The 144,179-nt window shown below is 41.8% G+C and overlaps 1 protein-coding gene and 1 long non-coding RNA gene across 2 annotated transcripts; one reads left to right on the forward strand and one right to left on the reverse strand.

The window, feature by feature from the left end:
- Window positions 1-8,940: 8,940 nt before the first annotated feature.
- Window positions 8,941-99,366, forward strand: IGF1 (insulin like growth factor 1). The gene is made up of 4 exons (XM_006277269.4): window positions 8,941-9,236; window positions 13,237-13,393; window positions 73,801-73,982; window positions 91,242-99,366. The coding sequence occupies exons 1-4, from the start codon at window positions 9,174-9,176 to the stop codon at window positions 91,299-91,301; spliced, it is 462 nt and encodes a 153-aa protein (XP_006277331.1). The 5' UTR covers window positions 8,941-9,173; the 3' UTR covers window positions 91,302-99,366.
- Window positions 99,367-102,170: 2,804 nt separating this feature from the next.
- On the reverse strand, window positions 102,171-104,346 carry LOC109283596 (uncharacterized). The gene is made up of 2 exons (XR_002090827.2): window positions 104,138-104,346; window positions 102,171-103,363 (listed from the first exon to the last, which is right to left on the reverse strand). It is a non-coding gene; the product is annotated as an uncharacterized LOC109283596 (long non-coding RNA).
- Between the last annotated feature and the right edge of the window lie 39,833 nt (window positions 104,347-144,179).

A 144,179-nucleotide genomic window follows, 5' to 3' on the forward strand; every position in this document is an offset into this window, starting at 1 on the left:
AAAACAAATGGTTTGGGCACCTGGGTGGTGATGGTGATCTCACTGGAACCCTGGTGAAGGGACTCTTACCCATCAGAGCCCACTGGCCTGAGCCCCAGGTCTCCCACCTCCCCCAGGTGGTCAGAGGGGTAGGTCTCCACCATTAGACCTGCCCAAGGGACTGGACTGGAACCTCAGTGCCTGCGGTGGTGGGGGACAGGTTACAGCCAGCAGAATTGGGGGTCCCCATCCATGGGCTCCTCTACCATAGGATGGCTGGGACATCCTGGGTAGTGACAACTATATTTTTATTTTTCCCAGGGATGGGATTCCTGGTGCACATCAGGAGGTGGTTGTCATGTTGTCGATGTCAGCCTCCCTAGTAGGTGGTGGGAGGGACTCCTCCATACCAGAAGGCCTGAGCTGTACCAGGACCTTGGGCTTCATTTTGCTCTGGGCAGCAGATTGCCACCCATACAGGACCACCCTAACCTTGGCAGAGACCTATGTTGCTCCCTATTGCTGATTAAGGTAGCAATTTTGGTGAAGATGCCCCAGTGCCCGGCACCAGAAACCCTTACCTCCCTGCTGTGTAGAAGATCCTGTTGGGGGCCCCCTAGAAGGGGACTCTTCCACCTCTGGCCCTGCTGCCAGCTGGATGGTGATCTGGTGGCAAAAACGTTGGATGTGGCAGAGACTGGGGTCCCAGCACCCCAGTGGGAGGGTGGTGATTGGGGAGAGGACCCTCCCCAGACCTTGCAGAAAGGGCATGAGGGCTTAGTTACAGAGGTAAGGGGTGATGGGGCTGAGGAGGGTCCCCAGCTCTCCCAGGAGCTCAAGGGGAACACACTTGCCCCTACTGCGAGCTCCTTCTTCACCGCCTCCTGCATGGTGGCCTCCATGGCAAGGTGCAAGACACCCTTGCCATAATATCTAGAGGCCACCATGGTCTTTAGGGGTTCCCAGTGCCTGCACAAGCATCCACACATAGGTTTCAAAGGGCAGCAGATCTATCTCAGGCAAGTCACAATGCATTCCATGGCACCTGCTGATGGTGGGGAGGGGGCCCCAAGTGCCTAAAATGGTTTGGGTGAAGGTCCCAGGCTCTGAGGCTACAGGTTTCCCTGCAACCACCAGCTGCATAGCTCCAGCTGCTGGGCTGAGCAGCCAGGTTTGCACTGCCAGGGGAAGGCTGGATGGGAAGGGTCCTTGCTAACAAGGTTCTTCTGGTCCCTGTAGCTGTTGCTAATTTTACTTTGTTTGCAGGCCCTTTACCTTTCCCACCCTTTTGCTGCTGGCAGTCACAGCAGCAGGTGGTGGCTAGTGGCAGGCGAGGCCTCTACTTTCTCTGAGAAGGGAGGGGGGGCTGTAGGTTCAGACAAAGGTGGTGGTGATGGTGGTGGTGGGCAGAGCAGAAGCCTGTAACAGCGCAGCAGGGCTCCTGCTCTTCCATGGCCCAGCAGCTCCAGCAGCAGCCACTGGTGGCACCTCCTGGTGGTCACAGGATACAGGACAAGAAGGACTAATGGTCTGACTCAGGAAATGCCAATTCTTATGTTCTTATGTACAATGAAGCCATATGCCTAATGCCTGGCTAGACTGGGGTCAGAATGGTTACCTCCTTACAGGATTGTACCTCAAGTTGTGATGTGCACACAGTTGGTTTTGCAACTTATAAGATAACTCTTTTATTGCAAGTAAGTTATAGGAGCAATCAAAAGTAACAAAAAAGAAAGGCCTTGTGTTAACCTATGGGGGGGAGATGTGGCTTAATTGTAAGTACAGGAAAACAGACTTTTTGCCTTGCCTTTCTCTGTTTCATTTCATCCTCCCCCATCCTTTCTCCCCATTTACTTCTGTTTCTAGGAAATATATAAACCTTCAGACACTAGTAAATAAATTCCTTATCAAAGTTCACACAAAATCTCTTCATTCCATGATAAGATAAAAATAGGTATTTTGGCCATGTGCTCATATTGTCTGTCTGGTGTGTGGAAATTTATAACTCAGCTTTCATAAAATGCACAGTCTACGACCCATTTTATTTTATGTTCTTTTCTCAGTGAGGAACAGTTTAAAATATATTTACATTAAAATAAGCTGTGAATTAATGGTAAAATGAAGTATAAGCCCTAAATAATATGTAGTCAACTTTGCAAGTCTTAGTGTACTACAACTACAAGGTTCATGGAGGGCAACAAACTGTGGAGGACACATGAAGATACAGAAAACCTAGTGAAATTTGTCTCCAGAGTGTGTGTCAAACATGCTTGTAGAGAAGGAGGGTTAGGAAATGAAGTGAAACACTAAGCACTCAGATCCCACAGCCTCTGCTCTACTCTCTAGCTCCCAACTATACTAGCACTCTGGCTTGTTTGCCATTTGTACTTCTTTTCCTTTCATATCAGTAATGTCAGTAAAGAACAACTGGCATTATGGCTCCACCTGTCAGAAAGTACAAGGTAAAGCAACTATGAGTGGGGATGCACCAATATAAACCCCATACTATCAAAATTCCTTCTTGTTATGCCAGCTTTCACTGCCTGAAAACATGAAATCTTCATTAACAACTAGCTCTCCCTCTCTCACCTCTTCTACTGATTCCTTCTCCTCTCTTTCATCTAGAAATAGAAGAAAAATTAGCTCTTTGGGACAAGAATGATTGCTGTACTGCCTGGCAGAGGTGTACTTTGACTAGAGCTGACCAAAAATTACAATTTCCATTTTACAGAAAATACTGTCATTTTGGAAATTGGTTCGTTCCAAATCAGAACTGCTAAATTTCCTTCCAGATACAAATTCAACATAGTACAATTCAAACATTTGGTTTTGAAAAAAACCTCAAAATATCACTTTGATGCGCATTTTAGCTTCAATACTGATGTTGTATTTTTATTGAATTCCTATTTTAAAACATTTTTCATTTTCATGGCATGCCACTAGTAACTGGCCAGATTTCATTAAGTAAGCAAGCACTATAGACATGCCTCTAATCGAACTATATCTTTCCCTATCCACCTAGAGAAAAGACACTGGGGTCCTATTCCACAGATACATAAGTGACTTCTGACCCATTTTCAACATTTGTTGCCTCTATAAATGACCTCTGTAACAGAATTTCTGGGCAGAGGTTCCCATTGGTGTAATTTCAGCTGGATCCAACAACCGGATTTTCTCTGTTGGGTGGCTATGAAAGATGTATGTTTATACATTCCTTTCCAATCAACCAACTGGCATTTACCCTGGTTTGGAAAGACCTTTTCCATATTGTATCCTGCTTCCTAAATTATCTTCAGTCCCATCAATATAATGGTAGTTCTGGCTGCCAGAGGTTTGGCCAGTTCTCTCTGTACCTAGGGTAGAGATGGGGGGACAAGCTTGGGCAGCTGCCACTGGAGACAGGCAGCAGTTCAGGCTTCCAGGGCAGTTCCTGGTGCCCCATTTGCTCCCTTCCTTCCCCCCAAGTACAAGGGTGTGCCTCCAATGGTAAAGCCTCCAGGAGAAGCATTAATCCATTCCCCTCCCTCTCAGATACATTACTGGGCAGGGCATGGGACTGTGCCTGCCCAGCACCTATGGTCAGCCACTGCAGGTCTGGTCCTGCTGTGATAAAAACTCCTGGGGGGGAGGAGAAAGGAGAGGGCATCCCCTTTAAGTCAGCAGCAGGCAGGGCTGGTGTCCCTCTTGCCCCTGCTAGTTACGCTACTGTTGGTTGCATCTTGTTATCCATAATGGAGCTTATTCTTTGTTTTTCAAGTGCTGATGAAATCACTGGGGTCTTTGTAGGAAACAATGCTTTTAAGGAACATTTTCAGTTGCTGGGGCAAATTGCTAGGCAAATTGGTTAAAATACTTCTCTCATTATTCTTCCTTTTGCCTTCCTCTTGATGAAGGTGGTCTATCACCATCCACTGGACTTCATCTCTAACTTGAGTAGTTTCATGGCTATGAAACTACAATCATTTTATCCATTCAGTCTCCAATTACGGTTTTCTCCAAAAATAGAAAATTACATTTGTCTAACATTAAGCATATGAAATTTTGCATCTAATTCACTAGAGTTTATAAAAGCCAAACAATTATTTGTATGTTTCATGAGATAACACTAACATTTTTAAGAAATGTGCTCTGTGATTTATGAAGCAAAAAGAAAAAAAAAAAAAGAGAGAGAAAAAGAGAGACATTCACTACCCTAAAGAGCTTAGTCTGGGTTTTTCAAATGAGTCTAAGCAATTACACACCCAGCTTGCACTGACAATTCAATGAGAGTTTGTGCTTCTCATTTCAAAGACACTGAAAATCTGAGCATTAACAGCATGTGTTGCCAATAAGCTTCCCTTCCCCCAAAGTTGTCCCAAAAACTAGAATAGCAAAATAGGCCAAAAAATTTCATACACCAAGCTGGTCAGGTAAGTGTCAAGCATCACTCCTTCAAAAATAACTACACTTCTCAGGGAGTGAGGGCTAGAGAAACCTTGCCTGAAATATTCAAGGTGACTTGATCAGTTCCTCACGTGACTCAGGTAATATCTTAAGGACCTCAGTGGATCTTATCATGTTTCTTTTAGTACCAAAGTTCTTCAAACAAAATGATAAAAGGACTACCATCTCTCTGTAATAGGTTGGAAGTAAAAAGATGTAAAATGAGGAAAACTACTCAGCAATAATCTGTATATTGTCTATTCCTATCACAGATCCCACCATTATCTCTGATCAAGAATAGTAAGTTTTGTTGTATATCTTTGTTCCATACAGCACATGATCTCTCCCTCTCTCTTTCTCTCTCTCTCTCTCTCTCTCTCTGAGACAACAGGTGCAAACAACAAATGTGTGAAACATCCAGATAACAATGACACAGTTTGGAGTGGCATCATATGTAACAATCACAGCATACCACTTGTTTAACCATTGTCAAGGGCCTTGTAGGCATCGTGGTGCCAATGAGTTTTAAGGGTAAATTTAAAGGAGAACAACATAACTGCCTTGCAGATTTTTTTTTTTCTGGGGAGCTCCTCCTGGCATAAAAAATGGTGATGGGAGAAGGCTGGAAAGTAGGGCTGTGCGAAGCTTCAGGTGCCGATTCAATTTGGAGGAGATTTGGCCCAATTCAGTGGCTGAATCTCTGAATCCAAATCAAATCAAGAAATGAATTAAAAGGTCCAAATTGATTTGAAGCTCTCCGAATTGATTTAGAAAAGATTCGGAGACTTTCAGAGATTCAGGCAGTTCCTGCTCAATGTAGCAGGGAGCTGGACCCAGACTCCATGCTGGTAAGTAGGGATCAGGGGAGAGGGAGCTGGAGGAGTGGGGAAAGGACCATGGGGGGACCCCTGCCAGGCCCCATCCCCTGCCTGATCCCTCTGCCCCCCTGAGTTGGGGCATTTTTTTTTGTTTTTTTAAGGGCCAGGAGCTGGGGTGGGCAGGGCAGCCATGGGGGGGGGGCTCACAACAGAGCCTCCCACATGGCATGAGGCAGTGGGGGGCAGTGGGGATCACCCCCCCACCTGGCAGCAGCTGGCGAGCGTGGGCTTTTTTTTAAAGAGAAGGAGCTAGGAGAGTAGGCGGGGCTGCCATTAAAAGTGGGCAGGGTATGGGGCCAATTCAGAGATTTGGCTGATTCAGCTGCGGCCAAATCTCCGAATCAGATTCAGCCAAATCAATTTAGGACAGTGATTTCAATCACCGAATCGAATCACTGTCCCCCAAATCGGCCGAATCCGACGTGAATACTAGCCACTTCGCACAGGCTTACTGGAAAGTACTTGCTTGAATATTTAACAAATGAACATTACAGAATGCTATATACCATTATAACAAATGCAAAAATGTCAAGCTACAAGCGTGTAAACGTCTTGACGATTATCTCATATTTTTCCATACTTCTATTACCTCATTTCAAATCTAACTACGATGCCAGGCAGTCATGTATATGCATTGATATTTGATAATTATTTGTGACCCAAACATTTCTTGGTGATTTGTTTTGACTGCTATATAATCCATGGGTTAGAGGTGCAATTTATTTTATGGGGCTCAAGTAACAGCATAAGTATTCAGTCATGAAAGAGTGATTGTATGTACATTTTTCCCTGTGCTTACGTAGCAAATGTTATTAGAATTAGCAACTACAGTGCTCCACTGCACTGTGAGTTAAAAGAATGCCCTTGATAGAACATGACCACTAGAATGAGAAACTGTGAGCATAATATACGTAACATTTTAGAAAATTCGCTTACATGAGGTATAACTAGGGGTGAGCAAGCAAGAGACCAGCCCTCGCTGCTGGCTTAGAGGGAATACATGCCTCTCTTGACCAGTCTTGAAGTAGCTACCATGTTTGGAGCACTAAGTGGGGAATGGAGCGCTATGGCAAGGAGGAGGGATATGATGCAGATGTTGGGAAAATATTAGGATTCTAGCAGTAAGTCCAGTTAAGCCATTACCAGAAATGTATCTTAACTTGTGTCTATCCCTCTCCCTAATCTTTCTTGGTTGCCTGCTCATGATGTCATTTCAAGACAAGAACTAATAGAAGGAACTGAAGTGCATCAGAAGCTTCAGCTGGATGGGGCAGATGGAGTAGTGAATATATCCATGTAAAGTGTCAGGATCAGCAATATTATGGAGTGAATAGAGGGCTTGATGAGGTGGATAGAGTCCTTAAGTCTTTCTAACCATCTGAGGAGTCAGAAAGGACGTCTTCATGTACAATTAATGTGAAGCGATACACTCCAGAGTTTATTGCTTCTGGGAGCGCTGTTTGCATGTGTGCCCTGGACCACAGCACATTGAGCCAAGTTGGAGCAGCCCCAGCTAGCAGGAGGCCACAGGTGTCAGCCTGCCAGCCTGGGACTATTCCCCCTGGCTCAACATGCTGTGAAGAGCCTGGCTGGGACATGAAGGGGTTTCAGCATGGGGATAGTCAGCAGAAAGCCCCCTCACTGAAGCACCTTCGTACCCCAGCCAGCTAGGGCAGCACCTACATGTGCATTGCTGTGGAGTAAAAAACTCTATAGCAGGATAGTACTTGTATTTAACAAGTACTACCCTGCTGAGGAGTTAGTTTACACCAGCCTAATAGGGGGGCACGTGTAGATGTGCAATGTTTACTGCAGAGCTAATTAGTCTACTTTGCAGTACATGTCTTGTGTAGATATGCCCAGAGAGTCATTTTCCAGTACTTGCTAGGATTATGACTAGCTGAGGGCTACTAAATTGTAGGAAAGCACAGGAGGAGTGAGGGAGAAAATAAGGGAAGGCATGTGCTAAGGGAGAGCCCAGGGAAGTGCTGTCTTCTTAGTGAGGAGAGTGGGAGAAGGAGCTAGAGATAAGGATCATGTAAATCCATCTGCATTTTATATAGATCAGTGCTATAAGACATCAAAGTTTTGATCATCTCCTTTCCAAGCAGCTATATCATATTTGAGAAAGTAAGTCGCATGCATTCTGATTTATGGTAGGATGTGCTGGGCTATGCACCTGATCATGCTATTATTCAGGGAATTCTTAATCATACTGGATAGGATGAAATACCAAGTAGTCACCTCAGAGAGCAAAATAATAATATGAAGTTCTTAGGTATTAGAATAGCTTGCTTAGGTGCTGGGTGCTATCTGAAGCAACAAAGCTTAGACTTGTTCAATCATAAAGATCCTGCCATAAGTCTCTACAGCAAAGACAGAGAAATTTCTTCCAAGCAGTATTTGGTTTGGCCATTTGTGCAGTATATAGAATGTTACATGGAAATATATGGACAGGAATATTAACCATTCAGAGGGTGTCTAAAAAAAACAAATATACCTTTTCTTCTTGACTGATGCAATGTAGTTCAAGATGGACCTACAAACTGGGAATACACTTTGTCTATTACAGATGTAACTATGTGAACTACACTGTAATTTCCCTCGAGAAAGCAGAAAGGAATAAGGACAAAATGAAATGCACATTAAAGTTTTTTATAGAAATTATGCACCATCTTTGGCCTGTATTTGTTCTCTAGCATTGAAATATTGCTTAATACTCTACTTTGATATGCCACCTCTCCTAACAAAAAGATAGCAAGTACAAATTGTATTGGTAAAATAGCATCACAACTTTTCTCAATGGCTAGAAACTGAAATTGAAGTATACATTATAAATAGAAAAACAGCTGGCTTGGAGCACATTACAAGCCACTAACACAGTTAAGGGATTTGAATGACATCATAACCCGGGAGAGCATGTTGCTGGCCAGCTGGTGTTATTTATAATATACACATAATTGAGGAAAAATAAAAAGGCAAAAGTTATGTATTATAAAATTAACAAAGTTAAATTATCTCCTTCCTAGCACCATTTAAATTGTTGCCAAAATAATTAAAAATAATGCTAGTAAAGGGAAAATGTTTATTTTATTTTTACAACACAACATTTAAATGGATAAATGGTGACCTAAACTAGGCCAGTTGTGCTGTTATATTCACACTATAGTAGGTTCTAGGAAATAATATCATTTCGCTTGTGTGGTTCTTAAAGAATCACAGAGCTATATTGCCCTGTTCAGCACACACAAGTAAGTACTCAAACACTATCATATCTATACCAAATTGCAAACAGTTATTTCAGGGTTAACATCACTGAGCTGGAAATTATTATTATTACTCAACAGATAGATGCACCAGGTTTTCAGCACTAACAATGCAAAGGTGTATAAACTGATTACAGATGCACACAGCTGCATAACCATATAACCACATTACATTACCTTGTTTTCCATGGCAGCATAAGCTTTTTTTGCCTGCTAGCCCCTCTGTCATTAATACACATTCTTTTAAAGGGAGAAAAATATGCTTCAGTGCTCTAGTTTTAAAATGCAAAGGTATGATGTTATTTGTCACCATGCCCAAAAAAGTCCTTACTCGGTAACTTTGCCAGAAGAGGGAGAGAGAGAGAAGGCAAATGCTCCCCCAGCTGTTTCCTGTCTACAGTGTCTGTGTAATGTAGATAAATGTGAGGATTTTCTCTAAATCCCTCTTCTGTTTGCTAAATCTCACTGTCACTGCTAAAATCAGAGCAGATAGAGCCTGCGCAATGGAATAAAGTCCTCAATATTGAAATGTGACATTGCTCTCAACATCTCCCATCTCTCTGGATTTCTTTTTTCTCATTATTACTGCTAACAAATTCATTTCCAGACTTTGCACTTTTAAGAAGCAATGGAAAAATTCAACAGTCTTTCAACACAATTATTTAAGTGCTGCTTTTGTGATTTCTTGAAGGTAAATCTTTATTACTATTTGAAATCATTTTAGAGTTTTATTTTATTGTGTATTGTCTGCTTCCGGCTAGTAGAGTGATAGGCACTTTTCAATTACATTATTTCTGAACTGAGAATTATTTATAAAATTGCTGAACATGCAATTTTATATGATCTGAAAAATGGCTGTATGTGATAGTTGCAATTACATAGATAACAACTGTAAGGGTAACACTATTTAAAATAAGCAGATATTTATTTTAAATTCCACTTCTGTTAGAACTTTACAATGTTTCAGGAAATGTTATTATTAAAGCTCCCAGTTACATTATTACCTATTGTTAATTAATGCTGTTAAACATAGAATAAGAACTTTCAGATATCTTCTGCAGGTGCAGGGTTTTACACAAGTATATGGTAAATGTGACAGCTCTATACAGTTATATATACACACACACAATATATAAAATGTTAATACTTTCTAATGTTGAAAATGAAAGATGATGCTATTGCAACAGTATGCATAGTGCATTTACTTGTTCTTTGCTTTTATAGATTAAAAGTAAAAGTAAAGTTCAGTTTGCCTTCTACATTAGAAACCACTTACAACTCTTGCTGACCTAGCATATTTATATAGCTGAAGCAACTGTACATAAGGAAACTGCAAATACTTCCACATCATCCAACTTTTCTTTTGTAGGGAGGGTTTTTGCAAGAAGTTTTCATGTGAAGTGTTATGTTATAATACTGTCACTTCTATTCATAAGAAGATATCCTCCTTAGGTAAATGTGGCTGCAATAGATGCACTGACCTCTGTTTCTGTCAACTAGCCTTAGATCAAGTTTCCATTCTCAGCAAAATTATCTTTGAAGAACTATGATTTGGGGTTTTGTTTTTTTTTCCAATTTGCAAGCATACTTTTAACTAAGTGGCACAACCTCCATTGCTATAATTGTCTTAGGGCCCAATTCATTAAACAAACATGCCTGACACTTAAGCACAACTCATCCACTTTCCTTATGTCAGGATAGCTTGTCTGTAATTGCAAATGAAGAAACCATTCTTTTGGTGTACAAATGGGCTCCTCATTCTAAGATCTTTGAAACATGAATGCAAGTACAACGAAAAGCTGAGCAAGCCTGGAAGTTCATAGACATTAAAAATGGGCCGTTGATATAAATTAGCAAAATTTAATTGAAGTCATAATTACAATGATTTTCACGAGACAAGAACATGACCCAACTTCTCTAACCAGTGTTCACTATACTTCAAAGTTTGATTTGGCCCAAAGTATTTATACTGTACTTGCATGATGATTACCAGTCAACACTACCTTATTACATAGTAATTACAGGTTTCTTCAGCTACTGTGGCTTGTTAATTGGTGCACCAGTGTCATAGGCAACTTGTGGTTTTGGGAAAACAATTAACCAACTATTACATTTTATTTTGTAATACATACTACCATATGGCATTTATAATTACTGTAATTAAAATGTTGATAGCCACCATGTATGCAAGGATTTGTTAGTAGGCAGACAAGGTTCCTTGGGTGAATTTGATATCTTTTATTAGACCAACCCAAATGGTTGGAGAATAGTTATTTGTTAGTTGCACTTTACGCCGCTATTCGAGACTATTAGAACACAAATTGTTACCAAAATAAGATCCACAGGAATTCCACCTGTGAAACTCTGATCAGTCCTTCTAGACAACTAAAGTAAGTGTTTACCTAAGCCCATCCTGTACCTGTATTCAGTGTCCAAATGTAATTAGCTCCTTCAATAAACCCCACCCACTTGTCAGTGCATTTTTTTAAATACCCCTGTTTGCTGTTCACATAAACACCCAGACCTGTTGTAAAAGACCTGCAGCCATATTGTGTTACATCTTTGTAAGTATTTTCTTTAAAATATTGCCCTTTAATATGAATGGAAACTTTGGTCTTAACACAAACACTCTGAATTAATTAATGGTACATTTAATTTACATGAGACAGAAAATGAAGGTAGTCTCTTAAATCATGTGCTTAAAGTATTGTTTCCACAGAATTTATCTGAATAACTTAATTGAATAATCCCAAGGAACATGCAAGTCCATCTCTTTTTTCAAAGATTTTACTTGTCTACAAGTCCTTGATTGTTTTAAATTTGGGGGAAAAGTGTAGAAATTCTCTGTGGTTGTACTGTGCAGCTTTTTTGGCCTGCACTAAAGGAAAAACACTGGAGAATTTGTCTTGTCCAAGATCAGTACTGATATTTATCTTACAATGTAACCCAGCTGAAAACTCTTGAAAAACATAAAATTGTTAAATGCCTAAGATTTATGTTTATTGCTGGTCCAATGGTTTTTCAAGAACAAACTGTTAAATACATAATGTTCTTACATTCACAAAGTCTTTCGGCCTTCTGAGGCTATGTGTTTAACAGCTTTCAGCTTTTTCTCCTCTGAATTAAGATCTGGGAGACATCATAAATTGCAGGTGCATCATTTTCTTATTAGACCTTCAAGATATGGGCAGGGAAAGAAGACGTTTATATATTGTTAGAATATAAAATAATGACAAAAAATGCCCTACATTATCATCAGTCGTTTATAATATGGTTTTCTTCCATCTGCCATTGAATCCATGTCCATGCAATAATATTTGTTGATTTTTCCATGGTAAAGTTGGCTAAGAACTCTCATGAATGGGAAAATAATTATTCTCATTCTTTTTATGATGTATCAGGGGATTTGGATTTGTTAGTTATTTTCATAGTGCAAATGCCATCCATAAAAAAAAGAAAGCATGGGGGAGGGGAAATGTTTCTACTTATTTACATATTTTTTTCTGAGTTTTGATTGTTTAAATTGATATATGGGACTTTTCCTGAATGGTGCTGAGGTTTTTCTGTATCAGATAAGCATATGCAACTACTGCAGACTTCAACTAGAGATGAAGGGGGGGTTCAGTGTCTTTCTGGATCAGGTCCTATGTTAGCAGTTAATAAATAATTTTGTCTGGGTTCACAAAAGTAGGTATGCAAAAATGATGAGGAAATTGTTGCTGACATGGAGAAAAGGACTTTCAGCCAGATTAACCAATATGCTCCCCAATAGCTTTGTACTGTTCTGATAGCACCAAGTAGAAACCAAACTTTGCTGGGCATAGAAGAAGGGTTTAGATCTGCTGGCCTGGCCAGAGCATACTGGTCAAGATGTGCTTTAATTTTAAACTGGACTAGATTATGTGGTAATTCACACTTTAGGATGCTGACGTTAATGGTAGGGGATGCTAATCAGGGTAGAATTTTTGCTAACTATCCCTACTATTAAACATAAATGGATTTTCATACTCTTTTAGCAGTGGTATTCTCCAAAACTGCTGCCCTTTGCTCCAGTGAACTTCAAATGGTGTAAGCTGGTATAGAGATGAAGCCAAATGTGCTATTTTCTATCAACCAAGGATTCCGCCTTTTTGTTTTCTCTCTTTCTTTTTTCTTTTTTTTTGAAGAAACAGAGTTTGTATTAAAAATAAAGAGAAAATAATCATAATCTTTTGCATCCATAGCCAAGTTCAGAGTTAAGTGCATATAGTTAACCAATGAGGTTACACCAGATCTGAATTTGTCCCATACACCCCGATTCATTTTCCTGTTAATTTCTTGAATGTTTCCTGCTTCCTGCTTCATCTCCCCCACCCTAGTTATTCTGGCCTCCTTGAGTTCCCTTGTGTCCTTATTTCACCCTGATACCTCTTTCCAGTGCAGTAGTAGCAACAAGTTATAATCAACTCTTAGAAGGGTCCTTAACTCATAGGATATGTGAACCATGAATATTCACCAGGGGAAGCAATCAGATGATGAAATGCATGCAATGGAAAATGTAAACTTATAAGATTATTATGAAGTCTTTCTTACTATGTGGTTATACCTATTCAACACTGCACACTCATTCTCAACTCACAAGGGTGCAGTATTTCATTTTCTTTAGGACTCTATTGGGAAACTCTGACGCAGTACTTTTGCTTCTTTGGCAGGTGAAGATGCACACTGTGTCCTACATTCATTTCTTCTATTTTGGCCTGTGTTTGCTTACCTTAACCAATTCTGCTGCTGCTGGCCCAGAGACATTGTGTGGGGCAGAGCTGGTTGATGCTCTTCAGTTCGTATGTGGAGACAGAGGCTTTTATTTCAGTAAGTCAATCCCTTCTCTCATTCAACTTCTAACCTTTTCCATGTAATCCTTTGGGTTTTGCAACCACTATAAGCATGCCCAAGAATAATCAAACCAGACTGCAGAGTATGACTACTATCTTTGGTCTCTGAGCTCTCCAAGTTTGAAGTGAACATAAAGTTTCAGCAAGAAGAGCTCAGCCTGAGTTCAGCCTCTCTGAGGTTTTAATGGGTTTTCCTTTTCAAACACGTTATTCTTTTTAACCACTTCCCAGGCACTCCTCTTCCACCTGCTGTGCTGTGGTTGGCCTGGCATTGCAAGTAATGGAATTACAAAACATATTAGGCTCAACAAGTTTGTGTACTACCGTATCTACCTAGCATGTCAGACAGAAGTTAAGTTAAATACACAACATACCATATTAAAAAACACACTCATCTGCATCACCTGGTTTGAGAGAGAAAAATCAGGAAAGCAGCAGGCAGAGAAGGGCAACATCCAGTATGCATATACTACACCAATTCGGTACAAGTGACAATAAAATTCATTTGTATTCGGCTAAACAATGACAAGTGGCCTCCTGTTTGATAAGAACAGAGCTTTCCAATAGATGTTATATTTCTCATAAAAGATTATCTGTCCTAAGATTCCAGTGTACATATATCAAAAGTATTCTTGCTATCCCATCAGTACATTAAAAAAATTACATTACTAAAATATTCATGTCCAGCACATATCACCTAATACCCACACAGATGCATCATTCTGAGACCACTGAAAGACATTTCACCTTTAGTGAAAACGTCTGTAATTTGCTAAAGTCATGCAGTTCACCTTCTGGTAAGTTCACTTTTGTGTGTAAGACTCTCACACTGTGCACTCTATGAACCTTCATTTTTGGGCATACCTCAAAGGACTCAGATACATCCCAGAAATTTTGGACATCTACCTTACTTTCTTTTTCCAAAAGCAAATTTCCTTCTTCCTAAACTCTAACATTCATGATGTAATGCCAAATACATTACACATTTACTTAAGAACACCTATTGACTCCAAATTTCATATTCTAATACTGCACAGTTCAGAGTGGTTATTGTTATTGTAATTTTATTATTAATTTTTATTCATAACTTTTTCTTAAAGAATGTTGGAATTTTTCAATGTATAACTGTAACATTTATGATATTCACTGTCCCAGTATTTGTTATATACTCAAACTTTTAATTTAATGGAATTTTTGTCTGATAATTTTTCTTTACATTACGAACAGAGTACATATTAAGAACATATGAAATTTGGGATTCTGGTAGATTTCCACAGTCCGCACATGGACACCTGAAAATGTTGATTCTAGGCACTTAAGAAACAGTATGTGTTGATAGGCCCCTGTTTTCCTTTTGTTTCAATTTAACACTCTTACAGCTGATCAGTTCCTCTCCCCCCCCCCCAACTTTTTAATGGAAACAGTACAAACAAAAAAACTAAAACATTCCAATATTCATGTTTTTGATTCTTCAACAAAAACGTGATTTCCCCCAAAGAAAACACATGATTTCCACAACTTTTGTTTAATTGCAAATCCAAACAGTTTGGACAGAGATTTTTCAACCAGCTCTACACGTCTTTTTCCCAACTGAAATGTGTCAGGTGTCTTTTAGTCATGCTGCCCCTCAATAATATCCTGTTTTACCACTCAGTGGGATTAGCCATAAAGAAGTCCCACTACTGCAAATCACAGAGAACTTTGCTCTGATCCAAAAGCCAACTGATAAAACAAACTTTCCTCCGAAATGCTTCCATTGACATTAACTGCCTTTGGATGAGGTCACAAAGAAGAACCTCCATACATGTAAAGAATGGGTAAATTAGGGCAAGACCTTGGGGGTCATTTCTCCCCTTTCCCAAAGTCTAAACATGTTGAAGACCCCAGGGACCTGGGATGGCTCATCATAATATCCATGCGCTTGATAAAAATTACCTGCTTTTTTCCCTGCAAACAACACTGAATATTATGTCACATGTCCAGTATGTACTATAAAGAGAGCAAGGCATTTACTAAACTTGCCAGAGTAACATTACCCTTAAGCATCACAACTGGAAAATTCATAACCTCTGAAAATAATCAATTACGTTTTAGTATTACACACTAAACCAACTAAAGACTCCCAATGACTTTAATTCATGTTGAAGAAGTCCCGGTATCTCAGCTAGGAAATAAACTAATTTTTATTTCTTTTCTTTCTGGCTTCTTTTTTAATGTATTTGAACTCTTGTGAACAGTTTTAGTTTCATCATGTCACGATGAAGTAACACATTATTCAATTTATTTCAAATTTGGTAGGTAGAAAATTATAACTCAGTTTCAGATCTAAACTACCAAATTTGAGGCAAGTATACTTTTCTTTTTGTATCAATCTTAGGAGTAGGTGATCAAGTTAAAAATCAGACTTATGTCATGGAATCTCAGTTGCAAATGCAAGGGTCAATGAGTGAAGTAGACTAGAGAAAGCAAGTTGAGGGTGGGAGACTGGGACTGGCCATACAAGCAGCCTAAGATTAGGAACTGGGAAAGGCAAGACACAGAGACTGGCTATTTTAAGGGAGATGCCATCTTTCGCCTGAGAAAAAAGCAACCTATACAGTGGCATAACTACGGTGGGGTGACCAGGGCACCCAAGTTGGCCATGGGGGGCAAAATAAAAATATGGCTGCTGTCACAGCTGTGCAATCACACCAACTGCAGTGCCGGCACCACTGATCCTGTGTGTGGCAGTTGCCGCAGGTATCCAGACATGTTATGTCTCTGATCCTGAGTCATGTTTTAATAGAGGAAAAGAAGCAAAGAAAAGATGAACTTGGAAGGACAACCAAGAGTGAGGAAGAGACTGGATCAGTACAAGGACAATTCAAATAGGATCGGAGGAGATTTAGCTTGGCAGTAGAAGAATCCGTGCCTATTAGGGCATAGAATTTCTGTGTGACTCTACAGTCATTTAAACTTTCTATGGCTGATCAATAATTGTGTTCCTTTCTAGATGCTCACTTGCGGTACCTGATTGTGGTTCAGTTAGAAGTGCTGAACACTCACAACTACAATTATAGTCAATGTGAGCTGTGCTTTGCAAATACAACGTACTAAGTACTCAGGAAACATCTGATCATAAATATCTCAGCTGAAGCACCCAAAATGAGTTGATATTTCTATCACAATCTCTCCCTGCCTCAGTGTCTTAATTGTAAAATAGAGGTAATATCACTTCATGTCAGAGAAGTGTGAAAATAAATAAATCAAGGTTTGTAGGATGTTTAGTCTAAGTACTGTTGAATGCCACAGGGAAAAAAAACATGAGAAAATGAATGTGTCTTCAGAGCAAAGTTTGAATAGTGTACAATTAATAAGGCAAGGAGTCATGTACTAAAAACAATGAGAAGAAAACAAAATATGGAACAGCATCTATTAAGTGCTCATCTATCCTGTCCATGTAATGATATAAGGGTTGTGTTGAAAACAGGGCATGAGATCATATAAATACAGATGCTATCATAATGTATATGCACAAGGGTATGAATTGATGTTGTGCAGGAAACCTTAATTCTGGCATTTCCTAACTTTTGTGTTCTTGGCTTTGCAAGCTTACTACTGTTCTTTCAACATAGCATATACATGTGGGTGCGGTAGTTACATACAATTTCTTGCAATTTTAAATTTCCACTTAATTGTATAACTGGGTATCTAGCTAAGGTATATATATTGCAGCTATCTTCATCACCGCTGAAGAGAAGCAAAATCTTAAGCAACATTCATATATTAATTATCACAGACTCAAGAGAATCCAGACTGATGACCCAGGAGACTGATGTATTCAGTTTATCCGCAAAACAATTAAGTTCTACACAGTGGTAATGCAAGTGGCCTCACACTGTCCTGTTAGCCTATCTCAGTCCTGACTCAGACAAATTCTAAGATGACAGGGTAGCTCCTTGGAGTTTTTTGCTGACAATGCCGGTAAGAGTATGAAATAGTTCTTACTGGGCACATCTACATTTACTCCAGTGCATTAGATTCAATCACTAGGGCTGTGTGAAGCTTCGGTCCCTGATTCAATTTGGCGGAGATTTGACCCAATTCAGTGGCCAAATCTCTGAATCCAAATAGAGAGAGAGGACCCTTTAATCTCTCAGAATTGATTTGGAGAGATTCGGACAGATTTGGCGATATGCATGTAGATACAACTTTAAAGGATTTTTCTACATATCTCTAGGTAGCAGAGGCTCCAAACACTGTGGCAGATGCAGTGTCCCATAGGAAAGCATGGGCTCCCCAGCACGCTTGGCAGCAGACCCAGAAGTGGACCAGAAGCAATTCTGATCCACTTCCTGGTCCACCAGGGAGCACGCAGCCCCCCCGCACCTCGGCTACTGGTGCCTTTTAGGTCTGGGGGGACACCCAGGGTCCCCTTGCGGCTGATCACTAAGACAGGGTGGCATGGGGAGGCCCCCCAGCATGTTCCCCAGCAGACCCAGAAGTGGACCAGAATTACTTCCAGTCCACTTTTGGGTTCACTGCTGAGCACGCTGGAGACCCCCACCCATGCTCCTATGGGACACTCCATGTGCCCCAGCACCACAGCGATCACAAGCCGCACTGCTACCTCAAGGAATGCAGGAAAAAACTTCTAAAGCTGTGCCTGTGTTCAAATCGCTGATTCCCTGAATCAGCATCCAATCTTCAGATTTGGATTCGGCCAAATCAAATCGGGGACAGCGATCCAAATCAATGGATTGAATCACTGTCCCTGATTCAGGCCAAATCCGAATCAAATAGGGCCCGTTTTGCACAGCCCTACCAATCACACTTTATTGCTGGTAGAAGGGAAGCCCAACCTTGGGTTCCCCCTGCATAAGTAAAAAGCAAGCTCCCATGCTAGGAGCCCCATCAGCTGAAGGGATCCCAGCTACATGAGGCATCCAATGCACTCCCATGGCTGAGAGATCAAAGTAGCTGCGTCTCCCAGTCCTGGAGGTTTCATGCACCCCCAAGGCTTGAAGCTTTGAAGCAGCCATGATCTCCCAGCCAAAAGGAATGCTACAGGAACCCAGGGTCCACAGCTATGGGACTCTGGTCCCCACAGCTGCTGGGGCAGAGAGTCCCCTCAGTTGTGGCAGGCAAAGTTCTTTTGAGTAGATGTGATATCATTTATTGGACCAGCTGAGTAGTTGGAGAAAAGTTCTTTGCAAGCTTTCAAGCTCTATCACCCTTCTTCAGGCATAGCAGGGACTCCCATGACTAGCTGGGCATGTTGCACCTCTGCAACTGGGACACCTATCAGCTGATGGGGCTTCCAGGCACAGGGGAGACTCTACTATACATGCAAATTAAAGTGTGATAGCAACTAGCTATAAAGTTAATACACGTGTGTGAGGTCTAATTGTATAGCTGTTTGGAGCTTTTTATGCTTAATAGCTGTTTAGCACATATAGCTGGTCTCAATGTAATTGCACAATTAACCAGTTAATTGCATGATACCTGTAACATGTAGAGGGGGCCTAAGAAACCTTCTGCTTTCAGACCTAAAATAGTTCATGGCCATTTCATACCCACTTGTTCTGTGACACTACAGATACCTACCAGAGGTAGGGACAATCTCGGGGATAGCTCTGTCAGGCCTTCAGTCAGTGCAGATGTAGTTAGCGATCTTCTGGAAGAGCTAAACATTTTTAAATCTGCAGATCCAGATGCCCTCCACTCAAGGGTTTTGAGGGAGCTGGCAGAGGTCATTGCGGAGCCCTTGGCCCGGCTGTATGAACATTCGTGGTCATCTGGCTAGGTGCTGGGGGACTGGAAACTGGCTAACGTGGTCCCAATTTTCAAGAAAGGGAGGAAGGAGGACCCGAGTAACTATAGGCCCGTAAGCCTCACCTCGGTGCTTGGGAAGATCTTGGAGAGAATCATCAAGGAGTACATCTGTGGGGCGCCTGCAGGGGACAATCAGCATGGGTTCATCAAAGGCAGGTCATCAAAGGCAGGTCCTGCCAGACCAACCTGATTGCCTTTTATGACCAAGTAACTAAATCCTTGGATGATGGTGTCACCATGGACGTAGTCTTTCTAGACTTTAAGAAGGCCTTTGACACTGTCTCTCACCCCATCCTCATCAATAAATTAAGTGACTGCAGCATTGATGCCTGCACAGTTGGATGGGTAAAAAATTGGCTGATGGGGCACACCCAGAGAGTAGTGGTGGACGGGTTGTACTCAACCTGGCGAGATGTGAGCAGTGGGGTACCCCAGGGCTCGGTCCTCGGGCCCACACTGTTTAACATCTTCATCAGCAACTTGGACGAGGGGGTGGAAAGCATGCTGTCCAAGTTTGCTGATGACACTAAGATGTGGGGCGAGGTGGACACATTTGAAGGGACAGAGAAGTTGCAACTAGATTTAGATAGACTACAGAAGTGGGCAGATGAGAATAGGATGGGGTTCAACGTAGACAAATGCAGGGTGCTGCACCTTGGGAGATGGAATCTATAGCATACATACAGGCTGGGGAGTTCCTTTCTTGAAAGCACAGAGACAGAAAGGGATCTTGGAGTCATTATCAACTCCAAGTTGAACATGAGCCGCCAATGCCAGACCGCAGCCAGCAAGGCCAGCCATACCTTGTCATGCATCCAAAGATGTATCTAAAGCCGGTCCAAAGAGGTGATACTCCCCCTCTATGCGACGTTGGTCAGGCCGCAGTTGGAGTACTGCGTCCAGTACTGGGTGCCACACTTCAAAAGGGATGTGGCCATTCTGGAAAGGGTCCAGAGGAGGGCCACCTGCTTGGTGAGAGGGCAGCAGGACAGGCCCTACGAGGAGAGACTGAAGGACCTGAACCTGTTCAGCCTCAGCAAGAGGAGGCTGCGGGGGGACCTGGTGGCTGCCTACAAGCTCATCAGGGGAGATCAGCAGCAAATAGGCAGAACACTTTTCTCCCCAGCACCACCTGGGGTGACAAGGAACAATGGTAATAAGCTAATGGAAAATAGGTTTAGGTTAGAGATCAGAAGGCAATATTTTACAGTTAGGGTGGCCAAAATCTGAAACCAACTTCCCAGAGAAGTGGTCCTTGCTCCTACCTTGGGCAAATTCAAGAGGTGGTTGGACAATCACCTGTCTGGGGTCTTGTGAACCCAGCATTCATTCCTGCCTGTGGCAGGGGGTCAGGCTAGATGATCAGTTCAGGTCCCTCCTGACCCTAGCTACTATGAAACAATGTCTTTTAGTTTAAATAGTTCATTTTCTTCCCTGTGTTTCCTCTTGTGATGCATTTACAGACTGTAATCATACCTTCTCCCACCCTTTGTTTTGCTACCCTATATAAGCCAAGCTATTCTAATAACATCTTATATGACAAATTGTTTTCCAAGTAGCTATTCTATGTACTTGTTTCAGTTTTAATTAATCTTTCTTGAATATGGGACACCAGAAAGGTACAGACTACCCTAAATGAAGCCTCACCAGTGCCTGATATATTGTTAAAACTTTTCTACCTCTAAAAAAAATACCTTGCCTAATAAATCCTAGGATTGATCATATTTTCCTTTTTCATGGCCTTATCAGATTGCTGACACACAGTCATCCTGTAATTGACTAGTATGCATAGTCCTTCACCTCATTAGTTATTTCCAGTTGATGAGTTCCCAGTTTACAACAGAAATTCTTGTTATTAGTCCCCAGTTGCATGTCCCTGAACTTTGTACTACTGAATTCCATTCCATTTCTATTACTCACGTTCTCAGTCATCTAGTTTTACCTGTATGGTATTCCCGACTTTATCTGCAGAGGATACCTTGTAACCTTGTGTCATCAGCAAATTCCATGAACATATTTTGTGCCAAGGTTAGTAATGAAAATATTTCTAATAATGATCCTAAGACCACTCCAGGAGGAAGTCCACTAGTAACCTCCATCTAACCTTCCTTTTCCAGCACTACATATTGTCATCACCCCTTAAGTCATTTCCTTACTGCCCCTGTTTTTCCTACATACTCCCCTCTTTTCCAGTTTGACTATTAATTTTCTGAATAACCACATATTATGCTGTACTGACATCCAGATAAGTGAGATCTATTGTATTTCTTTTACCTAGAAAATCAGTTATTTTATCAAAGCAAAACATCAAGTGAGTTTGGTATGATTATCCTTTAGTAAACCTGAAATATATTTAAATCTCATATTACATTCACCTCAATATTTTCAATTAGTCTTTCCTTCAAAAATTGTTCTTAATCCTTGCACACTGTTGAAATCAATCTAAGAGGCATGCAGTGACCCAGACCACTTTTTTGCTGTCTTGGATATTGGTACTATGTCTTTCTCCAATCACAGCATCACTTCTGACTTAATAGGTTTTTTTTTAAATGCTCATTATTGGACCTGCAATTTCATGTGCAAGTTCATTAAGAATTTTGCAGTGAATCGTACATGGTCCCAACCAATCTGTATGCATTAAATTCTTTGCAGTTTCCCTTCTGCATCTGTTTTGGCAACTTTCATTTTAATATCTTTATTCACATAAGCCATCCTGTTTTTGCTTCCATGTTCATCATCATTAAAATGCAACCTTGGGTTCCCAGAAGTAGATTGTCCCAGACTCATGTGATTTCTATATTTTATTCAATCTCATTTGAGGCAAAATACTCATTTCATTTTGGGTCCATACCTACATTTTCTTTAATCCCCTACTTCACTCTCACTGAACAGCTGTGACACTTTTTCTTGTTCTCTTTTGCTAGGCATAATTGTTTGTCATTGAGCAAACTTCATATGATCCCAGCAATTTTTACCTGGTTGCTTTGTCCATTTTTTCTATTCCTGGTACACTTTCTGCTTCTTCCTACTATCTGTTTTAAATTGGTTCTTCATCTGGCTAGGTGTGGAGCCCTTTCCTAAAATTTTCCCTCTTGCTTGGAATAAAAGGTCCCAAATAGTTTTTTTCATACATCTTTAATTAAAGATAGTTGATGTCTCCTGTTCACCAGTTTTACCAAAGCTTCCCCTTTTGAAATCTTATTTTTTTTTTATCCTAGTAACCGATAATGTTTACCTGTACGTCACCTCTACTTATCTTTTGCTTTTTACCATCATTTCTAGAACACCTATCAAAATGGTATCCAGGGGCTGAATATAGGCTGGTGGAAACAATGGAATCTATCTTAAACAGTCAATCCTCCACTTAAATTTACATTTGTTGGTTTAAACCAGGGGCAGGCAAAGTGCAGCCCACCAATCAGATCAGGCCTACAGTGGACTCCATTTCCCACCAGCCCCTGCCCATGTCACTGTGGCCGGTTTCCATGGAGACCCCAGGAGCAGCAGAGCCGTGACAGCGCAGGGTCAGGGTTTCCATGGAGACCGGCCCCAGCAGTGCTGGCAGGGTGTGCTGCAGGGTGTGGAACTGCTCCAGGGCTGGGATCTTGTGGCAGTGACAGTGTGGTCTGGGGTGGGACAGAGCTGCAATCTGCTGCCCCCATGCCCTGGGCAGGGGCATGCAGGCAGTGGATCACAGCTCTGCCCCAGCTCCAGACCACATTGTCACCACCACAAGATCCCAGTCCCAGCCCCAGCGCAGCTCTCCATCCAGCCACACGCCCTCCCAGCGCTGCTGGGACTGGTTTCCATGGAAGCCGTGGCCCCGCACTGTCATGGCCCTGCCACTTCTGTGGTCTCCATGGAAACTGGCTGCAGTAACATAGACAGGGGCTGCTGGAAAATGGAGTCCAGCCACTGGCCAGATTTGCCATTTTGCCCATCCCTGGTTTAAACAATATGAACACTATGAAATGCAGTGTTCAGCAGCTGCTACTTTCCACTGAAGTGGCAGGTCGAAGTAGGGCATTTCATTAATCCTTTCACACACACGGAGGTAAGGCATAGAGTTTTTCACCTCCCCTTTCTGTTTCTGCACAAGAAGGCAGTCAGAATCCCATACTCTACTCCTTGGGTAGAAGTATATAGAAAGGCATAAGATCACAAGTTATATTAGTCACATACATGGAAGCATTATAGAATTATAGCATTTGGCTGGGATGATCTATTTGGGGCTGGTCCTGCTTTGAGCAGGGGGTTGGACTAGATGACCTCCTGAGGTCCCTTCCAACCCTAACTTTCTATGATTATGGCCACATCCTATTCCTTCTCTATGCCGGCTGGCAATCCAGGGTCAATACCTTTGGAATGATTTTTGCAACGGTATGGCCATTTTTCCCCCTTCTGCATACTCCCCCGATGCCAAACTGCATTCTTCCAGACTTATCTTCACAGGCAGAATTTCTGCTGCTTATGCACATGTTCATCATAGCATTGGCTACTATTATTTTGCAATATGACCTAACACATATATAGCTGTTTGGATCACTTTGGGGTAAATACATGTAAAATATTAGTCAACAACAATAAATCACTTTCAGCCCCAATGACCTTAAGGTAAAAGATTTTGTTTCAAATTACTATATTCTCTGAACCATGCTACCCTTAATTTAAGATATTAGCATATGTATGAACTTCAAAGCAGCATTATTTATACAATTCTTGGTTGCAACTTGGGAACTTTCCTTAACGTGCCTTCTAATGGATTTACATTAACACTTTTCATGCTGAATTTTGATTTAGCCTGAACACAACCAATTTGACATCATCAAGGTCCAATCTACTTTGGTTTCAGATGGTTTCAACCCAGAATCAGAGTTCTTTCCAAAAATGTAAAAGGACTTTCTACACTACTCTGTAGTGGGTCTTGGCACTAGGAAGGCCTGAGTACACCCTGTTGACTAGGGCTGTGAGAAATGGCTATGTTTTGATTCGGTTTCGGATTCAGCTGTTTCAGAGGACAGTGATTCGTTTCAGTGTTTAGGATCACTGTCCTGTTTTGTTTCGGCCAAATCTGCTTCAGAGATTCAGCTCCACGGAGCCGAATCTCCTCTGAATCTGTTTCCAACGGGCTGCAAGGGAAGCTTCACACAGCCCTTCCCAGTCAGGCAGGACTTGGGGCAGGGGGCTACAGGGCCCCAGCAGGGAGCAGGACAGGGCTATATATATAGCACCCTGAGACCCTCAGATGAAAGATACTACTCAGTTGCAATATTATTGTAAGTTAAAAGCATTATTTTATTTCATGTACTTTTAATGAAAAATCAAGCTGGTAATAGTAGCAAAAAACAAGAGCCCCAGCAATACAGCTAAACAGACATAAATCGGGTCTTAACTCTGTCCCCAAAAGAACTGTTTTGACTGAAAAATGAAAGATAAAACATCAACTGTGTAAGTGGAATAAGTGTTCCTGAATGCAATGGAATTCTCAATTTACATATATACAAATTTATAATAGATGAAATTAAGAATTCTCGAGACAACATACATAATAACATTACAGATATATATGTATATGTATAATACTCTGCAGTGGGTATTATGTATGTCATGTTGAGAATTCCTAATTATATATGTGATTCTCAGCACAATATATTGTACATCCATTACAATTACATTTACATTTTATATTTACATTTATAAATTAAGTTGTATACAAGTAAATTGAGAATTCCATTGAATTCAGGAATATTAATTACACTTAGTTGATGGGTTTTTTCTTTCATTTCTCTCTCTCACACACACGCACACACACACTTTTCCCAGTACAGAGTACTGGGGGGTAGGGGAAACAAAAAAAATAAATAAAATGGTCTCTGAAAGAATTAAAATTCTGAGGGCAAAAACCTCAGAGAATAGATGCAGTTACATAGTCTACTGTGGAGCTATATACATATGTTCATACCAGTTAAGAAGCTAGCTCTTTCTGCTCAATCAGATCTGGCACGCTGTAGCAGTGCAGTTTTGTTACTGAACTTATCTTCTCTATTGATCTCTCATTTAGTCTGAGGTTTAATTCTGCAGTTCTCAAAGTTGTCTAGTAAACTTATTCAAATGAGTGACATATCATGCCTACCTATCTTTGCTCCCACACAAAAACCCTAAATTTCAAGTCTTGGCCTTTTTTGTAAAATGACAGAACCTAGAATTTCTAGGACATTGTTCCACTAATAAATACAAATAATAATGGATAATAGTTTGCATTATTATGACATCTTCTATTCAATTCAAAGCATTTACTTAATTTAGTTTGACATTCCACCATTCATATCCAAATATAAACCAATATGATTGGATGTACAACAGTTTCATAAAAGCTCCAGTATGGAGCAGAGTGAAGAATTTGAAATATTCTACTCTTGTCAAAGTTTATTTTGTAGAGTTTTATGAGATGAGATGATACTTTGTCACTTTACACAATTCAAATTAAATTCAGTGGATACTACAGACCACAATTATGGCTAACTTGATATTCTGAATGAGCAGCACTACTCTGGGGCAGAAGAACAAGTGCCATTTGCTATATGAAACAAGTAACATGTTCTCTTCAGTTCATTTCCTACTCCTTAAAAAAATTGGATTTTCCTTTTCCCGTGAATGGAGGTTCCTTTATCTAAACATGCACACAACTGTTAAAAAAAATAAATGGTCCCTCACTTCTTTAAAAAATGTATTTATTCATTCCAATTTTTCAGGCTTCACTTAGACGTAACAGGTATCTGAGGCCATGGCACAAGGTGTCAGTTTCATGAAATGAAAAGCATTTTTTAGTTACAAAAACATCTTGTGTTTAAAGTTAATCTTCTGAAGCATTACTTGTATGAAAATGGAAACTGAAGTTAGAGACCTGGCACAGTGAAGTTCCTCCAACATTTTCAGAGAATGAAGGATGATCTAACACATGCTTCCTTACACAGGAGTAAGTATAACAGGAATGGGCAAACATAGACTTTCCTAGTATCCACTCCCCATGTCAAGCACAGTGTGGACAATCGAGACATATTTTTGCTACCTATTTTCTTCCACTAAGACAAGGAAAATGATGCAGTGTCTCTGGGGAGTTTCTCAGGCATTTCCCTCGATTGCACACACCATGAGAATACTGAAATGTACCCTCAAACTCTCAGCCCAATAGCAAATTAGGAAGAGCACGTGAACAGGAACTCTGGTAATCGGGCCTGCCCTTACACTTTGATGCTGCTTAGAAAGGAGTTTTAAACGGAGTCACTGCCTTACAGTGGCTTAACAACAGGGAGTTTTGTGAATCCTCCATATTAATCAATGGCTGGTCAACTGCCTCAGCACAAAGTCTCCTTTTAAAGTGACTTTAGGCTTTCTGGGCCTGGCAGCAGGATTCATTAATATAATACCAGATGACAGAATTACATCCTGTACCTCTGCCATACCCGCAGTGGCTGTGGCAGGCGTATCATTGTAAGCTCTTCTGCTTGTTCGCAGCCAAAACTAAGAATATATTATGACACCTGAAATGCCAAAAAGCTGCAACTGGTATATTATATTAGAGAAATGTTTCAACAAGGTCATCAGACATTTGAACCTGTGGCATAACCATATGACATTATGCATCATGACTGGATAAATGGTGGAATCAAATAGGATCTAATATTTGTGGTCCCTTGTGTATATTTTACTGCCATTCATGAGAAACCTGGAGGAATGCATTAAAAAGAAGCAGGTCAGGTCTTTGGGAAAATTCAGCAAAGGTTGCCACATTGGGAAGGTGTGGATTCTGTCCCTTTGTTCTATCAGACAGTCTTCCAACCATGATAAAAATCAGTTTGCTTTCCATACAGTTGAACCACTATAGTGGTGACCACTGATGCTGGAGCCAGGGGCAAACTTTCAGGGAGATAGATCTTTGTGAAATCTCTGTGCTACTACGTCCAAATAAGAGTGCAGCAGTTTCCATAAAAGTTCAATTCATGTGTGTCCTTATTAGCTGTTAGACAAATGAGATGACAAAGCTTTTTATGATGTTTGTCTTTATCTATGTGCCAAAGCAAGTTTAAAATTTAGCAAAAAGCTGTTATTTGACATCTGATTCTCTAACTGCAGTTAGCTGTACGTGTATTTAATGCATTGTTTAGTCTCATGTTGGCTAAAGTCACTTAAAGAAGCACTTGGCAAGCTCCTTATTAATTCTTGGCATAGCTGCCCCTCTTACTTTTTCACTGAACCTTAAATACCAAGAAAAACCCTTGACTTACTTTACTTTTGGCATATTACCTTACATAATTCGCCAAAACCTTTGCACATGGTCCTCCACATATTGTCCTGATATTATGAATGGCTTTGCAATATTTGATCAGCAGCAGCTAGAGTCACAAAGACAAATCATACAATTGACCAAGACCACACAGTCTCTTAATGAAAACCTTTTGTATTAAATACTTGATCATCTAAGGCAATCTGTATAGAATGTGTTACAGGGAAAGGAATTCATTCTGCAACCTCTCCAGGGCCTTGATTCAGCAGTTCATTTCTTAAGCATGTGTTCTAGTCCAACCAACTTCAGTGGAACTGAAGCATTTATTTAAAAGTTAAGCAAGCACTTTGGTGTTTTGCTGGATATAAGTACAGATTTCAACATGCATTTGATAATACTTTGAAAAAAGTTTCTTATGTAATCACATATTTCATAAACATTCCACATTGACATGAGCCCAATTGTTCAAAAGTATGAACACAAAGGAAAGTGATAATTAAAAGTTATATTTCAATATAACATTAAAAAAAATATAAAAAAATTAAAAAGTAGCACCAAAAAATCAAATTATTTGATAGTTATCATATTAAAGACAATGGACCATATTCATCAGAGAATTAACTCCATGGCCTCTTGTACCAAATGGAAAAAAATGAAATTCATATCTATTTTATGTTACAGTTTAATGCAAGTGTGAAAATAACAGCTATGCAAGGCATTTAAGAGGGAACCTCCCTAATTAGGAACAGACATGTTGACAGTTAATTAACTAAGAATCAGGTTCTCAAAATGAGAGCTTTAACAGGTACATACTTTTGGGGTGTAGGCACGGATGGGGACACATAATACACCCTGACCAGTAAATCCAGTGTCACTGTAAGCACAAGCTCTGATAACTGAAAACAAGTAAAATGTTTCTCAAAAACCTCCTTGAATCAAAATGGCTCACCTTAGTCGCTCATGAACCAACAAATCTTAGGACAAGGGTGACAAACTGCCTTGTTACTACCAAGATTAGTAAAATAAAATGCTAAACCTTCCCCAAAATTGACTATTGTTAAAAAGAATTCTGAAGATGGGCTATTTTTGGTCTGTTTTATATCAGTAACTTGTAAGTTAGAATTCTGACTTCTGTTGTGCATTATGTGTCTCTAAATCTTAAATTAGTCTCTGCAATGTCCTCACTAGTTACTCTGGAATTTCTTAGTAAAAAGTTAAATGTCTACAAAATCTGAAGCAGATAGATGAGTTGGGTTACCATATTCCAGATCCAAAAAAGAGGACACCTGTTGAGGGAACACCCCACTCCCCACCTACAGCCCCCTGGCTTTGGCAGTCCCTCTCACTCCCAACCTGCAGCCCCCCATCCCTGCTGCTGCCCCTCACTCCTGACCCACAGACCCCTGAACCTGCTGGTGCCCCTCACTCCTGACCCACAGTCTCTCACCTGTCCTGGGCCATGGTGGTGCCCCTCCCTCCCTCCTTCCCCATAGCCTCCTAGCCCTGCCAGTGCCTCTCACTCCTGACCCACAAGCCCCTATCCTGCTGGACAGGGCTCCCAGCTGCCTCATCCTGACCAGGCTGGAGCACAGTGGCTCAGATTCATTAGGGTGGTGGTGAAGCAAGTCTGGCTCTGGTGCAGGTGGGAGGCAAAAGGGGAGGCAAGTGGCACCCCCCACCCTTGGCTGGGGCTCCAGCACCATGCCAGGCAGCCTTGTCATGTCCCCCTAGGCAGCATCTCCTGGCCAGCCCAGCCCTACAAGCAAAGGCATCTGCCCCAGTGCCAGAGCTTCCTGCCACCCTCAAAGGGCCTCCCCAACCCATTTCCCCGCTGCAGGGGCAGATGCCTCCCCCCACCCCCTCTGCCCTGTTGCAGCCCTGGCACCTGGACAGACAGACAGACAGACACTCCATCCCCAAGCCCTGGCCCTCCAAACCCCACTCCCCATAGGTTTACCTGCATGCAGCTGCCAGGGCTGCTCCCACAACCCTGCCTGGCTGCATGCTGGCCGTGTGTGTGTGTGTGTGTGTGTGTGTAGACATACATGTGCCCACTGTCTCCAATGCCCCCCCCCCGCTCCCACCTGCAAAGCACAGCACAATCCTAGACATTGGTTCATATTTCAAACAACTACGCAGATGGAGATTGGAGGGTCCAAAAAGAGGACATGTCTGGGAAAAACCTGGATGTATGGTAACCCTACAGATGAGAGAGATTTTTATTAAGAATTTAGTATCTCTCCTATCTAATAAGGGCTGTGCGAAGCTTCGGTCTCCGATTCAATTCGGCAGAGATTCAGGCTGATTTGGTGGCCAAATCTCCAAATCTAAATCAAATAAGGGGACCCTTTAATCTCTCTGAATTGAATTGGAACCCTCCAAATAGATTTGGAGAGATTCAGAAAGATTTGGAGATTTGGACATAGAGACAACTTTAAATGTTTTTTCTACATACCTCTAGGTAGTGGGGGCTCATGAGTGCTGCAATGCTGGGGCACATGGAGTGTCCCACAGATATGTGGGGGGCTCCCCAGTGCACTCAGCAGCAGATCCAGAAGTGGACCAGAAGCACTTCCAGTCACTTCTGGGTCTGCTGAGGAGTGTGCTGGGGAACCCCCCCCCATGCACCCCTGACTCAGTGACTGGTGGCTCCTGGGTCTGAGGAGTCACCCAGGGTCCCCCTGTGGCCAATCGCTGAGCTGGGGGGGGGGGGGCCAGCATGCTCCCCAGCAGACCCGAAAGTGGACTGAAATTACTTCCAGTCCACTTCCAAGCCCGTGGAGCCCCTGCCCGCACTTCTGTGGGATGCTCTGATTCTCTAAATCAGCATTGAATCTTCAGATTTGTATTCAGCCGAATCAAATCAGGGACAGTGATCCAAATCAATGAATCAAATCACTGTCCCCAATTCAGGCTGAATCCGAATCCAATAAGGCCCACTTCGCACACCCCTACTATCTAAGTTAGCATGTCTTGGATGAGCCTATCTTAAGTCAGGGTTACATTTTATTTCTCTAATCTATCCAAGCAGATGTTATTTTCAGGGAAAATCCCTAGTTACTGTAAATTGGCATAGCTCTTTGACAGCAGTGGAGCCATACCAACATATACCAGCTAGAAATGTTCCCTTCATCTTTTCTGACCCAGTATATTTCCATGTTCCCCATGCTGTTTCTAAAATTCAACTGAGATCTCAACTTTCTTTTCCATAAAATTAAATAGAATATCCAATTCTCCCAATACACTTACGTTTGCCTTGTGTACCTACATGTACATATAAAATAGAAAAGTGTCCCATTTATTTACAAGGTTTTTTAAAAAATGGTCCCCCATACTAATTCAATATTATAAGATTTTTAAGGCAGAAGTGTTTGTTTTTTAATTCTTTATGCCTTTGTAAGATGCGCAATTGTTTATCTAAATTGGTGTATAGAAAACAAAAAGAGCGTCTTTTAAATCTCTATGATATCATCTTTCTAACTTAAGTAAATCCAATAGTTTTATTACTGAAGATAAACAGTTACAAAAATACTGCTGATCAGTTCCACTTCAAATGAGTTAAGCACCTAAATAACAAGACCAGAAATATTGCAAACAAAATAATAAACACTACTGCAAATAATTTCCATTTTCTCTGTTAACAGATAACCAAAACACATAATAAAGCATCAAATAAAATCTATGCCCTACCTACTATTTCGTTTAAGAAAACACAATTTCTACACCCTAATTTTTTATTTTTTTTTTTAATGTATCCAACTACTTCATATGGTTGCGTTTTATGCAGGAGCAGGAAGAAGCATGTATCTTGAGGGTGTTCGATGTGGGTGAAGATAATGTGGCAAAGAAAAATCAGGGTGGTAGGCCACAGAAAGAATGAAATTCTAATTTGGGATTCCCTGCTACTGTAATGGTTTGTGCTGGTGGTATATGTACTTTGGCAGCTTTTACTGGTTTAAGATAAGATAGGCTTCCTGTCTGGGATACATACACAGCATATTAAAGGGGGTTTTCCTATTAACTCAACCATGTATATTATTATTTATTAGAGACTCCATTCCTACAGCTTTTTGGTAATGTCTTCTTGTAACTTTTCAATAGCCAGTACAACTAATTTAAAAGCTAATTTGGACATCTATTTCTATTTAGCAGCTCCAAACTGAACAGTACCATGAGGCAGCTGTAGACCAGTGGGTTGTAATATCTTCCTTTTGCATCCCCATAATTCCTGAATTATTAGTCACCAGGTCTTCCATACAGAAACTTAATTTTTTCCTATGTATTTCAAGTTTTATGTTTCTTTCCATTAAAGTTTCCAGTCTTTCACAGACATATTTGGCTTGGCAGAGAAACTCCAGTGACGTATGGAATGAGGAAATTTGAGAGCAAGCTACTGGAAATGTATCTAATTCCTTCTTGTGTAATTTGGGAGCAAGCTACTGATAACCTGTCTAATTTTCTTCATTTAATCAACTGCATTATTGGCAAATATATATCATGTATAAAAGCTTTACTATTCCTGAAATATATTTGTATGCGTTCGTCCCTATATACCTTGTACTTTTGTTTTTAAGTTATTCCTGGCTCCTTTTCTAATTGTTTCTGGTGTTGTCTCTTAAATTAATGGGCACTGAGTGAAAACAAGAATCCTACCAAAACCATTTCCAGTAGGACTGTACCTATGTTTTAGAATTCAGCAAGTAAGACAAAATAAATGTTCCTTATTGAAGTCATTATTCTTTCTGCTTACTCTAGAGGCATGTTCTGATCAGCTGGATGGCTGTTAATGCTCCATCCTACCTATGTGAAGATGTGTGTTGTTAGAATAGCTCATGTGCCATATTAAACATTCTATTGATTCTTTCATTAAATTTGAAATACAAATTCTAATAAGAACTTTCTCTCTCCATTCAGTTCATTCTCAGACTGATGATCTGTAACAATCTTGAATCATTTTCATTGTCTTCATATGGAGAGAAACTTTCGGAAGATAAAAAAGATCTAGATAGGCCTTGATCCCCCTGTCTAATACATAAAAGGAGACTTTGTGCATATGTGGAATCTCATTAACTTCCATGGATTCCACCATCCGTGTAAAGATCTGCTTGTATGGATCAGTTTCATATTTGAATGTGCAAAGTTTTGTTTGTATTCGTAGGACCACACTTGTGGGACACAGTGTCACAGTGGCACTCTACATGAACCCAAGGATCTGCTTATGCAGCTAGTGCATAGTAAGTACTTCTTCTTCAGTCCAGTTCAAGGAGAACACCTGATGATGTTGACTTCAATCTGACTTATTGGGATTCCTCCATGGATAAGCATTCCCTTCAGTTTTGGGAAGTTGGAAGAGATGGGAGATGTTATATATAGACACTGAGCCAGGAAGAGGGGGAAGAGAACAGGTTTTGTCTTGATTTGTAACACACTTTATGTATTGTTGCATATCATGGGACATTTAGGGTGTATTTAGTCGCATGAAAATATGAGACAGGTTCAGATACTAATGGAGTAGTGTCCTGCTCCATTTGTATTCATGGAAGGAACTGACCTACAGTAGTTTTCTAAGAAATGGAAGTGGCAGTTATATTAGAAGCCAAATCTGAGCAGAGAGTCAGGAAAGCATTCTTTCTTGTTTTTATAAGAGTCATCATTGAACCGAGTTTGGCACATCATTGGGCAGCTCAAATTGACATTTAAAGAAACACCGTATGTGTTGTAATGATGAGCCCTGAAGTAAATAGGGGAAGAGATGTATTTCAAAAAGAAAAAGAAAAAAACAACAACACTAAACTGCATTATTAGGAGTGGCCACAGATATATCAGGCATTTTATGGGTTCAAGGAAGTAACAGATACTGCTGACCTACTTAGCTCTGCTATAAACATGCATATGGAAGTCCACTGACTGAACTAAATGAGACAGAACCCAGCTTGAGGTTATTAGCAGTTCATGTGCAAGTCAACGATGCAAAGCCCCTCTGACTCTCCAGTTTTTCTTTTCCCCCCAAGGTAACACAGAACTGGTCCAAGGATAACCCCAGTGCCTGCCCTTCTGTGAACTGGAAACTGGAAATGCTAATTGCTGTAGCTGCAATTTCCAAACCAGTTGTTGAGGCCAGGAACTGTACTTCAGTTGTTCAGATCTTGCCAATTTTTTTCAATAGTTGCATTCTTCAAGAAGAGACAGAGAATAGCACTAAAGAAACAAGGAGGAGGATTTATATTTGCTATGAGTAGATACATGCTCTGTTTACTTATATGACATTCTTTGTCATTCTCAGCTCAGTCTTAATATTATATGCCGCACCATTTTCATTTAATTTGAAGAAACAAATTAGCCCTTCCCTCAGTATGAGGGAACAATAGATTTAAAGTGCCATAAAAATATGTTGACTATAAAATGTAATGTAAAAGCTTTAAAAGTGTGCTCCAGATGAGCTAGATGTTCATAAAAACATCCTTAGAAATACTGCTGAATGCAATCTCTTGGTTTAGTAAACAGAATGACAATTTCCCATAATATGCACATTTAAAAATGTAAATGATAAAAACAATATGCTTTCTTCAAAAGAAATTATAATATATTATCATTTCATATAATTATAAGTAACCATGTTAATACTTTCAAAGGCAAGGGACCTAATTTTTTCCTTCTTTGCAAACCTTGTAATACCATCCTGCTACTACAGCTCTGACTGTTCTAAGTTGAAAATGTTGTTACAGACACCTTATTTGGGTTTCTAAAACATAAAGGGATTAAAGCCATAATCCTAACTGAATTGTTTCCTATCATCACCAAGAATAAGACTCGTAAGTGGTGGTGGTTTTATTCTAATTTTGCTGACATTTTTCCAATGTAAATTATGTTCTGGATGACCCTGATTTAAAACAGATACAGAGGCCTAACAACAAGAGTCTGTTTCCTGTGCAGCAGCAGTGGCAAGGGCAGCAGCAGGGGCTAGGCCAGCTGTAGCAGCTGAGCCAGCAGTGACAGCAGCTGGCATTCTTATGACCCTTTTAAGTTGGTATCTTGGGCTAGTGCCCCAGTCACCCATCAAGCACTACACTACTTAAGAGATGAGCCTGAAATCTATTGAAATAGATAGAAACTTTTAAATAAATCAGACTTGATACCACCACCAACAAGAACCAAAACAACCAAGTAACAGGTAGCACATTCTGACTTTAAAAGGTTATTTTTTAATTTTGAAACAGTAAATTTAATCAATAACTTAAGGGATAATGGTAGATTTCAGTAGTGGTAAAGCCAGCACAGATTATACTAATGAGAAGACAAATCATATTGGATGGAAGGGAGAACCTGCTGGGTACTTTTTCTAAATTTCTAGCTTTGACAAAGCCAAGGTTAAAAAACAGAGCATTTTAAACACATGCCTAAGCAGCCAAATGACTGAACGGTTTCAAGTGATACATAGTTTCACTCCAGATGGCCATGACCCATCAGTTTCTTTCTCCTATTGACTTCCATTTGCTTTTGATCATTTCATTGATATCCATAATGCTGGAGACTGGGATCTGGGGCACTGGCACTTCCACTTGTGGGATGTGCTTGCTGGTGGAGATTTTGGAGAGCTGGGTGAGGGAGCTCCAGGAGGAGGTGAACAGGCTGCGTGTTATCAGGGAACACAAGGCAAAGATTGACATGTACTGCCAGGGCCTGCACCCAGAGAAGCATACTATGGGAGCCAGGCAGAACAACAGGCTTGAGCAAGATGACCCAACCGACAACAGATGGAAGTTGTTCACTTCAGGCCCAAAGCCACAAGGTGCACCAGTTGTTCCACCAATAGCCCTGCACAATAGCTATGCAGCCCTCACAACATTGATAGATGGTGCATCTGTGTCCTCTGCACTGCAAACAAGATGAGAACAGCTGCCCCCACCAAGGAAGCAATGAACAATGACTGTCGTGGGAAAATCCCTCCTGTGGGGCACAGAAGGAGCTATTTGTCATCCAGACCTTCTTGCTCAAGATTTCTGCTGCCTTCCAGGAACCAGGATCTGAGATGTTATGGAAAGGATCCCTAAGCTGGTCCACCCTATGGACTATCCCATGCTCCTTGTCTACGTGGGCAACAACAATATGGCAAGAAACAGCCCTGGGAAAATCATGGATGACTACAAGACCATGTGGACAAAGCTCAAGGAACTAGGAGTACAAGCGGTCTTCTCCTCAGTCCTCCCAGTCAGGGGCTGAGGCTGACAAAGGGAGGTCAACCAAAGACTTCGCAGATGGTGTCACCGTGTAGGCTTCAGATTCCTTGACCTTGATATGCAGTTCAATGGCAGTGGTCTACACACAAGAAATGGTATTCATCTCACAGGCAGAGGGAGAAAGCTCTTTCCTAGGAGAATCACCAACTTGCTGAGGAGGACTTTAAACTAGGCATGTCTGAGAGAGAGGGCAGAGGTTCCATCGTTATACATGAATCCTCTCCTGAACATGACTCCTCTTTCCATAATGACTTGAGAGAGGGCATTGACATAGTGGAGACCCAGGTGAGCACCAACTCCCTAAGATACTCACATAGCAACAAAAAAAACTGAGGCGACCAGAGGGGAACTCAGATGCTTTTGTTGCCCATGCTTCTGGTGTTTCCATGAACAGGAGGTACTGGCTTTCCTTGTGACAGACAAGGAATTTGACCTCATTGGGCTGATGGAGATCTGTGGGATGAGACATACAATTGGTCAGTGGATATTGAGGGCTATAGGCTCTATAGGAAAGATCGAGTTGGGAAGAAGGGAGGGGGGGGGCTCTACATGAAACAGCAGCACCCCTCCCTGCAAGTCAGGTTTGATAGTGGGGAGAGATCTCTCGAGATCCTCTGGGTCAAGATAGAAGGGGGTTCAGGAGAGGGAGATCTGAAGGTGGGAGTCTACTATAGACCTTCCTTCCAAGAAGAAGAGAATAATCAGGCATTCTCCAGGGAATTGACTGAGGCAGCCAGAACTAAAGACCTGATTGTCATGGGTGACTTCAACTACCCTGACATCTGTTGGGAGGACCATTCAGCTGGCTCTAGCAAGTCAGCTAATTACCTGGCAGCTATCAATGACCTGTTCCTGTCACAGGTTGTTGAAGGACCGACTAGGGGTAAAGCCATTCTGGACTTGGTGCTTACCAAAGAGGACATGATAGGGAACCTGAAGATTGGAGGTACTCTGGGTGCCAGTGATCAAGATCTGATTAGGTTCACCATCCACCAGAAGGCTAGGATCCTAATTAATAGAACAGAAGTCCTAGATTTCAAAAGGTCAGACTTTGACAAACTCAGGAGGCTAATTAGAAAACCCTCCTGTGACCAGCAACTGGACAATTTGGGAGTTCAGGAGCAATGGTGCCTCTTCAAGGGAGCAATTCTCACTGCCCAAAAAGAAGCCATTCCCATGTAATCAAAGAGTGGGAGAGGAGCCAAGAGACCTGCTTGGCTCAACAGGGACATTAGAGAACTTTTGAAAAGAAAAAAGACACATATAATCAATGGAAAAAAGGTTCAGCAACCAGAGAAGAGTTCACTTATATAACCACAGTCTGCAGGTATGAAATACGGAAAGCTAAGACAGGCATGGAGATCAAGCTGGCATCCAAAATAAAGGACAACAAAAAGTCCTTCTACAGGTACATGGGGGGGGGAGCAAGAAGAAATCAAGCTCCTCTGTGGGACCCCTACTGAATATGGGGGGACAGCCCACCATTGACACCTATGAAAAGGCTGAGCTCCTCAATGAATACTTCACATCAGGATTTCAGAAGGCTAATAGGAGCTGTGCATCTGTCCAGAGGCCCAGAGAACACAAGGAAGCCTATAGATAACATGAAATCAATCCTGAATATGTGAGGCCCCCCTTAGAACAAATGGATGTTTTCAAGTCCACTGGGACAGATAACCTGGATCCAAGAGTCCTGAAAGAATTGGCTGAACTCATAGCAGGACCCTTGGTGAAGATATTCCAAAAGTCGTGGAACTCCGGGATGATCCCAGATGACTGGAAGAGGGCCAGAGTGATGCCCATCTTTAAGAAAGGGAGGAGGGATGACCCTGCAAATTACAGACTGGACAGTTTGACTTTGATCCTTTGAAAAGCTTTTGAAAAAATTGTTAAAGAGGTCATCAATCACAGGCTTGTAACTGACAGGATATTAAGAAACAACCAGCACGGCTTTGTGGAAGGTAGATCATGCCTGACAAACCTGGTGTCCTTTTATGACCAGGTAACTAACCAGCTGGACAAGGTTAATGAGGTAGACATCATTTACTTTGATTTCAGTAAGGCCTTTGATTCTGTCTCCCATGAAATTCTCTCAATCAAACTGGGGGGTACTGTCCTGGAGCAACCTACGGTGAGGTGGATAGATAACTGGCTTAGAGGCCGGTCCCAGAGAGTTGTAATCGACGGGATGGCCTCATCCTGGAGGACTGCCACCAGTGGTGTCCCATAGGGATTGGTGCTTGTACCCGTGCTTTTTAAAATATTTATTAACAACTTGGATGAGGGGGTGGAATGCTCTATGATTAAGTTTGCAGATGACACCAAGCTGTGCAAAAATACAGTCACACCAGAGGACAGGGTAAAGATCCAGGATGACCTTGATAGACTGGTTCTATGGGCTGATCAGAATCAGATGAGGTTCAACAGGGAAAAGTGCCGGGTCCTTCATCTGCATAGGAAGAACCTTCACCACAATTATATGATAGGCAGTAGCCCACTGGCTGGCATGGCATCTGAATGGGATCTGGGGGTCACAATCGAACAGAAGATGAATATGAGCCAACAATGAGAGGAAGTCACCAGCAGGGCTTGCAGCAGCTCAAATAGAAGTGGTGAAAATTTGAGCCGGGTTTTTTGCCTCAGCGCACATGCTCAGACATGCACTTTGTTGTGGAGCAAATTGTGCCACCTGGGGCAAAATAACCCTGCCTGGCTCCTCCTAGATCTGCAGCCAGGGGGAGCTAGAGCCTGGGGCCAGCACCTCTGCTGTGCCCAGCAATATTAAAAGCTGCCCTGTCCTGGCCCCATCAGTACAAAAAGATGCCCTGACAAGTAGCTCAGGGCTACTTACTCTTAGGAGCTTCTGGGGCCCAGTCAACTGGTACCTGGGGACACTACCCCTTGTGCTAGCTGGACTGCTGAAGCAGCCCTGAGAGTTCCCTACACCCTTTACCCACTGCAGCCGTCTGGCAGTGGGGGCTGCTGCCTGGCTGTGACCGGCTGTGCACCTGCCAGACCCAGATGGGGACTTCACAGCCAGTAGAGGCATCTGCCCCTCTGGGCCAGCTGCCAGTCGACTGTGGCTGCAGGGTTGGCCTTTGTTCGGCACTACTGCCATGCATGCCCCTGCCCGGCCATCTGGGCAGCTATCACCCAGAAGATGTTCCCAGTGTGGTGGCCTGCTTTAAACTGTCAAAGCATGTCCTCCTGGCCCGAATTGGCCAGGAGGTCAGACACCTTCAGCTGGGTCCAAGGTGCCAGCTCTGAGCAGGCAAGGTCCTGCCACTGGCCTCCCTAGCATGAATTCTGGCGTTCCCTATTTGAAAACTAAAAAATCCCTGATAAAATATCCCAAAGTCACTCAGCAAAATACCCCAAAATCAATGTTCCTCCATGATTAAAACAAAAGACCACTATAGAGAGAGAGAGAGAGTGAGAGACAGAGAGACAGCGATCAGTTGGGCAATGTTTTATTGCTATATCTATTGTGTTAAAGCAATTTGGACGCCTAACAGTACCTCTATCATCATCATAAAGTGAATTCTAAATACCTATATGTTTTGCTGCCCTCCACCAGGGACAACAGCCCCCCCACAGGGGCAAGAGCCTCCCCAACAGGGGCCAAATGGTCCCCCACAGGGGCTACTCCCCCTTCAGGGTCCACATGCCCCACTCCGGCCCCCCAATAGTCCCCCTCAAAGGGGTTTGAGATGCTGCAAGAGGCACATGCAGGCTCATCTGGATGCGACCTATGACTTTATATTGTAATTAATTTACTTTGTGCATCAAAGGTACCATGGATCATCTTTGTAGTTGGTTTTGCTGGTCTGGGTTTTGTGGATGAGCACCCAGAGAAACTTACAGAGGTACAGAAGTAATTAATTTCCATTGAAAATAGTGAGAGATAGGTTCCTAGGCATTTTGGAAATGCCCATTATACATCTTTCAGCATTGGATACCTACATACATTTGAAAATCTGTCCCTGGAATCTCTTCTGAAAGTAGGAAATAGATTTCCTGGGTGTTTGAAAATTCCAGAGATACATAAAACAACCTCTAAAATTTTTTAAAATGGCATATTGACATGGCTGCCTCTGATGTGAATTATTCTAATATACTCAGCATGAAGTCTTCTTAATTCTAGCAAGTGTGTGTGAGGCACCAAATGAAAGCTAATAATTTCCAGAGCGAGCTAAAAATAATGAAGGCTGAATTTGAATAAATATTCTGTCAGGTGGCATTCTGAAACAGACAGTGATTAATCAGAACTTCAAATGTTACCTTTCAACTAAACAAAAGCACTGTTTGCAAGATGCCAAAACCCAAAGGTAGGCCAGAAAAATACAGAATAAATGTTCAACAAGAACAAAGTTAAATGAATAGTTAAAGCATAGAGGGGGAGACAGAAGGGTCAATGGCAGTCTTCCTGAAGCATTTGGAATGAGGTACACTAGTTACACTTTATGTGCTTCAAGCATGCAGGATGCTTTACAACCGTAACAGAACAGATGTTCACAGCACATAAAGCACTTTAAAATGGCAGCTCCAGCTCCAAGTTAACCCTGGATGGATGTGTACTAGCTTAAAGGGCTTTCTGTTAGAGTGCTTTATTGAACATCTGTGCTAGATCCCATCAAGGGTTAACTTAGAGGGGAAAGAGAAGTTTCTGTCCCAGCCCCTGTACTGTGGCACGCCACAGCCCAGCCAAGGGTGTTGTGGGGGAAGGAGTCCAGGCTCTCCCCCTGCAGCTACTATAAAAGCAACCTCACTTCCCCGCCAGCTGGTGACTGTCAGCAGCGGCTAGGGGAAAGGAGCCTCCTTACTATAAGGATCTCCCCACAGTTTGCTGGCTTGAGGCTCAGGGATGGGACAGGCTGGGACTGGGCAGCAAGGGGGCTCCATTCACCCATGCCCCCTGCCTGAGAGACCTGGCAACTGCAGCCAGAAGCTGAAGAGCAGGGTTGCTCTGGCTTTTCACTGCACTGGGACCTGCAACTTGGCCCGGGGGGGGCAAGGGAGCCCCCCCCCCACCCATGTGAGCCTCCCACAACAGCTTGCTGGCTTGGAGGGTCAGGGGAGTCAATCCTGGTCCATGTGGTATGGGGACTCCCTTCCCCACCCCTGCCTCAGTTCCTAGCATAGCAAAAAGCAGGGCCGGGCAGCTCTGCTGCAGCTGCTGGCTGCCACTGTCAAGATGCTAGGGTGTGGGAAAGGGAAGCGCCTCGCCATTGGGACCTTCCCACAGCTTGCCAGCTAGGGTCTTTGGAAGCCAGGTCCCCATGGTGGAGGGGGCTCCTTTGCTCCCTGCCCAAGCCTCTTGAAAGCAACATCCAGCAACTGCAACTGCAGGAGGGGAAGCCTGGCCTAGCATTTCCTGGCATCAGGAACTGGGACCAGAGGGAGGGAGCCCCCCCTGCTGTAGGGACCAACTGCAGCTAGAAAGCTGTGGGGTGTTACTCATGGCAAGGGGCTCCTCTTTCTCCAGCCACAGCCCACAACAGCAACATGAGTTCCCTGTGCTGCTTTTTTACTGCACTGGGAACTCTGGCAGGGCTTAGAAAATGCTCCCCCCTGCCATGAGGAGGCCTTGCCCAACCCCCAGCAAGACCCAAACCAGGAAGCTGGGGGAGCCCAACCAACAGGGGGACTCCTTTTCCACCTACCTCCACCAGAATTACTAGTGCAGTGAAGAGTGGCACAGGGAACTTGCACTGCCAGCTGCACCTAGGAGAAATGAGCCTCTCTGCTAGGCAGGTCCCTCCCAGCTTCCAGGCTTAGGTCTTGCTGGGTGCCAGGCCAGCTCCCCTATGGCAAGGGGCCTCGTGTCCCCCAGCTGCAGCCAGCAGTAGCAGCACGCGTTCCCTGCACCACTTTTCACCACGCTGAGAACTCGGGGGGGGGGCAGGAAGAATCCGCCCTGCGATGCAGGCCTGGGCCTTCTCCCAGCAAAACCCAAGCCAAAAGCTACTTGGCAGGGGGGCTTCTTTCCCACAAACCCCCCTTCCCCCCCACCCCCCAGCAAGATTTCTAGTTGTAGCAAAAAGTGGCACAAGGAATTCATGCTGCCACTGCTGGCTGCAGCTGGAAGAAGAGAGTGATCCCCCCCCAGTCAGGGCCCCCCACAGCCTGCTGGCTGGAGTCGGGGGGTGGGGAGGGGTCTGAGCCCGGTCTGCATGGGATGCAGGGCTCCCTTCCTCTTCTCCCTCCCCAGCCACTGCTGACACACTCCAGCTGTTGGGGCCACTGCAACAGCCTCCTGGGAGCATCCTCCACATGCTGACCTTGGCCAGTGCAGGCAGGGACTGAGTCCTCCCCCACCAAAGAGCATGTGTCTGTTTGGTTGGAATGTGCTCTAACTTATAGCACTTTAAGTAAAGTGTGATAGAGTGCTTTCTGCCACGGGCTTTTGAACTTTGGTACTTAGCCTGGGCGATTACTAAACAGTGTAAAAGAAGCAAGCTCAGGCTTGGGCCTTGATGCTCCTGGGGGGTGGCTGGCCTGCTGCTGGGAGCACAAGCTCAGAGAATTAAAATGTAAATGGGCAGCAGGTTTAGACTAAAAGCCAAGCCTGATAGTTGCCCTAGGAAGCAGTATAGACAGACTTAGTGGCTGAAATTCTCTCTCTTTTGTAATGGACAAAGTCTGGATGCAGCAGTGATTCTCAAACTTTTTTGGACTGTATTCCCCATTTTAAGCTTGTTTTACTGTTATGTACCCCTATGATTTCTAGTTATAAAAAAGTTGTATTCCATGTCATTTTAATGACAGGGTAACTTCTTTAAATGCCTAAGATACTTGGAAGAAAAAAAATGAAAGACATCTCTTTAATTTCCTCCATTTCTATTTCTCCTTTGCTTTCCTCTTCTTTCCCATTCCTGCATTACACATACCCTCCAGAAGGTCACCACATACCTCCAGGGACCCAGCCAGAGAAATACTGGGTTAGCATATCATAATGGCCCCTCTGGATTTAAAAATCTATGAAGGTGTTGACTTTACTTTTTCTCCCTTATGTAGCCTTGGGCAAATTACATTCTGCATTCTGATATAGCCTGTACTTACATGATCACAATCAATTTTTATAGGATCCTGACGTAATTTAGCGCACAGGATGGATGGTGCTCAGGGAAAGGCACAGCTGTTCAATATTTATTTTGACCTCATAGTTCAATATTTGGCCCTATGCCTTATCAAATGCACACTAACCAGAAAGTGCAGTGAATAAAGAATTACTAATTTCCTTACCATCTCTTTTCCACTACTCATCACTAAAATATCTGATTGCAGTACAAAGATTAATAGATTTCACCTTACAACTCTCTTGTATTTATCCCTATTTGATACAACTGAGACAGAGCAAAAAGTGCAAATTGTTTCCTAAATTTAGGTGCCTTAGCAACTGGATGTCCAACTAGATTTTGCACAATATTTAGCAATTATAATAGCACGTTATGTTTAAAGCACTGTACACACATTAGCCAATTACTTCTCCTAATCCTTTGGGATATAGGTAAATAGTATTACCCCCAGTATACAAACAGAAAAACAGAGGTAGAAGGGCAAAACTAAATTCCATAATATACAGCTGCAACTGTCCCTCCCACTGCTTCAAAGCAGTCTAGCAGGGTCTGAATTTTGATACTGCAGCTTAGCTCTCTACCACTTGTGGTAAAAGACAATTCACCACCACAGTGGGCAGAAGAGTTATAGTGTGTGAACCAGTTGATAAAGAAACATATGACACACACAAACTTTTAACAGGCAAAATATGAACAGCTGGATAGTTACAGCAACAATAAAAAAAATCTCCTTATCTCTGAATAGCCTTGTGCCCTAGTCTTGCTGCATAGGCTAAAGTCTCCAAAAGGGAGAAAAAAGAAAACCAGAAAAGCTTCACAATAGAGAAAGATATACAGTCCTGACACAAGGTCACTAATGCCCCTCCTACATGTACGCACACTTCTGTCAAGTGTATTATAGTGAAGCCACACTTACTAGGTGAAATTTGTCCTTTTCTGGTGGTCCAGTGTAAAGCTTCCCCTACCATGGAGCCATCAGAGTATTTTCTTGTACAGTAGGGAACAAGTGCAGTAACTGGGTAGCATGGAAATTATTCTAATTTACCACTGAAATTCTTAGTTACTACAGCAATTCCAGTTAACATTAATGTCCTTCATCCTTACATCTCTAAGACAGACAGGCACCACATTTCTTCTAAGTGAAAAGCTTTTCTCCTGGCACAAAAAAAACATACAGCCATTCAAGGGGTTTCTTGCAGAATAGAACTAGTGCTTCCATAAGAAAGTTAGATCACTTCCAGACAGGAAGATCTCTCTCCTCTTGCACTAACTTGAGTGGCTATATGTTTTTCTTGGGAGGTAAAGATCTCCAACATCTCACAGAGGTCTGTAGGAGAGGGAGGAAGGGAGAGCTCTGGCCCCCTTATAGCCCACCTAGGGGTGAGGTGTCAAGGAACCCTGTGGGGACCCTGCTGTCAGTGCCAATGCTGCCAGTCACTGAACAGACTTGGGCCACATAAGATTTGTATTTAGTGTAAACCAACTTGGTCCAAAAACGTGATGAACTCAAATCCTTTCATACGATTTTTCATAACATCTGGTTTTAGCTGAAGTGATCAAACATTTTTTTTTTTTTAATGAAAACCTTATTTTTCTCTTTTTAAAGCTAACATAGGAGCTACTGACAGACAATGCTGACATACCCTATTTTTTCTCCAAACAAGTACAGAGCCCTTGGCTGTTGTATAAGTATCCCTCACAACAAGGTGTGAATGGGTTTTAGCTTTCAGCTGGACTGACCACCCCCAGACCTTTAGCAGGGAAAGTATAACTCAGACTCCATTAATCATTGGGCAGTCTGCTGAAACAACCAGCAAGGGTGCCAATTAGCGCCTGCGGTCTTGTGATGTAAATGCTTACCCACCAAGAACTATAGCTGAAACCACTATTTCATTTCACAATAGCCTTCAGATAATAATGCCTTTCGATTACCAAACCCGGCTGGAATTAAACCAGGAAACTACAAACAAATAGCCTTTTCTATGTGTCAGTGTGCTATGGGAGGGTGCTTTCTTCTTTTGTGGCTTTTATTCCCTCCCCATTGTGTGTAACTCTAGTAAACCAATGTCTCCTTTGAAGACTTTGAGCGGACAACTTGAGCTTTATGCCATGAGTCCATCTTAACTGGTTTTGACAGGACTTTTCAGACAGACAGAGAAACTGATAGCTGCTTGTTTCTATGTTTTCAAAACAGGTTGATTATATGTTGAGTAAAAGTTTCATTTTATTGCTTGCTTATAACCTCAAAAGATGGAGAGCTATCCAGGAAAACTCAGATTTAATTGTATATCAGTGGAAGACTGTTTCCTTGCTGAAAGGCCTGTAATCACAAAGAAGCTAGAATAAATAGACTGTTTGTGCCTGAAACTGACAAGAGTCTGGAATTTTAAAGTCCATCTCATGCCATCTCACATGTCTGAGCCAAGGGCACAATATCAAGTCTTTACTTTGAATTGCCTCCCTTTTTTCAGTCTACATGACATCCTTTATACTATTTTAAAGGCTCAGCCATAATGCTTTTTAAAGTACTGCCCTACATTCAATTTTGGATGCATTTAAACTACAGTAATTGAGCTGACGGCTGTTCAGCCTCCATGCAGCTAGTGAGAGAGCGATCCAATGACCCCAAGTTCACTGAGATTTCTGGAAAAACAACAACAAGAGCTTGGAAGGCCAATGCCTCAACACACAAAGAAATATATTGAATACTTTTAAAGATATAAAATTCTTAGAACTGTTGGACAGGCTTTCGCGTGTGAACTCTCTCATCCAAGCTGCATTGCTAAAGAGCATGACTTCAATCCGAAGGCTGACATCATCTTGTTGCACAATGCATAACCATAGCAATGCCACTTTTAAAAATGTGTTATACATGCATTCAGCAACTATGGATCTCCACGCTGTCAACTCTTAAACAAAAGATAGTTCAAAACATTTCTTTTGAAATATGAGCTCTCTATATTTTAGAGAAAGAAAAAGAATGTAGGGTTTGCCAGAATGCTAACAAGGAAAATTGGAATATTTTATTTATGCAAAATAGATGTATCGGGATCAGGCTCCCCCACCACTTCGAGTTTGTAGTGGAGGTTTTTATGAGTAACTTATTCTGATAGAGACTTTTCATTCACATTTGCATCAAAATAAAATCAAATCCTTACCAAAATGTATGCAGTAATAACTAGCATGGTGGTGCCAGAGTACTAGCTGAATGAACTGTCCCTAGGACAAATTAATCTGGGGACTGACTGAAGAGACTGAAAAACAGTATACAGGAGTTCTAGGTACTGGGAGATTCATACAGATGGGTTCCTCCGTTGGACTCCAAATTCAAGCATCCTTGCAATAGATTCTATGCTAGTACAGAAAACTCATCCATAATTTTGCATTTATAAAAGGAAAGGACTAACCACTGCAATGGTCAAATTTGCTAAGAAACAATTAAGGCTCATTCAGTTCCTAGCTATACAGTCCAGAATTCCACAAATTGGAACTCTGAATTGGTAGGAAATGACATAGCCTGAATTGTCTCCATTTCATCTTCTATGATTCATAGGGCTCAGAAAATAGTCCAGCAGATAAAGCACAGAGCAGTAGGAAAAGCTGAATTTATTCCTGGGTTGGGCACTAATTTGCAGTGTGGTTAACATGACCGTGGGCAAGTTATTTTACCTATATTTGTCTTAGTTTCTCCATGTGTAAAGTGCAGACAATTATATTTATCCACCTTTTCCATGTTTTTGAAAGCCATGGATCAAAAGGGCTGCATAAGTGCAGAGGATTATTTTTATTATTAGGTGTAATTGAACTATTTTTTTTAAATGCAACTTGCCTGAATTGTTCTGTTTTTACCCTGTCCTTTCCTTTGTTTTTCTTCAGATATAGGTTCTTTTATCCATTTTTCCTTAGAAATCCATTCATAAGTAATTACATTGTTGAAAAAGTGTAACAAATTAGCCAACATCAACATTATCAAATATTATAGGTTAAAGTTAATTATACAGGCTGAATGAGAATTAACTACCACATTCAAACAAACCATTATTGTACATTATGTGTTTGTACAGGGTACCCTCAAGCACTTCACCATTGGATAAAATGTTGTGGGACTTAACAGTGGGGCACATCCACAGAAACACTGCCTATATAAAGTGCCTGGGATTGGTTTTATAAATTATGACAGGATTTCTACTGGTTTTAAAAGCAGAAATTTGGTCCTAGTTCTGCTCCCATGGAAATCAACAACAAATCTTTGGTGTGTTAAAATGCCCCACTTCAATTTTGGCTTCAAGGAGATTTGGAGGAGGTTTTGCCCTTACTGCATTAAAATACATTGAGAATTTAGAGGTCCATTACAGCTAAAACTAAGTTTAGTTTGTTTTGTACTTTCTCTACAGTTACTCTCTACACCTTGGCTACAGACAGACATTACACAGAAACCAGTTTAAGTGATCAGAAACTGGTTTAAACCTGTAATGGAATAGATGTTCAGTGCACATAACCCCGTTTTAAAATGGCTGAAACCAGTTTGAGATAAACTTGGTTGAATGTAGTATTAGACTTAACTGATTTGGATCGAACTGGTTTATGCAATGTCTATCCCAGACCCCTTCCTGATTTAAGTTAAACCAGAGTTCCCCAGCATTCCAGATGCTTTACTAGGTGTGGCTCTGCTCTCTGCTCCAGCCCAGCAGAGCTGGCCCCTCCCCTCTGTTCCCTGACTACAGCTTTGGCAGAGACTGCAAGTACAGCAGCATCTGCTTGGCTTACTCCTCCCCCTCCTCCTCACCACTTCCTGCTGAAGCAGGGATTTCCCTCCTCCCCTCAACCTTACTCAGACACCTCTCAGCATTAGCTAGCATACCACATGCTGGCTATGGTCCATGCTATGGGAGACAGGACAAAGGCAGACAGAACAGTGTCAGCTTAGGGCTCTTTGGAGCTAATCAACAGGTAGCTAGTAATGTCCCTTCATTCCTTTCTTGGAAAAAGTTGTTTAAGAGCTTGAACTAATGAGAGCAACTTTTGTTTTGCTGATGGTCTGATAAATACTGTGTAACTCCCTGCTGTGTCAGTAACTGCTGTGTAACTCCATGCTGGCTCCTTTGCTAGTCAGAGGAGCAGCGAGGGGGGGAACCCCTCCCTAATCAGAATGTCCTGCTGGGGCCTGGCCACGTCCCCCTCAGTTCAGCACTATGACAGGGAAGGGAGAGGAGGGCTGCTCTAGGCCCTCCCCCTACCCCAGCTTCTGGCCTAAGCCACTGCAGGCATGTGCCTGCATTTCTGGAATGAAAAAGGAATGTCTATCCACCTCCAAATCAGTTCAAGTTTTGCGGGTTAGACTAACCTACAAAGACTGAATCAATTCAGGCTCAGTCTTCTTGAATGTCTGTCCCTAGTCCTTGAGAGTAGCTTGGTCTCTACGTGGGGCCAAATCTGAATATCTCTAGGAAGCTCCACTACTACAGAATGCAGAAGCTTATTTGTACGTTTCTCATAGGGCAGCATATTACAATCTGTTCCATAAGCTGCACTACTTCCCATTTAGCCCCAAGTGCAAATAAAACCATCAGTTTTGACCTATAAATCCCACTACATAGAAGCCACCTTCCTCCCTTGCTTGGTGAAGTAGTGGCCAACAGTAGTGGCCAGCTGAGAAGTCTGAGCTAAAAAGCCCCTAGTTAAACATGGGGAAGCTAGTGTTCAGGAATGCCTCTGTACCAACTGGTATGGCTCCCATTCAAGCTACTGAGTTTGCTATATCCTTTGTAAAAATAATTAGCACTATGCTATTTATATCAGACATCAAATGCAAGAGAAACTCCTCTGGCAACAGCCTTCATAAAATGTGTTAGCCTTTTGTGTCTATGGGGTGGATCCCCACTTTGGGATTAGTCCAGGCCATGGAAGCCTCAGTGATTTTTATCATCCCTTAAAGGAAGTGAAAACCTGCCTCTCCTCCTTTTTGCCCCACCTCCCCTTCCTGCCATTGCTGCTTTCCCCAGGCTGAAGGAAGCACTAGAGCTGTTTCTGTCTGCCAGAGCCAGGCTGCATATGGGCTGGGCTCAGCTGGGGACAAGGAAAACAACAGCTGGGATGGGTGGGGATGAGCAGGCTGGGGGTTGGATCCTATTCCCTGTGCCTGCTTCCAAGTGAAGGGGCATGGAGGGGGAACTATTCTTCTTCCCTGCCACTATCCCTGTCCCCAGATGAATCCAGCCCTGGTGCAGCCTGGCTGGGGCAGAGAGCTACAGCTCTGGTGCTTCTTCCACCCCATTACAGCAGGAAAACAACAGCGGCAGGTGGGGGTGGAAAGCCCACAGGTAGTAAGTGCTCTCCTCAACTCACTTCTAGTTTTACACCTGCTATCAGACACATACTGGAATGTGTTTGGCCTAAAGGTAGATAAGAATGTTGTAATAAAGCTGTTATCCTGATCTGCCAATCTCTTCAGGGCCTTCCTATTTAGGAGGGAAGAATCAAATCACATAGTGGTTAAAATTCTGGCAACTGGTTTGCTATTCATTGCCCTGCCTCTAACATGAGAAAGGATGGTCAGCACCAAAGAAAAAAATCAGTGTTGCTAATCCTGGAATGAGTAGAAGGTGTTGTTCCTGAACCCAAAAAATCCACAGGGGAACAAACCTATGTAACCTGCTCTTCCCTCCATGCCTCATGAAGCAGCTATCATCAAATAGATCACTGCAGCTGCTAGTTCCTCAAAGCAAGTCCAGGGTAGAACATTCAAGACCTTGAGCCATCAAATGTCCTAACAAGAAGGGGCCAGCATGAGTCTTCCCAATTACAGAGTGTGATGTTCTTGGGCAGGCTTTTCCACAATAATCAGAACTCTCTGAGGGGGAACAATTTCTCCTGTGTACCCCCTCCCCCCCCCCCCCCAACATCTTGCATACTCCCAGGGATACACATACCAGTTTGGGAAGCCCTAGATAAGACAAACATTTTACCTTTTTTCATCTAGATGCAACACAGCATCTGTACTTTTCCAAATAAGGGGTAAAGTCCAGAAAAAACCTTCTTCTCATTCTCCAGGGCATTCTGCCAATGTCATAAACTCAAAGGCTAAGACAGATGTTCAGAAAGCCCCTGGTAGAAGTGCTCTATCATGCTTTACTTAAAATGCTATAAGTTAAAGGACAAGTGAACTGAACGGATATTCACTGTTTAGTGGAGGGAATTTGGACCCTATCCACACTGGCCCCTAGGAGTGTTCCCATATGCCTCTCTGGAAGCTACCCGAGTGGCCTCTCCTCCCCCTCTCTCTCCCCCCACACAGCTGGAGCCCGTCAGCAGCAGCTGGGGAGGAAGAGATCCCAGACCTCTTTGCCAAACAGAAGCTTGTTGCTGCTTGGGGCTGCTGCAGTTGCGGGGAGAAGGGGGAAAACTAGGGTTACCATACATCCAGGTCTCCTGGACATGTTCTCTTTTTGAGTCCTCCAATCTCTGCCCGGGCAGTTTTTTGAAATCTGAACCAATGTCCGGGAATTTGCTCTGCTCTGCTTGTGGGATCAGGGGTAGGGCAAGTGGAAGCAGGGGCACCATGTGCAAGTGCGCACTCACATGCATGTGGCTGGCATGCAGCCAGGCGCAGTGGCGGAAAAGGCACCTACATGCAATAGTCTATGGAGAGCAGGAGATGGAGAGTCAAGGTTTGGAAACTGTCTAGAGTATGTGTGTGCATGCATCTGTGCATGTGGCAGGGTGTGTGGAAGGGGTGGGGTGTGTGAGGGGGGTGGGTGCCTGCTGGCACCGAGGGAAGGTGTCTGGGTGCTGGGGCTGCAGCAGGGCAGGGTGTGGGGAGAGACACCTGCCCCTCCAGCAGCAGCAGAGGGTGAAGGGGCCTTTTGGGGGCAGTGCAGAGCTCCATGGCCAGGGGGCCGGTGCCTGTGCTCACAGGGGCTGGGAGGCCCAGGAGACACTGCTGGGGGATGGGGGTGGGGGCATGGCCATGCTGCCTGGCATCGTGCTAGAGGCACAGCCCAAAGACAGGCATCCTCTCCTCTTCCCTCCTACCCATTCCGGGGCTGGACTCACTCCACTACCACCTGCACAAATTGGAGTTGCCACACTCTGGGGAATGGGGGGCTGCAGGTTAGGAGATGGTCACCAGCATAGCACGGGGGGGGGGGGTGAGGGACTGTGGGTCAGGAGTGAGGGGCAGCAGCAGGGATGGAGGGCTGCAGGTTGTGAGTAGGGGGCAGTGGCAGAGCCAGGAGGCTGTGGGTTGGGAGTGAGGAGTCCCCCCAACAGGTGTCCTTTTTTTTGAAACTGGAAGTATGGTAACCCTAGGGAAGACACCAGACCTCTGTCCCCACAGCCCCCCCCCCTCCCCAGGCTGTGCCATGGCACAGCCCAGCAGGGGCAGCTGCAGGGATAGAGACCCCAACCCCTTCCCCTGCCAAACTGCAGTGTACTACTGTCTGGCCTGGGCTGCTGTGGGGGGAAGAGATCCCAAAGCCCTTCCTCCACAGCCTCCCCCTGGAGCCCTCCAGCCGGGCTATAGTGCACTGCAGGGCCAGGGCAGTCACAGGGACAGAAATTCCCTTTCCCATACCCCTTACCCCCACCCCCAGCAAGGCTGCAAGGCAGGCTGGAATCAGAGGCTGTCACTGACTAGGGTGACAGCCCAAGATCAGGAAAAGCAAACAAATTCTGCCCAAGGCTAGAGTACAGTCCTGCAAAACAGGGGGTCAGACTCGATGATCCATTGAGGTCCCTTCCGACCCTAACATCTATGAATCTATGAAAACACTGCATGGGAAGGCAGTGATCATGCTCTAAATTAACCCTGGATGGGCTCTGGCACAGATGTTCAATAAAGTGCTTTAGGTTAGTACACATCCATCAAGGGTTAACTTAGAGTGCAATCTGCCATGTTTAAAGTGCTCTAAGACCTGTGGACATCTCCTAGAGCACTTCTGTTATGGCTTTAGAGTGCTTTCTGCCCTCTTAACTTGTGATATTTGCAATATCTGGACCTAGCCAAAGGCAGTGGAGTAGGAAGGCACCTTGGTCATCTAGTCCAACCCATCACTGAAGTCTGGATCATCCCGGTCTAAACTATCCCAGATAAGTGTTTGCTCAATTTAAAATTTTCCAAGGAGATTACACAATGTCTCCAAGTAGCCTATTCCCAATACTTAACCATTCTCATAGTGAGAAAACTTATTCATTACATCCAACCTAAATTCCTCTCACTGCAATTTAAGGCCGCTACTCTTTGTCTTGTCCCCTGCAGCTACAGAGAATAATTTATCACCATCCTCTTTATCACCTCTCTTCAGGTAGAGGACTAAAGACTTGACCATTATCAAGTGTTCCCTCAGTCTCCTCATCGCTAGACTAAATAATGCTAGTTTGTCCAAACTTTCCTCATAGATTATGTTTCTTAGACCTCTAATCACATAGTCCTGTCATCATACTTGGATCGGTGTGGAACAATTTTTTTTAGCATTGCATCCCCTTTCCCTACAAATATTTCTAGATAATCCCAAGGTTGTAACAAACTTCATTCCATGGTTTCCATGTTAGCTTTGGCTGCTGCTCATCATGTTTCCAAAATATTTTCAGATACATTTATAACATGTTCATTAATAGGCTGAAGGCAATATTTATTAGGATTCCTGAGCAACTTTAGGAACACCAATCAAGGTTTCAAAAGTTCACATATAATATTCTTGTGGTTAGCAAAGCCTGAAGAATTTGATTCCTCTGGAGGAAAGCAAGAAAGATTGAACATGAGGAAATGGAAAGAAGGAAAGAGGAAGCAACCTTCAAAAAAGCTTTGGTTCACTAAATGAACATGGAAGCTACCCTACCTGAACCTGAATCTTCTGAGACTGAACTATATCGTAACATGGTTTTCAATGGCAACTCCCCCCTCACCATAGACTCATCCACTCAGTCTATTACTTCACATTTCTGAGCACAATTCAGATAAGGCACAGATTGGGTCTTTGTGATCTTTGAGCTTATGCCATCTACAAATGATATTTATAACACTTGTAGCAATGCACTCAGTAATTCTTCCCTATGATGATCACACTAGCCTGTGCTCTGCCACTATGTTGTATTACTTTACCAGGACATGGGCATCTAAACCCAATGGTAAAAACTGAGGTTTGGAACAAGAATCACAAGCCAGGGACTAACCCAGGATGAGGAACAGGGGAGTTAGCACTAGCACAAGCTTATTGAAAAGGCTATATAATCCACTACTTAAATAGGGGTCCCTGTTCTCCCCTTGGCCAATCAGGATTCTTGATATAGCCCAGCTGGCCAATCAGGCAAGGTGGGGCTGTCTGTTTCAGTTCCTGGTAGGTTGATAATAGGTCTTACTAGGATTTGTAGTTCATTTTTGCAGAGTTGTTTTGTTGATCATCAAAAGCTTGCATGGACCATATGTACAATGAGAAGATATAAATTGTTCCTTGGGGATAGAGCAGGCACTCTGTAGTACCCACCCTGAGCTCGGCTAGGTGCCAAACAGCCCACCCTCCCTCCAGACAGGGCTCTACGCATCTAAGCAAGAGGACAGAAGCAATCATTACTGCATTGCCTATGCAAAACTGTGGAGAAGTTAGCAGTTTTTGGAGGAAACAAGTCAAAACAAATCTCAATAAGATATGGGAGGTGGCACAAGCACATCTCATTCCTACTATATAAAAGGAAAGAGCACAAGTCCAAGCACAGCTATTACATCTTCAGCCAATGCAGAGTTGAATATAAAAGTTTACCACGTGAAATGATAAATTACGAATGTCTGCTCTATTACGAAAACAAATGCAGTACACTATAATCACTACCAGCTTCAGCACTAAAACATTAACAATATGCGTGAATTCCTAAATATCACATTTACTTAGCAATTTTACAGCATATCAGTTTGGAAATACTGTAAACGCTTGCCAGATGTGTTACAGCAGTAGAGGAACACAACAGCACACAGTTTACTTATCCTTAGGTCACCCCTCTCTCTCTCTGTTGCTATTTTTTTTCCCCAACTGAGGAGAAATGATTACTGAATTTCCTAATGATCTTGAAAGATAACTATTAAGAGTTATCAGAGCTATAAAATACTATATTAAATTGTGTATTATACTTTAAATGCTAATGCTAAGAGCATAAACCTTTTCTAAGTCCTGCTTATCAGCACAAAAGACCTAATGCAGTGACGTCATGCTGGTGAGGGGGAAAAGGATAATCTTCCTCACTGCTGCATTTTTGAGGAATGGCAAGTATTTCTGATAAACACACCATGCACATATATGTAATTAGATTCAATTCTAAGTTCCCACTATACAGGATGAAACAGTTCATGTATTTTACATGCATTGCATCTTGTTCTCAGCATTTACAGTCCCCTCTCTTTCTACTGTAAAAGCAACACTTTCCAAATATTTTTGACACTTACCAACACTCAGTTTTTCACCTCTATTTAATTAGCTGTCGGGCTGGTGACATTCCATAGAGGGGCCTGACAAGAAGTAGTATAAAAACTAAAAGCTAAAACCACAGAAATGAGTGACACTAAAAAACATTATCGTTGTCATCACATGAATTCTGATATAATGCATTGAAATCATACAGATGTACTTTATGTAGTAAAAAACAACATTGCCCTGGAATAAGTATATGGGAATCTTGCCCTTAAAATGTGGTTTAGCATTTTTTATCATAATATTCTGTTTAAAAATGTAAATGGGGGGAAAAAAAACTTTTTAGTAGAATTGATGGTAATATAATTCTCCATGTAACAGAAAACTACCTACACAAGTTTTGTTTTAGCAACTGTTTTTAACTTATCAAATATTCAAATATCTGCAAGTTTCCAATGATTATGTAAATGCACAAATAAAACAGGAAGCTATGAATAATGCAAGAAAGAGGCATTATCAAACTGAATGCTCACAAAGCAGCATCATATAGGTCCTGCTGCTGCTTCTTGGTCTTAATCAAAATCACAGAATAATCATTATCCAATTATTATTATTAGCAGGACTAGTAGTGTTATGATTATGTCAGATCATTTTTAGTTCCAGTCTAAACAAGATAAAGAGATGTGTATCACAAGGGGGAGCCTTTCTGCTATGATTAAACCTTATTCTGCCTTTGTGGTCTACTTTTTGCCTGTTGTTTGAACTACGGCATCTGTAACGTGTAGATACCAAATAAACATTTTGAGAGCCAGCCTTAGAATTTTGGGGCGTACCTACAAGAGAATTTCTCTTACAACAAAATATAAAGGTATTTCTCCAGTTTACAAAGTAATCTGGGACCTCCTGACAATGGAAGGACAAATGGCCAACTCCAAAGACCATTCCAGGGTAGCATACCCTCTAGGAAAAGTTAGGAACAAACTTTCAAAACTATGACAAGTTTCCAATGTAATATTTTACATTTTCCAGGTGAATTTTACAAAGAATGGGATGTGTCTTAATTTTTCTTAAATGAAAAAAAGCCCTGCAATTTCTATGCCTTCCAGACTGAAGGAGGAATGGAGTTGCTCACAGGCTAGTTTGTCACTGAACATGAGTCAAGCAATATCAGGTTATGCAGAAGCATCTTTATGTGAATCAGTGATAGGGCATCTAGGTAAGTCAAGATAGCTACCTGGTTGCATTTAAGACAGAGGTAGTACATATTTGTCCCATTTCCTCTTCCTTGTTTTCAGCAGAACTTCTTAAAATTACAGTACTCACAGTACTCATTATATAGTAACAGTTGGCAAAAACACTATAATTTAGAGAGAGAGAGAGTCAGGCATATACACACACACACACACACACCCACCCACCCACCCATAACATGTTATTGTGTAACTGGTCAAAATTGTGGGTGCATATTTTGTGATGGGCTTATTACATTACAAACAATTAGCAAAAATATTGGCATAGACAATTTTTCTACTGATTGCAGGTCATTACACAAATGCTAAATTATATATGAAATGTGGATGGCCTCCAGATTACATAACCCTTGTATTAGGTAAATAGATTTCAAACAAGAGTTCATTTTTATTGTTTTAATCTCTAAGAATTTTGAATGATCATGGTTTATGAAGTAACATTTTTACAATATCAGATACAAGATGAAAACAACTGTGAGGTTTAAAGAGACTGCATTTAGACCTGATGTCTAACTGCTAGAGGGATAAACAAAAAACCTTTTTAAATGCTACATTAGAAGATCTGGGCAAGTCATTAGTAAAGCAGACAGTTATTGATTAACGTTGGGGAACCTACAGAAGAACAGCAGTAATGATTAATAAGCATGAGGAACTGACATATAGGGGAAAGATTAAAAGCAGCAAAGGGAAATCAGAAAAAATCTTGGTTTGAGTAATCATTCAAAAATTTAGGAGTGAAATCCTAGCTCCATTGAAGTCAAATCATCCCAGATGATGATATTAAGCTCTTCTTAAGTCTAGAAATTAGAAGGAAGAGGGATGGGGGCTACAGTCTGATTTAAAGCTGATTGTGCATGGTGCTAAGTAACCAATAGTGAGAGTGCTTCCCTCTTACGAATTCTTAAGGAGAGCTGAAAACATGTGATAATGCCCTTAGAATGGTAATCTTACATGACCAGGCTCTCCAGGCCAGTGACTCCCAACCTTTCTCAATTCAAGTCACCCCTCTTTAGACTTAAAGCACCCTTCAGAAAATGTAAAGTCTTAGCTTTCCTTTGTTTTTTTACTTCAGAAAAATAATTGAGCAAGTCTTCTGTTGCAAAGAATTCACACCACAGCAGTTCAGAAAGTTTTGAAACTACGGATTCCTATTTGAAAACTCTGAGTTTGTCTTGTGATTAATGTGCAGGTGTTTGCACATCTAACAGTGCTAATATTGTGCAGGCCCCTTAAAAGGATTTTGCATCACCCTGGTTAAGAATAATTGCTTTACACTCTAATTGATGCCCTGTCTGAACAGCCTTGTGGTGTCATTAAAGCAATTGCCCTTCTGACTTGAATTTAGGAGTGCAGAGTTACAGAAATGAAAAGAAACATGGGAATAAAGGTGAATTCATCTTTCCCAATTTACAAAAAGGATCTAACTTGCACTAAAGAATCTAAACTTGCACTCTGATGATATATGAGGCTAAGAGGGGGAAACAGTGTGGAATACACTTCTATTTGAACATTTGCAGAGTGTAAATAATAAGAATATGAAGGTGTTACTGTTTCTTAAGACAGTATAAGAAAGAGTAGTGGAATAAGTGAGCCAAGCAAAAGTTAGCTTGAATATAACATAAGGAAGCACTTCCTAACAGTGATGTCTGTGGTATTTGACTGTTGAATATTCTCCACAAGGAAATAACTGATTGCTTAAATAATTTAAATTTAAACGGAAGAAGCTGTACAAGAAAATAGTGTAGGGACAATTCTGCCAAGTCAAGAATTGACAAAATAATGTAATATCTTTTGCACTTCCAATTTTCTTCATATCATTTAAATTACACTTATACAAAAGAGAATACTTATCTTGTAGTTTTAACTGAGCTGTTGCTGACAAAAGCAGGAAGGCAAAGGCACAAAATGATCTATACTTAGTGTGGGAAATTGAGGCCAACAAGAGGAGGTTCTGTAAATAAGTTAGTCAGAAAAGAAAGACTATGGAAGCTGTGGGTCCACTGCTAAATAGTAGGGTGATCTCTTAACTGAAGATTAAGAGAACTAAGAAAGTGGAGCTTCTCAACAGCTACTATGCCCAGTCTTCACAAAAAAAAGATGCTGCAACCAGAGAGCTAATAAGGGTTATGTGAACATGGAAGGGAACACGGAAGGGAAGGAGGATCTAGATAATAAGAGAGACCATCAGGGAACTTCTGATCAGTTCAAATGAATTCAAGTTAGCAGGATCTAATGAACTTCATTCAACAGTACTGAAGGACGGTCAGAAGAAACCTCAGCGCTTGTGACAATAATACTTACCAAGTTGTAGTTGTGGGAGATAGGCAGAGTACCAAAGGACTGAAAATGGGCCAACATTGTGTCGCTTTTTAAAAAGGCAAAAAGGAGGACCCAGGGAATCGTGCCTGGTTAGCCTGACTTCAATACCTGAGAAATTATTGGAGCTTGTGTTAAGCAAGTTAATTTGTAAGCATCGGAAGGAGGAAGGCTAGCTCAATAGCTGCAAGCAAAGAGTAATTATAAATGGATCCATGTTGGAATGGTAGAAGGTTTTAAGTGGAGTCCCACAAGGGTCTGTCCTAGAACCTGTGATGTTCAACATAATTATTAATGATTTAGATGACAGAATAAAAGTTTCCTGAGCAAATCTGCAGATGACATAAAATTGGGTAAGATTGCCAACACGCTGGAGGACAGGAACACAATTCAGAAGAACCTTGATAGATTAGAAAGCTGGGCTAGAGGGTGAAGTTTAACGCTAACAACTGCAAGGCATCACACTTCACAAAGAATAATCACAAACACAAATACAGAAATGGGTGACAACTGGCTGGACAACAGCACTGTGGAAAAAGAACTTGGGGATGGACAACGTGGGCCAGCAATGTGATGCAGCTGCAAAAAAAGGCGAATGCAGTTTTAGGTTGTGTCAAAAAGAGTGTTAGATCTAAGGCATGGGAACCCTTACATGCCTACATCATAGAGCAATCTAGGCCACTTTGAGTCAGGCTTCTAGATAGATGGAGGAGGAGGAGAATGGCCTACCCACCTTTTGGCTAAGCTGTGAGAAACATGCAGATGGAATGGGATGCTGTGGGCAAGTAAAGGTAAGCAGTGCACTACCCTGGGCACGAGGCCCTTGCTCCCATGCTGTTTATGCAGTTTACATTGAATAACATGCATAAACACATCAGACAGAGGGGCCAGAATTCAGGGCCCCTTCTTTCCCAGAGTAATATTCATCTCACTTGGCCGCACTATCACACTCTTTCTTGCACACACTTCTTCTGGATTTGAATTATTCCCTCTTGGCTGCTCATTGACTTATTTTAACAAAAGAGGTGGAAGGGGCTCTGAGCCTTGCCTAGCCATGGCTCGACAGTTAGAGGAACTTTTCTAGGCAGTTGGAGATTTGGGTTCAAGTCCCCTCTGGCTGAGTGGTGCTAAAAACCCAGATTTCCTGCCCCCTGTAGAAGTGCTCTAATGACTAGACTCTGACTAACAGGGGAGAGAGGGTCCTCTTCTCCCTGTCATTCATAGCTTTTCTCCAAATAAGGATCTGGGACCTTACACAGAAGTTATGCATTTCCAAAACAGATTCAGATGACAATAGAGCAGAGATTCCCAATGCAGTGACTGCGTGAGCTATGGTGTCCCCTAAGGTTTGTTCAGGTGCCCACACGCATTTTTATGATCAGTAAAAATCATTATTCCAACAAAAAATGCTGTCACTGGCAATTGAACACAGAACAGCAACACTTCAAAAAAATTTTCACAGGCTGTACGCAACGGCCACCAAAATGAGACTGAGTCAGTCTGACTGATGCAGTGATGGAGTGGCGCTTACTACTCCCTCCCCAAACAAAACTACGTGCATGCGCATATCCAGGAGTCTAAATTCTAAACTTTAAAATTCATATTGATGCCTGCTGCTTTTCCTGTTAAATTTGAATGTGCCCTTGGGCATATGAACATTGGGAACCCCTGCAACAGAGCATAAGAGGAAGTAGATGCCTTAGGGTACCACTTCTGAGCCTGACTATGAGGAATCTAGACATCCTAGTGTTTTGATGGCTGGTAAAATATAGTCACATTTGGAGACTTAGAAACATAAGAACTGCTGAAGTGCCTCCTAGAGTGCTATAATCTTCCAGCTTAACACACCATTAAGATGAATGAAAAAAGTTATACCTTTTTAGAGCCAATGATACATCCAGCATATGCTGAGCTAATCTATACCAGTCCTTGTGGACTGATAACTCTGTGGTCTCAGTAGGAGTCTTTGAGCTTTCAACAAAGCACATGGGATGTAGAAGTTATGCCAGTTCCAGAAGGAACTGGGCTGAAAACTTGATTCATTTCAAATACAAACTTCAGTGTGACCACAGGCCTCCTAAAACAAATAACATTCCTGTTTAATCCAGAGACTGAACCTAAGGAAAGCATGCCTGCCAAATAAGAGAGGAGACACTGAGAAACATCTTTAAATGATTCTGGGCTTTCAATCATTAATCAATTCTATAGAAAAGTTGGAGTGCAAATAGTTCAAGAAAGCAATTACTTTGGTTAATTAAAAAACTTAATTTTAAGGGGAAAGTGAGCTCTTTAAAATTTAAACTCCATTAAAAAGTCTATTAAGTTAGTAAATGAAAATTCAAGAACTACTATGGCAATTTCATTGGTTTTCATAAAAAGTAGGAATAAGAAGGCTTTGTCAGTTTTGCAAAAGGAGGATTTTTTCCTATTGCTTCCATAAAGAAATATTACCTGTAAGTACTTCACTCTTCTGTGGTCCTACAAGTATTATATCAGAACTGCTTTCTCTTTCATTCTTCTAATCTTCTCAGTAGCAGTCAGCTGTATCCAAATTAGCAAATAAGGTGGTTCCCTCTCAAAATGTGCCCCCTCTGCTTCTATTGCTGTCACTGAACCTGGTTCTCCTCTTATTCTAGTGTTACAGTAAATCCAATGATGTAAAACCAGTATGGACGTGAATTAAATATATCACTCTCTCTCTCATCTAGGGTCTTTTTTTTCAGATCCAATTCACTATACCTTTTTCATCCCACAGATGTCATCTTCACTCTCTAATGACTCTATTGGAAAGTTTCACTTTACCTTTTAGATCATTAAAAAAATTAATGGGATCATCATGACCTCAAAGGAATGTTTTTCTTTCAAGGTTAGACTTTTACAAGCCCAAAGCATGAATCTAATGACTTAAAAGAGAGCTGCAAGGAAGACAAGTGTGTGATTAAGGCACTGGTCTCAGCCTTGGGTGATCTGGGTTCAACTTCTGGCACTATCACAGGCTTCCCTTGACCAAATCATTTGCAGCTGGGACCTCCCAACATTACTTAAGTTGAGCAGTATCCTGCTTTGTGAAGAGTTCTGTTAACTTGGAGAAAAGTAGTATTTGATGTGAATAAATGTGTAAGAATGTGGCTATTGTTTTCTGCCTTAATTCCTAAAGTAGGAGTTAATATGTCCCTACCTCTCGGGGTACTGTTGGGCTACCTTCACAAATGCATATACCTCAATAACTAGAAAATGGCAGATGACCAAAATTCATGTCCCTGGAAATTAACTCACTTCTAAAATTATGAACACAAGTCATCTACAAGCTGACCTTCTGACAGCAGCAGTGTGCTTGTCTTATCACACCCAGAGAAGCTAGTCATCCTGTAACTCTTAAAGCAAAATTCAGTAGCTGAAACTAAAAAGGTTTCAATAAGGGGTAGTCCAGATGTTTCTATTTAAACTGCAAGCACAGGTAGAGCAAGAAATGCTAGTTGTTTACCACTTATGTTTTATTGTTGCATCCTTTGTAGCATGGAACTGCTTCTTGCTAAGAGTTCTGTAATGATAACTTGAACATTTATGCACATTGCAATCCTATCATATTGCTCTCGCCTTCATTCTTTCCCTACCCTTAATTCCTATTGTTCATTACGCTCACTTTTCTTTAATGAAATCATAAACTCTCTGAGGCAAAGACAAATGGTAACTTAAACCAGATTAGGCCTTTGGGAATGGCCATACGATAACAAAAAGCCCCCCACGATAACAGGGATTATAATAGCTGTGTGGAGAGTCACCATGCTGACATGCTTTTGTACAGCATTTTGGCATATCTGGAGTGTGAAAGGTATCATGCAAAAGCTCTGTAGGTTGCCTCTTACAAGACATTGATGCTGAAGTGTAGAGAATAAAATACCACAAATGTATCCAAGGAGTACTGCATAGCCAAAAACAATGTACTATTTTCCATCCCCAGAAGCATTACCAATACCATTAGAAAGCTTATTCCAACAAAAGGTACCTGAGTACATTTTTGTTTGGGTTTTATTTTTATTTTTCTGGTCTTGCCTTTCTTGAGTTCTTATCTCAGAGCTGTTATTCCTAGGTCCCTGCTCACATTACTGAAGAAGTATTACTCAGTTTCAGGAACAGAAGAGAAAGCAAAATACCACACACTGGGCCTGTCTACACATGCCTAGTTTAAGCAGGCTTAGCCTAAAATTCCCACTTTTAAGGTGCATTAAGGGCATGTGTTTACATGTGTGCACCCTTAATGCACTGTAAAAATGGCAATTTAAAGCTATGTGAACCTAAATTTGATACTTGCATAAAGCAGGTATCATATTTAGGCGCGAATAGCTAAATCACATTAGTGCACATGTAGACAAGCTAATGTGCATTAACACGGTGTGCACCAATGGACATACACCGCATTAATGCGCATTACCATGTCTGTATGTGTACTAATGTAACTTAGCTATCCGCACCTAATTTTGTGCGCCTTAATGAGCATTAGCACATCCATGTGTAGTCGCACGCCTAAATTGCCTTAAAGTGCCTTAAGCAAAGGCACATTCAGTTTAAGCATGAGTAAATACACATGTAGACATGCCCACTATGAATCTGATGCAAAATTCACAGAAGTCAATATAAGTCTTTGTATCCTGTTTTACATATGCAGTTCCTTGCAATCAGTTCATGAGGTAAAAATCTGGATCCCCTGGAATCAATGGGAGTTTTTCCAGTGATATATGTAGGGCCAGGGTTTCACCTAGGCAATGGCATTACCATTGCTTTTCACCTGGTAATTCAAATAACAGAAGTAGGAAGCGATACTTAGGCCACAAGAAAAAAGTGGTATGATAGAGAGAACAGTTTCTCTTATGAATATTGATAATGACCACTACCAACACAAAACATTGTTAAGCACTATTCCTGGGTTGTGAAGATTTGTATAAGAAAAGCAATTGATGTAATATGGACTCATTCTATAGTTTAAAAAAAAAAGGGACTATATTCTCATTATAGTTGAAAGGATGAAATACTATTGTCTTCCATGGATACTGCCCCATAATATACAGCTCTGTGGGCATATCTACATGTGCATTTGCTCCAGGGTGGGTTTACCCTCAAATAAATTACTCTAGAGTAAACCCACCCCAGGCAGGTGTCTAATACATGCAAGAATGCAGGAGCAGATGTGTTGCTCCCGGCAGCAGTCCTCTCCTACCATCTCTAGCCCTGCACCAGCCCCATACAGCAGCCAGTGAGAGCTCTAGGCTCCCCCTGGGTGCTAGCCCAGGGGTGTGAAGGAAGCACAGAGCCAGGAGACAGCTGTCTCTTGGTGGGGGCTGGGAAATTGTCTCCTGGGGCGGTCAGGATAGGCCTCACCACCAGAGCTTGAGTAGGAACAATGTCCCCCTGCAGTATGGAGCTCCTGGCCCTGGCTCCCTAATTGGGGGCAGGGGACTTGGAAAGAGCTGTAGGGGAGGGACTGGTTCCCTACCCCAACCCACCGGTGGAGCAGTTAGCAGACAGCCCCCCACCCAGCCAGGGACTCATTGCTAGCTGCGCCACTGGAAGATCAGGGAAGGGGACTGGGACCTGCCCCTTCCCTGCAGCTCTTTCCAAGCCCCACACCTTGATTGCCTGATTGGGGCATGGGGCTGGGACCTGCCCCTGACCAGGAACGTTCCCAGCCCCTGCTCTACAGTTGTGATCATGGAGTGGGGGCTGGGAGCTCCTTGCTGCCAGGGCACAGGGACACTGTCCCCACCAGGGTTCTGGTGCCCCAGCAGCAGGCAGCTCCTGGGGGCAGGGAGTAATCTCAGCTGATTGGGAGCAGGTTTGCTCCTGGTCAGGTATCTACAGGTGTGCTACTGCACAGTTACAGTAAAAGCCATGTTATCCAGCTCTTTAATAACTGGCATGCTCCATTAACTGGCATGCCGGTCAACGTGGCAAAAGTGAAACTGGAAGTGCCCACCATGGCACTTCTGGTTTCACCAAGGCCCCACAGTCCAGTTTCACTGGGCCCCCATAGCCCAAGGCAAAGCAGCCTGTGTGGGGCCTCCGTCCCTGTCCCCCGGCACACTGACACCAGGGAGGGGTGTCAGGTAACCAGCATATTTGGTTATCTGGCACCCCCCATTCCTCATGGGTGCCAGATAACAGAGCTTTTGCTGTACTAATCTTGAGTAAATTTGCTACTTGTATTCACAGGTAGCAAATTTACTTGCAGTTAGAGCCAAATTACTGTGCTGTAAGCATCTGTACATGTAGACACAATCACTTACTGCATGGTAATTAGCTCTACTGTGCAGTAGCGTCTCATGTAGGCACTCCCTGTGTGAATTCAAAAGTAACAATTATATCTTGCAGAGGTTCCCAACCACTAGGCTGTGGCCCGGTACCAGGCCCCAAATGGTTGGCTGCTGGGCCACCGGCAGTCATGTGTGGGGTTAAAGTTGGGCGGTGGGACAGCCCTGGGAGGGAAGCAGCCAGCTCCATACACCCCATCCCACTCCCAACGCCATGGCTGTGCCCAGCCATGCCCATGCAGCAGGTACTGTGGCCCATGCCCAGCCAGGCAGGACCCCTTAGCCCTGGCTGCAGCTAGGAGAGGGGGAATGCAAGCAGGGAAATGCCTGGGGCAGAGGGCAGAGGGTGGCTCCACTGCTTGCTCCTAAGGAAGGCAGTGGAGCCCCTTCTTCCCAGGCAGCCCCAGCTGGGTCCCCCTAAGCAACCGCCTGTGAAGCCCCCTCCCCTGCAGGGTCCCCTGGTGCCCACATCTGTAGTGCCCCAGCCCAATCAGATCCTCACAACTGCCCCCAATGTAAAATTTAATTTAAATATGCAAATGTAAATGTGAACATGCAAATTAAATTTAAATATTTTTGCCAGTCCTCAGTAAAAAAAAAGTTGGGAACCCCTGATCTATTGGTTTCTAATTATATTATTCTAGACCTTGATAAACCTAGTTATTCTCTAAGAAATGAATTTTCTCATTTCTGTCCAGCAAAGCATTTCTCTTGCCAAAGTATAATATTTTTGGCAGCATCTGTCATTTTCCAGGCCTGGAATCTGACCTAGGCTTGTAAATTGTGTTGTGTTGGCAAGGTTTTCACCCTCTAGAGCATTGTATTGGTCTAAAGTAATACATCATATTGTTTCCCACTCTTTTTGTTAGTTTTTTTTTTTTCAAAAGAATTCTAAAACTGTAAAATTTCCTCTTCAGAACCCAGGGCAATAATACCCAAGCCTATAGGTCTTGCTCTTTGCCATGGCAAGTGGCTTTCAAAACTAATACATAAAGAGTTACTGCCCTTATCACATGCTTAGTAGACTTAATGGCCTCAGAACAGCAGCTCTGCAAAGAGGGCATAGTGCAATGCAGCTGTGTGTGAGGGTAAATTGTTACAAACTCTGTACTTTGGAAACAAAAGAGAAGTGGTTGTTTTTTTTAAATTAAAAACTGAATGTTGAGAAAAGAAATTGCTTCCGAAAGCAAATTCCAATACAAAAAATTACACTGTTCAATTATGTGGCAGATTATCTAACAAATGCAAACCAAATTAAAAATTAACACAAACCACAGATTAAATCCACATGGTGGAAATAGTTATTTCTTTCTATGTAGACTTAGCCCACAGTCTTTGAATTAAGATTTACAGTGCTGATACAGTTGTGTTGTTTTGTTTTGCTGCCTGTATGGATGTCTCTATTCAAAACATGATGAATTTCTATTTTGTTTTATTTTGTAAAGTCTAATCCATTCATCCTTATTACTCAGGCTAAACACTAATTGAATCATGTGGCTTTGTATATATATACCATATACTGCTCTGCATCTAAGTGCATGTGCATTCTTGTTATAACTATCCTAGGGCTTAGGAGCATAAAGCCTGTTAACAAGGAGTTGTGACTATATTCCACTGTCTTAGACTCAGAATGCAGCAGTACAAAGTAGCTAAATGCAATCTAGTGCTATCAATTAAAACTGCTCACTCAATTACTTGTGCATAGGGAAAAGAACCATTCTGTATTTTCATGCATCAAAATTAGGCTACAAAGACTAAATTTAAAATTATTTTATTATAAACATAAATTTATAAATGCAGATGGTTGCTCACTTTGATGGATGTAAACAAAATGCATGTTAGCCATAATATATTTATTTTATAAAACTCCTAAAACATAAAAGCAAACTAAGTTAGATGTTATGGGTTAAAAACATATTTAGTACATTTTCATGAAAACAATGGTCACAAAAGCATCAAAACACAGACACAGACATTTCCTGTTGATTGAAGAAGCTTCTAGTTTCTCCTATAGAGACTTGGGGAAACCTAGAGAACCCTGAAGAACCCTGGGGCAGTCTCACAGAAGCAGTACAGAATTCTTTATGGATAATTTACAAAACAAACAGCCCTAGTCCCCACTTTTGTACATGCAAACATTTCATAAACAAACTCTCTCCAGCTGATCCACTGCTCCACAAAGTGTCCTTTCGCAACATCCGATGAAATAAACTAGGCTTATGAAAACAGATGCTATACATCTCCAATTTAGTTAGTCTATGAGGTGCAAATCTACCCTGCCTTCACTAACAAACAAAGGCATAAATACAGCTTATTTTTTTTATATAGAACAGTTGTGGCCAGAAGTACCCATTGGTGACTTGTAGGGGGTGCAGGCAGGTGCACGTGCAACCCTGATATCAGTCTTGCATCCCCTGGAAGTGCCACCTCTGAAACCAGAAGTGCACTTCCAATTTTGCTGCTGGCTTGGCGATCAGCTGCTGGTGGACTCCCTCCCTCCCAGCCCCGCGTAGGCAGTCTGGTACCCCCGCAGACTCAGGAGGCACTAGTCACCCATGGAAGAACCTATCATACACATTTTGAAAAATTTAGCTTAGTCCTAACCTTTCAAATTATGACAAAGATTGTTTAGAGAAAAAATAGTATCTGGAATCCAAAAAATAAGAGTTACTTTATAAAACATTATAAAACAAGGCTGTTTGGGAAGGCTGTCTAATTTTAAGGCCTAAAGACTTGCTAGTGTGTCATCTTAAGTCTGATACAAACCGTGATTGCTTAGTTATTAGAGCAAAAAACTAAGAGACTTGCTTTACATTATGCCATAGACATATTGAATGACTTGGAGCAAATCACTTAACCTTGTTCTTCTCCTGTCAGAATAGTACCACTCATCAGTAAAAGAGGAATAATAACTTTGCTACTGTGGAAAAATACTTTGAGATATTCCAAAGAAAAAAACACTACATAAATATGAAATATTAATAGGGTAGGGTATGAAATATTAATAGCTGAGTAGCTTTTGTAGACACTCGGTCATTGGGGCATTGACTTTCATGGAATTTACTTAAGTAGGAGCTTTTCTGAATTGGGGTGCGTTTTCTGAATGAAGGTCTAAATTAGGGCTGTGCAAAGTTTTGGTCGCTGATTCAATGTGGAGGATAGTCGGCCCGATTCGGCGGCTGAATCTCCAAATCTGAATCGAATTGGGAGATGAATAAAAAGGTCCAAATCAATTTAGAAAAGATTCGGAGAGATTCGGAGATTCGGGCAGTTTTGGCTTGCTGTCTCAGGGAGCTGGACCCGGGCTCCATGCCAGTAAGTAGGAGGTGGGGAGGCTGGAGGAGCAGGGAGGGGAACATGGGGGGACCCCTGGCAGGCCCCACCCCCTGGCTGCTCCCCCTGAGCACCCCCTAACCCTGGCCCACTCTCCCAGCCCTGTCAATGGCTGTCCCACCTGGCCCCAGCATCCCGGTACTTTAAAAAAAAACAAAACCCATACTCGCTGGCTGCTGCAGCAGCCATCAGGGCCTCTGGGGGCTCATGGAAGAGCCCCCCATGCAGCGCAGGGCAGTGGGGGGTAGTGGGGATCACCCCACCTGGGAGGAGCCAGTGAGCACGGGCCTTTTCTTTTTTTTTTTTCTTTTTTTTTTTTTTAAGTGCTGGGACACTGGGGCTGGGCAGGGCAGCCATTGACAGGGCTGGAAGAGTGGGTGGGGGATGGGGCCTGTTCAATTCAGAGATTCAATGGTGGCCGAATCGAATCAGGACAGTGATTCAAATCACCGAATTGAATCACTGTCCCCCAAATCGGCCAAATCCAAATCCAAAGTGAATTCTAGCTGCTTGGCACAGGCCTAGTCTAAATATCACTCTCATCATCTTCTTCACATGAAAATCAGATTACCTATGACAGCCAATGTGAAGATTTATCTGAATATTTTGTTTAAAGTGTCCCTATTGTTTTCAGAGTCCTCTTAATAATAAGCAAGCTCTTTGTTAACTTTGGATTATTATTCATGTAATTTTTTGTTATTACTGATATTAATACTACCAATGGAGTATCCTCTCCAGAGCAGGTATAAATGGTATGATAGTTTAAACTTCTGCAGCCTGTTTATACTAGCCCTACCATCAACGCTACTGCCAGTAGACCTGAACCAATGGTTGCAGCACTAAGAAACTGGATAAAAAAATGTCAATCATAGACAAAGTCCTACTGAATTACTTCCCTGTTCATGCATTATTTAAAGAGAAATGGTATTAGTACAAAGCCAGCTGTTTAACCATTACAATTCTGTAACTTGGCTTGCTTTCAAGATTCATCAGAAGACTTTGACTAAGCTTCATATCTGCTTGTGGTGCATGCAAAGGGACATTCACATATTTGGTAGGATAGATTAAATAGTAGCAAAAAAATTCCATTAAAATTCTATTCTTTGACCTACATGATATGAAAACTCTTTGGAACTAACAACTGACGAAAAGGGAAAGAAACCTCCAAGGAGATCAGAATATGTCAACAAAGAGAAAATCCTAGGATTGTTACATGTCCACAGGCAGCATTCCGAAGGTTGTGTAAATATAAGGAACTTTTGTATAACAGCTGGAATGAGATGTCGAATAATGTCAAAATAAAAGGAAATAATGGTATAGGTGAGTTATATGTACTACGTCATTCAGGCATATTGGGATCAATCAGTATTTTTCAGCAACTGATAAAAATATAACATTAACAGCAAAAGATTCTAGCACTAACTTCCTTAAATGAACTTCTGCATTCCAGTGTGTTTCCTTATTTGATTTTATATGACTCTTCTTATGCATGTGACCACAGATGCATAATGTGTAGGACTACTTGCCTTTTTAATAGATTTTCTTGTTTCATTTATGAAAATAAATATTCCATATGGAATATTGACTATTGGGAAAAGAACTTAAGCACATAACTTATATCAGTTTTCATCTAGGAAAACACTAAAGCAGATGCTTTACTAAGCATCTTATATCCCATTACTTTTAGTGAGACTTATGTATCTATTTGAATCCAACTGTATATTCTAATGCTTTGCAGATTTGCAGCCATAGAGCCCAGTCCTACAGGTCTCAGGAGGAACTCCAAGATACGATAGGGAAGTAGAGATCATGAGAATCTCTATACCATATCAGGTGTCAAAAAGCACCCAAATGAAAACATGCCCCACTCAACCATCCCTGCTCCACATGCACCAAATGCCAAAAATATATCATGTTGCCATGTTTGGGCTCATATCCTGACCACACAGTGTAACTCTGACAGTGGCTACATAACATTTTTTGGCAGGCAACAAGTGCAGAGTGGAGACACTCCCTAGCACTGTCTGATGCAGTGTAGCCATGTCCACATCTTGTAATTCATATTATAACCTTGTCTGTCATCAAAAATGTTATGGTTATGTTATGGCTTATATGAACTTAAGGGGATAGCATCCCTCAAAATGGCACTTCTGTCTGATTTTTTTTAAATAACATCTAAAATTATCAGTCCTGAAAGAGTGCCATGTGATAGATGCATTTTAATTACAAGCTCTCTATATAATGTCCCTTACAAATTCTTTAATGAATTTGACCTGCCTTCTAAGTTTATTATTCAGGCAGGTAGTAAAAGGAAAAAGGGGCTTGCAAATAACTCTGGCATAGTTGTAATCATATAGTTATAATAGACTTTAGAATGATATACTGACTTTCATCCAAGAATTCTGAATTTCATGATAGGTGTTGTTATTGTGTACTGGATGATGCCAGGAAAAATGGCAATTTCAAATGGGTAAACTGAAGCAACGAGGAATAAATAGTTTACACAAGGCCACAAAGTAAGCTGGGAGCAGAGTTGAAAATAGAACCCAGGGTGCCAGCTCCTTTCTCCTGTAAGTGAAAGCATGTCCAGTTCCAGTATTTACATATTAAGCACATCTTGATTTCATATGTCCAGGGCACAGAAGTAAGTCCAGTATGTTGTTAAGAGTTAGCACAGACAGCTAGAGTCTCTTTACAAAGTGCCGTACAATTAAGATCAAACTAGGAAGTAAGGTATTGCATGACAGGTTATTGCAGACTATACCATTATATTATTTGAGTTTCTCTAATCTGTGTCTTTCACAAGTAGTGAATGAAAGGGAACACCGTATCAAATGGCTGAACCAAAACAAAACTAGTAAAAGACAAGCATCTCCTATACAAATATAGAATGAGCCTGAACAAATTGAGATGATTTATTGATCTTTTAAAGAAAGGAAACACTTTCTAGCAAAATCATTTCAGTTTACTAGTTCATCTTTGGTTTGTTTTTCCATGTCAAAATTAAACATTAACCTTATTAAACATCAAGGGAGCTTTAAAAAATTCAGACATTTTAAACTTTGCTTTGAATTTGACTACTTCCTCTAGAGTATTTTAATATATAAATAAACCTTTCAAGAATGCCAATCCAGACAGACCTTGACAGAAAATAGTGGAGGCATTATGATAAGTACTCCAGTTAAAGAAAAATGTTTAAGAAATGTTCTCAGGCTCCTGGGTTATACAAAATGGACTCTAGTGAAGAACTCTGATGCTTCTTATTAAGTTTCACAAGCGAAAAACATTTTTATCTGTAGAGCTGCCCACAGATCATAGAAGGACAACTTCCCACGTTCTATATTCTGTTCTACTCCTGATTCATTGGAGTTATTGGGCAAGTTATGTAATTGCATCTCAGTTACGTATATGGAGACGATAATACTTTCCAATTTTATTAAAGGGATGCTGAAAGATGCTGTTATTTGTGAGATCCTTAAAAATGGAAAGCATTATTAGTATCACTGTAATCTCAAACAGATAAAATGATTGAGAAAAAAAAATGACTTTTTGATGTAGACTCCCAAATATTAAGCATCATGTTAGAAGCCTGTGATTCATCTTATTTAAGCCCTAATGCAGCAAAATACTTAAGCACTTCCTCACACATGCATCTCTATTAAGCAAAGCACATTTCAGTGGAACTCAAACACCTGTTTACCGTTAAGCACACCTTTAAAGGATTGACTAAATAAGGATGGACTCGGGCATGTGTTTAAATGCTTTGTGAAATGAAGGCCTAGCTCTTCAGACAGAAGCCAAAACTATTCTTTTGATTCTGGCTCTTGTATTCCCTCCCTTCAGATGGAAATTTCTCTTCTTTTCTGGACAGAAAAGGCAAAACTTTATAATCTAAATTAAAACAGAACAACAATTTTGTTAAAACACAGTCTATATATGGGCAATTTATGAAATGAAAAGGGCTAAATTTGACAAATACACTAGCTCTATAAGCATGTCCAGACATTCAGTGTTTTAAATGGCAAGTGAGTAACAAAGAATCTGATACAGCTACGAATACTAGATAAAGTGTTTCCATCCTATCACACTTAAATCCTAATGTCTATCAAATAATTATGCTAAGGAAATTAGACTGGCAAGTTTCAGAATCAACTCTTGATTATCCCAGGGGTGAAAATAGTCTGGAAATCATTTTAATAGAAAATATATTCCTTTATTTTTGCATACTTGAAACATTTGCACTGGTATAAACAAAGTGCACGTGAATACATTCTCTCACACACACACACACACACACACACACACACTCTCTCTCTCTCTCTCTCTCTAAGGTGTTACCATAATCTATTCCTGGGGTGGTGTCTTGTTTTGAATTTATGAAACAAATAAGTTTGCAGAAAGTATACAGTATAAAGGTCTTCCATGAATTACTATGTACTAAGCAAGCATGTTTTTCCTTTTCTTTAATTTATAGTCCCTGGAAAAGGATGTTAAAAAAAGCCCTATTGTCTGACTTCACAAATCTCAGAGGGATACTTAGTTCTTAACAGGCAGTATTGCTGGCTAAAATGTTAGACGTATTTTATCACTAGAAGGGTGATAAAGAGTGATTTCTTTTATGGATGCATTACGGCCTTGGGGTTCTTCGTGATTATTTGTTTTAATCATTGGTGCAATACAAACTGTTTTCCCCAAATTAAGAACTTCAGAAGGTATTTAAGGATACAACTCTAAAACTTACTGTATGAGTACAAGTAGTAAATACGTCCAATAAGAAACTAAGTTTATCATCCTTGTGCTACTCTTACTCGTCATCTACCTTGAGTCCCCTCCTAAAACATATCCTACTGTAAAGATCTGCTAATTGTGAATTTTTGGCTTGGTGGCCAGGCACTTGGTGTTGGATATTGACCTGTTTGGTTTGGCATTATTTTTACTTTGCTAATTTTTTAAAAAAATAAAAAAATAAGTTAATTTCAGAATGAAAACTTGAAATATGCCATTTTGAAAATGTCAGAGCAGAAGACTTCAACTTTGCTTAAGTTTTTTCTCTCTTTGTGAACCAAAACTATCTGCCAAATTTGATTCAATATCACAGATAGCTCCAGTCAGCCAGAAAATTCATTTTGTGGTGAATTTGTAATTTGTATTCACCAACAAAAAATCTCCAATCTTTAGTCTCTTGACAGTCCAAATTTAATTTTTGTTGGGCGGTAGTAAGACCCCCAGGCCAGCAAACAGACCACAACCATCTCCTGTTCCATAGCCACCACCTGGCCCAAGAAATCAGAAAGGACAGAATGAGGAAAGAATTGGATCAAAGGGAGGAGAAACAGAGGTGGTTGGTATGGCAATTTCAGTTTTATTGCTGAATAATGTTAGTGTTGGCCACAGCTGGATGACTACAGCAAAACATTTTCTGTGAATAGTCATTTGATTTATTAAACTAATTTATTTCTTCTGGATCATTTTCTCTTTTGTGTTCACTTTGTATAAATATAATTTTTTCAAACATGTACTGCAGAAACTTTGTCTCCTTCACAAAGCACATTCTTACTATGACTGCTCAGCAAGCATAGTACACAATACTCAGGTAACAGTATGCAATAGCAGCCCCACTTCACACCCAGCACAGTAATTATATGGTAACAGACAACAGTAATCTGCTTTTTGCCTGATTCACGAGTACCTTAATACTTTCTGCTTTTACTGTACTTTCCTGATTATTGCTGACTTCACCTTAGTGCCTCCTGCCTTTTTTTTTTAATTAACCCATACCTTAGAGTCTATTTGAGTTCACTATATTCCCCTGTGCCCAGGTGTTGAGTTTAGCCTTACATACAGGCTCAGTGCAGTCCCCTCTCATTTATGATATTAGGAGATAGTTGTTGAATGGTGGGATCATTATTTAGAAAAAAAATACTATACATGCACAATCTATGATCTTTAAATACTGCTTAACTCTGCCAACTAAAAACCAATTTTCATCCAATGCTGAAAGTACCCCTCCACTGTAAAGTTTACCTATTTGCCAAATTTAAACTACTGACGCTCACCTTCTATGGTGCTAGAACAGTTTTTTTTTTTTAAAAAGCTCTAAACAACTCTCTTACAATAGCTTAAGTTAGGTTTTTGTTCAAGCATTAAAAACATCACCTATTGACACAGACTAAAACTGGACATCCCCAGGGGCAGGTTTCAAAGAGTTATGAATAAATGAAGAAAAGATCTTAGAATGGGACCATGCAGGCAGGTAGTGCAGCTCCCAGCAGAATTCCCAGTGTAATAATGCAGTCTATCAGCTGAGTGCCAGTAGGGCTTGTACATTTGCTTTCTAATAATACAACTCTTCCATTTGTTTTCTGTGTAGGTAAGCCAACAGGGTATGGATCCAGCAGTAGACGATTACACCACAAGGGGATAGTGGATGAATGCTGCTTCCAGAGCTGTGACCTGAGGAGGCTGGAGATGTACTGTGCCCCTATCAAGCCACCTAAATCTGCGCGCTCTGTACGTGCTCAGCGCCACACTGATATGCCAAAAGCACAAAAGGTAGGGCAGGGTGTGAAGAGTGCCCCTACTTATTTTAGAGTAGCAGAATTTAGGCTAGTCTGGTCATGCATCAAACACGAGGTATGTTCTACCTGATTGCTAATGCACCTATTAAACATGTAGTGACACTTAATAGCTGTCAACAGACAGCTCACTTCCTTAAATCAGCAATGGAGCATGGAATATTCATGTCCATCTCATCCTTTTGATTGCTGATCAAAAATAGTGACTGGCTAGTCTTATTCTACTCATAATGAGTTTTTAACCTCATTCCATGCCTTATTGGACAGGCACACACAGTCAAGCATCACTCCTGATGGCATTAAATGCCATTTCAAAAGAAAAAATACATAGTGAATGGTCATGAACTCCTCCCCTCCATAGTGACCACCAAGGAAAAAAGAAATTGTATTTCTGCTCTCCATACTCTGTAAATTAACAGATGGCTTTTGTTCTCAGAGCCATTAGTCTGACATTTTTATAGCAGAAAGAAATTACTATTTTTAAAAAATTGTACAAAAATATCAATATTGTCATATTGTCTTGCTGAATAATTTAGTAGTAATAGTAAGAATAACAGCAGAAGTAATATTTACTATACACTAGCACTTGGAATGACTGTGACTCTTGTTACCATATTTTCTTGCATACAACATGCACCTTCTCCTCCATAATCAGCCCTTCAGAACTGGGGTGTATGTATTAAACAGAAGATCTGATTTTATTCTCAGGATCAAATACCCTGTTTTGACTCCTGTTGAACAGTGCAGCAGCTGTGGATGACTATTAAGGCAGCTGAAGGAGTCAATTGACTTAACGGCTCATTGACTCTCTTCTTTTTTAATAGCCTTGATATTCCAGTTATCTAACTAACCTTTCTTAGGACAATTTTTCTGTTTTCTAGCTGTTCCTGGTTTCTGTCTTCCTATTTCAAAGCCCTGGGGACTCTTTAGCTCTGTTCAAAATCATAGATCCACCCAGAGAGAACAGTCTTCAAGAGTAGCTTGTGTTTCAGTTTTAGTTCAGTGGTAAAGGGAGAACAAGTCAGATGAAAGGCTATATCCCTGCTCTATGCAGCCATAACTCTGGAAATAACGTTTTTTCTTCATTCTACCTTTCAAAATCAAGGTGCATATTATATTCTGGGGTGTGTTGCATAAGAGGAAATATGGTATTTGTACTGCAATGGCACCTAAAGGTTTCATCCAAGTTTGGAGTCCCTGTTGCTCTGGGGTATATAAATAGTAAAACGACAGTCCTTTCACACAGAGGTTGGATCCAGACATGCAGGCACATGCAGTTTGTGGTGCCGCAAGCTTGTTTGTGCCACAAGCCACAAACCACACATGCTGCAAGTTAAACCATGCCCCATGCTGCTAATTTGCAGCACTGGGGCAAAATATGTCACCAGAATTTTCTGGTAGCAAATAAAACCTGGGAAAAGAAAAGCAGCACAAAGCATGCCAAAGTGCCATATGCTGAGACAAACATGGAGATGGGGCAGTAGGTAGCCCAGAGTTGCCTGCTCCCCTGCCTCCATGCTGCTGTGGCTGGCTGGTGTGCAGTGTGCCTTGAGATGGGGGCTCCACGTGCCTCAGTGAGGGGGCTCTGCAGCAGAGTCCTCACACTGAAGCATATGGAGACATGGGAACAGCCAACCCAGGGCTTCCTGCTCCCGTCTCGAGTCACACTGCTAGGGCGCAGGGTGTCTCAGTGTATGTGTGTGTGTGTGTGGGGGGGGATCTGCAGCAGCAGCATGGAGGCAGGGGCAGCTACCAGATGAAGAGTGCAGTTGGCAGCAAAGATAGGGAAGGAGACAAAAGCCTAGATTAATAAAAGAACAGGTTAGGGATTACTTAGAGAAGCTAGATGCTTTCAAGTAATCAGGGCTGAATGGGATACACCCCAGAGTACTGACAGAATTGGCTGAGATAATTTCAGAGCCATTGGCTGTCATCCTTGGGAACTCATGGAGGTTTAGTGAAGTCCCAGATGACTGGAAAAGGGCAAATATAATACCCATCCTTAAGAAAAAGAATAAGGAGGAACTGGGGAACTACAGATCAGTCAGCCTGACCTTGATAGCTAGAAAGATCATGAAGCCGGTCCTCAACAAATCTGTGTAAAGCACCTAGAGGAGAACAAGGGACATTTATACTCATACATTTTCATGCCTGGACGCTCCAGAGATCCAGTGCATCAGAGCAGACTCAACTAATTGAGTCCGCTCCACACACAAGTGGGCATGCATGGCGCTGCATCACTTGCAGTTACAAAAAGCCAACAGCATACTGTCACTTGCAAATCAAGGGAAGTGAATCTTCCATTGGAGAGGCCTCACCTGGAGTACTGTGGCCTGGTTTGTGTCCCACACTTCAAGAAAGATGTGGGCAGTTTCAAAAGATTCCAGCAAAGAAAAACAAAAATTATCAGGGACCTGGGAGGCAAAATTTATGAGGAAAGGCTGAAAGAATTAGAGTTATTTAGTCAGGAGAAGAGAAGACTGAGGGGCGGATTTGATAACAGTCTTCAAATACCTGAAGGGTGATCACAGAGAGGATGTTGATGGGCCTTTCTTTGTGGCTGTAGGGAACAAGACTTGGAGCAAGGGCCTCAAGCTGCAGCACAGGAAGTTTAGGTTGGCAATTAAAAGAAACTTACTGACTATCAGGGTGGTCAAGCATTGAAACAGGCCACCTCAAGAAGTTGTGGAGTCTCCATCCTTGGAAGTTTTCAAGAGCAGGTTGCACAAACACTTGGCTGGGATAGTTTAGTCAGAGATGATCCTACCTTGAGCAAGAGACCGGACTAGAGTATAGATAACTTAATGGGGTCCCTTCCAGCCCTATTTTCCTATGATCCTATGCAGTATAAATGCTGTGGGGTCATAAATGTAATTAACACAGCAGTGTTTGAAAAGGACAATAAGTTAATAAACAGAAGAATTTATTAAAAGACTGTGTATCTGAATATTTAACTTGAAAAGCACTTTTATATGGCTTTAAATAAAAATGACAGATAGTGGAGTCTACATTTAAGAAAGGCCATTTTTAGGAACCACTTCAACTAATGTAATCTATATTTTCATTGTTCCTTGCCTGGAATAACTTTTCCAAAATTGTGGTGCCTGGGGAAAATGTAATTGAAGCATGAATTCTAGCTCTTACAAATTCAAAGCTGGAATGCCAAAATAAATAGAAATGTGGGATATTTCAAAGCTCATGCTGCTTCCAGGATTTCAGACTCCAAGTCCGTCAATCCTTAATCTTTCATGAGTACCATATTTACTTGACTGTAAGAAGAGGTTCCCCCCCCCGCCCCACATTTAACATGGGTGAAAAGTGCCTCTCATCTTAGATTTGTGTATGAGTGCAGCAGTAGGGGGCAGGTGGCTGCTCTGGCTTGAGGTTAATCATAGCTGCAACTGCTGCCTGCCTCCCCCCCCCCCCACTGCCTCCATACCTCACTACCTCCCCCCTGCAGCCTCTTCTCTCCATCTTCTCCCACCAAGCAGCCTCTGCTCCCCTGCCTGCCCATCTACCTCCCCACTTTATTTTTCCTCTGTGCTGGCAGGCAACGTGAATGCTGCAGCCTGGGGCACTTAGCACAGCCACAGCCTGGGCCAAAACAGTGGGGTGCAGCCTACACAGCTGCTACAGGGGCTGGGCTGGGGCCATGCTCAGTGCCCCAGGCTAGAATGGGAACAGAGCCTGCCAATGGAGGCTGGACATAAGGAAGAACTTCTTTACAGTCCGAGCCCCCAAGGCCTGAAACAGACTGCCTCCAGAGGTGGTGCAAGCACCCACTCTGGATTCCTTTAAGAGACATTCGGATGTTTATCTTGCTGGGATCCTGTGACCCCCAGCTGACTTCCTGCCCCTGGGGCAGGGGACTGGGCACGATGATCTTCCAAGGTCCCTTCTAGCCCTAATGTCTATAAAAACTATTAAAGCTATGAAACATGGAGAAGAGGCTGGGGCGGGGGAGGGAAAAAAGCAGAGGTTGGGCAAGAGTAGGGAGCAGAGGCTGAGGGAAAGGCAGAGAGCAGAGGCTGGGTGGGAGGGTGAGCAGAGGCTGGGGGAAAACAGAGAGCAGAGGTAGCAAGCAGAAGCAGAGGTCAAGCTGCTTCACCTCCCCATAACACTTGCCTCCCCACTGCCTATACCCCTGCAGCAGCGAGAAGGATGAATTAAAGAGGACCCTTCAATAATTAGATTCTATACAGGGAAAATTACAACAAATTTATACATTTTCTATGTATAGAATCTAATTATTGGGAATAGTCTTAAATTTGGGGTTGTCTTAGACTTGAGTAAGTATGGTATTAAATTTACTTTAGAATTAAAAACTTCAAAAACCTTCAGGATTTATACAGCATGTATAGAAAATAAAATAAAATGGGACAAATAATAGGTATTTTTGTGATTTAATAAACTTCCTACCTATTACAGTCAACTGTTGGGAGTACAAGACAAACAGATAAATTTAGGTCCTATTATTCTCCAATGTATACTGTAGCTTAATACATTTATCTAATCCCTGGAGTAGATCTGGAAATCTCATTTGAATGTATGAAATTAATTACATTAAATGGGAAAAGAATTTTTTTAAAGTTGCATACACTTATTTTATCTACTTCACACTTTCCCCTTTTACAGTTTATCAGAATAAGTCTGTTCCAAAGCCACGGAAACCAATTAGTCCTTTCAGTAATTTTACAGGATGTGGGATCTGGCTTTCTGAATCAGAGCCTGCAGCCATTAATTAGGCCGTGAGTTTGCAAGTGCATCCTGTGACTGTGGGCTCTGTGTGGGTATAAAATTCCACTCATTCAGAAGAACTTCAAGAATGGGCCTTAGTGCTAGCATAGTTCTGATTCACGTGTATTTCATCTGGAAGTCAAAGAGAGGTTGGCCTATAAGAAAGCAAGTAAGGAATTTGAAGCTCTGATCCCACATTTACATACCTACATAAAAATATATAACAATATATAAGGATATTGTTGAAGATTTATTGTGGCTGGTGCCAACATTTATCAGTCAACATAAGAATGTATCATTAAGCAAACGATACTAAGATTAGGTGAGTTAAAAGGCTCCAAGATTCAATAAAGTATGTGCACATCACTGAAAATCAAACTCAGAAGCAATTTTTGTGAAAAAGATTGCTTTTCTTTCTGAGGAAAAGATCATCTTGTCTAAATGACAAGTGTCTAAGCAAAATCTGACAACCTTAGGCAATACTTAAATGTTTCTATCTTTTTTTAATACAGTACTGAAGACTGAAATTATTTTACTAGAAGTAGGTCATCATCACCATTACAGAGTGACTTTAAGCCAATAAAAACATAGCAGTGGTTATTCTAACCAATGAAAGCAAGTGCATTGGAGATATTTAAAACCCCTATAATTGTTTAGTGATAAGGTCACTGGAAAGTCTTGTAAATATTCAGTGACTCTGATACGATGAGTCAATTCCAAACCATATTTGACATGAAAATACCATATTTATTTATTATTAATTTACAGATACATTAGAGAATATATTGCAGTAGTGGCTTTCTCTGATTTGATAAGAGTTTCCCTCATCTGTGATTTGATCTGTGCTCTGGCAAGAGTTCTACTTGATAGCTTTCACACCAAAAACTAGTAACAAGTCAATGAGAGAAGTTCTGGGCACAGACAGAAGACAATTTTCACCTGATCTGGCCCCAAAAAGTGATGTACAGCCATGACCAAACAAAAGTGCATGTCTGTAGACCGCTTTAAATGGGCCCAACCCCACAAAAGTTGGAACCCTCATTGCACAATGGTTCAGACAAACACGCTGCAGAATGGAGTGCGTTCTGTAACTTGTATCTATGGAGCTCCCAGCCTGTTGCTGTTTTCAAAATTGGAGGATGGAAAAGGACCAAAGGGAGTTTGGTCTGGGGGGTTTTCAGCCAGTGCTGGATGGTGGGATGGATGGATTGGGGCTCTCCTGAGGTGCAGGGGGGTAGGGGTTGGGAGGGGGGCTTCAAGCCACCCACCCCACCCTCCAGCATGGACTAGGGAACCCCAAGAATGAACTCCCTCTGCTCCCTTTCCCCTCTCCCATGCTGAAAGCAGCATCTGAGCTGGGAGCAGGAGTGGCATTGCTTCACAGACCAGGCTGCAGGCTTGCAGCAAGCAGCTAGAATCTGCAACTCCAAGACCCAGCAGCAAAGGTCTGTTGGGTCTAGGGGATCATTGTAACTCATAGTGCTTCCTGTAAAGTGCTATGAGTTGCAACAGAGAACACATCTTCTGTTCTGTCTGTGCCCTCTATCCTCAGTTACACCTATTTAGGTCTCATGGGAATTTGGCTCAGCATTCATCAGATAGAAGGTACCAGGCTTCAATTCTGCCTTCAGGTTTGGCATAAATAGATTAATCATGAAGAACAACAGAAACCAAACTCAGGAAACTATTGTAAAAAATAAATTTATTTTAGTAAAATAATAAATACAATTAAAGCCAAAAGTATGTGATCTCAATGTAGTTTATGTATATCATGTGTTTCAGAAATAACCAAACAAACCACATTCCTAATTTCTGCTCCTTCCACGGAGAAGAAAAAATGTCAGATGCAAGTCTGAAGGTTTAAGCACTCAGACAAATACTATTCTGTACTTCTATGGTGCCTTTCACCAAAGCTGTTAAAAATCTTTACATATATGGCTTTAAGTAACTAAGGCTCATAAAAATGGTGTGATATGGGTAGCAGTCCTAGTTTGGAGGCCACCCCTCCATATTTAATTTTGAGTTCTAACATGAGTTTTAAATAAAGCATAAAACTAGTTGGTTATCAAATGTGAATTTGGTAGGTCCCTCAAATTTTAATCAAGTTTTTACTTGGTTTCTTTTCAAAATGTTCTAATGGGAAGAGTTTGAATTTATGGTTTGGCTGAACTTCTTCTGTGACCATCCTCCTTTTCATTAAGTCTCTTAAAAGAACATTGTTTATATACAACTCGGTAGAGTGGTGGATCCTGAGTAGATCTGGTGCCAGGGAAGCATTTGTTTTTTGTTTTGCTTAATTTTGTGGTAAGGATGATTTTTTTAAGTGTTGAAAAAATTTATTTACTTTACACAGAACCCTGATTAGTGAGGGCTAAAAGCAAGGTAGAGATGCTTCTGATAGATTAGCTGCTACCTCTCTCTGCTAATGAGGACTAGGTACATACAAATTAACTTTGGGTGGACACACACAACCCAATTGATTGGTGGAGGTGAGGTGCATATAAAAATCTATAGCTTTCTGATTGTCTTAATCCTATATTGGAGAAAGCACACAAGGCTTCATGCAAAGCTGCCAACATATTAAACATTCCCCGTTAGCAGCAACATTTCTACCCCTGCAGGCACTTGCTCCCTCATAAGCCACCTGCTCCCTCATGAACATTACAATAATCTGGAAATTAAAACACAAAAATCTTGCTGGGCCATATTTAGAGCTACTATACACATACACACGAATCTACATGCATGTGTTCACACCTACACACACATCATGACTGAAACCCACAAAAGCAAAGAAATAAAAACTTAAGCCAACTAACAATACCCTTCACCTTTTAAGCACACACATCACTATTGTCCCAACTACTGGACACCACAGATCACAATATGAAACTTTAACCTCCTAGGAATGCCAGTCTTCCATCAGTTAATTGCCTTTACATAAATAACACTTTACCATATTACCTGCTCTTTATACAATTGTTTACATTAATGTAAAATAATTTGATAAAGTGTTGTTTACACGAGGGCAAGACAGTATTGTTGCAAGTCAAACAGATTCCTTACAAATATTTAGGTACCTAGGTTCACTTACACACCTAAGAGTTGGTATAGGATCTGTCCCCAAAAAATTAAACTGTCCTATATGAGAGTCTTATCGGGTTTTTTTGTAGAAAAAGCCTATTCCAGTGTCAAAGCTTCAGGTTCAACTGTAGCTTTGACCAGAGTAGTTTGAATACTTAGATAATATACAAGTTTAACCAGATAACCATTAGACAATCATTTACACTAACATAAACTCACAGATTTACAGGTATCTTATCTTGAATTAATCAAAGAAGAAAAAACAGCTACAAAAATAGCTCCACCCTAATTTATTTGGGCACATGTATATTAACCAGAATAATTATCATTGCTGCATTCTTACCAGCATATGAAAGTAGCAAATTCTGCTCTTAGAGGTATAAATCCAGTGTGACCCTCTATACCCAATAGGATCAGGCTTACACCAGTGTGAAAGAGTGGAATTTGACCTCATTGATTAAAATATTCTATAAAATACACACAGGGTTATTTGACAGATTACTGCGGTGATAGCAATAAGTTGTTTCATGTCAAATTGTAAACTCCAAAAGATTTCTGGGCAAGGTTTGCTGTTATTCACATTCTCAACAAAAAGCTAGGTGACTGTGGCATTGATGCCTACACAGTCAGATGGATTAGCAAACTGACTGAAGGGTCATACTCAGAGGGTAGTGGTGGATGGGTCTTTTTCGACCTGGAGGGAAGTGGGCAGTGGAGTCCCCCAAGGCTCAGTCCTTGGGCCCGCACTTCAATTTCTTTATTAGTGACTTGGACAACGGGGTAAAAAGCAGCCTGTTTAAATTTGCTGATGATACCAAGATTTGGGGTGAGGTGGGCGCACTAGTAGGGAAGGACAGGTTACAGGGGTGGGCTAACGAAAATAGGATGGGCTTCAATACTGATAAGTGCAGGGTGCTGCACTTGGGCAGTGGGAACCAGCATCACACTTATAAGCTAGGAAACTCCCTTCTCGAGAGCATGGTGGCAGAAAGAGATCTTGGAGTCATTATTGACTCCAAGATGAACTTGGGCCGACAATGCGAGGTCACGGTCAGTAAGGCTAACCGTACCTTGTCGTGCATCCTCAGATGCATCCCAAGCAGGGCCAAGGAGGTGATCCTCCCCCTCTATGCGACACTGGTCAGGCCGCAGCTAGAGTACTGTGTTCAGTTCTGGGAGCTGCAATTCAGGAGGGATGTGGACAGCATTGAGAGGGTCCAGAGGAGGGCCACCCTCGTGATCCGGGGACAGCAGGGCAGACCCTACGAAGAGAGGCTACGGGACCTGAACCTGCTCAGCCATCGCAAGAGAAGGCTGAGGGGGGACCTGGTGGCCATCTATAAACTCACCAGGAGGGACCAGCAGGGTTTGGGAGAGACCCTGTTCCCCCTAGCACTCCCTGGTGTAACAAGGAATAACGGCCACAAATTGTTAGAGAGTAGGTTTAGACTAGACATCTGAAGGCACTGCTTCACAGTCAGGGCAGCTAGGATCTGGAACCAACTTCCAAGGGAAGTGGTGCTGGCTCCTACCCTGGGGGTCTTTAAAAGGGGGCTTGAAGTCTACCTGGCTCTCCAGAGAATTAGTATAAAAATATGCATGATTTACATCCCACATAGCTATTATTAGCCTTTTGTTGGCCCATACATGAACATATTTAGCCATTAGTGTAAGAACATCCAATGACTTTAAGGGCAGTTCCCAGTATAGTCATATTAACATAACAAAAGAACTATCTATTGCACTATCATAACAAGTTATAATTAACCCATCTAATTTTAATTGTACCTCAACAGATCTGCATGGTTTTATTTCATATATCAATTATGCTTATCCAAAAAAACCCCTAAAATTATTTCTTGTTCACTTGCAAATTGTTTCATTCTGCTGAAAGCTATTAATTAAAATTCTTAGCAATACAAAAAGGGGAGTTGATTAAAGTTTATTAAATATGTTTTATTTGTCTAACCAGAACTACTGAAAGATAGGAAGTTGTCTTCTATCTAATGAAAAGCCTTCATATCAAAATTCAACTAAACTGAATGTAGTTATCAATGAACATGTGCATGTGAATTATTAGAAAGGACATCACCAATGTGATGCAGTGGTGGGCAAAGCTAACCCAACTCTGGCATGCATCCACGAATGCATCTCAGGCTAAACGAGAGAAGTCATCCTCCCACTTTACTTGGCCCTGGTGAGACTGCAGCTGGAGTACTGCATCCAGTATTCGGCCCCCCACTTCAGGTAGGACGTGGAGAAGCTTGAGAGAATCCAAAGGAGAGCCACTCATATGACCCACGGCCTGGAGGGAAAGAGGTATGAGGAGAGGCTGTGGGATGTGGGACTTGAAAAGTCAGGAAAAGAGAAGGCTCAGGGGGGACTTGGTGGCAGCCTACAACTTCATAAGGGGGGTACATCAGGACCTAGGAGAACATCTGTTCACCAGACCTCCCCAAGGGATAACAAGGTCTAATGGCCATAAACTTCAGGAAAGGCAAGTTAGACTGGATATTAGAAAAAAGTTCTTTACAGCATGTGTCCAGGGTCTAGAACAAACTCCCACCAGGGGTGGTGCAAGCACCTACTCTGGATTCCTTCAAAAAACTGCTGGATTTATTTCTTGCTGAGGTCACTTGATTCCAGCTGACTTCCCGCCTATGGCAAGGGGGCTTGCCCCAATGATCTCTTGAGGTCCATTCCAGCCCAAATGTCTATGAAATCTATGTGTATGAAATCTATGAAACCTAATCATACGGCAACATGTGTGATGCCAAGAGAGGAAGAAATTCCTGTATTTTCATAATTAGCAAAAAGAAAAGCCTGAAACCCAAGGTGTGCTTTAGACTGTGACACTCTTTTCATTACAAAGTATAAGAAGAATTAGTGCACTGATAACATCTCATTTTGTGAAGAGAAAATGTCACCTTATAAGGCTCCCGTAAAACATGCTGGGAGCATCTCTCCAATAGACTACTGAGAGACAATAACACGTGCATGGATCCCTGGATGGACTGTGACAAAGGCAAGCTCTCCAGCCAGGAGGGGGATGGGGGCCTGCTCCTTAAATTCACCTGACTACAAGAGGACCTGCCAGTGAGCCCATCTGACATATTGACAGGCTCTCCCAATCAGCTTTTAATGCCATGGCAACAGTTCTGGCTGCTCAAAATCTATCTAGGATGGCAACACCTGATCAGCCCTGGACACATTCATTCAGTCACCAATTAGCCATTGCCAGCAACACTCTCTAAGGCAACTGATGTGTCTCTAGGCAAAGTAAGTATAGATTACCATGATAGCCTGTGAATAGGTAATGGGCAGCAGGAAGGCTCTGACTTTTCTTACCAAGCAATATCACAGAGCTGGTGGAGATCACAATGAGCACTAAAGGGCCTGTCACAGTTTAGAACAATTGTTCTCAAGTAGGGTTGTATCACACTCAGGGTGCCAAAGACTTCCCCACAATGTTAGCACTATTAGGTATGCAGACATGATTCACAAGATAAACCCAGAGATTTCAAATAGGAACCCATATAGTGTTAAAAACCTTCTGAACTGGTGCAGGTTTTTCAAGTTCTTTCCAACAGAAGAATTGTTCTATTATTTTTCTGTAGTCAAAAAACAACTGAAAACTAAGAGCGTGCATTTTCTGAGGGGTGCATTGAGTCTGAAAAGATTAAAAACCACTGGTTTAGAACTGTAAGATGTTGTCACAATTGTTTGTTCAAGGGAGCATTGTCATGGCTAACTTTAAGGACAAGCAAAGAATGTGACTGCTTGAAGTCTCACATACCACACAAGGTCTGTCACTGAAGCCAATCTTATCTTCCTAATAGGCATCTGGACTAAAGGGGGAGGCAAGAATTCATTTCCTTCCTTCTCTACCAAAAGGCCCAGAGAAGTAGAAAGTTCTACATGCTCCTTGCTGATACAAACCTAAACACGCCTTGTGCTTGTTTTGGCTTTGCATGCTAATATACACATATACAAAGTAGCACAAATGACCTTCAGAAAGTTCAAATTTATAGTCCTCTCACAAAAACGAGTGTTATCTGAAATCCATCCAAACTTCTTCTACGCTTTAGGGCCTTCAGCCAAAATAAAAATGTGGAAATTAATATATTTGATGTTAAGAAAAAAAAAAACTGGAGAAGAGAAGCAGAGATTAAATTACTTTTCATTTATTTCTGAAAGACTGGAAGTATCTATGCCGACTGGCACGTTAACAATTCATAGACATCTGCAGGCCAAAATATGTGCAGCAGCACCAATTGTACCTTCTGTTACACTCAAACCACAGCACCAAAATCATTGTGGGAGGCAGTAGTGTGGCAGACAACAGAATATGGTCTGTTTACTTTAAAAAGGCTATTTTTGCCCATTTCCCACTTTTCAGTCTTGTTATTTTGTCACTGACCACATTGCCCACAGAACTAAAATGCTTTTCAAAATAGACCCTAGAGGGTTTGTAGCTAAGATATGGTATGTGTTACTACAAACATTGGGCTTTTCTTTTATTACCAGTAAAACAAAGGAATTTTTAATACCAGATTTAAATGGTCATTCTGAAAAGCTTAAAAGAAGACAATTCCAAATCCCCTTTGTCTGTTACAGTTAAATGACCCTCAGGATCAGAAACATAATCATCACCCCTATGTTAATGCTCGTTTGCTTGTGAAAGAAATATCTGCTGAAGACAAATCACATTTTGTATTTACACCTGTGAAACCTGGTTGGCATAAGTAGAGTCAAGGATCTGACAATGAAAGCATTGCCACCTTCCCTTGGACAATTCAAAGCTGCCCATTGTAGTTATCCCCATCTGTAATGCCAAACTGGAGGTGTCTGTTACAGAAACAAACACTGGAGCTACTACATACATGGAAGCTTTATTTTTTTAATATTTCAAACAGTTTTTCAAAGTTGGTAAAGAGATAAACAGTTTTTGTCAGTGTAAATATGAATCTCCCATCCCGATTCAAAGATTCTTGAAGTCAATAGAAAGATTCACATTAACAAAGCCAGGTTCTTTCTACAGTAAACTCCTGCATATTTCTTCTATTTATTGTATTTGTTTCCAAAAAGAGAATGAGGGGGTATTTTTTTTCTTTTATGTCGTTAAAGAACTCAATTATTTTATGGTGCAGAATTTCTACATTTAAAAAATATGACCTACTTTGGTCAGGATGAAAAGAATGACAACTCCAGTTTACTGTAAATGGTATATGTAATGATTGTGATCACTGCTCAAGATACATCAAATCAAATTGTACATAGACTTCCATCTATTTTTTAGATCTTCACTAAGATGTAGATAAGGAAAGAGGCTTGAGGGAATTTTTTGAGCTGGATCAAATGAAAGGTAGTATAAAAGCCTTTGGAAATCTACAAAAGTGGTTGCACATTTTCTGTACTCTGCATAATGGAGTTGTGACATGTTCTTCAATACTGAGAAAAACCTGCATGATTGAATTTAAGAAATGAATGACCCAATAGACATAAGTAAGACCAGGCTCCCTAAGTACCATACTTTGGTTTTATGACTATCATTGTCAACATATAGAAGTGACATATGAAACCCTAGATCATCCAGATTTATCATCCTGATTTTGAATGGCCTCAACTATGCCTGTTTGTAAGGGACTTTGCAACTTGGGGCAAAGCCATTTTTCTAGTGTGTGCTGCTGCTACAGCCCATGATTCTTCTTTCCTGCAGTGACCAAAGTAACAAATAGAAGTGGTACTAGGCATAATATTAAATATTCTCTCCAATATTTATGCCTCATCTTGTATGCTACAAGCAATGCCTCATTTTGCCACTTGGCCACATATCGGAGCTAAAGCATATGACTTTGCCCCTGGTCCATTTAAGCACATATTTTACTTTAATGATTGATAAGACATCATAAATTCAAAGGACAGGAATAGCAGAGAAGAGCTATTTGCTCATTATGGAATTGCAATGTCCATTATGAATCTAGTAGCTTTTGGAAGCCAATTTTCTTTAATTTTGACTACTTTTCATATTATATTGTGCCTAAATTAAAATATATTGTATAAAATAACTTGTCTTTTGCTGTCCTCTGGCAAATTTTTCTAAGATATAGTGCGGCTTTGGAGCAGCAATGATAATGCTAAGATTTTATTCCACTGCCATCATAGAAGTTCAGGAGTTGATGATGCAAGCAGAGGTGGTTTAGGACAAGATGTGGGGACCTTTAAGTGGCCTGGTGCAGACATGAATGAGTGGGGACATATACACAAGATGCTTACTGCGGCATTGCCTAATTAGCTTCGCAGTAAAGTGTCTGTGTCTACATGTGCAGAGCTATTAGGCTAGAGTAAACTAATTAACTCAATCATAATTATAGGCAACCCTCGGACTTACGACACAATTGGTTCCTGAAAACTGTCTTAAGTCTAAACGTTGCAACTCAGAACTGATTTTCCCATAGGAAACAATGTTATAAATGGGAGATTTGTTCCTGAACCAAGGCCAAATACCCTATTTTCACCAAAGGTAACCCAGAATTTTGTACTCAAGAAATTATGTATGAGTAATGTAGCAACATAATGTATTTATATTGTAAACAGCTATCATTTGGAAGGACTTCTTTGAGGTGATTTTGCTGGACTTTTTGAAGGGCTCTTGGTTGGATTTCTTGAAGGGTTCTTGGCTGGAGTCTTCTCAGGAGCCTTGGCTGCAGGTTCTTCTGGAGTCTTGTCTGCTTTCTTAAAGAAAGTGTCCAAGGAAGTTTGGACAGATGTTCTCCAGGGGAATGAGCAACACAGCAAACTTGTTCGCTGTCTTGGCATCGCATCGAATCAAGAGTCGTAAAGTTGAAACTGATGTCAGAAAGTCGAAACAGGGTGTCAATTTATAGATGTTGTAAATGCTGTTCACTGCAACTAGAAATGTTGTAAGTCAAGGGCTGCCTGTAGTACTGCCCGATACAAGTACTATCCTATAGCGGAGTTATTTACTGTACCACAGCACATGTATAGATGGTGACCAGGCTGGTTGGGGAACAAGGGTGCTATACTGTGGGACTTCCTGCCAGCTAGCCTTTTACTGTAGCACCTCCCCCCCCCGAACTCCTGCTGGCTGTGGCTGTGCTGCCTTGGCTCAACATGTTGCAGTCCTGGGTGTACATGTAAACTCTGTGCTGAGGAGCAATAAACTCCAGCGTGAACCACGCCAGAGTTTGTTGCATCATGCTGATTTCATGTGTAGATGCCCTTAGTGAGAACCAAAGGGCTCATCTATAGTAGGTGCATTACAAGTAAAGCCTAAGGAATCATATGGAAGAAGTTTGAGATAGGTAGAAAGATTAATTTTGGCAAGGTTGGGTAAGAAAAATCAAGAAAACTAAAAAGGTCATGTAAAGTTATAATGAATTCATATTGTGTATATATTTATCCACCTATATATACACAAGGCATATTACAGCAACTATTCATCAATGGCTTACTAAGTAATATCTGATAAAAAGAAAACCATATGGAAATTCTTTTGGGCTGATCGAGTGGTCTCTAGATTGCTAGCTTACCCACATTATATTTGCACTTCAGGGTCAACATATGATATAGATCATCAGGGGGATGAATAAAAAGTTAACATCAACAAGATGTTTTAAGCATCTTCTTTTGAAACAAAAAGCAGTGATAAAAGAGACTGCAAGACTAAGAAGTGTAGGATTAAGGAGGAGAAGACAGTATTACTACAACAAGCAAAGAAATTCTTAATGTTGAATAATCTAGAATTCACTAACTTGTCTTGCCGTCACCATTGGTGATGCTGCTTAGTTTGGCTATGCGGGGGTGGGGGAAGGGTGTTCTAGTAATGGTGGTCTGATACATAAGACAGTTACTGCCATCACTGGTCCAAGTCAACTCTAAAAGAATCATATAACCTCTTCTAAATGCCTGACTGTATAGTCTATGGTTGAATAAGATTCGGCACTGAATATCTTTGGATTTGGATTCAGCTGAATCAAATCAGAACACTGATTCAAATCACCGAATCAAATTACTGACCCTCTGAATCGCCGAATCCAAAGCAAATACTTCCCACTTTACACAGGCCTAGCAAATAGCAACCAATGATGCACAAAGTGAGATAATATCAGAGACCACATCCAGATGAGCACAGACATTTGGTCTCCCAGGGACAAGTAGCAGCAGCGCACCTTGTGCTGCAGCTATTTGTCCCCAGGGAATGCCAGTGCTACATGCACTTTGGCATGAGGCAAGTTTCCCTGGGAGTAGTAGGGGAGGCTGGGGCCAGCCCAGTGCTGGCCCCAGCAGATTTACCTGGGATCCTGGGGGCCTCAGTGGTGATCCTACCAGGAGGAGCCTGGCTGACACTTGCAGCATGGCTCTGGGCAGTCCAGTTCCACTTTTCAGCAGTGCACGCTGCCCATGCATGTGCTGCTCTGCTTCTTTTTTCCATTCGTTTTTTTTATCCCTGGGTATCCAGGAGTCAAAGGATATCCAGACATGCCCAGAAAGTTTATTGTTATCTGATGGGACCACCCAAAGGTACAGATGTATTGGAGCAAGATTAGAAATCAAATCAGGTCAATAACTAAATGCAAATTTTCTTTCAAGTGGTAGTGACCAAAGTACTGATGCCAAGAACATGGGAATTTCACAGTACAGAGATCATGCACAATCACACTGACATGAGAACTCCATTAATTAGTGCATTTAGGATAATTGCTTTTTAGCATCTGGATTGATGGATAGAAAATATTGTGGAAACTATCAACCTTTAAGCAAGCCTCACTCCACCATATGCAGGAATTTGTTTCTTTTTATAAACATGTATATATCTGCAATGTAAATATTGCATTAACATGCCAGTTGTATAGATGGAGAAACAGAGGCAGAGACAGCAACTGGGTGCATCGACATGTGCAATTAATATGACAAACTCTGGAGCCATTTGAGCAAAAGGGAACTGCTCCTGGATGCAACATCTACACATGCACCCAGGACAGCAGCATTTAGACCAGGGTGGAGCAGGCTGCTGGCTTGGCTGGGCTGACTGGGCGCAATTTACACCTGCAGACAGCATCCACAAGTCCATTTCAGTGCAGTGAACTACTCTTGTAAAATAGTCCTGTCCCCAACAGTACTTTTTTACGGCAGAGTTAATTAATTTACTGTGACCTAATAGCATTGCATATGTAGACAATGACACTTTACTGCAGAGTAATTAGTCTGCTCCACAGTAAAGTGCCCGTGTAGATGCACCCACTGACTTGCTGAAGGTTGCAGATGGAATCAGTGTCAGCACCAGGATATGAATAGAGGAGTTCTCCTGCTTGTAAGCCTATGCTCAGTTAACACTATTTATTCATGTCACCATTTAGCATTAAAGATAATCATTTGCTTTTTACACTTTCAGGAAGTGCATTTGAAGAATACAAGTAGAGGGAACACAGGAAGCAGGAACTACAGAATGTAAGAAATCACCATCCACATGAGTGAAGAATGAATGTGCCATCTGCAGGATACTCTCCTGTAAATAAATTATTTGTTAAACATTGGAAGACTTAAAAACTATTGTTCAACAAGCTTGATGAAATCTCAACCGATGGGCATTCTCCCAATGAACAATGCAAGTAAACATTCCAATACCGAGTCTTTAGGAGAGCAGAATGTTATAAACCAACCTAGTGCTATAAAGCTTCTGAGGTTGATAGATTACTGTTTGATTGTTAACCTGTTATAAGTGATCCTGCACAAAAACTCTTAAAGTCCTGTGCCCCTCAAAAGCCTGCAAATTTATGGGCCTTTGATGGATCCAATTGCACTAAATTAACCTATGAACCCTGGCTGCTGGAGTCATTCATCAGCCTTGTTTAAGTGTTTTTTTTTATTTGCACTTCTATACAAGCAACAGGCTGTTTGCTTTACAGTGTCTGATAGCATTGTTTGTCTACCCCTTTCATATTTGCACAGTTTGACATTCCCAGTAGCAGCAGCAGCAGCAAAGTAACAAATGCAATTTTTGGACATCTATTGATTCCATCTGTGGCATTTTGACAGTATATAGGTTACATGCATCAATTTTAATTATAGCTTTATTTTTTGTCTTGCCAAAATGCAAGTGGTTGCAACTTGTAAGATACATGATTTTAGAAGCAGTTAAGCATATGTATGCTCTCAAACCCTTAATGATTATTCCAGGTAACAAACTGTTTTGCAACAGTATAGGCAACTTCTTTCCTCCTCCATATAATGCAGTATGTAAAATTTAGCATATCAATAATACACATATATCAAACAGTATGTAAAATTCTGTTTTATAGTACAATGGTGCTATTTTGTAGTTTGTTATATGAAAGGGTCTGGCCAAAACTGTAACAGGTAAAAGCAAACACAGAAAAATCAAGCCAAAGATGAAATGAAAAGAAATAGGTTTAAAAATCACATGTGCATTTTTAAAAACAAACTTAATAAATGGAAATTATTTTCTCGCCTTCTAAAGGAAGTAAAGATAGAAATAAAATTACAGTAGTTTCCTGAGATTTGGATTCTAAGGTTTATGGAAAAATGATAGAGTATTCTAAACACAGTCTCATCAGGCTATTGAAGTCAATGGAGTAACTTCCATGGACTTGAAAGGGCAAGATTACGCCCCAAAACTCTAGGAAATATTGGGCATTCTGCTCTAGTGTATCAGAGGATTAAGAATACTCTTTGCTGTTTCAATGCTTCCCACACTCCTGTGTGACTAAACCAAGTGTTAATTAGGCTATTGGATTCCTCTGTAAATCAGAAAAGCTCATCTAATCAAGGAAAACAACAGGAGGACCTGCAGAGAGGAGTGGACAGTGTAGTCCTTTGGACCACTACTTTACAGATCCTTGAATGCACCCAGATACCCTGGCAATAGGGCGATTAGATTATAGACTTCATCTTTAATCTCACTGTTTTAAACAGCTTGCTATGCTGAATTTTTATAAATTCATTCAGGGCTAAAAGAGCCTTGGAACAAGATGTGTTGTGGAGCCAACGTTTTCCCAGAAAAAGGACACAAATGTAATTAATGTGAGAGTAGCATACTTCAAGGACAGATCTACTGTCTCCCCTGCATTTGACCAGTTACACTAAAGGGATGGAGCCATGGCTCCAGCATCCCCTAAGGGAGCAGGGAGACCACCACGGCCTTTTTTTCTAGGAAAAAAGCCGGGTTAAACAGTTTTTTGAAGAAAATAGCAATGTATTCCTCCTGTGTAGCCCAGTAAAATGTGTTCTGTGTACCAGTAGCCATGTCTTGGTCATACATTCAATAGGTATGCATTGCACTAAAAAAATAAAAAAGGGTAAAGCTAAAATGGGCTGCCTGCCGTCACTGTGCAAAGTAGATATTTTAATAAGGGCAACAAGCTAAATGAGTCAGATGTGGAAAGCTAAAATAAGTTATCACCTATTCAGTTAGTGAGGTATATGAGTATATACCCCTAAACAAACAAACTAGTACAGCCCGGATTACTTTTTAGTCCAAGAAATGACAGTCTGACATTCTGAAATTTGCTATAAGACTTCAGTTACGTCATAGAATATCACTAAAATATGAAAGAAAAGACAGAATTAAGTCTCACTGTTAAATATTAAATGGTTTAAAAACTGCAGTCCCAATGAAGTCAATATGGCTCTTGTTATTTCTATTTACTTCAGTGATAGCAAGATTGGAGTTGAAACTCAACAGCAACTAGCATTAATCATTAACAGTTTTGAAAGGGAAGCAGAAAAATTCTTTGCTCAGCAGCAAAAATGTACATCTAGACTGACAATCACATTTGTGCAAAGGGCCTGCACAAAGCTTATTATTATGTTTTATATTATGCTCAGTCAAAGAACAGGACTCCATTGTATGGCCCTGTGAATCCAAATAATAAAGACCGTCTCTAACCACAAAAGTTCAAGGTCTAGGGGCCAGATTCTATTCTGCCTATCAGACACATACATGGTACCTAAATGCCTAAGTACCTAAATACAATTCTATTACACTGCTTGATTCCCTGAAGAATAGTTGATGCAAAATGTGGGCAGTTCCTCCTCCTCACTACTTTTTTGTGACTTAGTATTATAGGCCATGTGTAGATGAAACAAGAGGCGTGTACGCATGATACTAAAGCAGGCTAAATGCTTTTGCACTGCTTTAATGGCATCAGTGTTTGCATGCCTTGGTGGCATATGCACATTCATTCTAGCTGATGTAGGAAATTTGGTGGTGTAATGCACCTTAAATGACTTGGGGTGCATCAAACTAAAGTACTGGGCTCTGCGCAGCTCAGGGGCTCTGCAGGAAGCCCTGCAGGCAGCCTGGCAGCAGCCTGGGAAAGCAGCTTTGCCCAGGAAAAGCAGCAAGCCTGATCCTTTTTTTCTACCCCTTGGAGCCTGCCTGCCTGCCTGAGCTGCACAGGGGCCCAGTGCTTTCCTCTGCAGCTGTGGTGCCCCCTGGGACCACTCAAGCTGGGTGCCTGCAGGCAGGTGCCACTTGCAGGGGCTGCCACTGCCATGGAGGGAAGCACCAGCCCCTCCTCCCCCCCCCCCCCACAGCCCAGAGACCGCTCCGCCTGCCGGCAGCTCATCCTCCCCTCCCCACTGGAGAGGCAGGTAAGGTGTGTGCACAACATGGGGGTTTAACCAGCCCTAAATTGAAACGGTATTTTTTTAAACCCACCACTGCAATTTAGGGCCCCTGTTTCATTTATACACGCCCATAGGTAAGATGAGAGTGTATTACAAAAACAAATGCAGTAATTAATTTTTGAGACTTGAAAACAGTGGAATAGAATTGCATTGAGGTGCCTAAGTCCACTTAGATGCCCAATAAATGTAATAAAACCTGGCCCTAAATACCCCTGTGAAGTAAAAGCAGGCCTTGCATGGGCCCTTACGTGCAGAGGTGAATTTCATCCATAAGCAGTAGCCAAATGAAGACTGCCCTTTCAGTTGACACATATGAATGTAGTAGGTCTCCACTACGCCATGCATAGTGGTTCAGTGGCCCATTGTTTTGATGAGCAAGTGCAAAATATATGAAGTTCAGAAAAGAATATGTAGCATATTTGCTTTACCTGTTACTGATTTGGCCAACAATGCCAAAGTGGTGCTATTGTTTTGTTTAAGAAAGTACTTGACTAAAATATAAAGAAAGCATAAATATTTTTTTAAGATATAAAAAATGGCAATTATATAGATATGCTTATTAAAAATAGAAATATGTCTAGCCATAAACTTTCAACTTTTTGCCATACAGACGCACAGAAGAAATTTGCTAAATTATTGGAGTTGGGACAGAGGTCAGCGTCAGAGCGCCACAAAAATTCACAGGCTTTGAAACCCAATGCTCTTATTAAAGTCCATATTACAGGTAAAGGCAAGCATTTAAACCAGGAGACAGTGGGTATAATTCAAAATAAATTACAGATAATGGAAGATCCCACATCACACTCAAGATTTTTAATGCAGCCTCTGCACTGAGTCAATGGCAAGACTATCTTAAAGTCAATGGCATGATATGATCCAGATTCTCATTCAGGGGATTAATCACTATTCCCAGGCCAGGTATAGACATTACACTTTTACTGGTATAAGCGATCAGAAACTGGTCTATACTCATAATATAACAGAAGTTGGGCATACAAAACTGGTCTATACCTGTAACAGAACAGAAGTTCAGCACAAAGACAGGTTTAAAAATGGCAGAATCCAGTCTAAGATTTGTGCCCCCCATCCGCACCAAAGCGCGAATGTGTGCTTTGTTTGCTACAGATCTAAACTACGCTGCCTACAGAAAGCTGCATAACTTAGATCAATTCCACCTCAGGATTTTTTAATGTCTGTCCCTTGCCCCAGTTTCTCTTGAATACTTTTTCTGTCTCACAATTAAAAAGCCCAAACAATTCATAAGGATTTTTCATTTACAGAACCATCTAAAGCAGTGTCCCTGATCTTGTTAGGAAATGAACAAAGTATTTGCAATGTGAAACTGAGGCTATTTTCTCATACTGATTGATTTCTGTGGGAAAAAGTTGAAAGAGATGGCTAACAGTCTGTGAATTTTTTTTAACTTTATATGGTCACTATGAACATCTTAATGTGTAAAAATGACACTTTTTTTTTTTTATGAGAGTTAGTAAGTTAAACCCAAATAGAGATTCTTGAACCTATAGGATAGATAGAATGTTCTGATGAAGTTATAATCAATCTATTTAAAATGTTTTATTTGTACTCTGAAAAGGAATTGTAATTATTTATTAGGCATTCAACATACACAGCTGGTTCCTCTTTTAAGAATAGTGCTCAGTTCAAACAAGTCTTTCAAATGCCAAAGTCTCTCAAATACATTTTTTCATTGTTATATTTTTTAAATGGCAAATCTAGTTAAATTGATTTTGCATCACTGTTTTGTTTTTTAATAGAATAATCAGAGTTTTTATTTTTGGCATTTATTAACAAAAAGTTTAGACTCTGTCTTGGTGTGGTTACTCACAAATTATCAAATTTACCCATTGAAATACCAGTAAGAAAAGAAAAGGAATCAAAGTTATATCTTGAAAGAGGAAAAAATCATAAGTGCAAACTTTCATTCATTTTAATCCACTACACATTTTGCTTGTCACAGCATTGTAATATTCTACAGGACTATCATTGCCAAACACATTATGTGCTATAAATACATTTGTTTCCGTCTGATTTTACATGAAATTGGTTATGCAAATATCTGAAACTTGATTACATATAGTACAGTATAGAGATACCAGTCTAGCAGAGACCAAAACAAAAAGGACCTCCCAGACACTTACGTTACATTAGGAAGTATCATATCAGTTGCATAAAGGGTGTGTGTATAGTTATTGTGCTTTTCTTTTTTTCCTATTTAATGATTTGGCTTCTTGCATATGAACAATTTCTCTTTATGATTTAAACATTTTTCTTATGGATCCTTGTCAATAACCCAGTTGGATTATAATTTTGGAACAATATTTTAAAATACAGAAGTTTAAAGGAAGATCCTACACTCATATTTAAGGACCTAGCTAGGTTTGGATTTTCAAGACTGTTGCACAACAAACCCCTCCCATTGAAAATAAGACACAAATATTTAGGCACTTATAAGTATAAGAACCCAATTTTGAAAATATTGATGTTTCATTCCATCTTTCTTCACAGAGTTTTATTTTTTTTAATGAAAATTTGTCTCCTTCTTGTAAGCATAATTAACATGTCTTCAAGACTTTATCCTTTGCATTCCCCCAAAACATTAGAAAAATATAAGGAACTTATTTTCTTCTGGTCAAACATCCTAACTCACAGCAATTTTACAACGGGCAAAATGTAAATTGATGAATCCCTACTTTTAAATGACTGATTTTTAGCCTAGGTCTATTCTTTAAGTTTGTTCTGTTTTGCCAACTTGGCTTATCCAATTCATCAAGACCGTTCATATGACACTTCTGCTGCTAGCAATTCTGCTTAACACTCTTGTAGACATCTGCATCTATGTTCAACCTCCACACAGTTATAGAATTGAAAGTTCCTGCTAAAACAAATAGTACAAATCCAGTTAAGAAATAGTCACATTATTTCTAATTTTAATTTGATTAAGAAGTTTATAGAATAAAAGACAATACTAGTTATATTGTATTCTAATTTATTGATACCGGTCCATTTCCTCCATGTCAGAACAAAAGAATACTTGTGGAACTGACAGAATTTCCTTCTCTTTTGGAAAAATTCAGTAATTGTTGATGTCCTTTTGTATTAAACAGTTTAAACTGATAAATCACAGTGAGGAATGATTAACTGAATCAAGCTCAGTTATTATAATAATTATCATCATTACACATTTTAAAACAGAATTGAATATTCCATTGTCTTTAATTTACTGACAGCACTTTGCTATTGTGGGATAAAATTAATCCATCAGCAAAGGCCCAGCATAAAAGCCTACACACCACTTAAGTTCTCTTTCAAAGGTTTGAGACATAGGCCTTCTGGTTGCTCAGTGCACAGTTAATTTTATTCTTAATATTTGTTACTTTATTGCAGTTAATCCTCCAGATTAACATTGATAAAAGTACTCTACAAGAATGATGTTGTAATTGTTATTATATTCATTTGAAGAGGGGCCTGCATGAACTAGATATGCAAGCTACCTTGTATAACTCAGTAAATAAAAAAAATATATCTTTTGATTTATTACTGTTCCTAAGGAATTTGTACAATTAGATGTATAAAAATGCACCAAAAGATGCAAGAATGATTGCGATATGTTTATAATAAATCAAAGTGGTTACCTGATTAAAATTAGTGTAATCAAACTAGAGTTATAATATGGTCCACTGGTATGCTTCATTCTATTATGTATAGTTTCCAAGGAAAGATTCACAAGATTCATTAGTAGTAAAATATACTGTGTTGCTTTTTATCAGAATGTGGTGTTTCTGTTTTATATTTTCTTAATCCCAGTAGCCTTTGGGGTTGCATATTAAACCCACTTATCATAAAGCCTAGGAAATTTAAGAATCAAAGTTACAATACAAAAGCAAGCATCACTAACCATCTTGCTACTAACTCTTCAAATCTTGTATATTCCTTGAAACTGACAGGCCACCAAAATGTGCTGACACTAACACCACTTTTTTCTAAAGTGGTCATTTTTCACAGAGAAATAGTAACTACCCTGCCTTTGACCTCAGTTGATATCCTGAATAAAACCTGGGTTTATGTGATGCAGGCATGAATGTGGACATTTGAATTTCTGATTATCACTACTGATAAAATGCTAATTTAGCAATCCAAATAATTGTTACCAAACAGTGGCAAGTGTGATATGTTCACTTTCGACCAGGTAAACTCCCTTCCAAACTGTTAACTGGATTCGTTCTTTTTTATTCTTCTGTGCTATGTCATTATGCGATGTCACTACTTGATGACAAGTAATACTTCATACTGTGTATGTAACATCATTGTGTTGCAGAACCCCCTCAAATACCTCAACAATGTCTTTGTTACGCTACTCTCCCCATTTAGCACCTATAAGCTTTTCTAGTTATGAACAATGAGTCAAAAGGAAGGAGCTCTTAATATGTGCAAATATAAAAGCTGATAAAGGATTCTTGCTAGTTTGCAGTTCATGTAATAGCATTTTAGCCATTTTCTTCCCCTCTATGAGCAGTCTACATTAGTAAACATTGTTCCATAAATAATAGTGTATCCATACTTCTAAAGTCTTTTATATACATTTATGGGGTAGGTCCAAAGGTTGGAAGATCTAACTGACTGATTTTCACTTTTATCTACTACTATGTTTTCAGTAAAGGGCTTTGTCGCTTGGTATACATAAAAGCTAATGCACCCTTTGTTTTGTAGAATGTACTGAAATGTTTGCAACCCTCTTGGTATCAGGTCCAAAATGTGAAGCATTACTGTAAGAGGGTATCTTTCTAATGTATTTGTATGTATAGTTTACACCTCTGTGAGGTCTAATAAAGGATAATGGTTAATAACAACCGTGTGTTAAATATTCTTCCCATGTGCAGGCATGCAAACACATACATATTGCATAAAATGAAAACTGTTTTAAACTCTTTCCAGTGCACACAGATCTCAGTTTGGATGAATACATCAAAACAAGAATATACCTAAAAGGGAACATTGTGAGGGTTAGGTTTCTAGCATTGTGACATGGTTTGATTAAGGAAGATTATGCTGGCGATTCATGTTAGATTTTCTTTTTTTCCTATCTAGCACATTGGGCCACTATACACGAGCAGCAGGGCTGCTTCGACACGTGCTGTAATTATAGCACATTGGAGCGGACTCAATTAATCGAGTCTGCTGGAGCATGGTAATTACTTTGCTTCAGCAGACTCCAGTGTTTGATCAGCTTTAGTTAAAAGCACCCCACCACCATTTTTAAGCATGGGGATGCTGATGCATGAGATACTCTGGGCACTTTAATTAGAGTGGCTCTCTGAACTGCTCTAATTAAAGCCTCTTCCCCCCTACTCCCAGATCACATACATAGACACCCATTTGTATTGAAGCCATCCTGAGTTATAAGGTTCACTACCTGCATTATCTCAAAAGTAATGCCCTTCTTTCACATATCTTTATCCAGATTTCCATGGAACAGACACTTTTAAACAGTCACTACCACAATAACATATTATTTAGAAAATATATGGAAACTGCTGCTAAAAAGTACTAAATTCAGTAATACTAAACACGTGCCCTTTAATTTGAATCATGTCTTGTCACCACAGAATCCATGTAATGCAGCCAAAGAACTAGAGAAGAGAGACTTCCAAACTCAATTCATATTTGATTTGAATGATACCTTGAACTCAAATTATCACAAGTGTAAGGGTTTTTTTGCATTTAACACATTGCAATATTTAACAAAATTTATATAACCCCATAACATGACTAGCAGTCCTATCTCAGGTTGTCACCCTAGCTTCACAATGTATTTTGAGAACAGTCCACAAATGTACCTGGGAGTCGCTTCACAAATCAAATATTCCTTGAAGAGGCAAGAGTTCAACAGTACTTATGTGAACTTGGTAAGAAAGGATACAGTGAGAAAGGAGGTGGGTATGAGAAGAAAGTCCTGTAAAATCTTGCAAGAATATCTTATATTTAATAAAACAGAGGTGATTTCTGATTTGGGGTAATTTTCTAGCAATCTTCTCTTTCCTCTTTGCAAAAAGGATTGATTCTCTATGAAACCTATTACAGTGTCTAAGCAAGCAGAAGGAGGTACAGTGAAATTCATACCATGCAAAAAGTTTGTACCAGGCCTGCCCCATTTTGTGACTGGGGTACAAAGGTTATGCCCTCCATACCATAGTGATTTTTTTTTCCAAATGACTACAACTTTGGGTAGGAGTATTTAAAGCAAACTAGATAGTACAAACAAGTCTTAGATTTGAAGTTCACTGTGCTGCTTCCCCAGTAAAACTATTTGCTTTCTTTTATGAACAGTGGCCTTATATTTTGTCAAATAATTGTGGTATTCAGTGCTCAACTGGAGACAATAATGGATCCAGAGATTTTCAGGCAGTGCTGAGTTCTAACCTCTAAAAATTAGATCTGTTGCAGGCTTCCCAGGTTGGGTATCCAAAGAAGTACCCCAAATCAGTACGATAATTTCATAAAGTATTCACCAGGATATTTTAAAAATATGTTTTAGGAAGTAGAATCCATCTTGATAGTCCATTCCTTTCACCCTGTGGTATAGTCTTGTGATGGTTAAACACCGGAACAAATTAACTAGACAGGTGGTAAAATAACTATCATGGGGAGTTCATACGTATAGGTTAAACAAATATTTATCTGGGATGGTGTAGGCAGTGATGAACCTTCAGTGGGTAGGGGGTTGGACCAAATGTCTTCCTAAGGTCTCTTCCAGCCCTATCTTTTTAGGATTCTATAGGTTCTCTACTCTTACTTTACAGCACCTAAAGGTCTTCTTTAACCTTGGTCCCTTATGTATTTAATTTGAAAAATCCATTGCACCAAGTTAATTGACTTCAGGGGAGCTGCAACTTCCTACACTAGCTCTAAACTTGTCCCTTACTTTAATTTGGGATATCTTCTGCAGTTTACCACTTATTTCTTCTTGTTTTCCACAAGGATTTTAAAATGTACTCATTGCCATAATACCTGAGCATATTCCACATAAAATGGCAAAGCCCCACCTGGACTTTAATCTTGAATTCCCTCCCAACCTTACGATTCTATGACTTTATGTGGACTCTTGGTACATCTAGATTGCATAATGCAGTGCCAGGTTGAGATAACCTACTGCTACATTTCGATATTTTATGCACCCTAACTCTCAAGCCATAAGTAGTCTATCCACGGTAGCACACCACTGTACACATGCTAATGCACGTAGCTCCCAACTTAAAAGCTAGTGTGCACAAAGTAAACAAGGCACATCTTAGCATGCCACTGCTTTGGTGCCCAACACCTTTGCAGGTATATCAGACCCCCTAAAGAACAGCAAAACCCAGAGAAAGAGTGGAGGAAAGGAGGGGTTGGACACAGAAATGGTGGAAGAAGAAACTCCACAGAAGACTGAAACAAAGAAGGGAGGCAAAATTTGTGCAATTGAGGCAGCACAGGAGGAGTTAGGAGAGAAAATGGAAGGGAAGGCAGGAACAGGAAAACAGCTGAGACAGAGAAATGGGAGTAGGGAAAAAAGACACCCTACAGACAAGAGAAGTGGAAATGGAGCAAAACAAAGAAAATGCAGGGGCTGAAGGCCAGGAAGAAGAAACCTGATAATGAGGGAAGTGAGTCAGAGAAAAAAAAAAATAAAAAAAAAAAATCGGAGAGCAGTTTCCTGTTACTAACACCTCTGGGCTCCAACCCAGAGTGGAAACCAGAAGGCAGGAAGCTGCAGAGAGGTGGAAATATGCAAGCCTTCCTAAATGTGGAAGTGATCTGACAGCTTGCAAAGGCTACAGGAATTCAAGTGAGGGAAGGGGAAGAATCAACCACCCCAAGCAGTGGCACAGATGACCCCTTAAAGGGACAGGCACACAGCTCAAAACAAGCACAGATGAACCTTAAGAAGTGACAGGTACACTCATTTTAAAATAAACATAAATGGCATTGACAATAGTTTCAGTTAATGTCAAGGGTATCTTAACAAGGAAAAGATGGTGTGACAGGGGACCATCCTGAGGCCAACCTCTGTATCAGCCTACCCACCTGTCTTGGGCAGTCCACCCACCTATCTTTTCTGCCACACCTTGTTAGTAAATTATTAAGTTATTCATTAAGTGGGAGGCTGCCCTTCATGTGCCCAGCTATACTGGATGGTGCATACATGCTCCAACCTTCCCTACACATGTGTCAGGCTGTCACCGTGCAAGGGCGTACACCCCAACATCCTGCTGACATTCACTGGCCCCTATGGCAGCTATGCTCCTATGGCCGAGCTGGAGGGGATTCAACATCCCTTCTTTTCCTGCCTGCCACAACTTTAATGATATAAGAGATCTGAAAAAGAGAGGTGGTGACCGCCTGTCTCCTGCCCAACTCAAAGGGGCTGCCCCGCACCCCGGGGGGGGGCCCAACTCCAGGAGTGTAGAAAGGACCAGCTTGGAGCCAATGTTCTGATTTCCTCTTCTCCTTTAAAAAAAAAAAGGAAAGAAAAAAGAAAGAGTCCTTGGCCTTTGGCCTCCTCAGCCTCGAGGGTCTTCCAGGTCTGGTGCTCTCTTGTCTGGGGTTGTTACCCCAGACTCTTCTATGATCTGCTATCCCCGCCCGGGTCTCTTCACCGGGACCTTCAAACCACACTGCAGGGAACTTAATTACTGGCAAGTGCGGCTCCCGCGGCAGGGGATTCCCTCGGACATCATCAGTGAAGGCAGATGCAGTCTTTGCAGCTCGGGATCTTGCCTGTCCTGCTTTGACTATGAAGGCTTCTGGGGGTGAGCCCCTGCTCCCCTTTCTTTGGGCAGGTGCCTGTCCTCAGTCCAGACTCTCCAACTGGCCGGGGAACGTCCACCGGAGGCAAACAGAAGAAAAAAAAAAATGAAGAAAAGAAAGAAAACCAAGACGGGTGGTTTCAGGTGGATCCGCCACCTCCACCACTCCCAGGGGCAATCCTGGATTCCCCTCTGGTGCCCTGTCTCTTCCACCCTCCACTTCACTCCTGCAGTGAGGGTGTCACCACCTCTTCAGCCTTAGCCCAGTGGCTTACCCACGCTTCTTCTTCAGCTACTTGCCCCTGCTCCTTCAACCTCTCTCTGGGTCTGCCCCTGGCCTCTAGATATAGCCCACGCTGCCAATTGGCCCCAATTCACTTCACCTGACATGGAGGTAAGGCTGAGCTGGTGCAGACCGGGAGTTCCCACCGTAGAGTAGATGTCACTGCATGAGGTGGTTTGTGTCCCTGGCCAGGGATACACCCCTGGTGAGTGCCCTCCGAGCTCCCACAACATGTCCCATGCCTTGCAGGTGTTACTACTATCGTCAACTCTATATGCCCCTGGTGTTGAACCCTCTGGCTCCTGTCTCTCTGCAACACTCAGGCTTGCTGTACCCCGTCTTGCTGTGCCCCCCCAAATCATATGCCCTCTCTCTCCAGGCACTAATGAGGCCTCCAAACCTTCCCTTGTAGCCTCATCCCAATCCTCCAGGGTAAACAAACACAAAACACAAGCCCCTAGGCTATAACTTAAATACTAGCAATAACAACAATGCTATGTCTCTTTAAGGGGACAAACTTCCACTCAGAGTAACATGCCCCTATCTAGGTACCTGGAAGACTCCCTGTAGTCCTATAGCACCTATATATCAGAGCAGGAAGTACTGGAAGAGCTAGGCAGGCAGCACCAGGTCTCAAGTAGCTTCAGCAGGCAATAGCTCCTTCCCTGTCAGTTGTCAGAGAGCATGTGTGTCTGCTAGCTACAGCCTGGGCTTATATATCCCAGAACCCTGCCTCCTGCCAGTCAGGTGATGTCAGCAGGTGTTGCCAATTACTCCCTTAAGCTATTACCCTGGCAACCTGCACCTAGGGAGGTCTATTTGGCCTGCAGAGCTCCCTGGCCAAGCTTCTTCAGTGTTAAGGAGCAGGCACATCTTTGTGTCCTGCTACAGATGGGAACAGATTGAATCAGTGTTGAACCAAGTAGGGACAGACATAATCTGTTTATAAGAATGTGGAATACCAGGGGAGATGGATTATAAATTCTTTGAGAAAAGGTGGAGATGGAAACCATCTTGGTGGTCAGTGACAAATGAGAACAAAGTGGCATGGGTAGCAATATTATTCAAGAACCCAGAGCTCAGAGCAAAGCCTGGACAACCAGAGCCACACTACAGCTGCCAGCCAGGCTCTGCATGCCTGGATCACTGCTGTTGCAGCCCCAGTAGGCCCTCAGAAACCAAAGTAAGGCTGCTGGGGTAAGCCCAGGTGTGGGCCCCTACCCCATCTGAGGCAATTTGCCCTGTGCTACAGCGAGCATGCAGGGGCATGCCTGGGGACAACTAGCAGCAGTGCAATTATGTGCTGCTGCTATTTAACCCGGCAGAAACAGAGGTTCCTGCTCATGGGGATGCATCCAAGAGTTACATTTCACATGTCCAACATGAAATGCCCATAACTCTTATATCAACAAATTTCAGTGGAATGGTTTGAAGGTATGTCCCTGTCATGATGGCAATTTCAGGCCAAAATTTCTCATTCATGTTTTTCTGGGTGAAGAAAAAATATGTAAAAATATTAAAATAAGCTCCTTCCTATTCTAGTTCTCCTCTCACTAAAAAATGGTTGTGACTTCTTCAACTTCAAAACACATCCCCACATACCTTTTGTATAGAGACCAAGCTCAAGTTGGTTTTGAGCTCAAGTTCCAGAACCTCAAGTTCCAAAAAACTGATTGACTAGCTACAGGAATGGATAATAAAAAACACTAAAAAGTTGTCTTACCAGAAGCAACAACCCTGCTGATTTTGCAATGTAGCAAAATCAGGCAAACTCAGAGCACAATTTATTAAGGACCCACTTCAAACAGTCAGCAAAACTTATATTTTATGGGCTTAATGAAAAGGATTCTAAATAGCCATAAAAACTTGGACTAAGTCATATCCATATTTTTCCCTTGGACTTGTTGTTAAATCATGACCTGTTAAGGAAAGACTAATTGCTATGGTGGAGATTCATCTCAGTGCACCAGAAAGTAATGGCATGCTTTGACAAATATCAGTACTATATATAAGGTGATAAAAAGTCAGTGGCCATCTCAAGCTTAGTGGCCCATTGCACCTGGTAAGAATTTGCACATTATGTTAATCTATAAAATCTGAGTGATTCTGCGCACGTCCTTAAAATAGATAGAGAACCCACCTTTACTATGTTTGTGTATATTAGGACAGTGGTATTCAGCCTGTGGTCTGTGGCTTTGGAAATTCTGTCTGTCATACACCAGTGGGATTTTTGAGAATTGAATACATCAGAAGTCCCACCCCCAAGCCACCATGCTGGCTACCATGTTGGTCCCAGAATCCCCTGCTGCCCTGTCACATGCTCTGTGACATCAGAAGTCCCACCTCCCTGTCCACCGTGTTGGCTCCAGAATTCCCTGCCTTATCACATGTCCCATGACATCAGAAGTCCCACCTTCCTGGTCACCATGTTGGACACCATCTTGGTCCCAGAAATCCCTGCTGCCCCATCACATGCCTGTGACATAAGGTCTGCCCCTTGACTGGGAAACACCACCCCTTACACAGCCCATCCTGGGACCCCAGAAGGTCAACCCCCCATATCTTTGAGGCACAGGAGGGGTTCAGACCCCTCTAACAACTTGCCCTGACCCCCTCAACCAATCAGTAGGGGGGATTTCAGGGGCATCAGACTTCCCCCAGGAACAGTGCCAAACCAATCAAAGTAAGTATAGGGATGGGACCTAGGCTGGAAGTCTCTGGCCTTTTCCCTGGATGCTAATCTGCTTCAGGACAGGTCCCCGGTATGTATCCATTATTTTTACTCTATATGCATATAGACACCTTTTCTGTTTGATTACACTATCTTTTACTTACTGCTTTTAAGAGTGGGTGGAGGTGCCCATAGAGTTGTAAGTTCTTTCCCCTAATCCCAACTAATAGCTAAAAAGAGGCATTATTTAATTGACCTAACTACCTTTGATACCAACCTGTGTTTTTCAGGCAGTCTGCTACCTCTTATGACATGTAAAGGTGCCACAGACACCAAGCTACTACATGACGCAAACCAGCTTCACAAAAAGTTGGGTTAGTCATGCCAGGAAAGTTTTTATCAGTGAAGTGTAATTGTTTGAGAATCTTGTGCAAGTTAACATTCATGTAGTAATTCATAAGGAAAAAACAGGTTGAGGTATATTTAAAACACGTGGTACCCCAATACCTGTTTCCTTCTGTTACATAGTGAACATTGTTGTGGTTCTACCTGGTGTACCAATAAAGAAAAAAAACCCAAATATGTGTCCAATTTTAAGCAGAAGGAAGGTGTGACTTTACATCCATAGCACATTAAACCCAACCCCACAAAGCAACAAAAAGCAAAATTGTTTCTAAATTCTTTGTGGGGTAAATTCAGCCAGAGGACAAACCTCCCCAACACCACCAACATGAGAGACCCCAAAGAACTATTTAGTTATCTTTTTTCTCCTGCCTATGACATTTCCTCTTGTAACTTTATCAATGATGAGATGGCCTGCATATCTTGAAAGCATGCCAAAGAGCAATACACACTCTCACGTAACACTAACATCTTTATAGCCTGTTTCACCACTGCTTACATGTGCTTAAAGCTCTGTGAGCTGCTAGACAGGTTGCAAGGCCAATGCCTGTACCATGACCCAGACTCTGTCATATTTGTGAGCCATGAGGGAGACTGGAATCCTTCACTAGGTGATTATTTAGGCGAGCTCACAAGTGAGATCCCATCAGAAAAACACAGTACAGAGTTTGTGTCATCAGGCCTGGAAACCTACAGGTACAAATTGTCTGGAGGAAAGGCCTGCCTGAAGGTCAAAGCGGTATTTAGCACTGGCCATAAGCAAGACCTCCGCTTGGCTCAGTTGGACACGTGGAGCTACCCTCACTTTCTTCATAAAAAGCAAGCTGTAGGTAATTTGTAGTTTACACTGTCCAACCGTTGGGGTTCCCATCAAACAGAAGGTGTATTTTAATATTCATGTCCATGCCATTCAACAATTTTTTTTCTTGAAAAAAAAATATCACTAGGGAGGTGACCTAGCAGCTCTATCTTTCTTCAAGGAGGCTTGATAATTACCTAGCTGGGGTCATATGAGCCCAGTATTCTCTCCTGCCCAGGGCAGGGGGTCGGACTTGATGATCTAGTTAGGTCCCTTCCAACCCTACATCTATGAATCTATGAATCTATGCTCTGGGCAGTCAGGTTTGCACATCTCCTAAACCTGTGATTACCATCATCCAGGGCGACTACTTCATGCTCTCCAGGAGTGTCTTTGTAAAATAGGCCAGTAGAAAATTGGATGGCAAGGGTGTCATCGCTGTACTTGATCACTAATTCAATGAAGGTTCAGTAAGGTAATAGTTTCATAGGTTTCATAGACATTAGGGATGGAAGGGACTTCACATGATCATCGAGTCCAGCCCCCTGCCCAAAGGACAGGAAGTCAGCTAGGGTAAAAGGAACCCAGCAAGATAAGCATCCAAATGTTTCTTAAAAGTTTCCAGAGTAGGTGCTTGCACCATTTCTGGGGGGAGTCTGTTCCAGGCCTTGGGGGTTCAGACAGTAAAGAAGTTTTTCCTTATGTCCAGCCTAAAACGGTCTTGCAGGAGTTTGTGACCATTGGACCTTGTCATCCCTTGGGGTGCTCTGGTGAACAGGCATTCCCCCAGATCCTGATGCACACCCCTTATGTACTTAATAGGCTGCCACCAAATCACACCTGAACCTGCGCTTCTCCAAGCTGAAGAGTCCCACAGCCTCTCTTCATAAGTCCTGTTCTCTTGCCCTCTGATCATGCATGTGGCTCTCCTCTGGGCTCTTTCAAGCTTCTCCATGTCCTTCCTGAATTGTGGAGCCCAGAATGCAGTACTTCAGCTGCAGCCTCACCGAGGCTGAGTACAGTAGGAGGATGACATCCTGGGTCTTGCTTGAGATGCATCAGTAGATGCAAGCCAGAATTTTGTTCACTGTGCCAGCTGCTGTATTGCATTGGTGGCTCAAGTTCATCTTGTGGTCAGTCATGACTCCCCTAGTCTCTTTCGGTTGTGGTGCTAGTGAGTGTAGCATTGCCGAGCCTATAAGTGTGATGTGGGGATTTTTTTCCACCCCCGAAGTGGAGCACCTTTCATTTCTCTGTATTGAATGCCATCAGTTTTTCATCCACCCACTTTGCAAGCATATTGAGGTTGGTCTTGGTCACCAACCTATCCTCAAGTGTGGATACTCTTCCCCAAAGTTTGGTGTCATCAATGAACTTGGCCAGTCCACTTCTAACACCAGAGTCCAGATAGTTTATAAAGACATTAAAGAGTACAGGTTGGAGATCGGAGACTTGGGACCACTGGTCACTGAGTGCCATGTTGATTTGGTTCCATCAGCTACCACTCTCTGGGTCCGAGAGAGCTGTTGCTCTGGTTTATGAGACAATCTCCCAGAGTGAAATCCAACTGGCTGAAAATATCAGCCAGAAGGTAATTCACCAGGCCCACTGTGGCCCCATCATCAAGATCAGTTCTGTCATCTTTTACAATCTTGCAACAAAGGTACAGCAGCATGTTGCTCAAATCCATATAATCTTCGCTATTCCTGGCAATGAAAAAGTCAAGGAGGGCAGACTCCATAATAGCTGATAGTGGGGGGATCTAAATGTACAGACTTTTCTCGATGCTGGTCTATATAGGCGCTAATTGTAACAAATTCAGTTCGGATTTGGAACACTCTTCAGACCCACAGTAAACAAAAGCCAGGTCAGTTAAAATATATTTCTTTTTCTTCCAGGAGAGTGCCCCTTCTTTCTTCTAAGCAGCTGCTTCTTGGTCTTTCACATATGTCTGACCTGCTGGCTTACCCTCTTCTTTTAAGGGTTTGGAGAGGGCACATACATATGGGGCATGACACATTTCTCTTTCTTTTAAGGCTCCTTCTTTTAATATACATAAGGATGGACTTCTCTTTCTTTGCTGTCATGCCCACCTTATCCAGAACAGCTTGGGAGATGTGACCAATCACATCTTTGGCTATGTTTTGAGCTGCATTTTTAATATGGGGTTTAATAATCTCCGGAACTCTTTTGAAAAGCAGGATGCCTTTTCTAAAGAGGCTGTGGAATATGCTCCCCCACACCATCCCCATACATCATGGGCCTTACCTGATAATCAGGGATACCATGCCCTCCCTGGACTTCATAATAAGTTCTGTATAATGTAGGGTCCCCATGATTTTTTACCATCACTGTAACTTGCCATGCCTGTCCTGATTTCTCTGCTTAGGCATTTCTAGCTGCCCAGAGCTAACTGCAGTCCTGAGGCCTGACTGTTTGACCCCTAGCACCAGTTACCCAGACAACCAATGCTTCTCTCCTGCCACATCTTTGATAAAATTTTACTCTTGCGGACTGCTGTTACTCCTGGCTTAGTGGTTTGTTGCTAGAGCCACTTGCTAGCGAGAGGACATTAGGGCTCCACCTCCCCTGCACCCCACCTAGTACCAACCCATTGTTACTCTGATGTTGCACGGACACAGTTTTGTTACCAGTCATCACTCTTGTCTTGTCCTGTAGGTCCACCACTGTCTTTTCTCCACTGTCCACAGCCGGACTTCCATGTCACCTCTCCAGATAAGTGGACTGACTCCTCTGAGTCAGTCCATGGGGGTAGCTCCTCACTCAGAGGCTGCCACCAACCATCTCTCCCGGAATCTCTGCCTCGGCTGCAGACTTCCTTCAGCTGCTGGGGACTTCCTTCCGGTTCCCCTATCGAACCATAGCACGGGGCTTTTATCTCTGCCCCGCTCCCCCTGCTGGTGAATTGGTGTCAGCACACACCTACAAAGTGTGTCCACAGCAGCACCAGCTTTTCTTTTTCTTCAGGATTCCTGGCCCTTGTTGGCTGTGGCTCAGGACACCTCAGTACTGCCAGTGAGTCCTGCAGTGTGGTGTACCCACAACTGCTGCTATGCTCTTGTGGTTCAGCGTGCTGCAGTGCCACTGGCAGGGCCTGTGGTACAGCAGTCCCACCAATACCCCCCTGTTTCCATGGCTCAGAATGCCACAGGGCCATCCGCAGGGTCCACAGCACAGCGATCCTGCCACCACCGCCATACTCCTGTGGCTCAACATGCTGCAGCACCGCAGGTGAGATCTGTGGCATGGGGCTCCCACCATTGCCTCTGGGTCCCTCTGGCTCGGCGGCCCCCTTGCCCCTGCCACAATCACCATTGTGCTTTTTCTCATTTTAAAACCTCAAAGTCCTCCTCAGGCACAGGTGAAGTTTAATAAACACCTTGCCAAAGCAAAATGAGATGCATCTGTTCTTATCCATCTTTATTTCAATGCTTATTGTGTCAGTGTGATGCTGACTCATGGGAGCAATGTGGCTTTTCATATGTGGTAGTGACAAACTCATTGTTTTTTCCACAGACAGGTCCGCAATGTAGTAAGGGAACCAAAAAGTCCCCAACAAGTTAATGTTCTACCATGTCCATTTAGAGATACAATTAATTGAATCCTCCAGCAATATCAGCCATAAAGGATGTAGCAATCACAAAATATAAGCTAGTTCACCATGGGTAGAAAAAGCATAAGAGCTATCACTGTCTTTAAGTGTCATTTTTCTGTTCGCTTGATCATAGATCAAAACTAATTCAGGTGGGGTAGGGTGGCTGGCAATAATATTGTTCATAAGATCCAGAAACTCTGTGATGGATGAATAATACCCTCACAGGATGTATTCCCACTTTTTAGTCCCAGAAATGATTTCAAAAGGAGTGTCTTCATTGATGTTATTCCAGTTGTGTGGGTATTGTATTTCTGCTAACCTTACCTCCCAGATCCCCAGGAGATCCAGAGGTTTAAGCAGCTATATGGTAAAGTTCAAGCTGATGTTCTATAGGAAAATCCTGGTGCAGGCATTGCTGGGTAGAGTGATGTAAAAACTGCCATTGTTCATCTTGTCCTTCCAGTGGAGGTAATGATTTTTCTTTTACTCTAAATGTTACAGACTTCAGAAGCTTCTACCCAGCTATTAAATTTAGCTGACCACCCCTACCATTTCACCAGTAACTGTTTCTTTCTTCCTTTTCCTTTCTCTGCTAGGACTTTTTCAATCCTGTAAACTCTATCCTGTTTGGGGTTCACTTTTTGTAGTTCTTCAGGATAAGAAGAACCCTCAATAGGTTTATCTTCATATTCTTTTAGGCCAGCAGTCTCCAACCTTTTTATGGTGAAGATCATTTTTTTTGCCAGACTCCTCCCGGGTGTATGAGCCCCCAATCTGCCTGCCAGAGGACAGGAGGCTGCTGCTGCTAACTGGGGCCAGTGGCACCACTGATCTTCCCGGTGCTGAGTATGGAATAGCCTATGGGCGAAATGCCAAACACTGAAACAGTTTCAATTAAACAAAAAGGAACAGTGCTTTTGAAATTAAACAAAACTCGAAATGAAACACTGTACCATTGAAATATCGAAACGGAAGTTGAAGTGAAACAATGCTATTTCACACAGCCTTACTCACTACCTGGTAGCCCATGCCTGTGCATTACAACCTAGTGGGAGTGAACTTCTGGAGTCCCAGGGTGGGCTGTGCAACTTGAGAGGTAATGTTTCCCAGTCAAGGAGTGGACTTTCTGATGTCAAAGGGGCATGTGATGGGGCAGCAGGGATTTCTGGGACCAAGATGGCACCCAACATAGTGGCCATGAGGGTGGGACTTTTGATGTCACAAGGCATGTGATGAAGCAGGAGATTCTGGGGCCAGCATGGTGGACAGGGGGATGGGACTTCTGATGTCATGGGGAATGTGATGGGGTAGCAAGGGATTCTGGGATCAACATGGTGGCCAGCATGGTGGCCTGGAGGTGGGACTTCTGATGTCACAGACCATGTGAAAGGGGCAGGGGATTCTGGAACCATCATGGTGAACAACGTAGTGGCCAACACAGCATCCGGAGGGTGGGACTTCTGATGTCACAGACCATATGATGGGGGGGCAAGGGATTATGGGACTATCATGGTGGCCATTGTGGTAGCCTGGGGGTGGGACTTCTGATTTCACAGACCATGTGATGGAGCAGCATGGGATTCAGGGACCATCACGGCTGACAACATGGCAACCAGGGAGTGGAACTTCTGATGTCACAGACCATGTAACAGGATTATGGGACCATCATGGCAGCCAACATGGTAGCCAACAAGGCAGCCATGGGGTGGGACTTATGATGTTACAGACCATGTGATGAGGTGGGACTTCTGGTCCGAAGATGACAGCCAAGATGGCAGCCAAGGGGGTGGGGCAAGAGGTGGGGAAACAATCAGTGGGCTGGGCTTAAAGTTTGACCAGATATGTACCCATAATACTACTCGCAGAATTGAATGGACATGCAACAGCAGGCCACAACTAGATCCAGTGTACAGAGACAGGCCAGCACACTGAATCACATGTGTAAGCCAACCTCAAATACCAGCTCTGTGTACTGGATCCAGCTGACACCACTGACCCAGTCTGCAGGACCAAATAGTTTAAGCACCACTGTATTATGATCATAGATGTTAAATCTGTAAAAAATATCTATTGCATACTAAAATCCATCATCTTGCAAGTTCAGAAGGTAAAAGAAGCTAAACTGGTATTAGACTTTACTTTAGCCAAAAGGCCTAGATGTCTTCCTGAAAACATCCTACATTGCTTAGATACTATAGTGATGTGCCCATCTAAAAATTCTGAAAACAAAACAGAGACGTCTCTAGAAAAGGCACAGTTATATACAGTTCTCTAAATTACAACCTAGATACCAGTGATACTCAGACATCAGCTCTTGAGCTATAAGTGGCTCTTCAACTTATAACCCAAAGCTCTTCACAGAAAATGTTATCAAAGCTAATTTTTTAACCTCACCACATTGAGTGCATTTTTCCTGCAATTAGTAAGCATTAAAGAAGCTTATACTTTTTGAATCATAGAATCATAGAACCAATGGACCAGAAGGGACCTATAATATCATCAAGTCTAGATCCCCTGCCATAGGCAGGAGGCTAATGAGCTCAAACTAGCTCAACAAGGTGCTTATCCACCCTCCGCTTGAACACCTCCAAGGATGTTCACCACACCACCTCGCCTGGAGTGTGTTCCGGGTTCTAGTTACCCTTACAGAGAAGAAGTCCTTCCATATGTCCAGCCTAAATCTTCCCTCTATTAGTTTGTGCCCATTGATCCTCATGCTCCCAAGGTGTGCCTTCCTGAAGAGTTGTTCCGCCAGATCTTGGTGCTCCCTCCTGACATACTTGTAAGTGGCTATCAAGTCCCCTCAGCCTCCTCGTACTCAGACTGAACAAATCTAATTCTCGGAGTCTCTCCTCATAGGACCTATCCCCCAGGCCCCTAATCATCCGGGTGACCCTTCTCTGCACCCTCCTAAGTTTATCTGCATCCTTCTTGAAGTGCGGTGACAAAACTGAGCACAGTACTCCAGCTGTAGCCTCACCAATCCTGAATATAGAGGAAGAAGCACCTCTCTGGATCTGTTGGCAACACATCATCTGATACACACCAGAGTTCTATTTGACCTGCTAGCAACTTCATCACACTGTTGGTTCACAGTCATCTTCTGGTTGATTGTGACCCCCAGGTCCTGTTCAAATGCTGTGCCAGCCAGTGGGCTACCGCCGACCTTATAGTTATGGTGAAGGTTCTTCTACCTAGGTGAAGGACCTGGCACTTTTCCCTGTTGAACCTTATCTGATTCTGATCAGCCCATAGAATCATTCTGTTAAGGTTGTCCTGGATCCTTACCCTATCCTCTGATGTGCCTGCATTTCCCCACAGCTTGGTATCATCCACAAATTTAATCATAGAGCATTCCACCCCCTCATCCAAGTCATTAATAAATATGTTAAAAAGCACAGGTCCAAGCACCGATCTCTGTGGAACACCATTGTAGACAGCCCTCCAGGATGAGGCCATCCCATCGATTATAACTCTCTGGGACCAGTCTCTAAGCCAGTTATGCACCCACCTCACCATAGGCTGGTCCAGGCCAGTACCTTCCAGTTTGATTGAGAGAATTTCCTGGGAGACAGAAGCAAAGGCCTTACTGAAGTCTAAGTAAAAGATGTCTCATGTCTCTTGTTTAGCCGGTTAGTTACCTGGTCATAAAAGGACACCAGGTTTGCCAGACATGATCTACCCTCCACAAAGCCATGCTGATTGTTTCTTAATACCCTGTCAGTTACAAGCTTGTGATTGATGACCTCCTTAACAATTTTTTCAAATGTTTTTCCTAGAACCGAAGTCAGACTGACCGGCCATTCCTCTTCCTTTATTAAAGATGGGTACCACAATGGCCCTCTTCCAGTTGTCCAGGACCACTCTCAAGTTCCACGACTTCAAATATCTTTGCCAAAGGACCAGCTATGAGTTCATCCAGTTCTCTTAGGACTCTTGGATGTAGGTGTCCAATTGTTCTAAGAGAACCCTCACCTGTTTGGGACTGATTTTATGTTGTCTATTGACTTCCCCATATTCCCTGGGTCTCTGAAGAATCTTTCCTTCTTGGACTATCCAAATGATAAATGAGATATCGCATGTTTTTCTTTTGAACTGAAGTGTGTTGTGACAGTTCACCTAGGGACACGTAATTGTTGTTGCTCTTTGGTTAACAATGACTGCTCATGCAGTGCCTGAGCCACTTGGGATTGAGCTGTAATGTTTACATTATGCATCCAGTGCTGCTGGTAGCAATGGCTTTTTCACTCACCAAATCAAGAAATGCAGGGGTAAAGTCACTCTGGGCTTGTATCACTTATGGCTGCTCTTGAGACATGTCTTGCTCACTACCTTATTTTTAGGTATGGTGAGTGCAAGATAGCAGACATGTTAGCTGGCAATTCACAATCTGGGAAACAGTAGCACACAGGACAGCTGCAGCTAGGCTATCAGTGTGGTGACTACTATTTTTGTACCCCTTCTCCCCCCAAGTCAGTGCCCAGAGCTGATGTCCTGGTTGTATCCCCCTTTCAACCCTTAGTTGCACTATTGCAAGTTGGAGCACAATGATGGGGCACACTCAAAAGCAAGCAACTCCAGAAGTACTGGAGATGTGTTATAGATATACCCAGTGTCACTGCTTTTGACAGACTACTAACAGTATTCCTTTTAGTCTGTTTCAACTGAAATACTGCCTCCCTGGTCTTCAGAAGAGGCCTACATGAGAAATCATTAACAGAATGAGGTGGAACAGAGTTCAGGATCATGGTATATTATTCTTTTAAGATATTAGAGCCTGGGTAGGAAGAAAACAAGACATTTTATATAACTGAAGTAGCCCTTTAGTTTTCAAATTAGCAGAAGTTGTCAGCAACTGTAAGGGACTTTGTACTTGCTCAGTCACTATACAAAAATAACTGTCAGACAGAGGTAGAAGTAGGTAACTTTAAGAAAAATAAAGTGAAGAATAACCACTTAATCTCTAATGAACCATTGCTACTACCATGCCCATCCTTGCCCTTTTCTGAACTACAACTTGCCTACAAGGTCAAGAAATTTTGAAATATTTATGTTCTGTTTATCAAGCCAGAAAAGATTACAGTAACCAAATAAACTGTTACAAGTGTTCACCAATTTACCAATTCTTTCCTTTTTAAATGGAAAATTCAAACACTAAGCCTCTCAACATGAAAAAGAATTCTTTTAGTCTCTGGAAAGTAAAATCAAATTCTTATAAGAGGAAAGACATTCTTACAGGCAATTTAATCATTCTTACCAGAATACAAATGCAAACAACTAGACATTGAATATTCATCAGCATTTCTAATGACATTCACAGAGTTATTTTTATGCTTAATCAAATGAGTCTGAGACAGTTTTTGAATACGGAAAAGACGATACAGTACATTTATGTGCCAATTTATTTGTCGTGCACTTTGCTGAAAAAAAGATGAAGGTTTTGATCAGCTTAAAAACTTGGCAAAAATTTCTCTGTTTATATAATTGTGTCAGGGAGAAAGCAGTAAAATTATGTAAGCATTTCATTATGCATTGAAGAAAAACATTCATCTCACATTGATTCCAAGATCTGTAGAAGGTCAGATAGAAATTGTCACCCATTTTCCTAGTTAAAAGGAGTACACTTTTAAAATTAATGTTTTTGTATCAGCCAATTGGACAGGAGGAATACATTTCACACTACTAACAGACACTAAATTGACACACACTTAACTGGGACTTGACTTAGCTTAGCTATTTTTAAAGGCACTAATTCTCTGGCTTTGCAGAGTCCCAGATTAGTTGAAGAATACAAAAACACAAAAGACAAAATAATTGAGAGCCTGGTGAATTTAGACAATGCTGCTGCCAACTGCACTGTTAATTTGGTTATTCTGTCTTTTGTTTTCTATACACACAGGATCAACTGAACTGCTTTTCCTGGCATTTAAATCTTTTCATTATTATTTTGGGGGCTGGTCCTGAAAGATGCTAAGCACTCTCTACTCCCAATGAAATCTAGATCAATCTATGGAGCAGAAAGTCAAAATGTGATCTCAGAATGAATATAGAATTTTCTAATGGTGGCAGGGAGAATAGGATGCAGGGGTTAAAAAGTCAAATATTATAATAGAGTGTTCCAAAGGAGGAACTGGGGGACTTTTTGGAACAGAGGGAGCCTGTACAGGAGGAATGGTCCCCACCTGAATCAAAATGATACCAACTGCTAGCATGTAATATGAAAAAGGTGATAGAGCAGCTTTTAAACTAAAAATGAGGGGAAAGCCAACAGGTGTGGAACATCACACAGTTCAGATTGACACATCCTGTAAGGGTGAAATCATAAAAAAATGGCATAAGGAGCAGGAAGAAGCAGCACAAGCAAATACCTTTAATGATTAAAAACTAACTCAGAAGCCAACCAGGAAACAATAAGAAGTATAGATGCTTTTATGCTAATGATAGAAGTCCAAAATCAAAGGTGGGGGAACTTGAATTCTTAGCATAAATAATGATAATGACATAATAGGCATCTCTGAAACATGGTGAAATAAGAAAAATCAATGGGATGCTGTAATACCAGGATACAAAATATACAGGAATGGTAAAATAGGTCATACCAGTGAGGGAGTGGCACTCTACATCAAAGGCTCCATCAAATCAAATAGGGTAGATTTTTCAACTGATAAAAGAGGTACAATACAATCTCTCTGGACAGAAATTCCAGGTTTCAATAGAAAAAAAATATTTCTGGGGATTTACTTTTGACCCCCAGACCAGGGCTACAGCAGTGAGCTAGAAATGTTAATAGAATTGACTGAGGCTGCAACAGCAGAAAACACAGTAATAATGAGGGACTTCAACTATCCATAAATAGATGGTCAATCTAACATCAGGCCAGGATGAAGAGTGTGCGGGCCGGGGGCAAGCCGGGCCCGTCTTTGCGCACGCGGGCTGTGGCCAGCAGCCCGGGCACGCGGGGTCGGAGAAGACCGGGGGCGAGCTAGAATTAGTCACGGACGCGTAGTGGTTGATTTAAAGATTATTTTACTTACACCAAAGATGGTCGCGGTGCAGGCAGGAAAACTTGCTTGAGTTACAGTTGCAGATAGAAAAGAAGAGAGGCGGACTAGAGTTCCTCCCCGTGAACACTCTTCTAGCCCATCCGGTTGGAGGCTCTAAACTGCGAGCCCGTCGGACCAACCAGAGAAAGTACGTAACGGTAAAGAGCTCTGAATTCACTCACATGAAGGTTGTTAGGCTCCGTGGATCCTTTTTGCACGCAGGGAAGAAGGATACGTCGGGATTGCGCTGGGTGACGGGGAGAGGCCAGAGGCTGGTCAGGCCCCTGTTGCCTTTTAAGAAATGCGTTGGGTCCGTAAGGATCTGCAGCACTTAGAGATCTTCACACAGCGTGAAGTCTCCTCCTCCTGGTGTTCGTGGAGTCCTCCAACTTGGGCGGAAACCACTCAAGCTTTTTATACGGCTAGCAAGCCAATCACTAGCCGCCACGTGTGAATAATTTAACACAAGCCAATAATGGGGCTCAAATTAGAATACAAATGGCGGGAACTCTTTGCAATGAGCATTTCTGTGCTGCAAAGAAGAAATGCACACTGCAAAGAAAGCTACAAAACGGCGGGAACTTCTTTTGCACCCGGGGTTCTCCTCTGCAGCAGAAAATTCCACCGTGCAAAGAAGCTGTAATTTGGCAGGAAATAATTCAGTGGTGCCAAAGCGCACACAAAACAAAAATCACAACTTTGGGTTGTGACAAAGAGATCAAATTTCTTGAAGTTACAAAAGACTGCTTCCTTGGAACAAACAAAAGGAAAGGCCATTCTTGACCTTATCTTAAGCAGTGGACAGGGTCTGATGCAAAGGCTAAGTCTTACTAAGCCACTCTGCAATACTAACAACAATGCAATTGGGTTTGACATCTGTGTGGAAGGGGAGACTACACCAAAATGAGAAAGCTAGTTAGAAGCTGAAAGGGACCCCTAAGGAAGTGAAGAACATGCAAACAGCATAGGAATTGCTTGAGAACACCATACTGGAGGCACAGTGCAAATCCATACCAGAAGTAAAAAGAAATGGAAAGCAAACCAAAAGAAAGCCAGCATGGTTTAATGATGGAGTTGCAGAGGCAATAAACAGGAAAATGGCTTCTATCAAAAAGTGGAAGTCAAATCCTAATGAGGAAAATAAAAAAGAGAATAAACTCTGGCAAATCAAAAATAAAACTGTAATAAGGCAAGCTAAGTAAGAATTTGAAGATAAACCTGCTAGAGACACAAAAGGTAACAATACAAATTTCTTTAATACATTAGAAGCCAAAGACCTGCCAAGGAGTCGGTTGGGCCAGGGTGTAAAAGGGGTACTAAAGGATGACAGGGCCATTGCCAAGAAACTAAGTACATGTACTCCTCACTTAAGTGTGTTTCGTTATTATGTTGCTGATCTATTAGAGAACATGCTCGTTTAAAGTCACGTTGTTTGGCTGCCACCTACTAGTGAGTAACTACCATGACATAATTGGATTCACTTAACATTGTTTTGCTTAAAGTTGCATTTTTCAAGAATGTATCTACGATGTTAAGTGAGGAAGGAGTAGCTGTATATTCTTTGCATCTGTCTTCACTGTGGAAGATGTTAGGGAAATTCTATCACTAGATCCACTGCTCTTTAGGGACAAGTCTGTGGAGTTGATCCAGACTGAGGTTTCAACAAATGAAGTTGTAGAGGAGTTTGATGCATTAAACAGTAGTAAATCACCAGGACCTGATGGCATTCACCCTAGGATCCTGATGGAGCTTGTATCAGAATTGCTGAACTCCTAGCTGCAGTATGTAACCTAGCACTAAAAACAGCCTCAGTAGCAGACAACTAGGGGACTGCCAATGTGACTCCAATATTTAAAAAAAGGCTCTAGAGGGTATGCCAGAGAATTAAAGCCAGTGAACTATCTTCTGTTCTTGGAAAATTGGTAGAAACAATAATAAAAAAAATGTTCAGCACATGGATGAACATGACTTGTGGGGGAATCAATATGGCTTTGTCAAAAGGAAATCATGCCTCATCAACCTACTAGAGTTCTTTGAGGGTGTCAGTGAGCAGGTAGATCAGGGTGATCCAGCTGACATAGTATATTTGGACTTCCAAAAAGCCTTTGACAAGGTCCCCTATCAGAGGCTTTTAACTAAATTAGGTAGTCACAGGATTACAGGTAATGTCCACTTGTGGATTAGAAATCGTCTTAAAGATAGAAAGCAAAGAGAGAGTATAAATGGTCAGTTTTCAGAATGGAAAGAAGAAAAACAGCAAGGTTCCCCAGGGATCTGTGTTGGGACCAGTGCTGTTTAACATATTTAAAATGATCTGGAAAAGGGGATGAGTAGTAAAAACCAAGGTGTATTATGAAGAAATACAGAAGGACCTGGCATGAGTGATCAAACAGCAGATGCAATTCAATGTAGATAAGTGTAACGTGATGCACCTGAGTAAAAATAACCCAAACTATACCTATATTATGCTGGGTTCTACACGAGCTATTAACACACAAAAAAGAGATCTGGGAGTCATTATGGACAGTTTATTAAAAACATCACTTCTCAGCAACCATCAACAGGGCAAACAAAATATTAGGGATTATTAAGAAAGTGTGGAGGCTTCTCTGATGCATGTAAGAGCAGACTCAATTAATTGAGTCTCCTCTGGTCCTCTTTGAATTCTATAGTTTGAATATATACCACAAGATAATATGGAACCTACTACTATAGATTTCAAATTTTCAGCATTCTAATTTGATTACATCCTCTTTTTCCCAGTAGAAACCAATTAAAAAGGAGAAAGAGTTTAGTTTTCATTACATCCTTCATAATTTTGAGTAGGTCAGTTAATAAATTTGAATATCTCAAACTTTTATTATCTAAAAAATTAAACCTGAAATATTTGAACTACTCATCACTGACAGCTGATAAAACATCTTATGGCTCATGATCTTATGGATCCATCATTCAAAGCCCAATTTAGAATTCTTACAGATTAGAACGCAAAAGTCCTTAGTGTAACAAAGCGCTTGTCCCAGGGTGTGGCCGCAGTGCCCCCTGGTGGCCACTCAGGCCAGCTTGGTCCACTTTTCTGGGAAACTCTCCCCTTTCCTCACCTGCCATGCCTTGATGTTCTAGCCCTGAAAGAAGGGAAGCTGCCCCAGGGCTTTCCAAGCCTAATCTCACCCATGGCTTGTGGGCTAATTACATGTCTCAGCATACCTGTATATGCTGATCAGGACTCAGCACCTCCAGCCTCAGCCCCTTTTTCTCTTGGCTGGTTCCCATAGCTTAGACCCACTACACCGGACTTGGCTGTTGGGTCCCAGCATTGTCCTGGCCTCCATGGGCCTTGCCTGCCCTGCTCTGGGCATCAGTCTCATTGGCTCCACTCTGTCCTGCTCTGGGCTTGCTGCTCCCTCAGAATGCCTTGAGCCTGCCCCCAGCAAGGCTCAAAGTGAGTACATGTCCCTAGGGCACTAATGGGACCTCCAAAGACAGCCCCTCACAGTCCCAAACCCAAGACACTGGTATGAACTATAACCAAAAGAGACGCCCCCGGGCTATAACACAAACTCTCCCTTCTGGGCCCACCGATGTCAACAAAAGGGAAAACAGCACACTGCTGCTTTAAAAAGGAAAACCGTTCCCCACCTCAAGGTAGGCAAACAAACCCTTAGGGCAGCTCTCACTAGGTAGTCCTAAGGCAGCTCACCTATCCTGGAAATCTTCAAAAGGAGACTGGACAGTCATCTTACTGGGGTCACTTGACCCCAGTTGTCTTTCCTGCCTAGTGCGGGGGGCTGGACCCAGTAATCTACAAGGTCCCTTCCAGCCCTTAACAATCTGTGAATCCATGAATCCATCGAGCATTCCCTTGTAGCTTTCCCAGCTATGGGTTCATTCCCCTGCAGCTTGCAGGGCTAGATTGCCCTGCTCTGGCTTGGGACCTGTGTTATATGGCTCCCTGGCCCTGCCCTCTGCTAGTCACCTGCCTCCCAGAATTGCCGCAGATGATTTCTGATTTGGCTGGGTAGAACAGCCACCAGAAGCCCCCTTGCTGGGACCTATGGTGTCTCTATGCAAGCCCCTGGCCCCTGATGTTGCTGTCACTGCTGTGCTGGCTCTGTGGTAGTTTTTTCCACCCTTAAGTCTGCATCAGGGGCCCTGTCTGGTCAGCAGGCCTCAGAGTTTGCTCCCCACCTCAGTAATGGGGTAGGACCCTGTTACACTTAGTAAGAGAAAAAAATCTAACGTTTATGGTACTAAAAACATAGCTTTTTCATCTACCAAGCATGATTTAGTCAACTACTTACTTTCTTTATCAAGGGGATAGTTACACAAGTCATACCTCCTCCTGCAAGGTTATTATATATAGCACTTCCTTCTTGGAGCAGTAGGTCACTGTAATTCGTTGGGTCTTCCAAATGATCTTGAGATCAGAGATGTATCCTGTTGTCATTGAAGTCAATTGCAAAGTTCCTGTTGACTAAGAGTTAGGATTGCAGCCCAGAAAACTAAATCCAGATTTTAATATAGTGCTGAACATTTGTTTCATTATATTGCATGATTTGCAATAGCCTGGGTGTCTAGTGTAAATACAGCTGTACAGTCGAATCCTGTACAGTAGAAATCATACTTGCAAACATTCAGGGTAACATATAAATGATCTACTGAGATAAATATGCATTCTACATACTCTGTTTTTATTGTGCCACCTTGACATTCAAATTCTGGTTTTACCCAATTAAATTTAACTTTGTTCACAGATTGAACTACCTCATATACTGAATATACATAATAATCTACCAAAAATTATAAATTAACTGTTATGCTGCTAGCTTGGAGACAAATAAAAATTTGATTCTCTGAACTGGACTCTCAAAATAATGTACTGGGAACCAATCAATGCAAAATTTGTAATCCAAATATGTAACAGTTAACAAATATCAAATCAATTCATTCTACCACCTAGCCCAACCAGGAATGTCTATTAATCAGATGACTGTTGGCTTTAGCAGTAGAGTTCTTAATGACAATAATTCAGAGAAATAAGCAAGAGCCTCAACATACTGTTACAGAATCCTGCTAACATGACTACATAACTACAAGTCCCAGCTCTTATGCAAAACTTAATTAGTGCATTCAGGGCTTGGGAGAGCATGGAATATGTTCTGCATTCTAAAAATATGTGAAAACCTTAGTTTTGGTCGTTTGCCAGTAACATAGATAACATGGTGGGGAACTTGACCTCTATGCTACAAGAAAATTCCAGCTGTTGTATAAATTTAATCTTTTATATGCTAGAGTAAAAAGGATTCTGAGATCTTGTTTCCCTTTTTACCACTCTGTGTATGACTTCTTTTCTTGAATTCCTTATAAAAATAATTGATTTTCCTCTTTCTAGGATCCTGCAGATGTAGAGGAGGCAGAAGCTTATCTTCAGCATAATTCAAAGACAAAAGGAGCTTGGAGGAGGAGTAAACCAAGACATCCATGTAAACTGTGAGCCCCAAATGGGAACCAGGATATTGGAAGGCGAGCAAGGTACCTGTAAGTAGAATAGAGAACAGTGTTCTCAAAGGAGAGAAAGCAGAGAATGTTAAGTGTGAGAAGTGCACCGGGCGCCAACTTAGCTAGATTAGATGTGACGGCTTGTTGGGGAACTTATGCATGTCCCCTCATTTGCCCCTCTCCTCACTGGCCTCTGCAAATTCTGTCCCACATTCTCTCTTCTTAGCCTCCTGTGACTTCATATTATCCCCTTTGTCACAATGAAAAATGCAATGGCTAACAAAATTAAAGGGAAAATAAGAATGGATTCTAACTTACCTGGTAAATACATTACTGTGGAGCCCTCAGTTGGCACTGTGAGTATAGTCCCGCCCGGTGATTGAGGTACCCCAACTCTCCTGACATGACTTGATGGAAAAATGTAAAGAAGGAGGAGTTTCAGTGGCGCTCCCTCTCCCTTGACCCGAAGACAGGGTACTCACAGGTTCGCCGCAGTGGTCCTCGGGGCTCTGCCTCCCCTACACCTCGTCCACTCACTAGCTGCTTGGGTCTTCATGCTCCCGTGCTGACTTGGAGCTAAGGCACATGTCCCAAAAAGGGACATCCATAAAGGGTGCCCACCCCACAACTGTGAGTACAGTGTGGGCACTGGCAGTCTGCCTGTCCGCCCTGATCCCTAAGTCAATCCTGAGGGTCAAGATGCTGCCTTCAGGATCTGAGCCAATAGAGTCTGGTGATTCTCTTAGGGAAAATCGCCGCTTTGGAGCCCTAATGTTTCAGGGCCGGGAACTGCCTGTTCCCAGATGGGTGCCAGTTACTGCCCCTGCTCCTCTGCCATGGGGCAGTGTCGACAGGACCACTCCTGCCAGCCCGCCAGGTCTTGGCATGCCTGGCATGCTCCCAGCTGGCTTCCTCCCCAACCAGCCTTGCAGTGGGGTTTTTAAATCTCACACAGTGGCGGCCTCAGCTGATGTCATCAGCTGGCTGCCACCCAGCTTGATTGACAGCCGCTTAAAGAGCCGGCAAAATGCCAACTCGCACAGCTCTATCTCTGCCCTGGTCTGCCTCAGAGGTAAGTTCTCCGTGGCATGGGCATTCCTGTTTCCTTCTTCAGAAATGTCAGGGACTGTCCCTGGTGCTTCCAACTCCCACAGGTATCTCTCCACGGCCCCCACAGATCTCCCCCCTTAAGCTGCCTTGTGACATCTTGGCATTTCATTGGACTTCTGGCACCACCTGGTGTTGTTTCTGGTGTGCTCACCACACTTCCTCAGCTGGCTCATCTTGGTTGAAATATCTGGAAAGGAAGTCCGTCATGAGGTTGTCTTTGCCAGGGCGATGCACCACCATGAATTTGAAAGGTTGTAGGGCAACTGCCCAGTGAGTAATTCAGGCATTCTCTATGTGGGCCTTCATCAACCACTGGGTGGGGCATGATCAGTGACTACCACAAACTCCTGACCTAGCAGGTAGTATCTAAAATACTTGATCACCCAGCGTATCACTAGGCACTCTTTTTCTATAGTAGCGTACCTGACTTCTGCCGAGTTAAGCTTATGCTAGCGAACAAGATGGACTGCTCATCTCCCCACCATTGTAGCAGGACAGCCACCAAGGCATTGCTGGATGAGATGCATCTATCTGTAAGATAAAGGGGGCTGAGAAGTCAGGGGTATGCACTACCACATCTCTGCACATAGCCTCCTTTAGGCTCTCAAAGCTTTTAGCCATCTTTGGAGCCCATCGTGAGGCCTTCACAGCCTTTCCTGTCAGGGCATCGGTGAGGGGTGCAGCAAGCTCCACAAAGTGCGGCATGAACCTCCGGTAATAGTTAATGCATACCAAGAAGGAATACAGTTGTCGTTGGTTATGTGGCTCTTGCAAGCAACGTATTGCTTCAACCTCGTCTTTCAGGGGTCTGATCATTCCCTGGCCTATGCTAAATCCCAAGTACTTGGTCTCGTGCATGGCCAGTTTGCATTTCTTGGGGTTAGCCATCATTCTGGCCGTTTTCAGGTCTCCTAGGATAGCCCTCAGGGTGTGGAGATGTTGTGCCCACTTGGTGGTGAAGATGACTATGTCATTAATGTAGGTGGCAGCACAGGCTACATGCAGGGCCAACAGGGAGTCTGTGAGCCATTGGAGAGTGGCTGCAGCCCCACTGAGCCCAAAAGGCATCTGCAGGAACTCAAATAAGCCCCATGGTGCCATCTTGGTGCAGTCCGAAGGTCTCATCAGGATTTGCCAGTATTCTTTGGCTAGGTCAGTGGTAGATATGTACCTCACTTCCCCTATCTTCTCCAGGAGGTGACTGGTAAGGGGCATAAAGAAAGCATCAAAGGTTGTTAATGCATTTAACTTCTGGTTGTTCATGCACAACTGAAGTGATTCATTGGGTTTGGCAACGGGCACTATGGGGCTGCACTAGGGACTTCAAGATGGATGGATGATCCCCTGTCTCTGCATCTTATCTATTTCCTGCTGTACTTCTCCTTGCAGCTGTTGGGGTATAGATCTCCACCTCTCTCTGTCCAGTGCACCAGGCCGAGTCCTAATCTCGTGCTCCACTCCTCGTGCCTACCCAGGGGTCTCTCAGAACACATCCTGGAAGGCTGTCACCATCTTGGCCAATTCCTGTTGTCGCTCAGTGCTCAGGTCCTCCCCAAACTGGACTTGCACACTGGGGATCTCCCTAGTCTTCAATTCCAGGCAAGGGGGTTCTAGCTCCTCCTCCTCCTCGTCATGCTGTGCCATCCACCCTTGTGGTGTCTTCCACTCCTTGAGGAGGTTGACGTGGTAAATTTTATGTTCCTGTCAGTGCCTGGGTTTAAAAACCTCATAGTCTATGGGCCCTATGTGCCTGATCATCTTGAAAGGTCCTTGCCACAAGGTGAGCTGCTTGTTCATAGAGAACAGAAACAAAACCAGTACCATATCTCTGGGTAGGAATTTCCTCAGCTTTGTTCCCCGGTCATACTGGGCTTTTTGCCATTCCTGTGACATCCTCAGATTTTGGCATGCGATCTGCTGTGCTTTACTTATCCGTTCCTGTAGTTCATGCCGATATCTTTCAGCAGTGATCCCTGGCCCCACCAGCCTCTCCCACTCTTCCCTGATGATCTGTAACAAGCCTCTTGGGTTATGCCCATCTATGAAGTGGAAGAGTAAGAACTGAGTAGACTCTTGGGGTGCATTATGCAGTGTAAACAAGGAAGCTAGTACCTTGTCCCACTTGCATGGGTCCTCCTGTGTGCATCTCTGGAGCACTCTTTTGATGGTCCCATTAAGCCTCTTCACTAACCCATTGGTCTGCGGGTGGTATATGGTGTTTTTAGGTAGTTAATGCCCTGGGTGTTGCACAGGGCCTTCATTACTCCCAACATAAAATTGGTTCCCTGGTCAGTGAGTATCTTGTGAGGAATCCCTACATGTGCAATCCACTTTAATAATTCGACTGCCACCCGAGTTGCTGCAATTAACCTAAGTGGTATCACTTCCAGAAAATGTATACTTGGAGGTAAGTTCTCTGTAGCGTGGGAGTCCCTGTTTCCTTCTTCAGAAGCATTGGGGACAGTCCCCGGCACTTCTGACCCCCATGGGTATCTCCTACCCCCGCAGTTAACATTTAAGTAAAAATTAGAAGAAAAGTGATATCTCATCTTGGAGACCCGTATCTGTTACTACTATAGACACTCTGGCTCTGAACTAAAAATGTATAGAAGATTTAAAATGAATGCCCACATCTCAGACTGTGGGTGGAAAGCAGAGTAAAACAAGCAAAGTGAGGAAGATAGAATGGTTTTCAGTAGTTTAATATTTGTTTTCAATTTCCTATAAAATGTATAGATAAGTGGTGTTGACTGGTTTGAAAACCATAATACCCTTCCTTCTTTTATCTACTCCTTATTAAAAAATCAATATTTTCTTTAATTTATATTAGCTTTAATGCACAAGCCTGATGTCATAAACATTTACTCTATATTCTACTATATCCTGTAATCCACAAAAATAAAAATTTACACTTCAGCAATTTATTTGGTCCCTTAATATTCTAATATCTTTTTGTATGGAGGTAACAGATTTGTAACAAATGGGATTAAAACCTTTTACCATATTTCTTCTTTTGCCAAACTCTGAAATCCTTGACCACGAGTCATTTCCTTGGGGAGAGACTGAATTAAAAACTGAGTTAGCGTCTCTGAATTTAGCCCATATTGATGTATTACAAGTTCCATTATAATGATGGAAACTTTTTGCCAGATTCTTCCATTTGAGGTTCACATTCATTTCCTTGCCTAAGTAACATCTTGCTCTAATGCGACTAAATGAATAAACATTTGGAAAGCAATTAAAAATGCAAACTCAAATTCTTTAATATGATAGAAGAATATTTATCCTGGGAAGTTATAAATAATGTATGAGCCAGAATTTTCTCTAAGAAGAATCTAATTAGGAGCATGATATTAAATTGTTGATAAAAGGAAATAAACTGAGGGGAAAATATAGATAGCTTCTGCCAATAGTTCAAATTAAAATTTAAAGCAACTGTTATAAGAGCAGTCATTCAACAAATTTAACAATTAATGTTGGAATTTTTAAAGGGGCCTAAAGGAAAATATGAGACCCCCCCCTTCCATTGACTTCCAGGACAGCTAAGTACCTAACTTACTTAGGCCCCTTTAAGAGTCGAAGGTTTAGAGGCAACTCCTAGCTCCCCCCACTACCTCCCCACCCCAATGTAGGAAGTTGAATTGGAGATTTAAAAAGAAATTCAAACAAAATTGCTGGAAGAAGCAAAAGAAGGAAATGCTTCTGAGCCATTTAAAGGGAGGGAGAGGAGAATGTCAACCAAGAGGAAATGACTGAGTGAATGGGGTCAGCCACAAACACTAACTGAGAGCCACAAAAGAAAAAGAAAAAGAAACATTCTACAAAAAAGATGGTGGTGGCATTAAAAGGAAACAGCAAGAACAAAGACAAGACAGTGTTGTGATTCTGAGGATCACTGGAAAAGATCACTTGCACCCCCTTGTGGCAAAAACCAAAAAGGAAGCAAACCTTAAATAAGGGTCTTTTTACACTTTACACTGTGGGGCACACAAATGTTGATCAGTGTTAGTGCTAGCTCAAGTTTAAAACAGTCACACTGCAGGCCAGCAGGGGCCTGGAAGACTGAAAGGTAAGAATCCCCCCTGCTCCCATTCTGGCCTTCTCCCCCATTCCCTGCTCCCTGGGGCTACCCCAGTTCTCACATGCCCCCAGAGCTTCCTCCCTACCCCCCATTCCCACTTACTAGTGGCTGCCTGCACTGTCTGTCCCAAAGAAGCAGGCAGAGAAGGGTCAACCTCAACCCTGCCACCACTGCTATTGCCAAGATGCTGCTCTTCTCCAGGCTGAGCTTGCCTGGAGAACAGCGGTAGTGGCCAGGCTGGCAGGTTAACCCTTCCCAGACAGTACAGGTAGCCACAAGTAAGCAGGAGGAGGGCAGTGAGCAGGGATCTTGGTGCTGGGGAGGGCCGGAGGGGGGGACACAGGGGGAGCAGTGGGCCCAATCCAGGCCAGTGGGATGGCCAGGAGAGTGTTTACACTAATATGTAGCCTACAGTGGCTACACATTAGTGTAACGTGAGCTGGGTAACACCAACAATAATCCTGCCAGGGAGTGGCATAATTTTGAGCCACTTAAGAAGTGCTTAAAATTTGTTTCAGGTATTAATGTGTGGACAGTTCAGGTGTTAAGACCTCCAGGAGCTGCCCAAAATTACCATGTAACAAGCACCTAAGCATGCTACAGTAGTCTATAGCACAGGTTTTCAACCTTTTTTAAGGAGTGTACCCTTCTGGGTACTATTCTGGTGAAGTGGGGGGGGATGGCGGTGGCTGGACACAGGGGTGGGGTGCTTTCACGTAGCAGTGGCAATGCCAGGTAGTGGATGGTGGCACTAGCCGCCATGTGCAAGCTCTCCCCCAATGTCCAGCTAGCTGGGCGGTGCCTGTATGGCCTGAGGATGGGAGCTGATGCCCTCGCCTCCCCACCCGGCCCTGCTCCTGGGAAGCAGCAGAGCAGGGTGGTGGGTGGTCGTGCTCTGTCCCTGCCCGCACGTATCCCATAGCCCCTTTCTGCATACCCCCGGTTGACAACCCCTGTTGTATAGTAATACCATACCTTACGAAAGCAATACTGCTGTTTGGAGCCATTACTGTTGTTTTTTCTTTAATGGTTATTTTTCAATACATAAAAAATGACATTTGATATGTGGCCTTTAGTTTTTGATGTGACTAAAAGATATATATAAAATCAGACCTTTTTTATCTAGAAAGAAAAAAAATAACCAAAAAATAACCCCAAAACTCCCTTGCATCAGTAAGTTATACAGAATAAATTCCAGAATCATTTTAGAAAAGGTAAAGAATGGAATCCTCATCAAACCAAAGCAACTGTGATTTCCCAAGTGATAGCCTCTGATCAAAATAACAAATCATCAACCCTAAAGTACATTCTCAATTAGTCCCAAAAGAGTAGCTAGAAGCTAACAGGTCAAAAAAATAGGCAAACCCCCCCCCAAAACAACAACTTTACTCCACCAGTTCCAAAGCTTGTTCAATTTATTTTGAAGTCTACCTTCTTGGTCACTTGAGGAGATTTTGAAAACAAAAATCAATTTTCATTTCTAAGTTTAAGATAAATCATAGTGTGGGTCAATTGTTCTGGGACCATACAAGAGTCTATCAACATCCTGCTACTATCCTCATCCTCATTGGTTTAGGCATCAGTAAAAATTAAACAAAAGTGAAAAATCACCTAATTCACATATTTGCCTATTGTGCTGAGGCATGTTTGGGTAGCCTTTGGTTTGCTGCCACTTTCAGCATTCAGGATGCTAAGGTCTGGGTGCTCTGGAAAGCCAATGCTAGCAAGTGGTCGTCTGGAGTCCAGGTGCAGCACAGAAAGAATTACTCAGATTCATGTTCAGTAGCAAGAGTTAAGAGAAGTTTGTCATCACTCAAACAGTACACTGGCTAGTCTGTTTAGCAGTCAGCCCAACTCAGTAAAACCGCCGGGACAAGGTAGCAACACCCTGCATCAATTATGCTCCCCGAGCTCACTCTAAGAAACAATTAATGCAATGCTCCTATTTATACCCAAATATACAAGTTTTCCTGCCAATACTTATCTATTTTTCTGTTTAGATATTCATTTCTACTTTCCTTTTCACCAAGCTCATAAACCTGCCATCCTCAGTTCTTCTCTTATCTCAGCACCTGCCCTCATTTTTTTTATTTTATGCCTACCATTCCCTTCTTGTACCAGCCTTTCTGCTCATCAATGGATTTTTACTATTTGCATTTCTTCTCAAGTCATCCAGAGTTCAGTGAGGCCTGTTCTTGTCCCAAGCTCCTTTTCAGTGCCTTAGCATAACTACAGCTTAGCATAACTATAGTTTAGCATAACCAGAACTCCTACAGTGCTATTGCTGCTGCACCCACTCCTGCTGCTGCACAAATTTTATGTCTGTTTTAATAAGCGTTGATACTTTGGGGTATTTTTCTTGCCAAATTGGCATCTTTTTTAGTTATTCAACAAAAGTTTAATACAAGAGTTGATGAATAGCTAGAGGATAAACAGTCTTCCCTGGGTAAATTAAAACAAAGTGCCAGCTCAGTGATAGTCGTGTTTTAACAATATCAAAAAAAGAAAAAGAAGCAGAAAAAATACCCATTTGAAAATACACAAAAAAGAACAGCCAGGTAAAGGAAAAGTTCATGGCATAATAGTTTCTAAACAGAAAAGCTGGAATTCAAATTGTCTCAGTATGCACTTTGATTTAGGTGTTCCACCTAATTTTTGAGCACCAGTCCCAGAAAAACAATTAGCCAGGGACCTCCATGGAGATACTCCTGAGAATGCCTAAGGGTAACTCAAGTTGGCACCTAGGTGATTTATAAGAGAAGAGGAACATTAGGCACGCCCACCAAATGAATCTGAAAGCTTGGACACACCTAGAGTTAGCCAATGAGAGTGCAAGAGTGTGTCTGAGCTCCTGCTGCTTTTGGGAACTTAGACATCTGACTCAAGCTACTCATTAGGTATCTGTTCACATCTCTCCTGTCCACTTCTAAGGACAGTCACAGAGTAAGCTTCTGAAGACAGGTAATTTAGAACATCAAGTCTCACTTACGCAGTGATTTCTTGTTTCTCCTTTCCATATGTTGCAACTCTGACCCTTGGGTTCAATTCGGACTCAGACTTATAGAAAATGGCACTACTAAACTATGAATTGGTTAGACTTGGAATTGACATTGCTACATTATCAGAAACTCAGCTGTCAGATACAGGTTCTATTCAAGAGAATGATTATACCATATTCTGGAACAGGAAACCAACAGGAGAAAAGAGAGACCAGGGAGTAGGCTTTGCTATTAGAAAAAGCTTACTAGCTTTCTGTTAAAGCCCCATTGCTCAACTAATAATGCCCAGAGTGCATACACAGAATGGCCTCATCATGTTAGTGTCTATGTGCCTACCATTCAAGCCAGTGACAATGACAAGAACAACTTGAAGAAGAGATTGAGAAAACTCACAGAAATTAGACCATTATAATGCTTGGCTACTTCAATGCAAGAGGTGGACGTAGATTTACAAATTGGCCTGGTATTCTGGGCAAACACAGAATTGGTTGAAAATGGCCAGCAAGTGTTAGAACTTTGTGCAAGTCAAAATCTGTGCGTTGCCAACACCTACTTTGCTGGGAAAATCACAAAAAAGACATTGTGGAAACATCCAAAATCAGGAAACTGGTACCAATTAGATCTAGTACTAACCAGGCATAACCATCTGAAAGAAATCCTGTATACAAGATCTTATCACATTGCTGACTGTGACACTGACCATGCCTTAGACTGCTGCAAAGTCAGAATGAATGTCAAAAAGATACACTGCAGCAAAACTACCAGTTGCCCTCAGATAGACATCAGCCAAACTAAAGACATAGAGGGAGCATCTACATGAGCCACTAAATACGCAGTAGACTAATTCTACTGTACATTAGTGTGTCACGGCAAAAGTCATGTTAATGCACTAATCACTAATGCATAGTAAAATTAGTCTACTGTGCGTTAGTGTCACTAAACGACTGTGTGCCAGTGCTACTGTGCAGTAGCACCAGTTACTGCACATTGAGTTAGTACCTGTTATTAAAGGTACTAAATTTAATGTGCAGTAACAATGGCACATTAATGCACATGTAGACATGCCCAGAAAAATGCAAACTAATCAATAAAGAAGTTGTGAAAGCAAGTTTACCTAACAACTCAGCCACTGAGGCTTGGGAAAGCTTAAAAATTAACATGTTCAATGCTGCCAGAACTGCATTTGGCAAAAAATGAAGACTGGTTTGAAGACCACTCTGAAACCCTTCTAGCAGTACTTGAGAACAAGAGACAGCACTAACCAACTAAAAGAAATCACCCAACATCATAACCCTACAAAAATGTGAGAAAGACTCAAAAAGAAAAGCAAAAGGAAACTAAGAGGTGTGCCCAAAATTTTTGGCTGAAATTCTGTGATGATATTCAGAAAGCAGCTGATGCGGGTGATAACCATGGAATAGATGAAGGCATCAAATGAGCCATTGGTCCAGTTGAGAAGAAAACAGCTCTGCTGAAAGACTTCAATGGAAATGTCATCATTACTGATAAACAAAAACAACTTGAGCGTTGGATTGAACACTATGGAATTCTATGCTCCAGCGAGACTGAAATCAAACACAAATAGCTTGAAGGATTACCACAGTTCAAACTTATGATGGATTTAGACACCAAGCCTACATTAGAAGATTTGCAGAAAGCCATTAAATCAATTCCTGGGAGCAAAACATCTGGCAACGACTGTTTGCCTGCTGAAATATACAAATGTGCTAACAACAAATTACTTTGAGAGCTTCATTAAGTTATGCTGCTCTGCTGAAAAAAGAAAGCAGTACCACAAGATTTCAAAGATGTTCAGTTTGTACATTGTATACAAAGGGAATAGAAGCAACTGTGACAACTATAGAGGTATCTCCCTGTCAAACATCATCAAAAAAAATTGTCACTTGCATCATGCTTCCTAGGCTGCAATCTCTAGGAGAAAGAATCTATTCTGCAAGTCAATGTGATTTTCACTCAGGACATTCCACCATTGATATGGTATTTTTGATCAAGCAACTGCAAGAGAAGTGCAGAGAAAAATGAATACCACTGTACATAACCTTCAGTGATCTGACAAAGGCCTTTAATACAGTCAACAGGCAGGGCCTTTCTACTGTTCTAAAGAAACTGGGTTGTCCCCTCAAATGGTTGAACATCATTCACTCATTGCATGAAGGCAACTGTAGTGTATGAAAACAAAAATTAAACACCTTTGATATTAACAATGGAGTGAAACAGGGGTGTGTCTAAGCCCCCATGCTTTTTAATATCTACTTTTTATTACTGCTTCTTCATTCTTTCAAGGACAGCAGTGATGGCATTTATCTTCAAACCAAACTAGATGGAGGTTTGTTCAACACTGCAAGGTTTAGAGTGAAAACCAAGGTGAAAGAGCTGGTCCTGAGAGATTTCCTATTTGCAGATGATGTGGCCTTGGTTGCCCACAGTGAATCTTCCCTGCAAAATCTCTTGGCCAGATTTCTGAATCATGCAAGAGTTTTGGGATGGCAATTAATCTCAAAAAGATTGTGATTATGTACCAAGGGGTGCAAGCAATACCTGACATCACTCTGGAGGATAAATCTCATGATGTCATTGACAGTTTTTGCTACTTGGGTTCTACAAATCAGCAGGAACCTTGACCTCCAGACTGAATGACTAACAGAATCACAAAAGCAGCTAAGAATTTTGGGCTATTACAAAAACATGCATGGAATAACAGCAAACTACCAGCTAAGTTGAAGATACAAATCCACAAGACTTGCGTGCTGTCATCCCTGTTTTATGGTTTGGAAACATGAACTACATGTGCTAGACATGTCAAGAAACTGAACAGCTTCCACGTAAGATGTCTGCATAAGATCCTGAAAATAAAATGGGAAGACAGAATACCAAACACAGAGGTACTGGAGCACAAAGGAATGACACACTTAGACACCACTATCAAAAGGAGGAGGCTGTGATGTCAGTCATATCAGGAAAATGGGAGAACACCATATCTCCAAAAGATAGTGAGATTTGAGATGGCTATAGAAAACAGGGTCACCCTCTATGGTGGTATCATGATGTGTGCAAAAATTGTATGAAGTCATTCAATATTGATGTAGAAAGGTGGGAGGAGTGCCCAGAACCCAGCGCAAACTGGAGGCAACATCTGGTACTGGGTCCAGCTCAGCATGAAGCAGCTTTGATCCAAAGAATGGAAGCAAAGCAAGAACAAAGAAACCAACATGCTATAAATTTGGACTCCAGCTTAGATAGCATATGAATCTGTGAAACTTGTAACAAGCTGTGTTGCTCTTGAATTGGGCTCGTGAGCCACAAGCAGAGTCATCAGGCATCTGACTAGACCTTTTATGTGTACAGTATGATCCAAAGGATCAACAGTTGCCTACTAGGTGCATTCATAGATTCATAAATGTTAGGGGCTGAAAGGGATCTCATGAGATCATCAGGTCCTGTGCGCCCCCCCCCCCCCCCTCACATTTGGGCAAGAAAAGCTAGACGCTCACCTGGTTGGGGTCATCTGAACCCAGCAGTCTTTCCTTTCCTGCATTGCCAACTGAGGTATGTGTGGATGTGCCTCCTAAGCTGGATGGATGATGGGCAATAGAGTGTCATCCCCAAGGCAGAGAAGAGCTAGGAACTAGGCCACATGATGGGATTCCCAATTATTTCTCCGCAGTATGCATGGATCAGTAAAGAAGTCAATGATTATTGTAGTGTGGGGGCTGATAGCAGCCAAGAACTGCTCCATAATCCTGAAGGCCGTGACCTGACTAAATCTGGTCCCCTGTACAGCCTCCTTCTGGGAGAAATCTAATGCCAATGCTGCGCTGACGCACAAGGGTAAAAGAGCAGCAAAACTGATGTAGCGGCTAAGTGTGAGGTGATTAGGTAGGAAATGGCAGAAGTAGACTGCAAGGGTTGTGATTAACACCGCTAGGTACTGAAGGAAACGACTGAGGTAATTTCAGTGCCATTGGCTATCCCCTTTGAGAAGTAGTGAAGGCCAGGTGAAGTCCAAGATGATTGAAAAAATGGCAAATAAAGCGTCCATCTTTAAGAAAGAAAAGAAGGAAGATCTGGGGAATTACAGACCAGTCAGTCTGACCTCAATACCTGGAAAGTTCACTGCACAGGTCCTTAAGGAATCTATTTGGAAGCACCTGGAGGAGAATAAGGTGATCAGGAACAGCCAGCATGGATTCACAAAGACCAAGTCATGCCTGATTAACCTGATTTCTGCCTAATAAAATAAAAGGCTCTGTAGATGAGAGCCATAACATAACTAGGATGAGACAAGCAGGGCATCAGTCCTGGGCAATGACTATGAGTAGGGACCAGCATCACTCCCCAGGGGTCTTTGCCAGAACAGGGGCAACATTGCACTGGGGCTGGGCAGCACAGAGCTGTACCAAGCAGGGTATCTGGGGAGCAGGAGGAATGAGTGGAGTTAGTGGAAGGCAGCTCCTTTGCCCACCACACAAGGAGCCTTTGCCAGAGCAAGCACAGTCCTGCACCTAATACGTATGTATGGGGAGAGAGGGAGTGAATAGGGCAGTAAGGTTGACTAGAGCAGCAGGAACAGAAGCCCAGGAAAATAAGCCTCCCCCCTCCACTCCCAACAATATTCTCATTAATGAGCCAAGGAAGTACAGACCACATGAAAGTACTGAAAGGTGGATATGTAACTGGTTGGATCGTCATGCTCAACAAGTAGTCATCAATGGCTCAATGTCTAGTTGGAAGCAGGGATCAAGTGGGGCTCCTCAGAGGTATGTTCTGTGTCTGGTATTGTTTAACATCTTCATTAATTATTTGGACAACAGGATTGAGTGCACACTTAGCAAATTTGGGGATGACACCAAGTCTGGTAGAGTTGCAGACAATCTGGAGGATAGGTCTAGGATCCAGAATGCCCTGGATAAACTGAAGAAATGGTCCACCATAAATCAGATGAGATTCAACAAAAACAAATGCAAAGTCCTGAACTTCAGTGTGCTCCCATTGCAAAAAAACAACACCATACTAGGTTGTAGTAACAGGAGTGTCACAAATCAAGGGAAGTGATTCTTCTACTTTATTTGGCACTGGTAGAGTCTCACCTGGAGTACTGTGACCAGTTTTGAGCCCTACACTTCAAGAAAGATGTGGATGGATTGGAAAGAGTCTAGCACAGAACAACCAAAATGGTTAGAGGCCTGAAAACTATGACTTATGAACAAAGGCTGAGAAAACTAGGATTGTTTAGAATGGGTGGAAGGATGGGATTGCTTAATGTTCTTTAAATATCAGAAGGGTGATTATGAAGAGGATGGAGATAGAGGGGTTTTTTTGTGTAGCTCTAGGGGACAGGATTAGGAGCAATAGCCTCAGATTAAAGCAGAAGAAATTTAGGTTGAAGATTAGGAAGAACTTTCTGATTATGAGTGTAGTTAAGCATTAGAACAGGGTATCTAGGGAACTTGCAGAATCTCCATCCCAATAAATTTTCAACAGCAGGTTAGATGGACAATTGATTTAGTCAGGGATGATCCTGCTTTGAGTAGGGGTGTAGACTAGATGACCTAGTGAGGTCCCTTTCAGTCCTGCTTTTGTAGGATCTTATCTGCTCTGCTGTGTATTTTATGGGAGAAGAGGAGGGTGAGGGAGCGTGGTGCATCCTCTCTGATAATCAGCAGGCTACCTATAAGATGGCATAAACCAGACCAGGCCCCAGCAGGGTGTTTACTGTGGTTTGAGGCTGATAAATGGCCTGGACCTCTCTGGGGGCTTTACTGGAGCTTGGCAAGCTCCCAGGACCAACTAGAATAATTCCAGACTTTGGGAGAAATTACCGTTCAAAGCACATGTTGTGATTCACTTCTGAACACATGCACCTATGTGTGGCCAATCTAGCACTCTCAAACGGAAAAATATAGCAAGATTTAGGTAAATAATGCATTTGGAGGTGCTGGCACAAAGCCAGTTTGGATTACACCTTCAAATTTAAGACATCCAAATCCCAGCTAAATCAGTTAGGGCATTTTTACATATGCAAGCGCCCAGCGCTGCAACACTTAAAGTTGTATAACTAGTGAAATGCATATCAGCACTGAGAAAATGGCGGTGGCACACTTTTGAACTAAAATACATTGGAAGTGCTTTAGTTCAAAAGTGCACTGCTGCCATTTTCAGCATGCTAACACACAGTTTGCAGCTTATACAACTGCATGTGGTACAATGCAGTTCGCCTCAGCTCCTGCAAGGAGCAGACTCAATTAATCAAGTCCGCTGAGAAGCGGCAGATCTCCAACACATCACAGGACAGAAAAGTATGTGTATAAATGCCCTTATGCTCCTACTGAGACAATTTGAATATGAGACAATTTGAACATGGCCCCAGTTTTCATGATAGTAAGACCTATGCCAGTGGCTATCAGGTAATCTCCCTTGTTCATGTTGTAGCATCCATGTTAGAAATGGATAAACAAGGTGCAGTTTCAGTTTTTAAAAGCCTTATTTATAGTGTGGTTTGGCAAATCCAAAGCCAGAGGTATATTCAACCTCTGTGCCATTTCACCTGAATCACCTATATATGATAAGGCTATATAAGTAGTTCCAACTCTCACATCTCTACCTAAAACAAAGTTAAGGGATGACTGTCTTCCTGTTGTGAAGTGAAAGATTTTTTTCAAAGACTCATTTAACCAACACAAGGTTTTTCATTATGGAAGAACCTTCCTATTATTTTTAACTACCTCATTTAACCCATATATGAAAATATCATGGCAACTCATATTTTAAATTCTATGAACTAATGAAATTTGCTAGAAGAAGTTTCTAGCCAAATGTCCTTGAAAACACTTTGAGGATGAAGAAAGTAGTAACCAGCTGCTGCTTCACAGATGCTGAGAACACTTGGAACAAATGATACTGATTGTAATGATATGTTGCAGAAGCTATGGTAGTAGAGTACTTCTGTACAAGACAGCCTTCCTGTTAAATAAAAGGTCAAGCACAGACTCTTCCTGTTGTTCTATCTAGCATGACTGTTAAAGATTTCTAATCTTTTTAAAAGGCACCAGGGTTTCTGACTAAAATCTAAAAGACATTTTTTAAAAAGCAGCTACAAAGAAACAATACTAGATTAGACTTCTATGTTAATGGGGATGATATAATGCCTTCAGTTTCCTGGTAGGAAATATGAACTGCAATTAAACAGCATCCAACTACAGATTTTTTTTATTTTTACTTATTTCTAGCTGTTTTATTTTTCTCTTCATTTCTGCTGATTAAGATAAGCTTGCAATTACATCCACGAATCTTATTTTTCAACAAAGTTCTGGCTCTGCCAGAACTGTCATTTCTGCTTAAAAACTTTTAGCTGATCAGAAAATGGGTTGGTGGCTTTTTTGCCATATTAAAAAAAATCATGAAAATGTTCATTTAATCAAAAACCCAGCTTTTTCATTGGGGAAAAATGTTCTGCTGTAATTTTTTCTTTGACCAGCCTGACTTTAAGGCAGAACCATGCAAGATGCCAAATACCCACATTTCCCATGTATTTCACTGGAATCAGAGAACATTTGTTGCCTCTCAGAAGCATTCAACAGTTTGCAAATTGAATTCTTTACAGATATAGTAAGAAAAGATCATGAGAATCTCTCTTGCAGAGTGGATTAAACTCTAGTTTCAGTGGGTGCATCTACATGAGACACTTAACTGCACATTAGCATAGTTTACTGTGAAACAAGCATGTGTGTCTACACATGCACATGCTTACTACACAGTAAACCTCCCTAATCCCGAGTAAATTTGCTACCTGCAAATTGAAGTTCTAAAATTACTCAAGTTTAGTAACAGCACAATAAAGTTCATGTAGACACCTGACCGGGAGCAATATCTGCTCCCAGTCAGCTGTCTACCAGGGGGTGGGAGATAGCTACCTGCTCCTGGGAGCTGCTTGCTGCCAGGGCAAGATCCACCACAGAAATCCAGGCAGGGACTATGTCTTCCTGCCCTGGCAGCAGGAAGCTCCAAGCCCCTTGCTTCAACATCATGATTAGGGAGCAGGGGGTGGGAGATCCTTAGTCCTGGAGCTGGTGCTGGGAGCTCCGTGCTGGTGGGTTCAGAAAAGCCTGTTCCCCACTCAGCTCCATGAGCACAGAGTTGGGGGCAGGGGGTACTGGGGAGCTTGTTCCCTGCTCAGCTCCATACTCACACCCCAGCCTGTTCCCCCTCCAGCTCCAGACTCATGGAGCTGAGCAGGGAACAAGCTTCCCAGCCTCTGTCTGGCATGCAGGGTGGGGGCTGGGAAATGCCCTAGTCCTGATCATGTTATGGTTTCTAACATACATGCATGTTTAACACAGAGATTCACAGTAGGACAAAAAAAGCAGGGCAGTCCTAAGATGAACAGGAAAAGCAAAAGCAGTTTTTTAATTTGTAGCTGTGAGTCCTATGCTAAGAGTTAATCTAGCACTAGGGACTCTTCAAATTCTGTGTTTGGTTTGCTTTCATGTGGGTTTGTTTTGCCCTCACTCCGCCTACCCCTCTTGAAGGTTGTATGGATGAGCTTTTCAACTCTGAATGGGACAGCTAAAACAGGTCTATTTGTTTGTATCTTTGTGAGGACCATGAGGCTGGGACACTTTGGGCTTGGTCAAGCACTGTTGTTTAAGGTCTCTGAATAGTTAATTCTCCCTGTTAGCAAAAGGATAGAATAGGAAGGCTTAGGACAGAAGCCAGTTGTTAGGCAAATTTTTAACAGGGTAAATCCTTCTGAAAGGAGTGTAAGAAGCTTTCTTGCTATGTGCAGTTCTATATATTCAATACGATGGCAGCCAACAATGAAAAGAAGTTGTAACCTGCAAAGGAGAATACTGTGTGTTCTTCCCTGCCTAAATACAGGGCAAAATTCCTCTGTACAGAGTTGCAAATCAGCATCAGTTCTGGAAGGAAAAGTTACTTGTTTGGAAGAATAAGTATTGACACTGCAAAGCATCAGAGAAGCTGAGGAGCAGTTGGATAACCAGATTAAAAAATCATTACTCCTCCAGATTCAAGAAAGAAAGGAATTATCCATCAAGTACCAGAAAGAGCAGAAAAGGAGAGGCAGCCTGGCAATTCATAGCCTCCACAGAAGTACTAAGCTGTATTCTATGTAGCTAGAGGCAGATGAGGATGGGCAGGCCATAACCATCAAGAGGAGGACCAGGAGCAATTCCATGCATAGAAAAAAATGTGATGGAAGCCGGAGGGTGGCTGCTCATGGATGATAGCCTAAAGGTTATCAAGCAAGGCTTGAAGAAATCTAGAAGATAGTCATTGATGGAAATTCTGTGCTGAGAAGATTGGAATGTTCTGCAAGAGATTGGAAGACAGCAGAACAGTGTTGTTCTGGCTTAGTGCAAATCTGGATAAGCTTTTGAAAACAGTAGGCAAGGCTCTGGTTATGGTGCATATTGGCACTAAGAACATGGTTTCATATGACAGACTTGAAATGGTCCTGAAGGTGAAAATGTCCAAGTTATCTTCTCCTATCCTATGTGAAGCAAGACAGAAAGTTGTGAAAGTGAACCACTGGCTAAGTGGTGCAAGATTGTGGTTTTGTGGAACATGGAGTCATTTTCTGTGGAAAGAGGGAACAGTATGGCCTCCATCTTAGTAGAAAGAGAACCGCTCTTAAGGGCACAGTCTGACTAGCAGGGAGAGTGTCTGAACACAAAAGGCGAGGATTGAAAACAGGAACAAATGAATATTTATTTAGCACAAAATACGATGGCAAAAACAAAATAAATCAAGTCACCAAGGGATGTGAAGAGAATCAATTCTTTTATTGCCTGTTGCAGTAGTTCCAATCATTAGTGTATGAACAACAAAAATGTAAATAACTCATATATCAGTATAAATGTGCTGTTACTATTACTCAAACTCAGTAGGAAGATTTCTATCATTGGAAAGTTAACGTCACTGGTCATAACCTCCATATGAAGAATTGAGTAAGCAAAAGGGAGAGGAGGAATGACAATCTGTCAAAAAAGCATTACCTGTCTACAAATCACTGACAGCTTGGAAGCAGATGATCAATGTTCTTACTAATCTAAGTACAAGATTGTTGCAAACACCAGCAGTCTAATCAAACTAGAAAAGGCCTTCAGTTCTTTAGGTCATTTCATTAAATTCTCACACAAATTATCTCAGTTACAGATATGCCAGGGCCTGAAGGGCCAGACACCATGTAAAATATGTTTTTAAATCAGCTAGGATCCTGGTAACATATTACACATGAATGCTAGAGGGAAATATGTTGATGGCATCTTGTCCTTTAAAGCTATAGTATTTTAAAATACTAATTTTTCCTCAAGCCAGTTTCTTAATCACATTTTTATATGAAATAGATCAAGACCACAATTAAAGAATATATGGTTATACAATTTTTATATTTTATGTAACTCATTTTTACTGTGGTTGTGAGCAGACCGTGGCAGCTTAGCATTCTTGTTGACTATTGTTTTTTTTATCAGTTATTGGAAAGGGTGCTTAAAAGCATCAAGCTAGAGGCCCTTGTGTAGGTATTTTAAAAATCAATGCAAACAAAGAAGAAATAGCAAATCATTGTACAGCAAGTGAGGAAAAACGTTAAAGAAATATGCAAGGCGTTAAATCTAGTAGTCATGTCCAGATACTTAGAAGGGTTATTTAAATGTGATGATTGTTTCTTGGCTAAAGAGCAAACTACAAATTATTTCTGTTGGCACAAAATATGGCTGTCATAATTATGCATCCAGCTAAGATCTTATAGAAGACAATGTTCCTGCTCCAAAACAACTTATGTTCCAAAACCACTTGTGGGACAAGATCCTTAATTAATTCATAAAAATATATAATATACATAAACATACAAAAAAAGTATGACAACAAAAGAGAAGATGAGACACTGATGGTGATAGCTGTAATTGAGTTACTGCCAGATCTTTTCAGTGGTACTCTTGCTGTCCCCAACCTTATACCACTCTAGTATTTATTAGGGGTGTGTAAAGCTGGTCAGATTCGATTAGGATTAGGCCCAATTTGAGGGACAGTGATTTGATTCATGGATTTGGATCACTGTCCTGATTTGATTCGGCCAAATCCGAATCTGAATATTTGATTCTGATTTGGAGAATCAGTGATTCAGTCATAGACACAGCTTTAAATGTTTTTTCTACATACCTCAAGGTAGCAGGCATGGCTCGTGAACACTGAGGTGGTGGGGCGGATGGAGCCTCCCGCCCCCCCCCATGCATGTCTATGGCCGAATCGCTGATTATCTGAATCACCATCGAATCTTCAGATTTGGATTTGGCTGAATTGAATTGGGACAGTGATCCAAATCAATGAATCTAATCACTGTCTCCCGAATCAAGCCAAATCTGAATCCAAATCAAATACAACCTGCTTCGCACATCCCTACCTAGCACAGTTTTGTGTGTAATTTAAATTTTAATATGTTTTAAGAATACATGAGCAATTGCAGAATTATTATTATTGATGACTAACTATTCTTACATATAATAGCAATTGTAATAATTTATTAAATGTGTGCACCTCAAAGCAATCACTTTATACTATGTAAATAATGTAGATGCATATTAGGTTCGGATTGTACAATTTGTTTATAATTCCATAACCCTCATGTCCTACCCAACCACGCTGCTTACATTTTGCAATTATAAATGAAAAAATAAATACCCAGAAATGTCCTTGTTTTCAATTTTGTTACATTCTAGTTAGAAATTTTTTTACAGTAAAGGCTAACCAGTGATCTTTTTTATTGCTGTGCCAGAGAGTTGGTTTTACTTCTAAGGTTTGTTTACTTCACAAAACTTTGATTGTAACAACTGCAATTGAGCAAGACTCTTCCCATTGAAATCAACAATAATTCCCAAGTGCCAACAGGCACGCATGCAACCTCCATAGAGTTAGTGGAAACAAGTCTAGGCTGAAAGCAACCTTAGAAATTAATGCGAAAAACAGCCTTTCCTCTCTGTCATCTTAGATCAGGCTTTGGAGTCATAGTCCACGTAGGGTCTTTCAGCCTCCTTGAGAGGAAAAGGAAGCCTAAGCCACATTTTCCATTCCCACCTGAATGTTTTGCCTTGTCATACCTGCACACAGAAGAAGAGATGAGTAACAGGCAGACTGATTCCTAGAAGGGCTCTTAAGTTCCTTTGAGTGGAACCCTTCTTGGATTTTATATGGTTTTAAGTGCTTCGTGTTTTAAAAGGTGACAAGAAAAAGAGGGGGTGGGGTTTTCTCAGCTTTACATTAACTTTTATTCCAGAAATTAAAGACCAAGTTCTAATTTACATTTATATTACTCTGGTTACCATTCACTGGGGTCAAGC

Source organism: Alligator mississippiensis, chromosome 4 (genome assembly GCF_030867095.1).
Source record: "Alligator mississippiensis isolate rAllMis1 chromosome 4, rAllMis1, whole genome shotgun sequence".
Lineage (NCBI taxonomy): Eukaryota > Metazoa > Chordata > Crocodylia > Alligatoridae > Alligator > Alligator mississippiensis.

What these genes read in the sequence shown, in the direction of transcription:
- IGF1 (XM_006277269.4), top strand. Translation starts at nt 9,174, where the DNA reads ATGGAAAAATTCAACAGTCTTTCAACACAATTATTTAAGTGCTGCTTT. An exon ending in GCTTTTGTGATTTCTTGAAG is followed by an intron (nt 9,237 to 13,236) that starts GTAAATCTTTAT and finishes CTTCTTTGGCAG; the next exon opens with GTGAAGATGCACACTGTGTC. An exon ending in AGACAGAGGCTTTTATTTCA is followed by an intron (nt 13,394 to 73,800) that starts GTAAGTCAATCC and finishes TTTTCTGTGTAG; the next exon opens with GTAAGCCAACAGGGTATGGA.